This window comes from Medicago sativa, chromosome 7 (genome assembly GCF_051527215.1).
Source record: "Medicago sativa cultivar Bolivia chromosome 7, Bolivia_mono, whole genome shotgun sequence".
Classification (NCBI taxonomy): Eukaryota; Viridiplantae; Streptophyta; class Magnoliopsida; order Fabales; family Fabaceae; genus Medicago; species Medicago sativa.
In genome coordinates, this window is record NC_140755.1 from 62,548,971 (window position 1) to 62,693,149 (window position 144,179).

General features: G+C 36.3%; 4 protein-coding genes, 1 long non-coding RNA gene and 12 pseudogenes across 8 annotated transcripts; 7 read left to right on the forward strand and 10 right to left on the reverse strand.

The window, feature by feature from the left end:
* Nucleotides 1-3,437: 3,437 nt before the first annotated feature.
* On the reverse strand, nt 3,438-6,956 carry LOC146907479 (F-box protein CPR1-like). Its single transcript, XM_085729112.1, has 3 exons — nt 6,902-6,956; nt 4,409-4,556; nt 3,438-4,083 (listed from the first exon to the last, which is right to left on the reverse strand). The coding sequence occupies exons 1-3, from the start codon at nt 6,954-6,956 to the stop codon at nt 3,438-3,440; spliced, it is 849 nt and encodes a 282-aa protein (XP_085585238.1).
* A 20,012-nt stretch (nt 6,957-26,968) lies between these two features.
* On the forward strand, nt 26,969-30,061 carry LOC146907480 (protein FAR1-RELATED SEQUENCE 5-like). The gene is made up of 2 exons (XM_085727927.1): nt 26,969-27,916; nt 28,361-30,061. Exons 1-2 carry the CDS (start codon nt 27,034-27,036, stop codon nt 29,878-29,880), a joined length of 2,403 nt encoding a protein of 800 aa, XP_085584053.1. The 5' UTR covers nt 26,969-27,033; the 3' UTR covers nt 29,881-30,061.
* A 1,931-nt stretch (nt 30,062-31,992) lies between these two features.
* On the reverse strand, nt 31,993-32,926 carry LOC146907481 (uncharacterized). The gene is made up of 2 exons (XM_085724311.1): nt 32,747-32,926; nt 31,993-32,655 (listed from the first exon to the last, which is right to left on the reverse strand). The coding sequence occupies exons 1-2, from the start codon at nt 32,783-32,785 to the stop codon at nt 32,119-32,121; spliced, it is 576 nt and encodes a 191-aa protein (XP_085580437.1). The 5' UTR covers nt 32,786-32,926; the 3' UTR covers nt 31,993-32,118.
* A 9-nt stretch (nt 32,927-32,935) lies between these two features.
* LOC146907482 (uncharacterized) lies at nt 32,936-35,509 on the reverse strand (annotated as a pseudogene). The gene is made up of 7 exons (XR_015020183.1): nt 35,078-35,509; nt 34,758-34,985; nt 34,391-34,650; nt 34,128-34,304; nt 33,764-34,021; nt 33,434-33,676; nt 32,936-33,149 (listed from the first exon to the last, which is right to left on the reverse strand). The product of XR_015020183.1 is annotated as an uncharacterized LOC146907482 (transcript).
* A 598-nt stretch (nt 35,510-36,107) lies between these two features.
* On the reverse strand, nt 36,108-40,028 carry LOC146907483 (uncharacterized). 3 transcript variants are annotated; one of them, XR_015018025.1, is made up of 6 exons: nt 39,637-40,028; nt 39,451-39,527; nt 38,831-38,931; nt 38,205-38,381; nt 37,131-37,331; nt 36,108-36,422 (listed from the first exon to the last, which is right to left on the reverse strand). It is a non-coding gene; the product is annotated as an uncharacterized LOC146907483 (long non-coding RNA). The 3 variants fall into 3 exon arrangements; XR_015018026.1 differs by lacking the exon at nt 38,205-38,381; XR_015018027.1 differs by lacking the exons at nt 38,205-38,381; nt 38,831-38,931 and having other exon boundaries at nt 39,637-40,017.
* A 1,865-nt stretch (nt 40,029-41,893) lies between these two features.
* On the forward strand, nt 41,894-44,615 carry LOC146907484 (F-box/kelch-repeat protein At3g23880-like). Its single transcript, XM_085724312.1, has 2 exons — nt 41,894-42,533; nt 43,680-44,615. The coding sequence occupies exons 1-2, from the start codon at nt 42,003-42,005 to the stop codon at nt 44,343-44,345; spliced, it is 1,197 nt and encodes a 398-aa protein (XP_085580438.1). The 5' UTR covers nt 41,894-42,002; the 3' UTR covers nt 44,346-44,615.
* Nucleotides 44,616-49,313: 4,698 nt separating this feature from the next.
* On the reverse strand, nt 49,314-50,382 carry LOC146907485 (uncharacterized; annotated as a pseudogene).
* A 115-nt stretch (nt 50,383-50,497) lies between these two features.
* On the forward strand, nt 50,498-51,605 carry LOC146907486 (uncharacterized; annotated as a pseudogene).
* Nucleotides 51,606-51,653: 48 nt separating this feature from the next.
* On the reverse strand, nt 51,654-55,595 carry LOC146907487 (uncharacterized; annotated as a pseudogene).
* Nucleotides 55,596-71,164: 15,569 nt separating this feature from the next.
* On the forward strand, nt 71,165-73,369 carry LOC146907488 (uncharacterized; annotated as a pseudogene).
* Nucleotides 73,370-73,417: 48 nt separating this feature from the next.
* On the reverse strand, nt 73,418-77,233 carry LOC146907489 (uncharacterized; annotated as a pseudogene).
* A 106-nt stretch (nt 77,234-77,339) lies between these two features.
* Nucleotides 77,340-78,440, forward strand: LOC146907490 (uncharacterized; annotated as a pseudogene).
* A 1,489-nt stretch (nt 78,441-79,929) lies between these two features.
* Nucleotides 79,930-81,135, reverse strand: LOC146907491 (F-box/kelch-repeat protein At3g23880-like; annotated as a pseudogene).
* A 47,061-nt stretch (nt 81,136-128,196) lies between these two features.
* On the reverse strand, nt 128,197-129,353 carry LOC146907492 (uncharacterized; annotated as a pseudogene).
* A 106-nt stretch (nt 129,354-129,459) lies between these two features.
* Nucleotides 129,460-130,457, forward strand: LOC146907493 (uncharacterized; annotated as a pseudogene).
* A 1,352-nt stretch (nt 130,458-131,809) lies between these two features.
* Nucleotides 131,810-132,889, forward strand: LOC146907494 (uncharacterized; annotated as a pseudogene).
* Nucleotides 132,890-138,109: 5,220 nt separating this feature from the next.
* Nucleotides 138,110-139,308, reverse strand: LOC146907495 (F-box/kelch-repeat protein At3g23880-like; annotated as a pseudogene).
* Between the last annotated feature and the right edge of the window lie 4,871 nt (nt 139,309-144,179).

The following is a 144,179-nucleotide window of genomic DNA, read 5'->3' on the forward strand; positions in this document are numbered from 1 at the left end:
GCGCGTAGAAATTAAAGACGGTTCCTATAGGATACTATAGTCGTTATGGGTGCCTAACACCTTCCCGTAGCGAAAACAACTCCCGGACCTCGATTCTCAAGGGTTTTGCTTACTTTTTCCCTTCCCAAGAAAAAATAAGATATCACCGGTTAAAAAGGTTCAAACGTAATCAATGTTTGACACCCGAAAACCAAGATAAAACACCCCCAAAGTCAGAAGCTTGGCACGGCCCGTGCCAACATGTGGCACGGCCGTGCCCGTCCCCAGGATACTCTTTTGCTGCTTTTCTTCAAGCCCAAGTTACCCTGTTGCAGCTTTACCGTTTTATCCTTCTAGTTGCTTAGTTTCTAAGTCAGATGTAAAGCTATAAATAGAGTAGCTCTCCACCATAAACAACCATGCTTTACTTTGTTTATTTCAATTGCTATTTTAATAAAAGTCTTTATTTTCCCTTTTACTTTCTTTGCAATTTATTTTACCGTATTTCTCTCTTCTTCCTCCATGTCTACGATGAACATGAGTGAGTAGACTTCTTAGTCTTAGGATTATTGGGGAGTCTAATGACTCAATCCTAAACAAAACATGTCTAAACCCTAATTTTTATGTAACCCTAATTTCTAATCTAGATTCACCGTCTTAACGTTGATTAACAATTATCAAACTGTGGAAGCGAAAGCGGAGGGTTTGATAATCGTTAATCCATCATCCCAAACATCAATTCATAAAGCGAGAGCGGAGTCTTGATGTTGGAACAAGTGAATCTAGACAATAATTGCAAAACAGTGAAATAGTCTTTGCAATTATTGAGACAAAGAGTAGTTTCAATCCTCTATGCATCTTCTAGTAATCATGTCAGTGAAATAGGCTTGGTTGCTAGAAGTAAACTCTCACCGGACTTTCATCGGAAAGGTGAGGGGCTAAGGGAAACCGGTCTTTAGAAATTAGCGTGTAAATCATGAAATTAGATGTTTAGGTTTTGTCTAGTGAAGGATTAGTTATTAAGATGAACCAATGATCCTAAGGCCCTTTATTATTATTGTTTTTACCTTTAGCAATCAAACTCTTTCTTATCAACTTTCTCTCCTCTAATCATTCATTAAAAGTTAATTAAGTTGAACAACTCCCTAGCGGAACGATAACTCTACTTACTACTATTACTTCGATAGGCCGTGCACTTGCGGTTTGGCCCTATCACAAGCCGGTTTTGTGAGGATGAGTTAGGCCCTAAATTTCAGCATGAACCAACTTCCCTAATTAGTATCTATGGCGTTTAAGGGCACAAGTTAATGTGATCTATGGCGTTTAAGGGATCATATATAGATGAGAGTTGACAGGAAGCCAGGATAGGATTTTGGGGAAAAGCTCGTCGGGGAGGAACAACGGTGGATTGGATCGAGGTCGGAGATGGTGTGAGTTGGGTGGATGGGTATTCATCAGTTAGGGGGTGGCTGGCTACAAAATTCAAACAATTCAAACAAGTGTGTGAATGAATTAGGGGGTTTTAGTAATTTTTAAGACATAATACAAGAATCTTTCAAAAAAGACATAATACAAGAAATTTAAGACTTTTTTTTGACAATAAATTTAGGATATCTTTTTTTTTTTTTTATTTTTGAAGAAAAATTTAAGACATTCTTATCACCTACTCAATTCATTAAAAATCAATTTCCTAAAAGGGCAAATTAATCATTTCAATATTTTTCCTTTTTATTATTTTTTGACCATTTTTAATATTTTAATATACATTGTATTATAAATTACTTTTTATAAAATAAATATTTTTTAAAAGAATACGTTAACAAATATAAGATTAAGAAATAGTGAAAATAATATTCTACTTTTTCAAATAAGAAATAAATCAAGTATTCATTAATAAAGAATAGAAAACCTCCATCCAACTTCTATGAAGAGTTGTGAGGAAATCACGCAATCATTTGGTTAAAAGTTTGGACAAAACCAAAGGTGCCAACAAGTCTTTGAAGCATACTAAACCATACAACACTACAAACACAACAAACCAAAATACACACCCCAAAAGAACAAGTTCCTTGTAAATAAATACGACACCATATCAACCAATTGAGGTAGTAAACAATGTAGTATTACACACGGACCATTTGTAGCAAGAATAATAAAATCGCGTCCACCTTATGGCACATAACAGTACACCTTCGATGTAAATCAAATGCGACAAACAGAATAACCAAAACCAAATGACTGATCAGCTTGAAATGAAAACAGAAACTTGAAGAAGAGTCGGACTACACCTGCAAAACAAAGCAAAATTGCACTACAATTGATTAAGTGCGGCACCCAAACTTATAAACAGTCAGACACCAAACGTACAAACAGTTAGCCAGAATTATAGAAACTAGAAAACTGATCATTATAGGTTAAACAACTGAGGTCAACCACTCTACTCTAAGACCTTCTATGAGTTATCGCTACAAAATTCATCTTGATTAGTTTTGTGATAGAAATTGGTATCATTTAAAAAAGTAGCGTTAAATGCTGCCAAAATCTTTAAATTCATATCCTTTTGTACAACTACAAAAAAGGATTCAAATTACTCATAGATTTCGAGATTTTCACTTTCCTTTAAACAAAGATGAGTAGAAATGAAAAAACAGCACAATTATTAAGTAATAAGTTGCTACGAATGTTATATAAAAAAAACCCTAAATAGACATCAAGAAGGTCATTAATGTCTTCTATAGAACAAACACAATAACTTAAGAGAATTTAGCTACAATAAGCATTTTTCATCCAACAATCTGACATGTATCATAAATTACATTGAATTTGCTCAAAGTTAGGCAAGGAAGTGAAACAACAAACCACATGAAAAGAACAAAGACACATGAAAAGTGAAGGCCTTATTCTCAAAGTGCAGTCATATCACTTTGTGAAAAAATTCGAAGAAATTAGCTTTTACGTACCGAGATACAATAATGCAAGTATGTACCAAAAGTGACTCAAGGGTTTCATGTTATTAACAACTAGATTCAACATCGAGATATCATTATCATCTATAGAAATAAACAATTCTTCCTTCCAAAATAGTGTAACTGAATTGGTTTAAATTTACCTAGAATCATCAATATATATATATATATATATATAGGGGCTGCTAATTTACACCCAGCTAAAAATGCTACGGAGTAATTTGAAAGTAGAATAGAACCAATCAATAGATTCTTCATTTCTGTGAGAATTTTTTGAAATAAAAGACATAATCACACAATTGAAACCAAGTTCATGAATTAACATAAATTTAAACATGAAATAACATCAATATTGAATTGCAAATGCATTATAGGCTTAAAGTATGCATAGATGATTGAGTTTTAAACATGGTAATAGGATATCTTTGTTCATTAAACATATTCATACTTAAATTCACACAAGTATAACTATCGGTGAAGAAAAACTTACTTTCAACAGATTAAAACCAAGCTTTCCACATAATCGTGGATGGATAACCAAGATATGTTATTGTACATTCTTGTTTTCCTTGCTTTGTTAGTTCTTCGATTGTAGAGAATTGCTCGGTCATTTTGGTTGTTTGCCAAAACCAAAATATCACCATTCTCAGATAGATGCAATGGTCTTATTCTAAAAAATGTGCTACGACCAATTTCATGATACCATTGAACATCCTGATAGGTAAATTTAAGGAATTGGGTCCAAGAATTTTCATTTCCAAATTCCATCAACTTCCATATAACAAAATCAGTTTCCTTTAAATCGTGATAAACACATAGGGAGTTCATCAACACACAAACATTTCCCCATACATGTAACCCATCATCAAAAGGCAGAAGCATCTCTGTGTATGTCTCCGTAGCTAGATCTAGTGAAATAACTACAAATTTCTTAACACCATTACGATCGCTACGATAGGCCAACCAATTAACATTGTTATCCAAATATACACCTTCACACAAACTGGAATTACGGAAGACTGGTCTAGCACCGAATGGAAATCTTTGAATATGTCTCCAAACATTATCACCCAAACTAAAGACTTTTACTTCGTTACCAGTTGAACTTAATGACACAACCTTATAAGTGTCGGTTAAACTATCATAACCAAACACGAACACAAAAAATCTTGAAATATGCATGTCATTAAAACAGACATCAGATCATTCCATTGTAGGAACCAAGAACCACACGACAATTCTTGTCACTCAATTGGTAGTAGGGATCCTTAGGATGTCTGATCCAACGGTTTTGTAGTAAACAACTAACAGGGAAGTGTATGAAACTATAATGATTTTCCAAGAAATAATAACCCCTTGTAGGGACTATTGATGAGAAGTATGGGTTTCGCGATGATCGACTAAGGTGCATTTTGATGAATGAAGGATGAGAGATAAGAGTTTTCCATGACTTACTGACGCACTTCATCTGCATAAGAGATTTGACCGGAAGCCACGATAGTATTTCTGTGATAACTTCGTCAGGGAGATTTAAGTCTGGCAACAATGACAGATTGGATTGACGACGACGCGTCATTGGTGGTGGCATGAAATTCATCAGAGCAACAGAGACTACACATACAAATAAAAAAGAAATCATTATGCGAGACAAATAATTATAATATCGTACGGAAATGATGTATAGAACTCCAAAGAGGAATTGCAGTTAAGTGTTTTGTTGTAAATCTTTTTTGACAAGAGGTGATATTTATAGATGTTTATTGAACACAAATAGTTTATCCTTACCCTTCAAAATAAATAAAAAATCTTTTGATAAAAAATTATTATATTTTTTCATTTCACATTTAAAATAAGTTTGACCAAGCATTTACTACATTTCCTATTTAAATAAATAATATAATATTTTTACTATTTCCTAATTTTTATTTTTGACCAACGATTCTTTTAATAAATATCAGAATTATATATATAAAAAAAAGCAATTATATATAATTTATTAAACATAAATAAATTATATATAATGTTTTTATAGTTGTGATAAAACTCATGTCATTTTTTTATGATTACTAATCTGTTTGGTGAAGATCGAAGATGTGAAGTGGTGGTTTACGGTGCTCCGGTGTGGCGGAGGTTGAGCTTCCACGATAGAGGAGAAATGTTCCTGCAAATCTTGGCTTTCACAGGTCTTGGCATGCACCCTCAATGTATTCTGCCTTGCACAAGATTTTGGAACGATTGATTTACTTCCAATTGTCTCCTTCATTTAAACCGTTATATTTGCAAATTTACCACTTTTAAGTTATTATTAAAGTATTAATTAAAAAAATGATTACTACCATGAATAGCTCTTGTAATTTGGGCGGAGGTCTGAAAATAGTTCCCGTGAAGAAACACCACAATTCATCATTGTAATTTTGAATTCTTTATTGTTTGGTCCTTAAGTAACCTTGAGTTCAGTAAGATAAGTGGCGGTGAAGCGGCATATAATCTCACCACGTGGCTGCTTCCATGTGGATTTTTCTATAAGATGTCAATTTCAGTGTTTTTTTTTGCTAACATTTATTGAAGGGCTGAACTAAAGAAGAAATAAAATCTAATCGGTTGAAATCAAAGTTTTCTCAAATTTTAGGCATTAAAATCGGGAAAGCAACACATTTTGCTGCTATAGATCATTCATCATAACGTTTTCATAGTTTTAATGTCCATCATAACGTTTTCATAGTTTTAATGTCTTTTGAGGACTGGGTGAGTTGAACTGTGTTAGATTTCTCTTGTTTTAAAACTGAGTCCAAAGTTCAGCTTCTGATAGAATTCAGAACCTGAAGCAATGTTCAGAGTTAAGAGCAGCATATAAGAAAGAGCTAGAGAGAGAAGAAAGAGACACAAGCGCAATTTATGCTGGTTTCTTCCACAATCCGAAAATAGCCAGTCCCCTTGTCACTTGAAAGAGATTTTTCACTATAATCACATAAGATTACAATTACTCAAGCACACAAGCAAGAGACTTCTAACAAACAAAGATTACAAAGATAAATTGCTTGGTTGAACACTTAATTTATAATCAGAGGTGTTCCCAAATACAAAATAGTTCAGACTCTAGACTTAAGAATTTCTAATATATGGAAGTTAATAAGAAATTCTAAGTGTTTAACGCGTAATGAATTTGACAGAGTTTTGGCACTTGTAAAATAATGCAGAGTCTTGTGAAATCTTCAAGTCTTCAATCCTTTATATAGAGGTAAAAAAGAGACTTTGAAGAGTGTCAGCGCATCAAAGAGTCATTTACGAAGCTTGATCATTCAATGTTGCTTGATTTGGTTAAAACGGTTTTGATAAAACTCGCAGCGGAATAAAACGACAACACAAATATCTAAGATACATCCAAAATCTCAAAGTGCATGAATCACAAAATCTCAACAACCTATCTCAAGTTTAATAATACATAAACAATATGGTCTCAACAAAATGTCAAGATAAACAATCATATAATCCCAACAATGTTCTATACTAGACTCCATGCAATAAAGAAAAACGAGGACGTCCTCAAGTCGAGTACTAACGTCTCCACGAAGGTCCTCAAGCCTGCACGTCTACACCATTTTTAGAAATGGTTTGGAAGTCTACCAAACAACCCCTGAGGGGTTAGATAACATTCACATAAAAAGATATAAGCACAAAATATAGCATTCTAGGATTCCAGTAAATCTTGCATATATCCAAATTCATCATTCCCAAAATACTAGCATCATGTAAATATTATCTTCAATAAATCATCACATCATCTCATTATTCACAATTCCATAACATCATCTCAAATGTACAAATATCACCAATCAATTATATCGAGTACACAACATCACCTCAATTCATATAATTCACCAAGGTCACAAAATCAAGTATGAGACATTTCACCTCTACATGCATGTGGTACCATTTGGATCTCGGATTCATTTTACCGTTTGATCCGTCATCGACAATAATGATCACCAATTTTCCATCAACAATAGCCATCGACAATATGACTTAACCATGAATGCAAACAATTCAAATAACATTAATTGATAAAAAAAATTAACTTTTTTATTAGTGTATCCAAACATAAATCAATTTACATTCAATTTAATTGTAACCAAAATCAAAGTTCAAAAAAGGTTTTTACATATCATTTATAAAGTTCTCAAATCGACAATAGAAGTTAAATCTACAAATTTACGGATGAGTCAACTTCTTATCAAGTGAACCAACGTTTGAGCATTTCTAATTAGGCTTAAATATGTAAATAGTTGCTGTAAATAGGGACCACTGAGTTTTTGTTTATGAACTCACAAATCATTTAAAAAAGTCACTGTAAAATTTAATCATTTGACTTTTGATTCCAAACTCATTTAATTACTGATGTGACATGTGATTAGATGTTTGGCATTGACATGGCACCATGTAACTGGACTAAGAAAATGATGACTCAAACCATTGAGAAAAGACGAATATCAATTAATGGTCATTTTTTTCTAAAAGTTTTTTTTTTGTCAAGTAGCCTAACAGACTGTCGAACTGGAAAAGCAAATTTTTTTCGTTGGGGGGTCGCCTGATTTATTCTGAAATATGTCTTGTCATATGTTTTATCTTGGTTTTCGGGTGTCAAACATTGATTACGTTTGAACCTTTTTTAACCGGTGATATCTTATTTTTTCTTGGGAAGGGAAAAAGTAAGCAAAACCCTTGAGAATCGAGGTCCGGGAGTTGTTTTCGCTACGGGAAGGTGTTAGGCACCCATAACGACTATAGTATCCTATAGGAACCGTCTTTAATTTCTACGCGCGCGCTTTATTTTTAAATGCTATTTTGAAATGTTATTTACACCTAAAGTTTGCTAAGTGAAGAATTGGAGGGAGAAGAATGTTTTTGGATTTTTATTTTAGTTGAATTGAAGGAATTTTGTTCCTTGCCTACGTACCCGTTTAAGGGATCAAATCCACCGTAGTTCTCTTCCAAAAATGTTTTTTGTTTTTGTTGGTTGATTTTAAGTTTGAAAAATGGGAATTTTGAAGAATAGAAAGAGGCCTCAAGGGCATGAGATTTAGAAAAGGTGAGGTGGAATTAGTTATTTGCAAAATATGGCCCAAGTATGATTAAAGTTCATTAAAATTTGATTAAGAAAATAGAAGGGAAAATTACAATGGGATTTTGATACCAAGGTTTATTTAAAAAATGATTTGAGTGATGTTGTTTACATTTTTTTTGGAAATTGATTTTCTTCTAAGTATGAAGCCTAAACATCCATCTAAACATACAATCCTAAACATACATCTAAACATGCATATTATAGCTATATCTAAATGTGAGGTGTGTGTATGTGTCGGTGCTTGTGTCGGTGTACATTATTAGAGTCCATTGTCCTTATTACATCATGCCCTAATTACATTCTACGGTCTTGCAAGAAATTAAAATTGCATAAAGGTAAAGTACAAAGAATCCTAAGTTTTACATTCTAACTTTTGGTGAAACTTAAAGTGCAAGAAATAAGATGGAAGAGGGGATGAAGTATGGAATGCTTATGAATGAGACATGAAACAAAGGGATTAGCAATACAAGATATAGTATGGAAAATAAAGCAAGTAGAAATTCCATAACAAAATGAGCAAAATTTAACCAAAAAGTAACAAAAAACTTTAGCCAAAAAATGGAAAAATGGACTTGAAGAATTACTATAACACCAAGGCAAATTTAAGACTTAAAATTCTCATATCAATGGTAATTTTCACATGGTTCATTTCAGCCACATTATGAGAATTATAAGGTCAAATATGAGCCAAGACCTATAGTGCATTTTCAAATCCACTCCACACATTATTTCTCATGGTAACAATACACATTACTTATGAAACAAGAAAATCACAATTTGCATTTTCAAAACAGCCAAACAAACACAATTTTCAGAAGTAAACACATTACACATTCGCATATTAAGCACTCAACACAATGTGGCAAAATATTAGAATCAAAAGCATACAAAGATTTCACAAAAATTGACAAGAAGTGACACAAAATCACAAGGGAATTCTACATAAACTTTTATCATTTTTGACATGCCAAAATATCATGAAAGACCGATTTCAAGCATCAAAAATAATTGCAAGAGAGTTCACAATTTTTTGGAGGTTTTTTAACAAGATTTTTCAAGAAATAGAAAGGAATTGAATTAATCAAAAGAACAAATTATTTCCCCATTTTTTCGACCAACACTTGACGTATAAATACATCAAGATTCATCAAAAAAATATCAAGAAAATAATTTGCACATTTTAAAGATTTTTTGAAAGTTTTTAAAGAGACAGGGGTGTAAAAAGTATTAGGCAGTGGTATGACTAGCAAGCAGAAAGCACAGCAGCTAATACAAATGGGCCTAAGGGAATGAGGAACTGGGTCGGTTAGACCCATGGATTTATGGGTCAAGAATGGATCAAAGTATAAAAATGCTATTAATGGTAAAAAAACACATTGATGTTGTTCCCTTTTCTAAAAAACGTGAAAAGCTATTCTCTCTCTGCAATTACCGATCTGGAACAAGAAAAATGGAAGATGAAGCTTCATCTTCTTCAATACTCCGGCGCGGTGGCTGGCCACCTTAGAGTGGCGGCGCCGCTGCCGGAAAAGCTTAAACCACCTCCCTTTCTTAAATTTTTTGCAGTTTTCAAAACAACTCTCCTTCCTTTATTCAAATCCGGACTTAAAATTTCCAAAACAGTTCACAAACGATCCAGATCTACAATCAAACATAGCAAGAAACGAACATACGAGAGAGAGTTTTTTACCTCGTCTTGGACCAATTCGAATCTGACGAAGCTTGCAGTGGTGAGCCTGTTCCCGTTTCCGTTCCTATCTTCTTCGTTCTGGATCCGGTTGCGTTTTGTTCGACCTTGCCTTGCATTTACAGTGAGTTACGAATCCGTTTGAACACGATGGTGATGTGGTTCAATTCACAAACTTGCTATGGAAAGGCTTGAATGAACATTGATCCGAAATGGACTTTGAAACGGTTTGGAAGCAGATTATGTGAGCTTTGCGTTTGATTCCGTTCTTGAGGATTGTGTGAATTGGTGAAAACAAAATTCTGGAATTGGTGATCTTTTTTGTGAATTGATGAAGGTCGATGAGGGTGATGGTGGTTGTGGGTGGTTATGGAGGTTTATGGTGGTTAGTTGTGGTGGTTGTTAGAGAGAGAAGGTTGTTAGGGTGGTGGAGGAGTTAGTTAGAGGTTGTTGAGTGGTGGAGGAGTTAGTTAGAGGTGGTTGAAATGGTGGAGGAAAAAAGTTGTTACGGTTGGGGAAGGAAAGAGAGAAAGAGGGAAATTTTTTTGGTTATTTTTGTGTATTTTTGTGAAAAATGTGACAATGATTGAATGTGTGGACCTTGACTTGACTTTGACCCATTTATAGATGATGTGGTAAGCCTTGGACCAATGAGACAATGCCATGTGTACTTGGACTTGTAACAAACTCTTATGGACCAATAGCATTTGGACACATGGCACTTGGACTCTAACAAACTTAAAAAGGGATTAAAATGTAAATAACAAAAGTACAAGGACCGAAATGAAAATTAAAACTAAAATTGAATTGAAAAAGTAAATTGAAAATTAACGTAAAGCGAGACGATTAAAAACAACAAAGCAGATTAAAATGAAACAGAAATATTATGTGAAATGACCAAAATGCCCCTAGGGGCTTAAAACGACTAAAATGACTCAGATGAAATTTTAAAATGGATTTTTAACAGGAAATTAAAGCAAGAACTTATACAAGACTCAGAGACAATTTTTAGAATTTAAACAGGGCTTTAACACATGAAAAGACCAAAATGCCCCTAGGGGCAAAACTGACTCAAAATGACTTCAAATGCAAATTTTGAACTGGATTTTGACATAGAATGAAACAGAGACTTATTCAAACTACTTGAAAGGACTCAAACAAAATTTTAAAAGACTGGAAGAAATTTTGACATAGGAAATGACTAAAATACCCTTACATGTGAATTTTACAAATAACATTGAAATAAGATGCAGAGAAAGATGTAATTGATCAGAGATAGTTCACATGACTTGTAATAAAAGAAAAGAAGAACTGAACAAGTATTTTTAGGTCCAAAATTAGGGTATAACAGCTGCCCCTATTTAAGTTTCTTTGTCCGGAGAGTCAAGAGACGAAGTCTTAGAGTTGACGGGACGAAGATACTTAAATATTAACATTTGCACTGCTTTTGGACATAAAAATACGTTTCCAGATTTTCAAAAGATGAATGCCATGCAATACTTTGATTATGAATGCAAGACAAACAACTGGAGTCCATAGAACATGTCATGTCACTGGGGATTTAAATGGACACTGACAGGGTGGACAAACCAGGGGATAGAAAATAAGGTACAAGTTGTTCTTTGGATCGAACTAGTCACTTGACCAAGGAATACAAAACAAGAGATAGGTACAAGCTGCTCTTGGGATCGAACTTGGCACTTGACCGGAAACATAGACATATAGGCCGATACAAGCTGTTCTTTGGATCGAACTTGACACTTGATTGAAAACACAAACAGATAGGCAGACACAAACTGTTCTTTGAGTTGAACTGGCCGTTTGGCTGGAGACATAGACAAAAGGGTAGATACAAACTGTTCTTTGGATCGAACTTGCTTGTTGGATTATCACCACATCATGTGGGTAGGTGCAAACTGTTCTTTTAGATCGAACTTGCCGTTTGACCGATAACAAAGCATAAGCTGGGTACAAACTGTTCTTTGGATTGAACTTGTCGTTTGTCCGGAAGCGTAGGTATATAAGCAGGTACAAGTGGTTCTTTTTTGGATCGAACCTGGCACTTGACCAGTAACAAGATACAAATTGAAAGTCTGGTTTAACAAGATACCAATTGAGGGTAAGTTGTCATTGACTTGATTTGAAAATAGACATGACCATTTTTGTTGGCCCAAGAGCGAGTTGAGAGTGAATTGACATTGGTTTGAATTGAAAGTTGACATTGAAAGAGAGATTGAGAATTGAGATTGAGCAGAGACATAGGCATAGACATTGGATTGAGAGTTGAAATTGAAAAAGACATTGGAAATTGGAATTGAATTGAGACATAGACATTGACATTGGATTGGAGAGTTGCATTTGACATTGAAATTGGATATTGACATTGACATTGATATTGGATTGAAATTGAACTGAAAATTGGAATTGACATTGACATTGAGATTGCTTCGAATTTGACATTGAATTGAAATTGAAATTGGAAATTGCTTCGAATTGACATTGAATTGAAATTGAGATTGCTTCGAATTTGACATTTGAAATTGAAAGTTGAAATTGGATTGAATTTGACAATTGAAATTGGAATTTGAGAGTTGAGATTGTAATTGATTTGAAATTGGAATTGGAAGTTGAAATTGCATCGAATTTGGCAGTTGAAATGATTTGAAATTGAAATTGGAGATTGCATTGAATTTGACAGTTGAATTTGAATTTGACAGTTGGAATTGAAATTGAGATTGAAATTGAGTTTGACAGTTGAAATTTGGATTGAGTTTGACAGTTGAGAGTTGGATATGCAACATGTATGTATGGTATAGCAAGATTATTGGATGTATGAGCACATAAAATGCATGATTGTGCATGTATGAATGCTTGAAATGCATAATTGGCTTGTAATTTGGCAGAGAAGGCTTCACAAAGGCAGACAAAACATTGGAAGATTGGGCACGTAGTGGCTCGTGTTGCAACATATTCATAGGGGAAAACCTCTTTGGAGAGATCGTCGTTGAGAGACGTATCGAAACCATGGCTGAGGGCAATAAACTTGTAGAGGAGGGGACCTTTGGAAGGTCCTTGGATACAGGTCGCCGTTGCTAGGCGTGTCAGTGCTGGGTAAACATTGGATGTTCGCATCTGTGGTCAATGCTTTTCATTATTTCATTCTTTCATTTTTCATTTTCAAACCCCATTTTTGCCTGAACCGCCCTTTCGGGTTTTCGATTCACCGGGGAATAAGATTCTTTTCATTGCCCCATTTTTGCCTGAATTGCCTTCATAGGTTGTCAATCAGCGGGGTGCTCATTTTTGCCTAAGCCGCCCTTTCGGGTTTTCAACTTAGCGAGCTTTTCATTTTCATTTTTCCAATTTTTTTTCCATTTTTCATTCTGTTTTTTCATTCTTGCCATTGACCACAGATCACCCTGGGGAGTAACCTGCTTGTAATATGTATTGAAATAGACATTGACACTCATTTATTCATGCATGTTTCATTGAAATGTACCCTATTGCTCAGGTTTGCTTCCAAAATAGACAGAAAAAGATTTTTCAATTTTCAAAAATGTTTGTTTCAGACATTGGCATTATCAATATAGAAAGAGAATATTTTGTATATAGCATTGAAAATAGAAAGAAAAATAGAGTTTCAAACAATAGCACATGCTCAAATTGATGTAGAAGAGTGAGAGTCAGCCAAAGGCGTGACTTCACGGATTTACAAAGCTTGGAAAATGGTAATTTTATTGGTTGGTGATACATTGAACACGATGACCGCTACATTTCATAGAAATTTTGAATTCACAAGTACGGAAACTTCTGATGAAGATGATCATTGACAGTTGCAGATGCCCCAAGGGGTGATGGTGATTTGCCAGATATAGTTACTTGTCTTTTATTGTCAACTTCATTTTTGCATGAACCGCCCTTTCGGGTTTTCGGCTCATCGAGGCGCTCATTCTTGCCTGAGTTGCGTACAATCTCAGCGAGCTTTTTCATATTCATTTTTTGTCCCTAACTTTTGCCTGGATCGCCCTTTCGGGTTTTCGATCCACCGGGAAGCGCATTTTTGCCTAGGCCGCCCTTTCGGGTTTTCGACCTACCACGCTGTTCTTCTCTTTTTAGACAAAGTATTTCTTGACTATATCGGCATTGACAGGATTTGGGAGTTCAACACCATCCATGTGTGTAAGAATCAAAGCACCACCAGAGAAAGCCTTCTTGACAACATAAGGACCTTCGTAGTTAGGTGTCCACTTGCCCCTTGGGTCGGGTTGCTGGCTTATCCTTTTTTTCAATACAAGTTCACCTTCCTTGAATTCTCGAGGTCGGACTTTCTTGTCAAAAGCATTCTTCATTCGCACTTGATACAACTGTCCATGAGTCATGGCATCCATACGTTTCTCTTCAATCAGATTCAATTGATCGTATTGACTTTAACACCATTCAGCCTCAATTAATTTTGCTTCCATGATTACTCGAAGAGATGGAATCTCCACTTCCAGAGGGAGAACTGCTTCCATACCATATACCAGAGAGAAGGGAGTTGCCCCGGTTGAACTGCGCACTGTAGTACGGTAACCATGCAAGGCAAAAGGTAGCATCTCATGCCAGTCTTTGTAAGTGGTGACCATCTTCTGAACAATCTTCTTGATGTTCTTGTTAGCGGCCTCAACTGCACCATTCATTTGAGGTCTATAAGGAGAAGAGTTGTGATGTTCAATTTTGAATTCTTCACATAAAGCTTGCATCATACTATTGTTCAGATTGGAACCATTGTCAGTGATGATTTTGTTGGGAACACCATATCGACAGATGATGTTATTCTTGATAAACTTGACAACCACTTGCTTGGTCACATTTGCATAGGAGGCAGCCTCAACCCACTTGGTGAAATAATCAATTGCCACTAGAATGAAACGATGTCCGTTGGAAGCTTTCGGCTCAATTCTTCCGATCATGTCAATGCCCCACATAGAGAATGGCCATGGGAAAGATATAACATTGAGAGCATGTGGAGGTACATGAATCTTGTCAGCATAAATTTGACACTTGTGCCATCTCTTAGCATGTTTGTGACAGTCACGCTCCATAGTTATCCAGTAATAGCCGGCTCTTAACAGTTTTCTTGACATAGTGTGACCCGAAGCATGGGTCCCAAAAGTACCATCATGTACATCATGCATCAATTTCTCAGCTTCTTGTTTGTCAACACATCTCAGCAAGACCATGTCATAGTTCCTCTTGTATAGGATTTCTCCGTCCAGAAGGAATTTGCAAGCCCATCGTCTCAAAGTCTTCTTATCCCTGTTGGAAGCACCAGGTGGATATTCGTGATTCTGCAAGAATTGTTTGATGTTGTAATACCAAGGCTTTTTGTCATTCACATCTTGATCAGCCTGATCTGGCATATTTTCAATAGTAAACACATGAGCGGGTCTATCAAGACGCTGCACTTTGATCACGGGCACATCATTCCAATGGTTCACACGAAACATAGAAGACAAAGTAGCAAGAGCATCAGCCATCTGATTTTCATCCCGAGGGATGTGGTGCAGCTCAACCTTGGTAAAGTATGTCAACAGACGTCTTGCATAGTCACGGTAAGGGATCAACTTCTCATGATGAGTCTCCCATTCACCCTTTATCTGGTTAATAACAAGTGCAGAATCTCCATAGATGTCGAGGTGCTTAATCCTCAGGTCGAGGGCTTCTTCAATGCCCAAGATACATGCTTCATATTCAGCTATGTTGTTCGTGCATTCAAAGGTTATTCGAGCGGTGAAAGGAATGTGGTGCCCTTGCGGAGTTACAATGATGGCCCCAATTCCTTTGCCATAAGCATTAACAGCACCATCAAACACCAATCCCCATTTGCTATTGGGGTCCGGCCCTTCATTGATCAGTGGTTCTTCACAGTCTTTTGCTTTCAGATACATAATCTCTTCATTAGGGAAATCAAATTTAATCGGCTGGTAATCATCAAGAGGCTGACAAGCAAGATGCTCAGCAAGGATACTTCCTTTGATTGCTTTCTGAGCTTTGTATACAATATCGTATTCAGACAACAACATTTGCCAACGCGCAATCTTTCCAGTAACAGCAGGCTTCTCAAAGATGTACTTGATTGGATCCATTCGGGATATCAACCAAGTTGTATGATTCACCATATAATGACGCATGCGTTTGGCAGCCCAAGCTAAAGCACAACAGGTCTTTTCAAGCATCGTATACCGAGTCTCACAGTCGGTGAACTTCTTGCTCAGATAGTAGATAACATGCTCTTTCTTACCAGTCTCATCTTGCTGGCCAAGAACACAACCCACTGAATCGTCTAACACTGATAGATACATAACCAAAGGCCTTCCTTCCACTGGTGGGACAAGGATAGGTGGTTCCAACAGGTATTCTTTAATGTTATCAAAAGCTTCCTGATATTCATCATTCCATACAACAGGCTGATTCTTTCTGAGCAATTTGAAAATTGGTTCGCAAGTAGTAGTCATGTGAGATATGAATCTTGAAATATAGTTCAGACGTCCGAGGAAACCTCTGACTTGCTTCTCAGTTTGAGGGGCCGACATTTCCCTGATGACTCGGACTTTGTCAGGATCAACTTCAATGCCTCTTTGGCTGACAATGAAGCCTAGTAACTTTCCAGATCTTACACCAAATGTGCACTTGTTAGGATTCAACCGCAGCTTCTACTTTCTTAATCTTTCAAACATCTTTTTCAAATATACCACGTGCTGCTCCTCATTACTTGACTTCACAATCATATCATCAACATATACTTCAATCTCTTTGTGAATCATATCATGAAACAGGGTTGTCATACCCCTTTGATAGGTAGCACCAGCATTTATCGAGCCAAACGGCATCACTTTATAACAGAACGTTCCCCACGGAGTGATGAAGGACGTCTTTTCTCTATCTTCAGGAGACATCCGTATCTGATTATAACCAGAGAAACCATCCATGAAAGAGAACACTTTGGATTGAGCAGTTTTGTCAACAAGTACATCAATATGAGGCAATGGGAAGTTATCTTTTGGACTAGCTTTATTCAAATCTCTGTAATCAACACACATTCGAACTTTCCCATCTTTCTTTGGTACTGGTACGATGTTGGCAATCCACTCAGGGTATTCAACTGTCATGAGGAAACCCGCATCAATTTGCTTTTGCACCTCAGCCTTGATCTTAAGAGCCATGTCTGGATGAGACCTTCTCAATTTCTGTTTGACGGGAGGACATTCAGGCCTTGTCGGAATCCGGTGTTCCACAATCTTGGGGTCTAGACCCGGCATATCTTCATAGGACCATGCAAAGACATCTGGATAATCATGGAGAAGCTGAGTGATCTTCCTTTTCACTTCTGGCTCAAGTGCAGCACCAATCTTGATCTCTCGCTTGTTTTCTTCAGTACCCAGGTTGATAAGCTCAATCTCTTCCTGGTGAGGCTGAATGGCTCTTCTTTCTTGCTCAAGCAGTCGAGTGATCTCATACGGTATCTCTTCATCATCATCATCCTCATCTTCAGCTTCATATACAGGGAATTCAAAATTTGGAGGAACCATAGGGTCATTGTGTTCAACGGGTTTATTATGGTTCAATCTGCATAATATGATTGGGATGATTTTTAGAAAAATGTTTTTTTTTCCATGCAGATTTTTAAAACTAATAAGAAAATACAGATGTTTTGGTTTTTTCTGGCATTACCATTATTTCCAATAAAAAGGCACTAAAAGGTAAAAACAAAGAGTCGTGAGAAAGACGACAACTTTTATTGATAACGGCAATGCCGAAACAAACACGCCCTTACAATGACATCACTTTCGCCTTGGGCAGAGCGAAAGGATTGTTATTTTGGAAACAAAAAAACATGAGCAACAAGACGCATTACATGGAAGCAAGCATGACTAAGGGAACATCAATGGCCTCCCAATTCCTCACGGTGCCTCCTGGTATAACAAATGTAGGCACGTGATTACTTCCAGCAGCATCTTCAGCAATAGCATTGATAAACCCAGCACTGTAGAAAGTTCCTGTTGAAACACCCGATGTTGGGGAGAATCCAAGGCCTTCTTTGCGCTTGTTTTCCAAAATCTGAATTACTTTGCCCCAGCCAGCAGCTTGCCCTGCTTGAACAGCCTTCTGGGCGTCTTTCAGTGAAGCCATAGCAGTACCAGCCCTCCAGGGTTCTGCACCCTCAACGGTCAAGCCTTGAAACGACGTCCCTTCAGCGGATCCTGCTTCAACACAAGAGAAAGATGATACTTGGCTAACCAGATATGCTTCTTCACCATGTACAGTGACAATCTTACCATTCCTCATAAACTGGAGCTTTTGATGCAAAGTAGAAGTTACTGCTCCAGCGTCGTGAATCCACGGTCTTCCGAGAAGACAACCATGTAAGAAGCATTGATGTCCATGACCTGGAAAGTAATCTGAAATGTCTCAGGACCAATGGTAATTGGCAAGTCTACTTCCCCAAGAACATCCTTGCGAGATCCATCGAAAGCCTTAACCAGATAGCTACTTCCCCTCAAAGAAATTCCATGATGACTCAACTGCCTTAGTGTAGACTCAGGCATTACATTTAAGGATGATCCAGTGTCCACCAACACATTAGATATCATGACAGACTTGCAGTGTACTGAGATATGCAGAGCCAGGTTGTGGTGTTTCCCTGCTTCGGGGAGTTCATCGTCACCAAACCCCAAGTTATTGCTAGTAGTAATGTTACCCACTATTCCATCAAACTGATCCACATAGACTTCATGATCAACATAGGCATGTTCCAGTACTTTCATCAACACTTTCCTGTGGGCTTCTGAGCTCAAGAGGATGGATATCTTTGACGGAGTTTGCAGCAGCTGGTCAACAATCTTATAATCGCTTTTTTTTTATAAGCCTCAGAATTTCGTCCAGATTAGACTCTTCAATGGGCTGGCCCGAGGGGCTGGCATTCTCTTCCTCAAGGTTAGCCATGTTTCTTCTCTTGTACAATCTTGTCTGATAAACTCTATCTGGTTGGTAAACCTCGCGAGCACGAGCCACCTTTCAGACTGCGGCGGAAAAACCAGGAGACAATGAGCACGGGAAGCCATTTGTGACCGATGAATGATGCATATGATGCATGATATGCAAATGCGAAAAAGACTCTTTTTTGTCAGAGGACTTTGTCAAAAGTGGTTATGAACATCATGGAGAAACGCGGTTTTATTTGAAAATCTTGAGCAAAACTAAAAGTTTAGTTCAGATGGTATCACTTAGTGTTCACATCCGTGATGTTCAAAAGATGACTTGTCTAAGTCCTCCGATAAATGCATGGGAAAAAGTTTATGCATGTATGAATGTATGCATGAATGCTAGATTATGTTCAAGTTCGGAGAAAACATGGTGGGTTGAAGTTCAAAGTCGAGGAGTCATGGGTGGACACGGTGTCTGGTGAATCTAGGGCTTTAGGATAATAGTAACCGGGTTCTAAAAAGGTTCCCAAGTTGCAACCTCTCCGACGTATATCACGGTGTCACGAGACAAACACTCGCTCCATGATTATCCGTGGAAGGTCTAACTTGAGTGTAGTATCGCGTGACGACTAAAACTCGAGACAACACTCGGTTTAGCCTCCGCACTACGTCCTAGAAAATGGCCAGGGATGGGTTTGGTTATCTACGGTTCATAGCGTCATAGAACAATTAGAAGTAAAGTGCCTAAACGCGACGACACGCGCCGACAACATCACCACCAAAATGCCTCAGCTATGTGGGATTGATCGCATAATCCAAAACACGAGGCAACCCCCGGAATGAATTGTCGATTATATCCCTCCTAAATCCTAAGTTCACTCAGCCCGGGTGCAGGACTTTTGATATTCTCACCCCACACGTTTGCAAGAAATTAAACATTTATTCACATAGGAAAGCAAGTAAAAGAAACAAGTAAAAAGAGCGCAAGCGTGGAAATAAAGACTAGGCGTAACTCTCGAATCTCCCCAGTGAAGTCGCCAGCTGTTTTATCTTGGTTTTCGGGTGTCAAACATTGATTACGTTTGAACCTTTTTTAACCGGTGATATCTTATTTTTTCTTGGGAAGGGAAAAAGTAAGCAAAACCCTTGAGAATCGAGGTCCGGGAGTTGTTTTCGCTACGGGAAGGTGTTAGGCACCCATAACGACTATAGTATCCTATAGGAACCGTCTTTAATTTCTACGCGCGCGCTTTATTTTTAAATGCTATTTTGAAATGTTATTTACACCTAAAGTTTGCTAAGTGAAGAATTGGAGGGAGAAGAATGTTTTTGGATTTTTATTTTAGTTGAATTGAAGGAATTTTGTTCCTTGCCTACGTACCCGTTTAAGGGATCAAATCCACCGTAGTTCTCTTCCAAAAATGTTTTTTGTTTTTGTTGGTTGATTTTAAGTTTGAAAAATGGGAATTTTGAAGAATAGAAAGAGGCCTCAAGGGCATGAGATTTAGAAAAGGTGAGGTGGAATTAGTTATTTGCAAAATATGGCCCAAGTATGATTAAAGTTCATTAAAATTTGATTAAGAAAATAGAAGGGAAAATTACAATGGGATTTTGATCCCAAGGTTTATTTAAAAAATGATTTGAGTGATGTTGTTTACATTTTTTTTGGAAATTGATTTTCTTCTAAGTATGAAGCCTAAACATCCATCTAAACATACAATCCTAAACATACATCTAAACATGCATATTCTAGCTATATCTAAATGTGAGGTGTGTGTATGTGTCGGTGCTTGTGTCGGTGTACATTATTAGAGTCCATTGTCCTTATTACATCATGCCCTAATTACATTCTACGGTCTTGCAAGAAATTAAAATTGCATAAAGGTAAAGTACAAAGAATCCTAAGTTTTACATTCTAACTTTTGGTGAATCTTAAAGTGCAAGAAATAAGATGGAAGAGGGGATGAAGTATGGAATGCTTATGAATGAGACATGAAACAAAGGGATTAGCAATACAAGATATAGTATGGAAAATAAAGCAAGTAGAAATTCCATAACAAAATGAGCAAAATTTAACCAAAAAGTAACAAAAAACTTTAGCCAAAAAATGGAAAAATGGACTTGAAGAATTACTATAACACCAAGGCAAATTTAAGACTTAAAATTCTCATATCAATGGTAATTTTCACATGGTTCATTTCAGCCACATTATGAGAATTATAAGGTCAAATATGAGCCAAGACCTATAGTGCATTTTCAAATCCACTCCACACATTATTTCTCATGGTAACAATACACATTACTTATGAAACAAGAAAATCACAATTTGCATTTTCAAAACAGCCAAACAAACACAATTTTCAGAAGTAAACACATTACACATTCGCATATTAAGCACTCAACACAATGTGGCAAAATATTAGAATCAAAAGCATACAAAGATTTCACAAAAATTGACAAGAAGTGACACAAAATCACAAGGGAATTCTACATAAACTTTTATCATTTTTGACATGCCAAAATATCATGAGAGACCGATTTCAAGCATCAAAAATAATTGCAAGAGAGTTCACAATTTTTTGGAGGTTTTTTAACAAGATTTTTCAAGAAATAGAAAGGAATTGAATTAATCAAAAGAACAAATTATTTCCCCATTTTTTCGACCAACACTTGACGTATAAATACATCAAGATTCATCAAAAAAATATCAAGAAAATAATTTGCACATTTTAAAGATTTTTTGAAAGTTTTTAAAGAGACAGGGGTGTAAAAAGTATTAGGCAGTGGTATGACTAGCAAGCAGAAAGCACAGCAGCTAATACAAATGGGCCTAAGGGAATGAGGAACTGGGTCGGTTAGACCCATGGATTTATGGGTCAAGAATGGATCAAAGTATAAAAATGCTATTAATGGTAAAACACATTGATGTTGTTCCCTTTTCTAAAAAACGTGAAAAGCTATTCTCTCTCTGCAATTACCGATCTGGAACAAGAAAAATGGAAGATGAAGCTTCATCTTCTTCAATACTCCGGCGCGGTGGCTGGCCACCTTAGAGTGGCGGCGCCGCCGCCGGAAAAGCTTAAACCACCTCCCTTTCTTAAATTTTTTGCAGTTTTCAAAACAACTCTCCTTCCTTTATTCAAATCCGGACTTAAAATTTCCAAAACAGTTCACAAACGATCCAGATCTACAATCAAACATAGCAAGAAACGAACATACGAGAGAGAGTTTTTTACCTCGTCTTGGACCAATTCGAATCTGACGAAGCTTGCAGTGGTGAGCCTGTTCCCGTTTCCGTTCCTATCTTCTTCGTTCTGGATCCGGTTGCGTTTTGTTCGACCTTGCCTTGCATTTACAGTGAGTTACGAATCCGTTTGAACACGATGGTGATGTGGTTCAATTCACAAACTTGCTATGGAAAGGCTTGAATGAACATTGATCCGAAATGGACTTTGAAACGGTTTGGAAGCAGATTATGTGAGCTTTGCGTTTGATTCCGTTCTTGAGGATTGTGTGAATTGGTGAAAACAAAATTCTGGAATTGGTGATCTTTTTTGTGAATTGATGAAGGTCGATGAGGGTGATGGTGGTTGTGGGTGGTTATGGAGGTTTATGGTGGTTAGTTGTGGTGGTTGTTAGAGAGAGAAGGTTGTTAGGGTGGTGGAGGAGTTAGTTAGAGGTTGTTGAGTGGTGGAGGAGTTAGTTAGAGGTGGTTGAAATGGTGGAGGAAAAAAGTTGTTACGGTTGGGGAAGGAAAGAGAGAAAGAGGGAAATTTTTTTGGTTATTTTTGTGTATTTTTGTGAAAAATGTGACAATGATTGAATGTGTGGACCTTGACTTGACTTTGACCCATTTATAGATGATGTGGTAAGCCTTGGACCAATGAGACAATGCCATGTGTACTTGGACTTGTAACAAACTCTTATGGACCAATAGCATTTGGACACATGGCACTTGGACTCTAACAAACTTAAAAAGGGATTAAAATGTAAATAACAAAAGTACAAGGACCGAAATGAAAATTAAAACTAAAATTGAATTGAAAAAGTAAATTGAAAATTAACGTAAAGCGAGACGATTAAAAACAACAAAGCAGATTAAAATGAAACAGAAATATTATGTGAAATGACCAAAATGCCCCTAGGGGCTTAAAACGACTAAAATGACTCAGATGAAATTTTAAAATGGATTTTTAACAGGAAATTAAAGCAAGAACTTATACAAGACTCAGAGACAATTTTTAGAATTTAAACAGGGCTTTAACACATGAAAAGACCAAAATGCCCCTAGGGGCAAAACTGACTCAAAATGACTTCAAATGCAAATTTTGAACTGGATTTTGACATAGAATGAAACAGAGACTTATTCAAACTAATTGAAAGGACTCAAACAAAATTTTAAAAGACTGGAAGAAATTTTGACATAGGAAATGACTAAAATACCCTTACATGTGAATTTTACAAATAACATTGAAATAAGATGCAGAGAAAGATGTAATTGATCAGAGACAGTTCACATGACTTGTAATAAAAGAAAAGAAGAATTGAACAAGTATTTTTAGGTCCAAAATTAGGGTATAACAGCTGCCCCTATTTTTAAGTCTTAAAGGCTAGGTACGGGGACGAGGAGGGCCGGTTGAAGGAAGGGGGAGTGATAGCTCTCTGTGGTGGCGGATGATGCATGGTATCCATAGTGGTTTCAGGATGGGGGGGGATTTGGTTTGAGGATAATGTCTGTAGGGTGGTTGGTGGAGGAAGTAGTACCTATTTTTGGACGGACAACTAGGTGGGCGGAGTTCCCTTACGAGTTAGATTCCCTCATCTTTTTTCTTTGGCTGAAAATAGGTGGGTGATGGGCGAGGAAATGGCGAGGAGAGGGTGGGAAGATGAGCGTGGTGCGTGGGAGGAGGAGGAGAGTGTTACAGAGTGTTATGTTTTCATGCATGATTTTGTTTTGCATGATCTTATACTTGACATGTGGAGATGACTTTTTGATCCTATTAATTTTTAATCTGTTAAGGGAAATTACCATTTTTTCACGACGGTAGATGCACCTCCTGAAAGGGGGCTGTTTTATGATGTGTGGAATAAGCAAGCCCTCTTAAAGGTATCATTGTTCTCTTGGAGACTTCTTCGTAATCAGCTTTCAACCAAAAACAACCTTGTGCGGCGACGAGTCCTTCACATTGACAATAATGCGTGTGTGGGAGAGTGCGACTCATTGGAGACCGCAAACCACCTTCTTTTTAGCTGCGACACCTTGGTAGCGTGTGGTTCTTGGTCTTGCAATGGCTTGGTTTCTCCTTCGTCGTTCCCTTTGGGAGTTGTGATCATTTTCTTCAGTTTAGCAACCTGGAGGGGTTACCGCGTTCTTTACACTCGTTCCTTCGGATAATCTGGCTAGCTTGTGTCTGGGTTATTTGAAAGGAAAGGAACAACTGAGTATTTCATCAGAATGCTTCAGATTCACACATAATAGCAGACAAAGTCAAATTGCTATCTTTCCAGTGGTTAAAGGCTAATATGCTCACTTTTGCTTTCAGTTGGTGGTTTCACCCTTTGTCTTGTATGGGTGTTATGATGCAATCTTGTTATTTCGTTTTTATATTGTGGTGTTCGCTGTTGAGGCACCAGTGACTTGACATTTATTTTATTTTGGGTGATTTTCTTTTGCACGCCTTGTGCGAGATGAATCATTTGTGGTAATCTATATATTCCATTTTTGCTTGTTCAAAAAAAATAAATAAATAAAGAAATTTACTTTTAAAGTGAATAATTAAGGTGTCTGGTGTTCGGCTCCTGCATATTTTATGTGTTACTCCCTCCGTTCTTTTTTAATTTTTTTTAGGGGGAATTTTTTGTTCTTATTTAACTGTCTATTTGGTATTTTATGGATACGATTTGTCAATTATACCCTTTGTCCATTACTCTTATCATTTTCAATAAAATTAATTAATGCTATCTATTTGGAAAATTAAAGTTTTTTTTTTACCCAAAGTTTGTTTCTTGTTATTTTCAAATTTAAACAAAATTTTGTTACAAACAATGATTTCAAGAAGAGTTAAAATTCTATGAATAAGATGAGTAACAATTGTTAAAAATTTCAAGTGCAAAGTAAAAGAACATATTTGTGAGAAGAAAAATAAAAGAGTCCATGAAGTTCAAAAGGAATCTATCATTGTTTGAAGCCACAGTTGAAGCCTTGACTTTGATTAATGAGGTTGGAAGAACGTTATTTTTTTCTTAACTTTTGATTATTGTGAAGTTGAAATAATATTTATATTGATTTAAAATAGTTAAAAAGATGTGCACAATATTTCGAAAATTGACAATTGTTTGTTATGAAAGGGAGAGTGCACAAAAAAATAGGAATTTGTTGGAGAAAAAGACAATAACTGACGATTGTTTGTTACGGAGAAAAATAACATTAAATTTATTGAAAAGATAAAGTGTGTGCGTGCAAAAAAAAAAATAGAAATTGATTGGTGGATTAAAATGAGGATATAATAGGAAGGAAATGTTTAAAAATACATATTGTTAATTTGATGTTAATTTTTTAAAAAGACGAGATTTATCAACACCCGCTCTCTCTTCCCCTTCTCTCTCTTGGAGCCGTCGCCAAAACCCTAGTTTCTTCACCTTCATCCAAGAAAGAGGGGTGATTTAGGGTCAATTTTTGACCCAAAATCACCCCTCTAACTCATTTTTTTATTCCTCTTTTATTGAAATAAGTGATTTTCACATCTATTTCGTTTTTTCTTTCGTGATTTGGTCGCCTTTGTGCGACGTTGTTTTGTTCGTCGTCTTTGTGCGACGTTGTTTGTCTTTTTTGTTTCGTTCAGGTATTTGTTCGGTTTAGATTGTCAGATCAGCTTCGATCCAGTGCAGATCAAATCAATGACTTTGGAGTCATCAATGTTGCAGATCCGGAGACATGAGTATTCCGGTGATTTAAATATAGTCATAAGTGTAGGCTTTAGTACTTTGCCGTTTTATGCTATTAACATGGATGCGGTGAATTTGTTCACATATTCATCCTTTTTGTTTATGGCGAATTTTCATTGTATCGATGTACTTTATCAATTTGAATGAATGAATATCATTTATTTTTGTAAATTTTTTTATTTTTAAAAAAGTCATTTAAAAAGGGGAGTAGTATCCTTTATCAACTAAGCTAGACATGTTGGGCAAAAGTTATTATGCATAAGGATTTCCTTATGCATGGTGCATAAGCAAATCAGAAACATTAGATCAAGGACAGGTGTTATAATCTGGTGCTTCAGCTCAAACATATCACAACCGTCTGATATTGCACACGTGTTCTAATCTTGAGCTTCAGATGCTACAGTGTTTCGTCCCTAACAAATCGCTTTTCTCAACGTTTCCGTCGCCGGCGCCGTTTCACGATCACGATTCTCACCATTTCTTGCCGTTCCGACGTGATTCTCAGCCTCGCTCGCTTCTCCGACGTTATTTTCACCCTTCTCTCCGACGTGATTCACCCTTGATTCGTGCGATTCAGAAATTCATCTTGATTCATCTTGATTCGTGCGATTCAGAAATTCATCGCCGGCACCTCGATTCTCACCGTTTCTCGCTGCTGCAACTTGATTCTCATCCTTTCTTCGCTTCTCCAACGTGATTCACTCCGACGTATTTCTCCGACGAGTTATTCATTTATATGATTCAGTCTGTTAATTCGATGCAATCTGTGATATTTTTGCTAAATGCTACAAAACTGATGGTTGAATCATTGACAATCATTGTTGATTATATAAAATTACTGTTGAATCATTGAATTGAAAACTGATGCTTTAAAATTGAAGTTAAGGATCATTGAATTGAAAACTGATGCTATAAAACTGATGCTATAAAACTGAAGTAAACTGAATCATTGCAAAATTATTGTTGTAGTAAGAATTTTACTTGATTGAATCATTGCAATGATTGAATCATTGCAATATGTGATATTTTAGTTCAGTTGATTACATCAGTTGATTACATCAGTTAATTTGATTCAATCTGTGATGTTTTTAACTCAATGTGAATATTCAACTGTGATTTTTTAACTCAATGCTATAAAACTGATGATTGAATCATTTAAAATAACTGTTGGAGTATGAGTGTTAGGGATAATTTGATAGCAATTTAGCTTATTACTCACCAAAACCATTTCCACAGGCCAATGGTTTTGGAGTACAACTCACCAAAACCATATCCACAGGTCAATGGTTTTAGCATAGTTTTTCAGTAGTTTCAATTTATCATATCTAATGTTTTTTTTGTTCTTAATAGTGTTTGTTGCTGTTTTCAATGGATTTGATATCAACTTCATCTGAGAGTGGACAATTGACGGTTGAAAATTCAGTTATTGATGCGGATAGTTCTCAATGTTACTCCTTTAGTGATAAAGAATCATGGAAGTCTTTGGTCTTTAAATCTATAAAAGAGATTGAAGATTTTTATTTTAATTATGCATATAACACTGGATTCTCTGTTAGGAGTATGTTGAAGTCCAAGAACAATTCACAAAATAAGAAATCGGATAAGGTACATTATGTGCGTTATGCTTGTAACAAAGAAGGTTTCAAGAAGGGAAGTCTGCTTAATCCTAAAAACAGGCCAACATGTGACAGTCCAGTTCTTGTTGAGTATGAGAAAGCTAAAGAAAAACCAGAGGAAAGGGTTGGTTGTAAAGCTGGAATATATTTGAAGTTGGATGAAGCGTTGAATGTCTATAAGATATATAAGTGGGAAGTTGATCACTGTCATCCATTACATAAACCAGAGCATTTGCGCTACTTGAGATCATTTCGAGAAGTAAATGAAGTTCAAGGACAACTTGCTTTAATAAATTCTAAAGCTGGAATGTCGATGAGAACATCTTATGAAGTGATGGGTCGAGGAGTTGGAGGCACGGAGAATCTTCCTTTTCGATTTTCGGACTTAAAGAACTATCTAATGACAACTCGTCAAAAGGAGATGGTGGCTGGTGAAGCAACTGTTATTCAAGAATTCTTTAGAAATGAAGCTCTCTCGAAACCAGGTTTTTACTATGATATCCAAGTTGATGCTGCAGAAGACATAGCTAGTATTTTTTGGGCAGATGGAATTATGCAACAAGATTATGCTCTATTTGGTGATGTTGTCAGTTTTGATACAACTTACCGAACAAACAATAAATATCGGCCATTAGGTTAGTATTTTGTACTTCTCACAGTTTTTAATTCTTATATTCTTGAAATTTGAATGAATGTTCTGGTTTAGAATTGAAGGTTCTGGTATATGTGTGTTAATTTGGTTCTTGTGTGTGTTTAGAATTGAATGTTTATATTGATTGAAGGTTTAGAATTTAATGTTCTGGTTTATGGGTGATCCTATCTTGCCTTAGAATTTGTGCTCTGTACAGCCATGGAAAGATCATATGTGTTTTTTTATCGATGATAAATAAATAGCTCTTTCTGTGTTTGCGAGTTTAGACATCTCGCTTGAGAAGTTGTGCCATGTCCAGCTATGCAAAGATCATAGGTGTTTTTTGACAGTTGTTAAATGAATAGCTTTTTCTATTTACACAGCACAATGGTTTTATATTTTTTAAATATGTTGTAGTTTGTTCTGATTTGGTTCATTTACATTTCAGCTGCCTTTCTTGGTTTTGACAATCATCGTAAGAGTGTGTTATTTGGTGCTGCGCTACTGTATGATGAGACATCAGCTACTTTTGATTGGTTGTTTACAACTTTTTTGAAGTGTATGTCCAATAAAAAACCTCAAACCATATACACAGACCAGGATGGTGCGTTGTTGAAGTTAATTCCGAATGTTTTTCAAGGTGTTTTTCATGGTCTTTGCTCATGGCACATGGGAGAGAATGCAAAGAAAAATCTCGGCTCTCGTGCAAACAGTGCATTTTTCGATGAGTTAACTAATTTGGTTTCAAATGTCGAAGATGAATCAGATTTCGACTACAATTGGGATCAGATGATGAAAAACTGTTTTAATGGAAGGCCTACTTCGGACTTTAAGTGGCTTGTTCAAACTCATTCAAATCGTATGCATTGGTCTTCAGTTTGGGTGTGGTCACATTTTACAGCTGGTTTGAAAACGACTCAGTTAAGTGAGTCTTTCAATGCTTTTCTTCGTGGATTTTTGCAGCCAGACCATTCACTTGTTCGATTCTTTAGTCATTTCAACATTATGGTTCAGAGAATGAGGGATAATCATGCTGATTTGGACTTCAAGGCTGCAAACACTAGAACAAAAAATAATTATCCCAACAGTCAGCTTATGCGGTCCGTAGTAAACAAGTATACACCATCTTTCTTTTCATTTATTCACAGTCAGTATGACCTTTCCTTCAAATACTATTATGAGGAGGACACAACAAAAGGGTCTGAATTGAACAAGTTCTTCAAAGTTTTCACAATTGAGAAGGTTGATTATAATTACGACGATGTTGATAATGATAATGAGAGGGTTTCGAATGTTGATGTTTTGGATGCAGAACTTGAAGAAAACCTTTCCCCAAGGTTTGAAGATCATAATCGACTTGATGAAAGGCTTGTCACAGTCGACATTAGGAGCAAAAGTTTTACTTGTTCATGTCGTATGTTTGAGAACCGGGGTTTCTTATGTCGACATGTTTTCAAGATTTTGGAGGTCTTAGGTGGTCATGTGCAATATCATTTTTTGAAGACTATACCTGCACAATATGTTTTAAAGCGGTGGACTAGAGATGTGCGTCCGTCTGTCGATAAGCTGAAATCTACCATGAATGTTGGCACTAAAGACACCACTCAAGCACAACGATATCAACAAATTTGTGCTGTTACAGTTCAGCTTTCTACACGTGTTTGCGCAGATGCGGAGGCATCTAAAATATTTCTCAACGGTGTTCTTGAGGCAGGGAAAAAGGCAGAGGAGTTTCTTATTTCTAAAGGTATTCATACAGATCGATCATCCGTTACGCCTTCTAAGTCTTCAAAAGCAGTTGCTGTCTGTGAACCATCTGTTGGGACTGCACCAAAGTTCAAAGAAAGACCAAATCCAATTAGGTCAAAGAAGCGACTTAAAAGTGATTATGAAAAAGCTAGAGCAAGACAGAAATTCCTTATAGCTCGGAAGAAGCAAAAGAAAGATGATGAGGCTTTAACAATTTAAGCGGGCACTGATTGTTTTTTATGTTAGTTAGGAAAGATGATGAGGCTTTAACTAAAAAAGCGGTCACTTATGTTATATGTGATAAGTTTGTACTAGATTTTATATCAAATTCTTGATTGTTATGTATTGGTTTGAATATTATCTTCTGGAAACTATACATTTTCACATTTGTTGGTTTTTACGTATTTATTATTATATTTTGGTACAAAACCATTAGACTGTTAATTTGGTTTCATATAGTACACTATCAAAACGATTAAACCATAATTATGGTTTAGTTAAGATTTTCAATTCTGAGTTAAGTGGATTAATTACTGAGTTTTGCAATTTGCTTCAATCTATTCAAGTGATAAAATTAATAGTAAATGATGTCAATTCTGATGTAATGCGTGGTGACAATATTACTATGTTTTCGAAATTGAAACCACTCATTCCTTGAATTCATTCATGATGTGGCATGTTAAGAGCAAAGAGGAAACAGATGATATAAATTAAAGTCATAATAAAACAAGGCATTTTTAAACAATGTAGGCATTATTGGAAAAACATACTAATATTATAGTTCCAAACATTACAAACCATACTAACATTATAAATCCAAACATAACAAAATTAAAAATACTTATACAGAAATATTATGAAAACATAAATATGATTACTAATAAATACTAAGATTACTTTTTTCTTCATCCATAGAACGCCCTGATTTTTGTCCAGCAATCCAACACTTTCTCTCTCCATACCACAAGTTGATTGTACTTCTGCTCCCATTGCTCAACCGCATTCTGCAACGTTGTGCGTAATTCAGTTCAGCCATAATCCTCCCCGCCAGCTGCGAGTGATGAACCCTTGATGCCTCAAATTCTGTCCCGATCAATTTCCCTTTTTCTTTTTCTTCTGCAAGTGCCTTCTCCAATACTTCGATTCGAGTATCAGAGGCATGCTTTTGCAATGATAGTTCTGTCATTGCTTTTTCAGCAGCGACAAAATCATCATTGAGCACCTTCCATTGTCTTTTGAACACAGCAAGTTCCTGTCTTGCGATGTTTGCATTTAGGGTATCAGTTTCAATGATTGGTAAACCTGCAGCAAACATGTTTTGCAACTGAAAACATGAACAGACTAATCGTGAATGAACAGGATTGAGGAGCTCTCTTAGTGGACGGATTTGTCTTAAAAGTTGGGATAATTGGTTTCTAATATTGGCATCGGAATAGATTACTTCAAATGTGTTGTTTACGATGATTTCTCTTATCTGATTTGCAAGATCTGTTGCCCTTGCGATGTCTCCGTTTACAGCAACTGGAAACGAATTTGCAATAGTGACGTCTGACATTTTTTGTTTTGGAAATATAAGTGACACAAGACCTTATTCTGAAAATTTGTATGGGAAGCTGATAAAAAATGATTGACAATTATGGTACTAATTCTGAAACATTCTCTAAAGCAACCTCATTATATATAGTAATATCTTAATCCTTATGTTTCAACTTCCCATCCTAAGCAGTTTAATAACCATACTAGGCAGTTTCATTTAGTTTCAACTTCCCTACAAAACCATAGTTAACTCCTTTTTTTAAATTAATTGCATTTTTCAACTATCCATGACTCTGACTCTTCCATTCTAACCGTTATGATACCTTTTTCCCGTATTTATCTTGGTGGGGTCGTGGAAATTTATGTGTCTCTAATATTTTGTTACAAAACCATTAGGCAGTTATATTGGTTTCACATAGAACACTTTCAAAACCATTAAACCGTATTAATGGTTTCAGTAAAGGTCATTATTTAAAATTGTTTCTCAATAATAATTTTCATTATTCTTTTATTTTATAAACCATTAAACCACAATTTTACTTAGACAAATGCAGAAATTTGTTTTACAACGGAAGAAACAAAAGAGAGATGATGAAGCTTAATAAATAAAAAAGTGGTTACTGATTGATTAATTCGTATTAAGTAATTGTTTTCTATGTTATAAGTTTGCACTATAACACTAAAAATAATTAAACCAAACTTATTGTTCAGTAATAATTCCATCATTTAAAACCAGTTGACAATGATTTTGGTTTCACAATTAAAGCTATCAAAACCATTAAAACAGACATATGGTTTCAGTAATAGTCTCATCATTTAAAACTCCATAAACTTGACAGAAATATATAAATTCATCAACATCTGTGTACAAACTCCTTAAAAATCATTAAAACTCCAAAAAAAAACATTAAAACTAATTCATTATTTAATCGGAGATGCTAGCTTTTCAAGCACTTCTTTGTAGTTTGAAGTTGCTGCCTTCTCCACATGTTGTCTTTTGCTATTGCTTGAGTCAGTTAATATTGTTGAACAGATTTCAATTCTCATATCCATAATTCTTGCAACCTTTCCATTCTCCCCACGCTTTTTCAGTTTGGTCCAACCTTTGAAAGATTCCATTTGTGGATTGCCATCCTCCCATTCAGCAAGAAACTTCATGCAAAACACTCCACAACTGTCTTTATCAGTTTGAATAGGCACCTTTGGTGTTTCCCATGTAAATTTGCTAAACTGGAAAGGCATTGTGATGTTGCTTTTCTTATACAATTCTTTCACGAATGCTTCCACCTCCTTCAGCCATACATCAAACATTCGTTTGTACACAGTTGGGTCTCCATTCTTCATGTGCAGTGGATCTCCTGCCAAGCTGTTCAGGAATTGTAACTTTTGGCTCTTGAGATTCACTACGAAGGATACATAATGACTACCCGGATTTCCAATTATTGCTGGTGTCATTATCTATTTCATCAGTAAAAAAACAATCAACATCATATAATTCAAACAATTAATGTGTAGAAATCTTTCAAAAATAAAATGAACGTAGTCTCACATATTCTAGACATGAAGGGTCAATAGCTTTCCAATCCATGTATTTGAACTTTTTCAGCTTTTGGATGAATCGTTCAAATGCAACCTTTTCTGTTATATTCAGGGCATCAGGTCTTTCCAAGTCAACCTGTTTATATAAAATGAGTCAAAATCAATTTCAAAAAGAACTAAACATTATGTATTTAAAATTTTAACATTCATGAAATGTAATGCATACATAATTCATGAATGGTGTGACCAGTCTTGTCATTTTGTCAGCTGGTTGTTGATTCCATTTCAAGCAATTGACCCATTCATTTATAACGAAGCATGACACCTATTCATCTTTTTTAAGTGTGCACAAATCTCTTCTTTGTAGAGCGTAAGCATGAGCGTTGTTTTCCGAGCAGTACAAAAACTCCTCCCTACATTATTATAAAGCATTTAGCGTTTGTACTAATACGATATTATATGATATTAGAAACTCTAGTATAGCCAAATAAACATTAACAGTTTGACTCATCATCATCATTATCACCTAGATGATCAAATAAAACCATTAAATACAGCCAATGGTTTTGGAGGACAACTAACCAAAACCATTTACACAGCACAATGGTTTTAGCATAGTTTTCAGAGTTTACCAACGTGCTAACAAAGTACTAATTCATATAATATGCCAATAAATATTTAAAATGGGTTTCCTTACTCATTAAGTGAATTGCTCCATGCAAATGTTGATATGTCCTTTTGCATCTTATTGCATTTTGACTCGTAGACAGCTTCATCATAAGGGCTTTCAAGGTATTTCGATTTCTTTACAGCTCTTCTTTTACGCTCAGGGGCTTTTCCAGATATGTCATGCTTGGTCTTTCTTTTCCTTGCCTTCACACTTTTGTCATTGTCCAAGTCAATTACCTCATCTGCTAACATTGACCTTAACGGAGTTGCCCTGTCAAATAAATTATGTAATTGTTAGTTTGCAGAATTTATATTTTGCAGAATTTAATGAAGCAATGTCACATTGGTTGATACTTACTTTACAATAATGTCATTACCAAATTCCAAATGCTTATCCTCCTCCGCATTCTCCTGCTTCGTGTCCTTCTCCGGGTTATCCTCCTCCATCACCCTTTCTTGATTCACATTGCTTGCTTCAGATTTTGTCTTAACTGATGTGTTTTTCTCCAGGTTCTCCTGCTCCGTGTTCTTCTCTTGGTTTTCCTCCTCCATCACCCTTTCTTGATTCACATTGCTTTCTTCAGATGTTGTCTCAGATTTTGTCTTAACTGATTTACTATTGACAAACACATCATATATAGAAAAGCATTAGTTAGTTCATATAGTTGTACATATCACAAATTAAAAACCATTGAAACACATCAGTTATATTCATTTCTTACCCTGCATTCGAAGCTTCCCCCCCATCAAAAAACTCTGGAAACCTCAAGATTGTTTCCTGTGTAACGGAAATATTGCATGCTTTCCTCACTGAATCATCAAGGATTTTGGCATCAATCTCATTCTCTCCATCATCATCATCAATCTCATCTGATACATCTTTGTCATGATTTTCTTCACTGAATTATACATTTTCTTATATGTGTCAATCTTATGCAGATATCAAACATTAAATCATGTTAAGACTTAAAATTAGATTCAGTACCTTTTTTCCCTTCCAGTGCTTCCATCCCCTCTATTTTCTTCACTATCAGGTGCTTCCATACTTTTTTCATGACTTGAACTGTTATTCTCGTCGTGTTCAGGTTGAACTTCAATTGGACTGTCGTTGGTTGTATCTTTTGGAACATCATCATTTTCCCCAGAAGTTTCAACATTTCCCTCAGCTATTCTTCTTTCCAAGGTTTCAGCAGTTGTAGTGTAGATTTGTATGCAAGACCTACAATGATTAAGATGCATCTGTGCCTGCAAAATTTTTATGTATATGTACTATTAGTATTTTGAAAAACATATGTCTGTTTCAATGGTTCTGATTAGCTTTAATTGTGAAACCATTTTTATGTATATCTCACCTTAGAGAGTGGGCAAGTATCTGCATCAAAACACAATACAAGGGGACCTTCAATTGTGTTGTGCAGTCTGGTTACGCCAACTGTCAGTCCATGCTCGAGTCCCATAATGTCATAGACATTCTGAAGTTCTTGGTTTGCCGCCGTGACATCCCAATCACGAAGTGATGGCCGCTTGTATTGTCCTGTCAGAAAAGGACTTCTCTTCCCCATTTTGTCCATGTAATTAATCTGCACAATAAAAACATGCACATACATAATTTAAAAATCTAACACTTATTTGTTTAAAAAATACAAATATACAGAATATATAACATGATCACCATTAGGAAGTGGAAGTCCGCTAATGGATTTGCAACTTCCGGATTTTGCAGGCCTTCTTTCATATATCCAAGAACATGGGAACACCAGTTATAAGATGATACCCCAGCTGGATCTTCAAATATGTGTGCATATTGGAGAGATACAAAGCTACTATTAGTGGGGCACAAAATATTGTGAATGATATAACAGATTGCACCTTTCACCCACGCATTTGGTTTCTCAAGTGTCTTCAGTATTCTCTCCAATTCTGTCACCCTCACAGAAGCCGAATAAGTTCCAGTCAGACCTAATTCTTTCCTTAATTTCTTTATTGCTTCCTCAGAACAGAGATCCACGTTAATCTTCTTCCCTGCCACTGGAAGCTCATACACCCTATGTACATCTCCCTCTTTCAATGGAAGTACCTCATTCTTGCTTAATACAATCCACATGTTATCTTTGTCAAAGTTTTTAACAACCCAATCCACAAAGAAAGTGTGGATTCTTTTCCAGTTGCAGATATGCAACATTCCACCAAAGCCAGAATTATTCAAAACCTCAATGATCTCTGTTTTGTTTCTCTTTCGATATATTGAATTCATAATTTCATATACCTTAGGTATCACTACAAGAAATCAACCTTTTAGAGACCGAATTTTCAGTTGCTATGATATCAAAATCGGTCACTGATGCATTTAGTGACCGAAATAGTGACCAAAAATAAGAGTCGTTAATATGCTAGTCGCTGATCCATGGCGACTGTTATAGCGACTGAAAATCGACGACTGCATCTGTGACTGATGATTGAGACCGATTTTGCGACTTCTATTTGGTGACTGAACTAGCGACAGATTCTAGTGACTGATTTAGTGACTGCTATGAAATGAATTTCACTACAGTAGCTACTAATATAGGTCACTAATTCGGTCTCTAAATGCTGATTTTTTATTTAAAAAAAAAAATATTTATACGAGATACTCTGAAAACACTTCTAAAACATATTTAATCTCTCAAATACTTCATACTCACCAAAGCCATTCAAAAATTGTCTTTTTTTAATAAAATGCAAGGACAAATTTATTAAACAGCTAATTCAGGTAACATAATGTCATCCACACAGTACATAATTGTTACAAATTAAAGCCAAGAAGGAACAAATAGCATGCTACAAAACACCTAATGCAATGGCACAAAATGGAACTAGCCTACAACTAGAAAGAAATATACTAAATTCCAAAATCACTTATAATGGCATATACAAACAATGCTCAGAAAAATGTTCTTGTATCAATGAAGATTCGCCAACATCACACATCCAATTCAAAAAGAGCTCCTTGCATCTAAATCAAATTTTGTACTAGAGTCCTGAAACATTCAAACCAGCACCAAAAGAAGATCAACAAATGAACAACAAAGAATATTATCACAAATGAGTAGTATTGTACCAATGAAGACAACTTTCTATCACTATAAGACATAAAAGTATTAGTTTTGAATGTCTCTAGATGCAAGCCCTTCAGAGAAATAAATTAATGATAAAATCACCTAATAAAGGTGATAACAGTAAAATTTTAACAATTAAAAGGTAAATTGGTAATGAATAATGATAAGTGAACATGGTAAGTGAAGCAATGTTGCTTATTTTCTTCTCCATTTAAAAGGTACATTGAAAAAGTCTTGAGTAGGATAAAATATTTAAATGGAGATACATAAGCAAGACTCTAAATTATTAATTATACTCATCTATTACTTGCAGACATAGTGCATAGTTTCTATAATCACAAGAACCACATGGTATCATTGATTATCCCTCCATAATTAATTTAGTTATTGCCATTGTTAGCTCCTTATTTCAATTAGGATTATAAGTCTAGGTTTAGAATAAACAGGGCTCAATGCTTAGTCTAAAGACCATATACCTTCAAAAGATAAGGTAGCATATAAAATCCAACTTTCTTATATCAGTTTAAATTTTCATTTCAAAGTCAATTGATGTAAACGAGCAGATATATTCCTAAATAACCGAAGGCAAAAATAAAAGGATAAAACTTTATAACTATCACAAGAGCATACCTACTGGCAATTAATTTCATGAGCATCATATCCAACTTCATAAGGATCACTGTCCAAATCATCTAGCAGATCGCTAAGAAACTGAACACGAAGTCGTCAGTTCAGTTTTTGAAGATTAAAAAAACCTTGAAATCCTAAACAAGGGCACGAGCCAGACAACAAAGTGTGTCAACAACATCCTCTCAAAGCTTATTGTTTTTCCTGTAAAAATTGATAAACATCACCAAACCAGCTAACAATGTAAAAGATGATAGCAAAAATTGGAATAGAAAATCAAGAAACTCATATGACTTTAAGAATTCTAAAAAACATATTATTGTCATTAGTTTACTGCCACTTTCCTTAACTTTTAACTATTTTTTTTTTTTGGAATCACCATATATTATTAAAACACACTCGGCACAAGATGTGTGCTAAATGGGTAGGCAAGCAATACAATCAAGGAAAAACAACACTAGAATCTGCAGCAAAACAAGTGACTATCATTTATTTTTTAGAGACATTTGTTTCCTATAAAAACAAGTGATTCCTATTAAGTTTTTTCAAGAATACATTAGTTATTTGGTTCTATGTTTAGTTTGGATTTTTTTATTATATTTTTGCAATTAGGTGGATTATGTGGAAATTAGTGTTTGGATGATAGGGTAACCTTTGGGGTGATGATTAGGAATGAATTGAGCGAGTTTGTGGTTGGAAACCATAATACCTTTTTTAATTTAAATAGGTTTATAATTATCAGAAAATGCGATACTAAAGGAAAACATAGCAAACCTCTTGAATTCTAAAAAATCAAGGAATGAAAAGAGGAATTATTCAGATACTAATAAGAACATGCTTAATTTAGGACATACTGATACCACCAGGATGCCATGTTTGCTTCTGGTATTTTATCTCCCTCTAAAATTTGTCTCTCTCACATACACACTCATATTCATGAAGTGTATCCAGGGCATGCCAACTATTTGCCATCCACACATCTTGTACACAACACAAACCCAGAAGAACATAAAAAGGGAATGCAGGATTGCAAAAACAGTAGAGAAAAATGACAATACTTTGGACTAAATATCATACCACTATTGCGGTTGACTATTTAACTTCATACGACCACCATAGAGTGGACAATATTGCACCACCACTGTTATGTCCCAATATTCTGATCGCACATCAGCTCCGAAAAATGCTATCTTTCATTTGTCCACCGCTTAAGCGCTATAGGTGGTAGTTCCTTTTGTGTTTCTTGCCCTCTTCCTATTCAATAGAAATTAGAATTTGCAAATAACCAATCAGAAGGAAAAAAATTCAAGCAAAATAGAAGTTAACTATTGAAGAGGTTAAATTATTTCTGGAAGTTTTTTTTTTTTTCTTTCTTAGGGAATGGTTTTGAAAGTTATGAAGTGTTTCCTTTTAGAGATCCACAATTTCAATTTTCCCTTTATATTATATATTTCTTTGTTAACTATGAGCCATACCAATGTAATAACACTGTTGCCATAGTTAACTATGAGACTTAGTGCTACTTTTTGAAATCAATGACCTAAAGGGAAACACTTAAATCAAGCATGACAATATATAGATATTAAAAAATCAAGTGTAAACTCAATTGAAGTGCACTGATCTTAAAGGGAAATTTTCAATATACACCCTTTTTGGCCATTCATCTAGTTGAAGTGCAATGATCAATGTTTTTTTTATTATACCATGAGATTTACTTGTAATTGATGCTCCAAATCTTTAAGGTCCACCATTCGCAAGTGATTGTTTCTCATGATGTTGTCACACAGCTGCTGATGCACCAAAACTGCAGGAAAAAATAGTAGTAAAACAAAGCAGAACAACACCAAAACAGGACCAAAACAACACCAACAAAGAACGAAAGTACGTCGCAAGCTGCCTCTGAACAGCAACCAGCAGGACCCTCTACTAGGAAATAAAAATAACATACAGACACACCCCACAACCGCTGTTCCCCTTGTTATTAAAAATCCTTCTCCTTAACTTTTAACTATTAAAAGAACCAAAAGAAAGGTGTTCAACAAAACATATAATTTTTTGGGTCTGCACACAAACTTACACACACTACCATAAAATTATGGGTATTTGTTTCTTAGCTACTAATATAATCATGAAAGCAATCATATTCATATATTGATTCTAGTATATGAAGGAATTAAAATGATTGGAATAAAAGGGATGAACTATTAGAAATTAAATCTGGACTTAACTACAACCAACTAAAATAATTCCATAAATCTTTCCACTAAGTTATGAAATAAATTTGCATTAAAAAGGTTAAATCTTAAAATAAATTAAAAAATACCTCTGGTGTGGAGTGTATTGAAACCATGGACATCCACTGAAGCACAAACAGCTTTCCATCTCAAGGCCATACCTAATCTGAGCAATATTTGTATAAAAACGAAGAAGGAAGTTAGAGTTTTAAATAAAAATGGTGGGTTTTCAGGTTTCAAGAATAAAAATAGCGAAAGAAGAAAAGAAGATTAACCTTTGAAGGAGAGGACAACGCAGAGAAATAGAGGAGAAGAGCAACAATGAAGTTGCTCCTATTGGAAAACTGATTGAACCAGATGATAGATCTCGTGAAGGGAATCTCGAAAATTAAATCTTTTTCTACGATCTCTAAGAGTGGTGGTCGGATCTGGCTGAGAAAGATAGAAAACGGTGGTGATATTAGAGAGAGAAAGAGGAAGCAGCTAGGTTACGTTGTTTATCTCAGGTGAGAGAAAATGAAAAGGAACAAAGTGAAAAACGTGTGGTTGTAACAAGTGAAGACCAAAAAAAGTAATTTTTAATTTAATTTAAATTTTTATTGAGAGACTGATTTTTCGGTCACTGATATATCTGTCTCTAAAAGGGTCTCTAAAATAATTTTGTGACCGATTTAGAAACTAATTATTCGTGACCGAAAGTTTACCAATTTATAGTCTCGAAGTCGGTCACTGTTGTGACCAATTTTTTTTAGTCACTGAGTCGGTCACTAAATGACAGTTTTCTAGTAGTGTATACTCAGCTTGTGCCTCAGTCTGTGCTTTGCATTTTCATCATTCAAACTTCCTTCATCAGAATCTTCACCATCATTTTGTTGTTTCCTTTTCTTATGCCTCTTTTCCTTACTTCTAGCATCTTCTTTCTGCTCCTTATGTTTATCACCACCAGATGATGAACCAATGACCTTTTTCTTTGACCTTAGCCTCTCTTGTTCATCCTCCAATTGTTCTTCATTCTCTTGTTTCCTTTTTTTACTCCTGGTTATGTGATGCTTCTTTTCTTTGCCCTTAGCCTCTCTTGTTTTATGCTCCTTACTTTTATCACCACCGGATGATGAACCAGTGACATTATTTTCTTCATCCTCCAATTGTTCTTCACTCTCTTGTTTCCTTTTGTTACTCCTGGTTATGTGCTCCTTCTTTTCTTTGCCCTTAGCATGTATTTTTTTATGCTCCTTAGCCTCTCTTGTTTTATGCTTCTTTTCTTTGCCCTTAGCCTCTCTTTTTTTATGATCCTTATTTGTATCACCAGCAGATGATGAGTCATTGATATTCTTTTCCTCCTCCTCCTCCATTTGTGTAAGTCCTAAACTGAATGATGGCAACGTACCTTGCTCTGTAGTTTTTTCCACCTGGATGATCAAATAAAACCATTAAATACAGCCAATGGTTTTGGAGTACAACTGACCAAAACCATTTGCTCAGCACAATGGTTTTAGCATATTTTTCAGAGTTTACCAAAACCATTTGCTCAGCACAAGTGCTTACAAAGTACAACAACAACACTATAATTGAACCAACTTATATCATGAACAAGATCTACATGATCAATTTTCCAATAGTAACAAGATCTACATGATCAATTTACATCATGAACAAACAAACAAACACTATAATTGAACCAACTTAACACTTTGAAACCATTTCCACAGCAAAATGGTTTCATAGTTAAATTCGCAGAAACCATTTACACAGGCAAATGGTTTTGGCATAATTTTTAAACAAAACATACTATAATAAGCACATTTAATCACTCTGAAACCGTTAATTTGACTTCATTTTCCCCAATTCGAAATTAGAATGTCAATTTAGGGTTACACAGATGCAGTTACTTTCCAAACTAAACAGAAATGGTTTACAACTAACAAAATCACTTTCAAAACACATTGTAATTATCTCAAAGCACAAGATAAGTTCAAACCTGTTTAAATTTCATTTTTGATGAGTTTTGGTGAGTTTTAAAGTTCAGTTTCAAACAACCGTAATGATGAAGAAGATGCTTGCGTGAAGTTGAGAATACTTGCACGAAGGTGATGTTGACGATGATGAAATGCGGTGGTGATGATTATCATGAAAGACGGTTACGGTGGCGGTTATGGTGAAAAAAGTTGGAAATGCGAAGGATGATGATGAAGTCTACATAAAACGACGACGATGATGATGATTGTGAACTACGACGGTGATTATGACGGTGGAAAAGGACGACGGTGATGAAGTTGGTGAACGCCGGTGCCGGAAGTTGTTTCAGGCGACGATGAAGTTGTTACAGGCGAGAATTAAATGCAGTTTCCGTTGGAGAAAGCAGGTTTTGTTTTGCTCTTAGGTGAAGAAAGCAATTTCAGTGGTGTAGAAAGCAATTTTCGCTTGGGCTTGGTTTAGTGGACCGGATCCGGTCTGGGCTTATGCATGGTGCATATGTTTTGCTTATGCACCATAACCACACCCGACGTGTTGTAAGAATTAAATAGTCACTCATATACAACGCTCCTTCTCCTTGAAAAAAAAAAAAAAAAATACAACGCTCCTTCTACACCGCCAAAGAAATAGGGTTTGTGATTCAGTTTGTGAATCTTCCGTGAAGGCAATGACAGAAAAGAGAAAGAAACGTGAATCTGTTTGTGAATCGGATTCTCCTCCGATTCTCCCTTCAGACCTCATCATGCAAATCCTTTTATGGCTTCCAGTACAGATTCTCATCAGATTCACTTCCGTTTCCAAACACTGGAAATCACTCATCCTCGACCCAAATTTTGCAAAACTCCACCATCAAAAATCTCCCAAAAACACACACACCATACTCACCGCACTTGATGAGTATGATACTTGGGATGTAACTTCATACCCAGTCCGTCGTCTATTACTCGGATATTCGTCTTCTGAGGAAGAGGAGTGTTGCTGTTTTGACTATCACTCTTATTTTATAGTTGGTTCTACTAATGGCTTGGTTTGTTTGGCTGTTGAGAAATCACCAGAAGATCGAAATAGAGAACTTTTTATCATGTTTTGGAACCCTAGTTTAAGGTTAAGATCCAAAAAGGCACCGAGTTTGAATATTGGATTGTATGGCCAGGCGCGGCTTGGATTCGGCTATAATGATTTGAATGACACATATAAGGTCAGTGAAATTTCAATTACTAATCATTTCGCGCAATTTCTTGGTGATTTTTAATTTTGGTATAATGCTGTGTTATTTTAAAAGGAAAAATGTTATGGTTATGATCTAACGATTTGATAACGATTTGAATGTAATCATTTATTTGTTAATGTTAACTTGCTTAGTATAATTTGAACAAATTGCTATTGTTCAGCAATAACACTATTGCGTGGCAGAATTTGTTTGAACCCCTATTGCGTAGTATGATAGCCCCTTTGGCTTTGAAGTTCAAATTTTCCAGTCATGTTGCATAACACTCGAAAACACTGTGGTCAATGGTTCCTCATAAATATGTTAAACCCAACATAACATTGCTATACTCATCATTCAGTCCATGCAGAAATTGCATTTGATCTTATGGATTTCTCTTCGAAATACCAGAATGAGCGTTGCCAGAGTACTTAATTGCACAAGTGCAGTTTGATCTAATATAAAGTTGCCAATTTCATCCCAAATAATTCAAGGCTTGGTTAAATAATCATTCATGGAAAGGTCATCTTTCTTAATGAGATGACGAGTTTTGATACCATCTCAAATGAGGGAACATAAGAGAGAATGAGACGGAGATAGAGAAAGAGAGATATGACCAAACGTGTGATCGACATTCGATTCATTAATAAAGTGGTTATGTATATGCAATAACTAGAGTTAGTAACATAATACAATTGCTCTAACTAATCAATAACTAACTATGGAGACTAATCACTAATACGAACATGAAACTATGTAGTCAGTCATGTGTTTAAGCTAAATACTTGTTGATTGTGGAGTGTTGCTAACTTGTCTGTTTTTATTGTTTAAAATATTTGTTGTCTTAGTGATGATTTTGTGTATTGGTTAATGATGGATCTGGTTGTTTATGGTTTGGTTGCATCCTTTTGGGGTAGGGTGTATAAGATACTTGTATTATGTATTATCTTAGTGCTATAGTTATACACTTGCTTGAGCTTTTCAATGAATTATTGGACTTATAAAAAAATGGGACACATAGTAGAAAATACAAATAAAAATTTATTGCACATTGGTGTTATGAAAAAGTGATACAATTCTTAAGTTTAAGCGCTCACATTGAATCTCGGTTTAATTTTTCTATTTACATCACGCAAGGTGGTAGCTGTCTTTTGGGATCGTACAACACATAAAATGGAGGGGAGAGTTCATTGTATGGATGATAGTTGTTGGAGAAAGACTCTCGATTGCCCTACTTTTCCAATTCTACTACGAGCTTGCAATGGACCATTCGTGAATGGTAGTGTTAACTGGTTAGCACTTCACAACTTAAACAGTGATAACTATAAATGGGAAAATGTTACCATCCAACAATTAGTGGTTTTTTCACTTGATCTGCAGAAGGAGACAAGTAAGTATATTTTGCTGCCTGATGGTTTTGGTGAGGTGCCCCAAGATGAACCAGCTCTTGCTGTTTTGAGGGGTCGCTTGTGCCTTTATTATGATCACATGAGAACACATTTTGTTTTGTGGGAAATGAGAGAGTTTGGAGTTCAAGAATCTTGGACTCGGTTGGTGAATGTCAGTTATCTGCATCTAAAATTTTATGATATTGTGCCTAATTTTCTGCTGTTGCCTGTGTGTTTGTCCGAAAATGGAGATGTCCTGTTGCTGGCTACCAAAGAAGAAGATCTTTTAGATTTTGTTATTATGTATAATCGGAGAGATGGTATAGTTGAATTTCTTCAACTTCCTAACAACAAAATTTGGGCGGCCGATGAACATATGCATAGCTTGGTTTTGCCTCGTCCTCATCCACATTAAGCTCCTCTACGTCAATTGTTTGTTTTCAGAACTGTTGCTAAACTATGAAAGTGGCGTGATGGCCATCGATGGTTCCCTAAATGTGTTTTTATTAGCTAGTTTGACTATTTTGTTGTATGATTTTGTCAGTACTTATAACTTATAACTAGTTGTTGGATCAAGGTCTTTGGATTAGATGATGATGTTTTAATTTTATATTAATTATTATGAGTTAGTTATCAACATAATGCAGAGATAATAGCCATAGTTAATTTGTATTTCTTCACTTATTATTTAGTTCACTCTCTCCATACTAAATGTAATCCTATGTTGGTTGCATTAGATCTGTTTTATATACTACCGTTGGTTGTTGGCCATCTTTATACTGTAAGGTTCAAGGGTGACCTTTATACTAAGATTTGCATCTATAATCCAAAACATACCTTCAAGTGTATTTTAAAAACAAACTCATTAAATTTTAATGATACTGTGTCAACTGATTTCTTTTTAACAGTCTTGGGTAGACCTTCAAGTTGTATTTTACAATCATCTTTATCTGTTATGTATGGTCGCTTTCACATTTCAAGTCAATGTTTTGGGTTTGCCATTTCTGATAATTTGAAGTTGACCTAAATCGTAGTTTGTGGATCACAAGAAAATCGTGTTCTCTTGTTGTCGCTTTTTTTGTGTTTTGCTCAGCCTTCCCTGTACCAACTTTATTTTTACTGGGCTGTTATGCACTTTTGACCTGCTCTCAAGCTTTCACTTTTTCTTTCCTTTGATGTTCTTATCTTTAATTGAAGTGGATTTGAATTGGGCTGCAATACTGAATGAAAAGTTATTTTATTGGGACTTATGAAGCACCAACACTCCTTGGATTATGTGTGTCCCGGTGTCGAACACATATAATTACACGATGTGTCCGACACCGACACATATAGTTACACAGAATCATGATCTTCTCCAATAATTAAAGGTGTTGACTTGTTAGTGTCTGTGTCCGTAACCGTGCTTCATAGGGACTCACTTATAACTGAACCGGTTTTCTTTCCGTTTTTCAATTTGTTTTGGTAAGTGTTATGCTGTACAATTGGGTGATTGGATGATATGTTACAATGTAAAATCTGCCTGCTTTTGTTTCCACCTATTGAAAGAAAGGTTATGTATTATTGTTGCTTGGATAAGCTGGATGTAATGGTCTATTTAATTTCAATGCCTTTTTTAGTGTTTGTAATCTGTTTGGTTATATGCACATTAATGTGGTGATTGCTGAGTTTACATATGAAATAGAAAACCATATTTAGATTTATACAATATCATAATTTCGGTGAATAAAGAGCATAGAGCACAGATCAATGAAACACGGGCACAGGCACAGTTCTTGATAGTCCACATCAACATTGGTAGTAATTTGAAAAAATGACATAATTGAATGCATTGGTGTTGGTTCAGACACAAATGTCAGATACAAGACATACCTTCGATTAGAAGTGCTGGTGCTATAGAGATAAAGATTTTCAGCTAAAGATTTTATCACCGGAGTAATCTCTCAATTCTTGGCATCATTTTGAGTTTGATACAAAAACACATTTTGAGATAAAGATTTTCACTTGTTCTTACTCAAGAAGCCCCCACATTAATTTTTCATAAGCTATCAGTTAGAAAATTAGTTGTTGGACTAGATCTGAAATTGACTGCACTTTGCCATTATTGTGAATATATTTCCTATAATGTTTATCTGGTTTTAATATGTCATCAATCGAAGAAAATTTGACAAAAATATAGACTATAGACTGCGAGTTTTATGTGATGTGTTTACGCGTCATAAACAAGTTTAATCTCCCTCGAAACGAAACCGATCAGCATGTAGAAGCTCAATCATTATCAATCTACACCCTAACTGCACTGAATATAGCCCTTTTCGATCATCAACCCAAATCAAATGATCCTCTTCAACTAATGCAAACAGCGGTGTATCTATGATAGTTTGCACATCTTCAACTGAAAAAAAAGAGGAAACTTTGTCAATAGCACATCTTTATTCCTTAACAATCATTAAATCAGTGACAGATTGACAGTCAATTCATACACACTTCTTTAACAAAAACACCAAAAATATTGTTTACACATCATTTCGTAATCAAGATCCATATAATCATCAACCTTAACCTCAGAAAATTAGACCCTAACCAGAATGTTCTCAAAGCATGAAATAGTTTAGTCGAACGAATTCAAGTTATTTTCATTTTTCATAAGCTTCCAATTTGATATTACCTCACCAAGTATGGGATGTGGGATATTATGCACAAGTGAATGTGGTCTATGGGGTTTAACCAGTATTACCTTCACAAAGATAGTAAGATTGAATGCTAATTCAAACTTTGTTAACTTAGTATATCATCCAAATTAGAACTTTGAATAACTCGTTGGAAGAGTAAGGATCTAAATAAAGGAAACAAACAAGAAATAAATAAGCAATTACAAATTTTTCGTTGCCTCAAATTTAATCCAGAAAGAGAAATAAATTCCTAGTTCCTAGGAAATAAATATAGGAATATAATTGCAAAGTGCAGACCTAGGACAAAGATAGAATGTTTCGTTGCAATGAAATACTAAATATGGAATGATATTTTCATTTTTTTGAACGGAAAAAAATTATATTAATAGGAAGAGAGAACAAAAAGAACGTTATAAGCTTATACAAGTCGTTAATAATCAATTTGAGATTAAAAGAAATCTAGTATATTGATTGCTGCAACTAAATATGGTCTTATGATAGAAATAAAAGAAATCTATCGGGAACATTTTATTAATAGTAGAGAATTAAGTGTTGCCAAGAGAATCAAATATACTAGAGAAACATATATTCCTGTCATATGATATCATTCAGAGAATTTTGTGCAGCTACCAACATATTTATATCATACTCATATGGTCATACAAAAATTGTACACATAAATATTTGGGGATTTTCAATTGCCTTTACACAAACAGGATTATAATCGAAAAACATCACAGTTATTATGCAATAAGTTACAACAAGAATATCATCAGAGGGGAAGTCCACCACTGAGAAGAAAACTTAGAGAGCCCCTGCCCATTATGTTGCGAATGTTGGTGAGAGTACCTTTGCAGAAAACAAGAATATCATCAGCATAAAGACAATGACTAGGCATTAAGAGACCTCTTGAAGCATGTATCTGAGACAACCTTCCATCCACTGCCAGCGCTTCTAACCCCCTGCAAATAACTTCCTCAACAATGCAAAAGAGAAGAGGTGACAGAGGATCCCCATGGCGGACTCCCCTGGTGCAACTAAATAAACCCACATCGTTTGCCATTGATGCTCACAGAAAGTTTAGCTGAATGAAGGATGGTGGATATCCAAATTACAGAAGCACTGATTGAAGCCAAAACAATGGAGCAATGAAGTAGAAAAGTCCAATTAAGAATGTCAAACGCTTTCCTCACATCAATTTTCAGAGCTAAGTTACCACCATAAGTTTTTTTATGAAGCACATTTATTAATATGGTCTTATGATAGATATTGGGAACATTTTATTAATAGTAGAGAATTAATTGTTGCCAAGAGAATTACTATCATATCATTCAGAGAATTTTGTGCAGCTCCCAAAATATTTATATCATACTAAAATGGTCATGCGAAAATTGTACTCAAACTACGTATAAAGATTTGGGGATTTTCACTTGCCTTTACACAAACAGGATTATAATCGAAAAACATCATAGTTATTATGCAATAAGTTACTACAAAATACAAAATGTTTCCAAAGAAACCCTAAATAAACATCAAGGTCATTAATGTCTTAATTAGAACAGATATTAAGGTCATCCCACCATCACGACATGTACCATCAATAATGCTGGATTTTCTCAGAGTTGAGGTTGTAGATCTACAATTCAAAAAGGTTTCCTGTTAGACGAGAAACAACAGAACACATCAATAGAAAGCGAATGCCTTATTCTCAATAGTGACACAAAGTTATATTCAATAGCAGTATATCAGTATCGGGTATAGAAATAAAAAACATTACTATAAATTGAATAGGATCAGTCCATTAATTCAGCGTATCTATAACAAAGTTTTGGAATACATGAATTAATATAAATTGAAATAAGTATATCAGTAGAAAAGAACTTAAATTCAAAAGCTCATTGGAAGCAAATTTATCAGCAAGACTAAGCTCTTTTAGGATGTTGCTATCTAATAAAAGAAAACAACATACATTAATAGGGACAACAATAATTTAGTGCCAGATTTGCTTCAAACCAGATTACAATGCAATCATTTGTTATGGTGCATTATCTCTGTCAGGACCTTTTGCTACTCAGTTCAATTCCCTCCTTCTTTGTATCATCAATTCATGGCTTTGCAGGCTTGGTTACCCTTCCAACTAAAAGTATTTCTGAACTAGACAGCCTCAATGCATTGATTTGGAATAAGACAATGAAAAAGTGTAACACTAAGACAATGAAAAAGGGATGTACCTTGATGTAGTGAAATTGCAATGCAAGTTTTGACCTTGAAAGAAAAGGATTAATTAGTAGACAATTTCAGCGACGACACATGATCTATTGAATCTATAAACATGAACACCACGCCATATTGCTGTGACGACACATGTGTAGACCACTAGATTTCCAAACCCAAACTACATCTCTTCTCAAATTACTTTAAGAAATATATTTCAAATATTAAAACAAGACACTCAAACGAATCTTATGAAATATAATCATATGGCCATTTCAAGCCTTAAAACTTTAGAGAAAATATAAGATAAACAAAAAATTCACCGAGTTCATAAGTCATCTAAAGCGACATAATTTGAGAAAAAATAATGAAACTATAGAGTCCATGACAAGTTTTTCCAGTTTAATCAGAGTATAAGAAATTAAAAAGGAAACAGAAGGAAGAAGATCCTAACATAAGAGAGTAACAATCTGCATGCATCGTGCTAAATTAGCATATTATTGAACCAAAGAATAATCAATTTCATCGTGCTGATTCTGAAAACACCAATCCAGCCGATAATGTTGTGATATACGGGGAAGTCGACAACTATCAGGAGGAACAATGCATTTCATCATTCAACTATTACTCCATGAATACACTTCCCATTCTGCATGAATAGTACTAATATAGTACACACAATTTCTTCAATATCCCCACTTGCCTGGATTGCTCAACGTATGGCATTTGTTTTGTGAGAAAAACAATGCAAGGTCACCCAAGGTTTCTAGCTTGAAATAACTCATCGTTGAGAAGCCTATCTTGTAGACATCCAATATTTTATTCCGTTTAAAGATAACCACAAGAAGCTTCCCATCACAACTAAGTAACATAGGCAAAAAGGATGGTCCATTGGGTGAATTTTCCAGTTCATATTTCAAACTTGTAGAGTTCACACTAAGTATACCTATCTCAACCTTGTCAATGCGAACATAAATAGTATTATGCAAAACAACAAAGTCTAGAATAATCCATGGATTTTCGCTTTTGGAATAAGTAACCCAAGTATAATATCGAGACTGATAAACATGCAAACTATTTGACCTTATGCAATAATCCTCTATGACAAATTAATTTGAATCTTTGACAAAAGTAAGTAATACTTGAGAACCGTAACGAAACAAATAATCTTCAATAGTTGAGGTGTCAACGATCATTTGTTTTCCTGTAATAGATTCATTAATTGTAGTTTATTGGCACCTTTCATGATGAGATATCCACTAGACGAACTCAGATAGGATAATCCCCAAAAATAACTCATCTTAGCGCGGTAAGCTCATTTGTCAGGTATGCTATAAAAACAACAAAATATATTTGCATATGAAGTTGTTTAAACGAGTAGTGGTGATTGTGATACCATGAAACTTCTCCAATAAATTTTTTGAACTCTCCACCACTCCTTGCAAACACCAGAAAATTGAAATAGATCACCAAAATCTAGTTTTCGAGATATGGTATCAAGAACATATCTAGTTTTTGAGATATGGCACAATTGTGACACGCAATGAGAAGCTCCATAAACACCATTTTTTTCATTGTGGTTAAGTGGTTGTCTTCTCTTTAAGAAAAGATCTTTCTTGGATTATTGCAATGTTTGCAAATATTTCCTTATCTCACGAATTTCTATGATATTATTAAATAAATGAGTAAAAACATATGCACTCTTTGACATCGGGAATAACCTAGAGTTATTATTGTTTCAGGTAAAGAAGCGAAAAATGTTGTTGACTTCAGCCAACTTTCGGATAATGTTCTTGATACCATATCTTGAAAACTAGATTTTGACAATCTATTTCAATTTTCTGGTGTTTGTAAGGAGTAGTGGAGAGTTCAAAAAATTTATTGGAGAAGTTTCATGGTATCACAATCACCACTACTTGTTCAAACAACTTCATTTGCAAAGAAATTTTTTTCTTTTTATAGGATACTTGAAAAACGAGCTTACCGCGCTAAGATGGGTTATTTTTGGGGATTATCCTATCTGAGTTCGTGTAGTGGATATCTCATCATGAAAGGTGCCACAACTACAATTAATAAATCCATTTATAAGTAAACAAATGATCATTGACACCTCAGCTATTGAAGATTATTTGTTTCATTACGATTCTCGAGTATTACTTACTTTTGTCAAAGGTTCAAATGAATTTGTCATAGAGGCTTATTGAATAAACTCTAGTAGTTTGCATGTTTATCAGTCTCGATATTCTAGTTGGGTTACTTATTCCAAAAGCGGAAATACGTGGATTGTTCGGGACTTTGTTGTTTTGCATAATACTATTTATGTTCTCACTGACAAGGTTGAGATAGGTGTAGTTAATCTGAACTCTACAAGTTTGAAATTTTTGGAACTGAAAAATTCACCCAATGGACCATCCATTTTGCCTATGTTACTTAGTTGTGATGTAAAGCTTCTTGTGGTTTTCTTTAAACATAATAAATTATTGGATGTCTACAGGATAGACTTCTCAACGATGAGTTATGTCAAGCTAGAATCTTAGGGTGACCTTGCAATGTATTTCTCACAACATAAATACCATTTGCTGAGTAATCCAGACAAGTCGGGATATGAAAGAAACTATGTGTACAATATTAAAACTATACATGCAGAATGTGAATTGTATTCATGGAGTAATAATTAAATGCATTGTTCCTATTGATAATTGTCGACTACCTCGTAGTCACAACTTTATTGGCCGGATTGGTGTTTCGAAAATCTACACGATGAAGTTTATTATTCAATGGTTCAATAATATGCTAATTTAGCACCATTCTACAATTCATCATGCTAAATTAGCTTATTATTGAACCAGATAATAATCAACTTCATCGTGCAGATTCTGAAAACACCAATCCAGCCGATAAAGTTGTGATATACGTGAAAGTCGACAACTATCAGCAGGAACAATGCATTTCATCATTCAACTATTACTCCATGAATACACTTCCCATTCAGCATGAATAGTATTAATATAGTACACACAATTTCTTCAATATCCCCACTTGCCTGGATTGCCAACGTATGACATTTGTTTTGTGAGAAAAACAATGCAAGGTCACCCAAGGTTTCTAGCTTGAAATAACTCATCGTTGAGAAGCCTATCTTGTAGACATCCAATATTTTATTCCGTTTAAAGATAACCACAAGAAGCTTCCCATCACAACTAAGTAACATAGGCAAAAAGGATGGTCCATTGGGTGAAGTTTCCAGTTCTATATATTTCAAACTTGTAGAGTTGACACTAAGTATACCTATCTCAACCTTGTCAATGCGAACATAAATAGTATTATGCAAAACAACAAAGTCTAGAATAATCCATGGATTTTCGCTTTTGGAATAAGTAACCCAAGTATAATATCGAGACTGATAAACATGCAAACTATTTGACCTTATGCAATAATCCTCTATGACAAATTAATTTGAATCTTTGACAAAAGTAAGTAATACTTGAGAACCGTAACGAAACAAATAATCTTCAATAGTTGAGGTGTCAACGATCATTTGTTTTCCTGTAATAGATTCATTAATTGTAGTTTATTGGCACCTTTCATGATGAGATATCCACTAGACGAACTCAGATAGGATAATCCCCAAAAATAACTCATCTTAGCGCAGTAAGCTCATTTGTCAGGTATGCTATAAAAACAACAAAATATATTTGCATATGAAGTTGTTTAAACGAGTAGTGGTGATTGTGATACCATGAAACTTCTCCAATAAATTTTTTGAACTCTCCACCACTCCTTGCAAACACCAGAAAATTGAAATAGATCACCAAAATCTAGTTTTCGAGATATGGTATCAAGAACATATCTAGTTTTTGAGATATGGCACAATTGTGACACGCAATGAGAAGCTCCATATGTTTTATCTTGGTTTTCGGGTGTCAAACATTGATTAAGTTTGAACCTTTTAACCGGTGATATCTTATTTTTTCTTGGGAAGGGAAAAAGTAAGCAAAACCCTTGAGAATCGAGGTCCGGGAGTTGTTTTCGCTACGGGAAGGTGTTAGGCACCCATAACGACTATAGTATCCTATAGGAACCGTCTTTAATTTCTACGCGCGCGCTTTTATTTTTAAATGCTATTTGAAAATGTTTATTAAGCCTAAGAATGTTCTAAGTGAAGAATTGGAGGGAGAAGAATGTTTTTGGATTTTTATTTTAGTTGAATTGAAGGAATTTTGTTCCTTGCCTACGTACCCGATTAAGGGATCAAATCCACCGTAGTTCTCTCTCAAAAATGTTTTTGTTTTTGTTGGTTGATTTTAAGTTTGAAAATGGAGTTTGAAGAATAGAAAGAGGCCTCAAGGGCATGAGATTGGAAAATTGTGAGGTTGAATTAGTGAATTGCAAAATATGGTCAAAGTAGGATTAGAGTTCATTGAGGTTTGATTAAGAAAAATGGAAAAGAAAATACAATGGGATGTTGGATCCCAAGGTTTATTTGGAAAAGATTTGAGTGAAGTTGTTCACATTTGTTTGGAAAATTGGTTTTTTCTAAGTATAAGTCCTAGGCATTCATCTAAACATACAATCCTAAACATACATCTAAACGTGCATATTCTAGCTATATAGTGATGTGTGTGCATGTGTCGGTGCTTGTGTCGGTGTATATCATTAGAGTCCATTGTCCTTTACATCATACCCTAGATACATTCTATGGCCTCTTTGCCAAGAAATTAAAAGCATGAAAGTAAAATATTACAAAAACTCCTAAATGTTTACATTCTAACTTTGGTACAAATTAAATTGCAAGAAAGAAATAGAGATGAATATGGGATGAAATGGAGATGCTTATGAAATGATGAAACATGAAATGAAAGGAGTTAGTAGCACATGGCAATATCAAAGGAAATAAAGCAAGAGAAATACTAGAATATAAAGGATAGAAAATAAAGGCTAAATGAGTGCAAACATGGCTAAAGTTTGCCCATAAAAGCAAAGCCAACACCTAACCCCTAACCCTCATATCTCAATCAATTTTAGAGGTTCCATTTCAATTTTAATCATGAGGATTAGAGAGAAGCATTAAACTAAGCAATTATGAACCACTTTTTCCTAGGCCTATTTTACACTTTTAATTCCACATAGAGCCATTTACATAACTTGTAACACAAGTAAGTCACAAATCAGCACATCAAACAGTAAAATAACCACAATTTCAAGAGCACATATATCATGGAATCACACATCAAGTAGCACCATCATATATCAAAGCATTAGAATCAAGATCATAGTAAAAATTCACAAAAAATCTACCCAAACAAGTGAAAATACCAATGAGAAACATCACATATATTTTTAACAGCCTCTAACATGCAAGAATAACCCAAGAAACAAGTCTCAAGCGTCAACAACAATCACAAGAACTTTCACACCATTTTTTAGAAGTTTTGACAAGGTTTTAACAAAATTAAAAGTACTAGACCGATCAAGAAATCAACATTTTCACCAATATTTTTCTAGCCAATATTAACAGGTGAAGATTACCAAGAATCAACAACAATATCAAGAAAAGCATTAGAAATTTTTTTAGGACTTTTTTTGAAGGTTTTTTGGTAAAAACGTGGTGTAAATAGCACTGAACAATGTTAAAATAGCAAGAAAGTGGATAAAACGCAAGCAACAAATCATCAGGCCCAAACAAGGGGATCCATGCCAAACAGAGCGCTTCAGGAGCCGTAGGATTGATCCAACTGGATCAATCCTAGATCCAACGACCACAAGGACACAGGGAGCATGGTATGATCAAGGATGTGCGCATAGAGAAACACAGGGGGTATAAAAGCCTGTTGCATGAAGAAACCCTCATTCCTCTATCTCCTTTCTCTCTCTAACATGTAAAGAAGAGAGAGAAGCTCTGCAAGAAGACGTTGTCTTCTCCGACGAGTTCAGGAACGCCGGCGTGGTGGCTGCCGGCCCAGCAGGGCGGCGCCGCCGCGCCGGAGACCTTAAACTTCCCCTTTTTTAAAACTTTTTTCACTGAGCTTCTCTTCTCTTCCTTCTCTATCCGAATTTAGAATCAAATCTCACAAAAACACTCAATATGATGCTAGATCTAGGAAAATAAATCTCGAAAGTTTCGGATCCAAAGACGAAGGTAACTTTGATAATAACAACAACGAATGATGCAAAGATTTTACCTCGTTATCTTGATTCTGATCTGGTTCAGAACGATCTTGACTTTGACCTTTTTCCTTCTTGCTGTTGATCTACGAACTGATCTTGATGCTAGAAATTGCGATTGTGGCCTTGAGAGCTGCTTTTTGATTCGATCTCGTTCTTCAATTCGTGAACTCGTTTGAATCTTTTCTTGATTCGTGTTCTTTTGCGTGTATCGATCTGTTTTGGCCTGGTGTATGTGTTGAAAGAGGTCGATGAATCTGAATGTGTTTTTCTGGAATTTTTGATGTGTAATTGCGGCGGTTTTTGGTGACTGTTGCGGTGGTTTGGTGGTGGCCGTAATAGTTGGTTACGGTGGAGGTGTGGAGGAACTTGTTGAAGTTCTTGATGAACCTTCAATGAGTTCTTCAGATTTTTGTGTGTTTGATCGGTTTGATTGGGAGAGAGAAAAATGAAATCTGTTTCTGAAAAGTGGTTGTGATGTGGCAATGAATCAATGGCTCTGTTGACCCTTTGACTGGTGACTGGGCTTTATAGGCTGATGCAGTAATGTCTGGACCAATCATGATCTGCCATGTGGCGTAACTAACTCTTGGACAAATGAAAACCTGACACATGGCACTGGACAATGACTTAGACAAAAATGGACTATAATGCAAATAACTAACTTTTGAGGACTAAAAAAAAAAAACTAAAAATAAAATTGGACTAAAATTGGTAATTTGACTAAACGTAAAGTGGAACGATTAAAATTGACAAAACGGACTAAAACGAACCAATGGCTTAAATGAGGTACTTTAAAGTACCTCTCTGCCGAAATTTCGTGTGAAATGACCAAAATGCCCCTGGGGCTAAAACAACTGTAAATGACTCAGATACGAATTTTAAAATGGATTTTTAACAAGGAATTGAAGCAAAGACTTATTCAAGCAAAATTAACAGACTCAGAGACAATTTTTTTAGGATTTAAACAGGGTTTTAACACATGAAAAGACTAAAATGCCCCTAGGGGCAAAACTGACTCAAAATGTCTTCAAATGCAATTTTTGCAATGGATTTTGACATAGAATGGAATGAAGACTTATTCACACTACTTGAAAGGACTCAAACAACATTTTGAAAGACTGAGAGAAATTTGACATAGGAAATGACTAAAATACCCTTGCATGTGAATTTTGCAAATAACATTGAAATAAAATGCAGCGAAAGATGCAATTGATCAGAGACAGTTCAAATGACTTATAATGCAAGAAAAGAAAAATTGACTAGTATTTTTAGGTCCAAAATTAGGGTATAACAGCTGCCCCTATTTAAGTTTCTTTGTCCGGAGAGTCAAGAGACGAAGTCTTAGAGTTGACGGGACGAAGATACTTAAATATTAACATTTGCACTGCTTTTGGACATAAAAATACGCTTTCAGAGTTTCAAAGATATGAATGTTATGCAATACTTTGATTATGAATGCAAGACAAACCATTGGAGTCTATGGAACCTGTCATGTCACTGGGGATTCAGGTGGACATTGACAGGGTAGACAAACCAGGGAGTAGAAAATAGGGTACAAGTTGTTCTTTGGGTCGAACTAGCCACTTGACCAAGGAATACAAAACAAGAGATAGGTGCAAGCTGTTCTTGGGATTGAACTCGTCACTTGACCGGAAACATAGACACATAGGCAGATACGAGTTGTTCTTTGGATCGAACTTGACACTTGGTTGAAGATACAAACAGATAAGCAGACACAAACTGTTCTTTTGGATTGAACCGGCTGTTTGGCTGGAGACATAGACAAAAGGGTTGATACAAGCTGTTTCTTTGGATCGAACTTGCTTGTTGGATTATCACCACATCATGTGGGAAGGTGCAGACTGTTCTCTTAGAACGAACTTGTCGTTTGACCGATAACAAAGCATAAGCTGGGTACAAACTGTTCTTCAGATTGAACTTGTCGTCTGACTGATAACAAAGCATGAGCTGGGTACAAACTGTTCTTTTTAGATCGAACTTGTCGTTTGTCCGGAAGCATAAGCTGGGTACAAACTGTTCTTCAAATCGAACTTGCCGTTTGTCCGGGAGCATAGGTATATACGCAGGTACAAGTGGTTCTTTTTTGGATCGAACCTGGCACTTGACCAGTAACAAGATACAAATTGAGAGTCTGGTTTAACAAGATACCAATTGAGGGTAAATTGTCATTGACCTGATTTGCAAATAGACATGACCATTTTTGTTGGCCCAAGAGTAAATTGAGAGTAAATTGACATTGATTTGAATTGAAAATTGACATTGGAAGTTGAAATTGACATTGACATTGACATTGGCTTGGAAATTGAAATTGACATTGACATTGACATTGACATTGACATTGAAATTGGCTTGGCAATTGAAATTGACATTGACACTTGACATTGACATTGGATTGGAGAATTGCAATTGACATTGAAATTGGATTGAAATTGGATTGAAAATTGACATTGACATTGGATATTGACATTGACATTGGATATTGACATTGACATTGGAGTTTGACATTGGAGATTGTCATTGGAATTGGAATTGAAATTGGAGATTGACATTGAAATTGGAATTGGAGATTGGAGATTGGAAATTGCTTCGAATTTGACATTGAATTGGAATTGAGATTGCTTCGAATTTGACATTTGACATGGTTTGAAATTGAGATTGGAAAATTGAGATTGCATCGAATTTGACAGTTGAAATTGAATTGAATTTGACATTGGAATTGGAATTGAAATTTGAAATTGAATTTGACGGTTGACAGTTGGATATGCAACATGTATGCATGGTATAGCAAGATTATTGGATGTATGAGCACATAAAGTGCATGATTATGCATGTATGAATACTTGAAATGCATGATTGGTTGGCAATTTGGCAGAGAAATTTCACGAAGGCAGACGAAACATTGGAAGATTGGGCACGTAGTGGCTCGTGCTGTAACATATTCACAGGGGAAAACCTCTTTGGAGAGACCGTCATTGAGAGACGTATCAAAACCATGGCTGAGGGCAATAAAACTTGTAAAGGAGGACCCTTGGAAGGTTCTTGGATACAGGTCGCCGTTGCTAGGCGTGTCAGTGCTGGGTAAACATTGGATGTTCGCATCTGTAGTCAATGCTTTTATATTCTTTTCATTCTTTTCATTTTTCAATCCCACTTTTGCCTGAACCGCCCTTTCGGGTTTTCGATTCACCGGGGAATAAATTCTTTTCATTGCCCCATTTTTGCCTGAATTGCCTTCATAGGTTGTCAATCAGCGGGGTGCTCATTTTTGCCTAAGCCGCCCTTTCGGGTTTTCAACTTAGCGAGCTTTTCACTTTTTTCACTTTTTCATTTCCATTCTGTTTTCCATTCTTGCCATTGACCACAGATCATCCTAGGGAGTAACCTGCTTGTAACATGTATTGAAAGAGACATTGACATTCATTCATTCATGCATGTTTCATTGAAATGTACCCCGTTGCTCAGGTTTGCTTTCAAAATAGACAGAAAAAATGTTTTAATTTTCAAAAATGTTTGTTTCAGATATTGACATTATCAAATTGGAAAAGAAATATTTTGTATTTATAGCATTGAAAGTAGAAAGAAAAATAGAGTTTCAAACAATAGCACAGGCTCAAATTGATGTAGAAGAGTGAGAGTCAGCCAAAGGCATGACTTCACGGATTTTCAAAGCTTGGAAAATGGTAATTTTATTGGTTGGTGATACATCGAACACGATGACCACTACATTTCATAGAAATTTTGAATTCACAAGTACAGAAGCTTCTGATGAAGACGATCATTGACAGTTGCAGATGCCCAAAGGGGTGATGGTGATTTGCCAGATATAGTTACTTGTCTTTTATTGTCAACCTCATTTTTGCATGAACCGCCCTTTCGGGTTTTCGGCTCATCGAGGCGCTCATTCTTGCCTGAGTTGCGTACAATCTCAGCGAGCCCTTTCATATTCATTTTTTTTTGTCCCTAACTTTTGCCTGGATCGCCCTTTCGGGTTTTCGATCCACCGGGAAGCGCATTTTTGCCTAGGCCGCCCTTTCGGGTTTTCGACCTACCACGCTGTTCTTTTCTTTCTAGACAAAGTATTTCTTGACTATATCGGCATTAACAGGGTTTGGAAGCTCCACACCATCCATGTGTGTAAGAATCAAAGCACCACCAGAGAAAGCCTTCTTGACAACATAAGGACCTTCATAGTTAGGTGTCCACTTGCCCCTTGGGTCGGGTTGCTGGTTTATCCTTCTTTTCAATCCAAGTTCGCCTTCCTTGAATTCTCGAGGTCGGACTTTCTTGTCAAAAGCATTCTTCATTCGCACTTGATACAACTGTCCATGAGTCATGGCATCCATACGTTTCTCTTCAATCAGATTCAATTGATCGTACCGACTTTGACACCATTCAGCCTCAGTTAACTTTGCTTCCATGATCACTCGAAGAGATGGAATCTCCACTTCCAGAGGGAGAACTGCTTCCATACCATATACCAGAGAGAAGGGAGTTGCCCCGGTTGAACTGCGCACTGTAGTACGGTAACCATGCAAGGCAAAAGGTAGCATTTCATGCCAGTCTTTGTAAGTAGTGACCATCTTCTGAACAATCTTCTTGATGTTCTTGTTAGCGGCCTCAACTGCACCATTCATCTGAAGTCGATAAGGAGAAGAGTTGTGATGTTCAATTTTGAATTCTTCACATAAAGCTTGCATCATACTATTGTTCAGATTGGAACCATTGTCAGTGATGATCTTGTTGGGAACACCGTATCGACAGATGATGTTATTCTTGATAAACTTGACATCCACTTGCTTGGTCACATTTGCATAGGAAGCAGCTTCGACCCACTTGGTGAAATAATCGATTGCCACTAGAATGAAACGATGTCCATTGGAAGCCTTCGGTTCAATTCTTCCGATCATGTCAATGCCCCACATGGAGAAAGGCCATGGGGAAGAGATAACATTGAGAGCGTGTGGAGGCACATGAATCTTATCAGCATAGATTTGACATTTGTGGCATCTCTTAGCATGTTTGTGGCAGTCACGCTCCATGGTTATCCAGTAATAGCCGGCTCTTAACAGTTTTCTTGACATGGTGTGACCCGAAGCATGGGTCCCAAAAGTGCCATCATGTACATCATGCATCAACTTCTCAGCTTCTTGTTTGTCAACACATCTCAACAAGACCATGTCATAGTTCCTCTTGTATAGGATTTCTCCGTCTAGAAGGAATCTGCTAGCCCATCGTCTCAAGGTCTTTTTATCCCTGTTGGAGGCACCAGGTGGATATTCATGATTCTGCAAGAATTGTTTGATGTTGTAATACCAAGGCTTTTTATCATTCACAACCTCATCAGCTTGATCTGGCATATTTTCAATAGTAAACACATGAGCGGGTCTATCAAGACGTTGCAATTTGATCACAGGCACGTCGTTCCAGTGATTGACACGAAACATAGAAGACAAAGTAGCAAGAGCGTCAGCCATCTGGTTTTCATCCCGAGGGATGTGGTGCAGCTCAACCTTGGTAAAGTATGTCAACAGGCGTCTTGCATAGTCACGGTAAGGGATCAGCTTCTCATGATGAGTCTCCCATTCACCCTTTATCTGATTGATAACAAGTGCAGAGTCTCCATAGATGTCAAGGTGTTTGATTCTCAGGTCAAGGGCTTCTTCAATGCCCAAGATGCACGCTTCATATTCAGCTATGTTGTTCGTGCATTCAAAAGTTATTCGAGCAGTGAAAGGAATGTGGTGCCCCTGCGGAGTTACAATGATGGCCCCGATTCCTTTACCATAAGCATTAACAGCACCATCAAATACCAAGCCCCATTTGCTATTGGGGTCCGGCCCTTCATTGATCAGTGGTTCTTCACAGTCTTTTGCTTTCAGATACATAATCTCTTCATCAGGGAAATCAAACTTAATCGGCTGGTAATCATTAAGAGGTTGACAAGCAAGATGCTCAGCAAGGATACTTCCTTTGATTGCTTTCTGAGCTTTGTACACGATATCGTATTCAGACAACAACATTTGCCAACGTGCGATTTTTCCAGTAACAGCAGGCTTCTCAAAGATGTACTTGATTGGATCCATTCGGGATATCAACCAAGTTGTATGATTCACCATATAATGACGCAGGCGTTTGGCAGCCCAGGCTAAAGCACAACATGTCTTTTCAAGCATTGTATACCGAGTCTCGCAGTCGGTGAACTTCTTGCTCAGGTAGTAAATAGCATGCTCTTTCTTACCAGTCTCATCTTGCTGACCGAGAACACAGCCCACTGAATCATCTAACACTGACAGATACATAATCAAAGGCCTTCCTTCCACTGGTGGGACAAGGATAGGTGGCTCTAACAGGTATTCTTTAATGCTATCAAAAGCTTCCTGACATTCATCATTCCACACAACAGGCTGGTTCTTTCTGAGCAATTTGAAAATTGGACCACAAGTAGTAGTCATGTGAGATATGAACCTTGAAATATAATTCAGACGTCCGAGGAAACCTCTGACTTGCTTCTCAGTTTGAGGGGCCGGCATCTCTCTGATGGCTCGGACTTTGTCAGGATCAACTTCAATGCCTCTTTGACTGACAATGAAGCCTAGCAACTTTCCAGATCTTACCCCGAATGTGCACTTGTTAGGATTCAACCGCAGCTTGTACTTTCTCAATCTTTCAAACATCTTTTTCAAATACACGACATGCTGCTCTTCATCACTTGACTTCACAATCATATCATCAACATATACTTCAATCTCTTTGTGGATCATATCATGAAATAGAGTTGTCATACCTCTTTGATAGGTAGCACCAGCATTTATCAAGCCAAATGGCATCACTTTGTAACAGAATGTTCCCCACGGAGTGATGAAGGACGTCTTTTCTCTATCTTCAGGTGACATTCGTATTTGGTTATAGCCAGAGAAACCATCCATAAAGGAGAACACTTTGGATTGAGCAGTACTGTCAACAAGCCCATCAATATGAGGCAATGGGAAGTTATCTTTCGGACTGGCTTTGTTCAGATCTCTGTAATCAACACACATTCGAACTTTCCCATCTTTCTTTGGTACTGGTACGATGTTGGCAATCCACTCGGGGTATTCAGCTGTCATGAGGAAACCCGCATCAATTTGCTTTTGTACTTCAGCCTTGATCTTAAGAGCCATGTCTGGACGAGACCTTCTCAATTTCTGTTTGACAGGAGGACATTCGGGTCTTGTCGGTATTCGGTGTTCCACAATCTTGGGATCTAGACCCGGCATATCTTCATAGGACCATGCAAAGACATCTGGATAATCATGGAGAAGCCGAGTGATCTTCTTTTTCACTTCTGGCTCAAGTGCGGCACCAATCTTGATCTCTCGCTTGTTCTCTTCAGTACCCAGGTTGATGAGTTCAATCTCTTCCTGGTGAGGCTGAATGGCTCTTCTTTCTTGCTCAAGCAGTCGAGTGATCTCATGCAGTATCTCTTCATCATCATCCTCATCTTCAGCTTCATATACAGGGAATTCAAAATTTGGAGGAACCATAGGGTCACTGTGTTCAACGGGTTTATTATGGTTCAATCTGCATAATATGATTGGGATGATTTTAGAAAAATGTTTTCTATGCAGATTTTTGAAATTAATAAGAAAATAACAAATGTTTTGGTTTTTTCTGGCATTACCATTATTTCCAAGAAAAAGGCACTAAAAAAGTAAAAAACAAAGAGTCGTGAGAAAGACGACAACTTTTATTGATAACGGCAATGCCGAAACAAACATGCCCTTACAATGATATCACTTTCGCCTTGGACAGAGCGAAAGGATTGTTATTTTGAAAACAAAAGACATGAGCAACAAAACACATTACATGGGAGCATGCATGACTAAAGGAACGTCAATGGCCTCCCAATTTCTCACAGTGCCTCCTGGTATAACAAATGCAGGCACGTAACCACCTTCAGCAGCATCTTCAATAATAGCATTGATGAACCCAGCACTGTAGAAGGTTCCCTTTGAAACACCAGAGGTTGGGGAGAATCCAAAGCCCTCTTTACGCTTGTTTTCCAAGATCTGAATCACCTTGCCCCAGCCAGCAGCTTGCCCTGCTTGAACAGCCTTCTGGGCATCTTTCAGTGAGGCCATGCTAGCACCAGCCCTCCGGGGCTCTGCACCCTCAACAGTCAATCCTTGAAACGACGTCCCTTCAGCGGACCCTGCTTCAACACAAGAGAACGATGATGCCTGGCTAACTAGATATGCTTCCTCACCATGCACAGTGACAATCTTACCATTCCTCATGAACTTGAGCTTCTGATGCAAAGTGGAAGTTACTGCTCCAGCGTCATGGATCCATGGTCTTCCGAGGAGACAGCTGTAAGAGGCATTGATATCCATGACTTGGAAAGTTATTTGAAATGTCTCGGGACCAACGGTGATTGGCAAGTCCACTTCCCCGAGAACATCCTTGCAGGATCCATCAAAAGCTTTAACCAGATAACTGCTACCCCTCAGAGAAATTCCATGATGGCTCAATTGCCTTAGTGTGGATTCAGGCATTACATTCAGCGACGATCCAGTGTCCACCAATACGTTGGATATCATATCAGACCCACAGTGCACGGAGATATGTAGAGCCAAGTTGTGGCGTTTCCCTGCTTCGGGGAGCTCATCGTCACCGAACCCCAAGTTGTTGCAGGCAGTAATATTACTCACTATCCCATCAAATTGATCCACAGAGACTTCGTGGTCAACATAAGCTTGCTCCAGTATCTTCATTAACACCTTCCTGTGAGCTTCTGAGCTCATGAGTAGAGACAAGATGGATATCTTTGATGGGGTCTGTAGCAGCTGGTCAACAATCTTATAGTCACTTTTCTTGATAAGTCTCAGGATTTCGTCCAGATTGGACTCTTCAATAGATTGGCCTGCTGGGCCAGTGTTCTTGTCAACAGGAGGAGCGACTGGTGGAGTTACCATGGCAATAGGTGTCACCACTTTCCTTTGAAATAAGGGTGGACGGACTTTCCCGCTTCTGAGAGCTGTAACTTCACTAGCAACATTATCAACTGTAGCTGGGGATACCAGAGGCACCTCCACTCCGTTCTCAACCATGGTTGCATTGTATTTGTAGGGAATTGCTTTGGTAGAGGTATAAGATACCGGACCAGGTAGCCTGATCACCAAAGGCTCAACATTCTTTACCTGAGATACACTTTCACCAGGAGAGTCATGGAACACTGGCACAATCACACATACATCACTGGTAATCAAGTGCTTGTCATCCATCAGACTCTGGATATCATTTTGCACAACACAACAGCCCATAGGATTCTGCAGACATTCTGAACAAGAAGCATGATCATGTCTGAACAGAGAAGCCTGGCAAAGTTTGACATGTAATGGCACCAAGGGAGTAACGACATTGCGGACATCCAACATGGGATCCTCTTGAGGAACGGGAACCCTTTCAAAGGCCTCAATCATATTAACAGCATCATGGTTTGGAAGCGGGTTGTCAAGGACATGAGGAACACTGTTCTCAAAAGTCAAACGTCCTTTTTCTATCAGATCTTTCACAATATATTTCAGAGCAAAGCAACCTTCGACATCATGGCCTTGAGCACCCTGATGGAATTCACATGTTAAGTCCTGACGGAACCTGGGAGGTAACGGATTAGGCGGAGGCTTGCCTGGCCTGGTGACACAGTGTCCTTTAGCTAGTAGAGTTGGGAGCAGCTCACCATACCGCATTGGTATTGTTGGAAAAGAAGGCTTGGGTCGGGGACCCTGTTGTTGCTGTCGTTGCTGTTGAGCAGGAGGCTGTTGTTGTACTTGTTGAGGAATGGCATTGACGGGCATTGGTGGTTGACCCGGCGGTAGAGGATATTGCTGGTAGAATGGTGGGAAGAAAGGATGTTGAGAGTACTGCATGTAGTGATAGGGCAGAGGTAGTTGTGTAGCAGCTGCAGATGGGTTACCAGACACCATCCCTACATCAGATTCTTTCCTCTTATGATGACCATTACCATACTTCTTTGGTGCACTGGTTGAAGATTCACCTTTCTCGAGAACAATAATACCATCTCGGACAGCCTCCTCTAGCCGAGTTCCCATTGTAACCATATCAGAGAAGTTGTTCGGAGCAGAGACTATCATTCTTTCCTTATATTCCTTCTTCAGAGTCTTCAAGAATGTTTGTGTTAACTCTTCCTCATCAAGTCGAGGAGAAACACGGGCAGCTGCCCCTCTCTACCTCTGAGCGTATTCACGGAAGGTCTCATCTGATTTCTGAGATAGGGCTTTAAGAGAGTCCCTGTTTGGCCTCAGACGAGTATTGAATTCATATTGACCTTCAAAGGCAGCAGCGAGTTCCTCAAAAGTATGGATGTTGTCTTTGCTCAGACTAGTGTACCAATCTGCTGCATCATCTGTCAAGCTACTCTGGAAGCAGTGGATCATCAGTGCGTCATTGTCGGCGTAGTTAGCCATCTTTCGAACATACCGGATAACATGGTTATGTGGGCAAGAAGTCCCATTGTACTTGTCAAATTCTGGCTCTTTGAATTTCTTAGGAACCTCAAATCGGGATACCAAGCATAGATCACGAGCTTTAGCAGGAGCACCATTGTTTCCCCGGCTAGCCTTGACCTCACGGAGTTCTCCAGCCAACTCCCTTAACTGTCTCTTCATAGCTTCCATTGCGGGATCTTGTCCACGCGGAGTATCAACATCAATCACCTGTTGTACAGTGTGTATAATAGGGTCGGTAACAACAGTAGTCACCTGAGGCATAGTAGTGGATACGGGAATCTGTCCTTGACCAGCAACACCAGAGACACCAGCAGCAGTATTAGGAGAGTAGTAAGCTGAGAGGCCATAAGGACGGCCGTTGGGCATAACAAAACGAGCATCAGTAGCCACAGTAGACAGTGGGATAGAGGGAATCACCTCAGCAGTGACTGGAATAGAAGTGGCTGGCTGTTCTTGTGAAGCCATCATAGCGGACATAGCGTCATGAGCCTTAGCCAAGTCTTCTTTCATAGCGGCCAATTCGGCACGGAGCTGAGCATTCTCTTCTTCAAAGTTAGCCATCATCCTTCTCTTGTGAAATCTTGTTTGATGAATTCTATCTGGTTGGTAAACTTTGCGAACACGAGCCACTTTTCAGACTGCGGCGGACAAAACCAGGAGGCAATGAGCACGAGAGAAGTTTTTGTGACCAATGAATGCATATGATGCATGAAATGCGTTAATGCATATGCAAAAAAAGACTCTTTTTGTGTTATCGAAGAGTTTTTAGACAGATTAGAAACTTGTAAACATTACTAAACAACAATTAACATAATCGGGAAACAAACAATCAACATATAGTCTTACAAGACAATTTCAACATAAACAAATGGAAATAACAACAGGAAATGGAAATCCTCAAGCATAGGAAGTGGAAGCGTCGTCCTCAGAGTCGGACTCATAGCTGCAGTATCGTGCGTAGAAGTCACGGGCACCCCTAGCCCTCTTGGAGTCTCTCATGAGCAATCTATCTTTCTCCTCAATCTCTCTCTTAGCCTTTGCTAGCTCTTTCTCCAGTGTCAAGACCTCATGAGTCTGCTGCTCACCTTTTCCATCCAAAGTCATGATCAAGTTCTCAGCCTCATAGTATCTAGCCCTCCACTGATGCTTCTCCCGACTCTCCATAGCTAGGTGCTCCTGATACATCTCCTGAGTAGGTGGGAGCAGAGGCAAAGGCATGGTGGGAACAGTTGCAGACACATATCTCATAGAGGGGTAAGGCATACCAATCTCCTCAGCTTGGTTTATCACCCACTGTGTATAAGCCTCATGAGCAATACCGGACCTTACACCCATATGATTCACCTCTTTCTTCCGAAGCTTGGTCCAAGCTTGCATGAAATCTTCTCTAATTCCGGTGGGAGCACTGGAGTAGTGAAAGAAGTAGGGAGCTGTAGCAAGATTGATGGGCTTATCTCTCATCGGGAACCCAAATTGTCGCAAAGCAAGCTCCGGGTTATAGTTGATTCCACCCCGGGTACCAAGAAGAGGTACATTAAGAAACTTTCCACCACCAAAGATAATTTCCTTGACCCTAGAAGCTGGAGTGAGCCAAACCACTTCATTAGGAGTGAGAGCCATAATCCTCTGTGAAATAGACCAATTCCTCGGATTGTCGTGGAAAGATTGCGGAAGGTGCGAAATAAACCACCTATAGAGGAGAGGCACACAACAAAGGATATATCCACGACCCTTGTCGGAACGATCGTGAATAGCATGGTATGTGTCAGCTAGCAAAGTAGGAACCGGATTCTTGGAGTGGAAGATCATAATAGCATTCATGTCCACGAAGCCATCAAGATTCGGAAAGAGAATAAGCCCATAAATGAGGAGTGCAAGAATAGCCTCGAGAGTGTCCTGACAAGTAGTATTGAGGTTGGCTTTCCAAAGAAGATACTCTGAAGTGAACCCTCGGATGCGTGCCTTGGTGACAAGATTCTTGGAGACATCGGTGGTCTTGAGATAGAGATCTTTAGCAATAACCAATGGAGGAGGAGGATTTTCAGGTCCTGAGAAAGGTATCTCCTTAGCAATAGACAAACCCATCAAGGAGGAATAAGCCTCTAGAGTAGGCACCAACTGAAAGTCTGGGAAAGTGAAGCACCGATACCCCGGATCATAGAATTGCACCAGAGTGTGCACAAGCTTCTCATCCACATTATGGAGAATAGGAAGTAATGCCCCGTAACGACGTCGGAAACCAGTCGGATCCTCAATCTTGAGTGCCAAATCTCTCAAACTAGCCAAATCCACTTCCTTGAACTTGTAGGACTTAGTCATCTTCATCCCTACAATGTTTACAAATTCAACTTGTCTAAGCCCTTCGATAATAATGCATGGAAAAAAGTTTATGCATGTATGCATGTATGCATGAATGCATGATTATGTTCAAGTTCGGAGAAAACATGGTGGGTCGAAGTTCAAAGTCGAGGAGTCATGGGTGGACACGGCGTCCGGTGAAACTAAGGCTTTAGGAAATAGTAACCAGGTTCTAAAAAGGTTCCCAAGTTGCAACCTCTCCGACGTATCTCATGGTGTCACGAGACAACACTCGCTCCATGATTATACGTGGAAGGTCTAACTCGAGTGTAGTATCGCGTGACAACTAAAACTCGAGACAACACTCGGTTTAGCCTCCGCACTACGTCCTAGAAAATGGCCATGGATGGGTTTGGTTATCTACGGTCCATAGCGTCATAGAACAATTAGAAGTAAAGTGCCTAAACGCGACAACACGCGCCGACAACATCACCCCCAAAATGCCTCAGCTATGTGGGATTGATCGCATAATCCAAAACACGAGGCAACCCCCGGAATGAATTGTCGATTATATCCCTCCTAAATCCTAAGTTCACTCAGCCCGGGTGCAGGACTTTTGATATTCTCACCCCACACGTTTGCAAGAAATTAAACATTTATTCACATAGGAAAGCAAGTAAAGGAAACAAGTAAAAATACAAGCGCAAGCGTGGAAATAAAGACTAGGCGTAACTCTCGAATCTCCCCAGTGAAGTCACCAGCTGTTTTATCTTGGTTTTCGGGTGTCAAACATTGATTAAGTTTGAACCTTTTAACCGGTGATATCTTATTTTTTCTTGGGAAGGGAAAAAGTAAGCAAAACCCTTGAGAATCGAGGTCCGGGAGTTGTTTTCGCTACGGGAAGGTGTTAGGCACCCATAACGACTATAGTATCCTATAGGAACCGTCTTTAATTTCTACGCGCGCGCTTTTATTTTTAAATGCTATTTGAAAATGTTTATTAAGCCTAAGAATGTTCTAAGTGAAGAATTGGAGGGAGAAGAATGTTTTTGGATTTTTATTTTAGTTGAATTGAAGGAATTTTGTTCCTTGCCTATGTACCCGATTAAGGGATCAAATCCACCGTAGTTCTCTCTCAAAAATGTTTTTGTTTTTGTTGGTTGATTTTAAGTTTGAAAATGGAGTTTGAAGAATAGAAAGAGGCCTCAAGGGCATGAGATTGGAAAATTGTGAGGTTGAATTAGTGAATTGCAAAATATGGTCAAAGTAGGATTAGAGTTCATTGAGGTTTGATTAAGAAAAATGGAAAAGAAAATACAATGGGATGTTGGATCCCAAGGTTTATTTGGAAAAGATTTGAGTGAAGTTGTTCACATTTGTTTGGAAAATTGGTTTTTTCTAAGTATAAGTCCTAGGCATTCATCTAAACATACAATCCTAAACATACATCTAAACGTGCATATTCTAGCTATATAGTGATGTGTGTGCATGTGTCGGTGCTTGTGTCGGTGTATATCATTAGAGTCCATTGTCCTTTACATCATACCCTAGATACATTATATGGCCTCTTTGCCAAGAAATTAAAAGCATGAAAGTAAAATATTACAAAAACTCCTAAATGTTTACATTCTAACTTTGGTACAAATTAAATTGCAAGAAAGAAATAGAGATGAATATGGGATGAAATGGAGATGCTTATGAAATGATGAAACATGAAATGAAAGGAGTTAGTAGCACATGGCAATATCAAAGGAAATAAAGCAAGAGAAATACTAGAATATAAAGGATAGAAAATAAAGGCTAAATGAGTGCAAACATGGCTAAAGTTTGCCCATAAAAGCAAAGCCAACACCTAACCCCTAACCCTCATATCTCAATCAATTTTAGAGGTTCCATTTCAATTTTAATCATGAGGATTAGAGAGAAGCATTAAACTAAGCAATTATGAACCACTTTTTCCTAGGCTTATTTTACACTTTTAATTCCACATAGAGCCATTTACATAACTTGTAACACAAGTAAGTCACAAATCAGCACATCAAACAGTAAAATAACCACAATTTCAAGAGCACATATATCATGGAATCACACATCAAGTAGCACCATCATATATCAAAGCATTAGAATCAAGATCATAGTAAAAATTCACAAAAAATCTACCCAAACAAGTGAAAATACCAATGAGAAACATCACATATATTTTTAACAGCCTCTAACATGCAAGAATAACCCAAGAAACAAGTCTCAAGCGTCAACAACAATCACAAGAACTTTCACACCATTTTTTAGAAGTTTTGACAAGGTTTTAACAAAATTAAAAGTACTAGACCGATCAAGAAATCAACATTTTCACCAATATTTTTCTAGCCAATATTAACAGGTGAAGATTACCAAGAATCAACAACAATATCAAGAAAAGCATTAGAAATTTTTTTAGGACTTTTTTTGAAGGTTTTTTGGTAAAAACGTGGTGTAAATAGCACTGAACAATGTTAAAATAGCAAGAAAGTGGATAAAACGCAAGCAACAAATCATCAGGCCCAAACAAGGGGATCCATGCCAAACAGAGCGCTTCAGGAGCCGTAGGATTGATCCAACTGGATCAATCCTAGATCCAACGACCACAAGGACACAGGGAGCATGGTATGATCAAGGACGTGTGCATAGAGAAACACAGGGGGTATAAAAGCCTGTTGCATGAAGAAACCCTCATTCCTCTATCTCCTTTCTCTCTCTAACATGTAAAGAAGAGAGAGAAGCTCTGCAAGAAGACGTCGTCTTCTCCGACGAGTTCAGGAACGCCGGCGTGGGGGCTGCCGGCCCAGCAGGGCGGCGCCGCCGCGCCGGAGACCTTAAACTTCCCCTTTTTTAAAACTTTTTTCACTGAGCTTCTCTTCTCTTCCTTCTCTATCCGAATTTAGAATCAAATCTCACAAAAACACTCAATATGATGCTAGATCTAGGAAAATAAATCTCGAAAGTTTCGGATCCAAAGACGAAGGTAACTTTGATAATAACAACAACGAATGATGCAAAGATTTTACCTCGTTATCTTGATTCTGATCTGGTTCAGAACGATCTTGACTTTGACCTTTTTCCTTCTTGCTGTTGATCTACGAACTGATCTTGATGCTAGAAATTGCGATTGTGGCCTTGAGAGCTGCTTTTTGATTCGATCTCGTTCTTCAATTCGTGAACTCGTTTGAATCTTTTCTTGATTCGTGTTCTTTTGCGTGTATCGATCTGTTTTGGCCTGGTGTATGTGTTGAAAGAGGTCGATGAATCTGAATGTGTTTTTCTGGAATTTTTGATGTGTAATTGCGGCGGTTTTTGGTGACTGTTGCGGTGGTTTGATGGTGGCCGTAATAGTTGGTTACGGTGGAGGTGTGGAGGAACTTGTTGAAGTTCTTGATGAACCTTCAATGAGTTCTTCAGATTTTTGTGTGTTTGATCGGTTTGATTGGGAGAGAGAAAAATGAAATCTGTTTCTGAAAAGTGGTTGTGATGTGGCAATGAATCAATGGCTCTGTTGACCCTTTGACTGGTGACTGGGCTTTATAGGCTGATGCAGTAATGCCTGGACCAATCATGATCTGCCATGTGGCGTAACTAACTCTTGGACAAATGAAAACCTGACACATGGCACTGGACAATGACTTAGACAAAAATGGACTATAATGCAAATAACTAACTTTTGAGGACTAAAAAAAAAAAACTAAAAATAAAATTGGACTAAAATTGGTAATTTGACTAAACGTAAAGTGGAACGATTAAAATTGACAAAACGGACTAAAACGAACCAATGGCTTAAATGAGGTACTTTAAAGTACCTCTCTGCCGAAATTTCGTGTGAAATGACCAAAATGCCCCTGGGGCTAAAACAACTGTAAATGACTCAGATACGAATTTTAAAATGGATTTTTAACAAGGAATTGAAGCAAAGACTTATTCAAGCAAAATTAACAGACTCAGAGACAATTTTTTTAGGATTTAAACAGGGTTTTAACACATGAAAAGACTAAAATGCCCCTAGGGGCAAAACTGACTCAAAATGTCTTCAAATGCAATTTTTGCAATGGATTTTGACATAGAATGGAATGAAGACTTATTCACACTACTTGAAAGGACTCAAACAACATTTTGAAAGACTGAGAGAAATTTGACATAGGAAATGACTAAAATACCCTTGCATGTGAATTTTGCAAATAACATTGAAATAAAATGCAGCGAAAGATGCAATTGATCAGAGACAGTTCAAATGACTTATAATGCAAGAAAAGAAAAATTGACTAGTATTTTTAGGTCCAAAATTAGGGTATAACACCATAAACACCATTTTTTTTCATTGTGGTTAAGTGGTTGTCTTCTCTTTAAGAAAAGATCTTTCTTGGATTATTGTAATGTTTGCAAATATTTCCTTATCTCACGAATTTCTATGATATTATTAAATAAATGAGTAAAAACATATGCACTCTTTGACATCGGGAATAACCTAGTTATTATTGTTTTGGGTAAAGAAGCGAAAAGTGTTGTTGACTTCAGCCAACTTTCGGATAATGTTCTTGATACCATATCTTGAAAACTAGATTTTGACAATCTATTTCAATTTTCTGGTGTTTGTAAGGTGTAGTGGAGAGTTCAAAAAATTTATTGGAGAAGTTTCATGGTATCACAATCACCACTACTTGTTCAAACAACTTCATTTGCAAAGAAATTTTTTTCTTTTTATAGGATACTTGAAAAACGAGCTTACCGCGCTAAGATGGGTTATTTTTGGGGATTATCCTATCTGAGTTCGTGTAGTGGATATCTCATCATGAAAGGTGCCACAACTACAATTAATAAATCCATTTATAAGTAAACAAATGATCATTGACACCTCAGCTATTGAAGATTATTTGTTTCATTACGATTCTCGAGTATTACTTACTTTTGTCAAAGGTTCAAATGAATTTGTCATAGAGGCTTATTGAATAAACTCAAGTAGTTTGCATGTTTATCAGTCTCGATATTCTAGTTGGGTTACTTATTCCAAAAGCGGAAATACGTGGATTGTTCGGGACTTTGTTGTTTTGCATAATACTATTTATGTTCTCACTGACAAGGTTGAGATAGGTGTAGTTAATCTGAACTCTACAAGTTTGAAATTTTTGGAACTGAAAAATTCACCCAATGGACCATCCATTTTGCCTATGTTACTTAGTTGTGATGTAAAGCTTCTTGTGGTTTTCTTTAAACAGAATAAATTATTGGATGTCTACAGGATAGACTTCTCAACGATGAGTTATGTCAAGCTAGAATCTTAGGGTGACCTTGCAATGTATTTCTCACAACATAAATACCATTTGCTGAGTAATCCAGACAAGTCGGGATATGAAAGAAACTATGTGTACAATATTAAAACTATACATGCAGAATGTGAATTGTATTCATGGAGTAATAATTAAATGCATTGTTCCTATTGATAATTGTCGACTACCTCGTAGTCACAACTTTATTGGTCGGATTGGTGTTTCGAAAATCTACACGATGAAGTTTATTATTCAATGGTTCAATAATATGCTAATTTAGCACCATTCTACAATTCATCATGCTAAATTAGCTTATTATTGAACCAGATAATAATCAACTTCATCGTGCAGATTCTGAAAACACCAATCCAGCCGATAAAGTTGTGATATACGTGAAAGTCGACAACTATCAGCAGGAACAATGCATTTCATCATTCAACTATTACTCCATGAATACACTTCCCATTCAGCATGAATAGTATTAATATAGTACACACAATTTCTTCAATATCCCCACTTGCCTGGATTGCCAACGTATGACATTTGTTTTGTGAGAAAAACAATGCAAGGTCACCCAAGGTTTCTAGCTTGAAATAACTCATCGTTGAGAAGCCTATCTTGTAGACATCCAATATTTTATTCCGTTTAAAGATAACCACAAGAAGCTTCGCATCACAACTAAGTAACATAGGCAAAAAGGATGGTCCATTGGTTGAATTTTCCAGTTCTATATATTTCAAACTTGTAGAGTTCACACTTGTCATACCCCAATTTTTGACCTAAGGATCCTACATTCATACACCGACACGTGCCCTTTGACCCTGATTTGTCTCCGACTTTTCAGTGAAAATTTCGGCAGAGAGGTATTTTAAAATACCTCATGTTTGGTTCCGAGTCGTACCCTTTTACTCTCTTTATTTTCATTTTTTTTTTAATTTTTTATTTTTAAATTTTTAAATTTCCATCTTTTATTTAAATCTCTAATTAACTTTAATTTTGTTTTTTAAAAAAATCTTTATTTTTTACTTTTATTTTAGTCTTATCCTTTTATTTTTTATTGTTGTTAGTCTTTATCTTTTATATTACTATTATTATTTTCTTTCATTTATATTATTTTTTTTATCCAATAGTAATCTAGTAAGTCCGAATAGTGTCCAAAAGCAGTCCAAGTTCACATTCAAGCATGTCACGCTCCATCCCAATCCAATTCACAAGCCTAAACGTGTTTCAATCCCAAATCCAGCAACAGCTTTTCCTCCTCCTCAAGCCAATTTTTCTGCAAGCATTTAACAGACCCTAATCCTTAAAACCAACACTATAAAACCAGCCAATTCACAAGCACAGAAGGGGGGCCAAAAAAAAACTCACCATTCAAAACCTGTAACAATTTCACAAACTCAATTCGACCCATCCAAAACCTGCAAATCAAAGTTCGCAGCACTGCCATATCCAAAACCGCTCACGTACACAGCCATAACCTTATAACCCATCGTTGAATCTATACCAAACCACACGTTCCCAAATTCATTCAAACCGATACAAAACAACCCATGGTACCCACACACCAAAACTGACGAGTAACACAACACAACAGATCCAACACGCACAGAAAGACCAATTCACGCACAATTCACAAACCGCACCTATAAACTCCATTCAAACCGACGCACACACTCGGATGGATACTCACGCACAAAAGGGGGGTAGGAGGTAACGGTTTCAGACCAGTCACAACACGAAGCCGCGACAATCATCGCAAACCGACCGCCGCGAAAGCAGACGCGGGACAACACGCACGAACAGAAGCAACACGCACGGCAGCAGGAAACAGGGACGCGAACCAAGCCATCACACAACACAAACGCATTGGAATCTGTCAAAGCCGTGACTCGTATACAACAACGTGGTTCAAATCATCGAAGACTCAGAACGACGGCACCACGAAGTGCACAACATCAGCCGTACCAGAACCGGATCCAATTTCAAAAATCCAAGGAGAAGGAGGGACCGATCCACAAAGGGCAAACAACAAAGGTATAATTTTCATCCCTTTTTAGATTTAAGACCTTTTATTTGTTTTTTTGGAGTTTTTTTTGAAATGAAAAGAATGAGAGATTGAGATAGTTGCCGATAGAGAGAGAAGAGAAGTGAGTCTTGAGAGAGATAAGTGAGAAAGAGGCATCCTGTTGAAAAATGAAAGAAGAAAACGTGAGCTGCACATATATATATGGCTTATGATCCTATGTACTCCAGTCTACACACTGCCATGCACCCTCACTTCCTACACCATATGATGGTAATCAAACGGCCTTGTTTTAGACCCAGAAGCCCAGCAGCGCTCCTTTCCCTCTTCTGGCCCCAATCTTTGGTTTCTTGCTTCCTGCACACCCCTTGTGACTGTTAACATCCCCCTGCATGCATATTTTTTACTATCTCTCGGTTAATTCTCATGCATCTTTACCTTCTATCGCATTTCAATTTTGCTGCATTCTAGGTCATATAATTTCCATTTGTTACATTTCATTTTCATCATTAGCATTTTTTTAGTTATCATTGTTTATTTTCATCGAACTAGAATGTATATAGGCTTTTATGTAACTTATTTATTTATTTACTGTCGTTTCTTGCACATAATTTAGAATGTAAATATAGGCTTAATGTAATTTATTTATTTCCTCGCAGACCATAGAATGTATTAATAGGTGTTTTTTGTAATAGTTTAGGTGCATGTGTGCGTGTGTGGGTGTATGCTTTACTTTCATGCTCTAGCTTAGGTTAATGGTCTTTGTGGTGATCCAACGTCACCACAAAGTGCTACGCTTTATTTTCTTGCTCCGATAGTTTTAGTTCTTAGTATCATCATTCAAAAACAACAAAAACATGCAAATAGTTCAAAAATCACAAAAACATTTCCTAAATAAACCTTGATCTTAAATCAAGTGCCGTCTTTTTTTCTTTTATTTTCTTAATCAAACATTAATCAATTTAATTCTACTTTGAGTCTCTTTTTAAATATAAAAAACACAAACAAATACACATTTGCCACTTTGGCTTTTTATTTTAAAACCTTTTTCAAAACTAATAAAAAAAACACACAACCAATCAAACGTCAGTTTTTTAACCCCGAACTACGAGGTTTTGATCCCTCACGGGTACGTAGGCAGAGGACTTTGTCCTTCCAAATCAATAAAATGTAGATAATTAGGTCCTCCTTTATTAATCATTTCAAATTCTTTTTCTTCAAAAAATAAGCAAGTTATAGCACATTATTTAAATAAAATCAAGAGGTTCCCGTAGAGTACTACGGACATAAAGGGTGCTAACACCTTCCCTTTATGTAACTAACCCCCGAACCTAAATCTTTTCAAAATGTGGGGTGTTTGAACTTTTTTCCCTTTTTCTTAAAAATTAAATGTTCAGTCGTGAAATAAATTTAGTGAGTCAAAAAGCTAATCAAATAGCCTTGATCTCCGAAAAATGACGCGACAACACTAAGTATACCTATCTCAACCTTGTCAGTGAGAACATAAATAATATTATGCAAAACAACAAAGTCTAGAATAATCCATGGATTTTCGATTTCGGAATAAGTAACCCAAGTATAATATTGAGACTAATAAACATGCAAACTATTTGACCTTATGCAATAATCCTCTATGAAAAATTAATTTGAGTCATTGACAAAAGTAAGTAATACTCGAGAATCGTAACGAAACAAATAATCTTCAATAGCTGAGGTGTCAATGATCATTTGTTTTCTTATAAATAGATTCATTAATTGTAGTTTGTTGGCACCTTTCATGATGAGATTTCCACTAGACGAATCAGATAGGATAATCCCCAAAAATAACTCATCTTAGGGCGGTAAGCTCATTTGTCAGGTATGCTATAAAAAGAACAAAATATCTTTGCATATGAAGTTGTTTAAACAATTAGTGGTGATTGTGATACCGTGAAACTTCTCCAATAAGTTTTTTGAACTCTCCACCACTCCTTTCAAACACCAGAAAATTGAAATAGATCACCAAAATCTAGTTTTCGAGATATGGTATCAAGAACATATCCAGTTTTCGAGATATGGCACAATTGTGACACGCAATGAGAAGCTCCATAAACACCATTGTTTTTCATTGTGGTTAAGTGGTTGTCTTCTCTTTAAGAAAATATTTTTCTTGGATTATTGTAATGTTTGCAAATATTTCCTTATCTCACGAATTTATATGATATTATTAAATAAATGAGTAAAACCATATGCACTCTTTGACATCGGGAATAACCTAGCATTATTATTGTTTCAGGTAAAGAAGCGAAAAGTGTTGTTGACTTCAGCCAACATTCGGATAATGTTCCTGATACCATATCTTGAAAACTAGATTTTGACGATCTATTTCAATTTTCTGGTGTTTGCAAGGAGTAGAGGAGAGTTCAAGATTTTTTTTGGAGAAGTTTCATGGTATCACAATCACCACTACTTGTTCAAACAACTTAATTTGCAAAGAAATTTTGTTCTTTTTATAGCATACCTGAAAAACGAGCTAACCACGCTAAGATGGTTCATTTTTGGGGATTATCCTATCTGAGTTCGTGTAGTGGATATCTCATCATGAAAGGTGCCAATAAACTACAATTAATAAATCCATTTATAAGAAAACAAATGATCATTGACACCTCAGCTATTGAAGATTATTTGTTTCATTACGATTCTCGAGTATTACTTACTTTTGTCAAAGGTTCAAATGAATTTGTCATAGAGGCTTATTGAATAAACTCAAGTAGTTTGCATGTTTATCAGTCTCGATATTCTAGTTGGGTTACATATTCCAAAAGCGGGAAAACGTGGATTGTTGAGGACTTTGTTGTTTTGCATAATACTATTTATGTTGTCACTGACAGGGTTGAAATAGGTGTACTTAGTTTAAACTCTACAAGTTTGAAATTTCAGGAACTAAAAAATTCGCCCAATGGACCATCCATTTTGCCTATATTTCTTAGTTGTGATGTGAAGCTTCTTGTGGTTTTCTTTAAATAGAATAAGTTACTGGATGTCTACAGGATAGACTTCTCAATGATGAGTTATGTCAAGCTAAAATCTTTGGGTGACCTTGCATTGTTGTTCTCAAAACATAAATGCCATGTACTGAGTAATCAAGGCAAGTGGGGATATGAAAGAAACAGTGTGTACAATATTAATACTATACATGCAGAATGTGAATTGTATTCATGGAGTAATAATTATTCTTGTTGATACTTGTCGACTTCCTCGTAGTCACAACTTTATTGGCTGGATTGGTGTTTTGAAAATCTACGCGATGAAGTTTATTATTCTATGGTTCAATAATATGCTAATTTAGCACCATTCTAGCATTAGAATGGCGCCTTTCGAAGCCCTATCCGCAAGGATGTGTTGACCCCTATTGTGTGGTATGAGACGGGAGAAAGTGCTGTACTGGGACCAAAGATTGTACAACAGACCACCAAGAAGACTAAAATAAATCTAGAGAAGATGAAATCGTCTCAAAGTAGACAGAAAAGTTATCATGACAATCAGAGGAAGCCATTATAATTTCAAGAGGGAGAACATGTATTTTTGATGGTCACTCCGACAACGAGTATTGGTCGCGCATTGTAGTCGAAGAAACTTACGCCTCGATTCATTGGTCCCTACCAGATTACCAAGAGAGTTGGAGAAGTAGCCTATCAGGTGGCCTTACCGCCGCAGCTTTCAAACCTTCATAGTGTGTTCCACATGTCACAACTTCGGAAATATGTTCTTGATCCGTCTTATGTGATCCACATATATGATGTGAAAGTGCGAGAGAATCTGACTTACGAGGCTCTACCATTAAGGATCGAAGGTCGAGAGGTGAAGAGTTTGAGGGGCAAGGAGATCACTCTAGTCAAGGTGATGTAGGGAGGACCTGCTGGAGTTAGTCTAACGTGGGAGCTAGAGAATAAAATTAAGGGATCCTATCTAGAGTATTTCCTTCAGGTAATTTTCGAGAGCGAAAATCCTTTAAGTGGGGAAGAGTTGTAAAACTCCTACTTTACATTTTATTTTAATAAATGAAATTATTAGGCGAAGTGTAATTATTATAACACCAACATCTATACCACAACAGATGTCTTAATAAACGTTAAATTCAATAGCAGTAAACAATTATGGCTTAATTGCACTTTTCCTCCTATCTTTTGCTAATTGTACGATTTTGCACCCCCTCTTTTTCTTAAGCGATTTTGCACCCCATCTTTTGCCAATTGTGTTTTGTTCAAAATCATCATTAAAAGAGGGGAAAAGAGGCAAAAGATGGGGTGAAAAATCACTCAAAAAAGATAAAAGGGGGTGCAAAATCGCACAATTAGCAAAAAGATAGGGGGCAAAAGTGCAATTGAACACAAAGATGGGGTGCAAAATCAGACAGGGGCAAATAAATGGGGTGCAAAATCGCTCAAAAAAGAGGGGTGCAAAATCGCACAATTAGCAAAAGATAGGGGGGAAGAGTGCAATTAAGCCAACAATTATTTGTAAGGTATAAAGTAATAACTCTCACTTCCAAAATCATCATGCATGCACTTAAATTCGTGTAATCATACTAAGAAGAATATTTAATATATATATATTGATCAGCAAAAGCATTATATGCTAAAAATAAACATAGATAACTGAGTTGCAAATATGGTAATATGATATGAAGTGATTCAAGATACGTTGGGTGATTCGGCATAACTATGACAAAGTTATAAAGTAAAGAAAATAATCACACACTTAAAACCAGGTACATAAATTAATATAAATTCAACAAAGTATAACACGGAAGAAGAACTTACTTTCAAGAAGTTGAAACCAAGCTTTCGACGTAATCTTTCATTGAGAAACAACATATCTTGTTGTTAAACGTAGTTTTCTTTGCTTTGTTTGTTCTCAGGTTATAAAGAATCGCTCGGTCTTGACCGATTTCTGCCAATTACATTGTTTCACCATTCTCAGAAAGATGCAATGGTTTTAATATTAAAAGCCGGCTACCAGCATATTAATAATTCGTGTGAATATTGTGATAGCTAACTTTGTGGAATTGAGACCAAGAATTTTCATTTCCAAATTCTGTCATCTTCCATATAACCAAACCGGTCTTCTTGAAATCGTTATAATAGAAAAACAAGGAGTCTTTCAATACACAAATACTCGGCGCTGCTCCACCATTATCATAACCTTGAGGGGGCAGAAGTTGTGTGTATTTCTCCCTACCAATATCAAACGAAATAGTCACAAATTCCCCACTAGTTTCATTATTCCACCATTCACTCTTATTGGCCAACCAATTAACAGTATAATTCAAATGTACACCATCAGACCCTTTCTATTTGCACACTTCAAGAGGAACTACCGGAAAACTTGGAATAGTTCTCCAAACATTATCTGCCAAACTAAAGACTGCCACTTTGGTTTTCATATGAGGATTCCTATCACCATTGGGACTTAATTCCAGAACCTTATAAACGTCAGTTGAATTATCATAAACAAACACAAACTTACAATATATCACAGAAGACTTAAAGTTATACCCTAATTTCTCAGATATTTTTCTGGTAACGGGGTTCCAAAAACGTAACCAAATGTTTTTATAATTAAAAGTCTCTTCATACGAAAAACGTAGCAAGCAAACCAATCCATTACACGAACCAACAATTTCCTCACAATCCTTGTCATTCAAATGGTAGTAAGGATCCTTAGAAACTGTGATCCAATGGTTTTTCACTACACGACTAATGGGGAAGCGTAAGAAATTGTATTTGTAATCAGCGTGCGGCTCACCATGGTACCAGAAGTAAGGGTTTCGTTTAGAACGATGAAGGTGCATTTTGACTAATTTAGGACCGGAGATTATAGTGTTCCAAGTATGACTTACAGACTTCATCAACATCAGAGATTTGACAGGAAGCCATGATAGGATTTCGGGGATAAGCTCGTCGTGGAGGAACGGCGATGGATTGGATCGAGGTCGGAGACGGCGTGAGTTGGGAGGATTGGTATTCATCAGTTCAAGGCGGTGGCTGTTGGCTACAGAATTGAAAGATGTGTGCGAATGAATTAGGGGTTTTAGTAATTTTTAAGACATAATACAAAAAATTTAAGACGTTTTTTTTTTATTTTTGAACAAAAATTTTAAGACATTCTTTTATTCTTTTTGACAAAAAAATTAAGACATTTTTTTTTGGATACAAATTTAAGACGTTCTTATCACCAAATCAATTTCTTATAAAGCAAATTAATCATTTCAATATTTTTCCTTTTTATTCTTTTTTGACCAAATAGTTTTCCATTTTATTCTTTTTTGACCAATTTTTAATTTTTTTTCCTTTATCATTTCTTTCTCTTATTTACTATTAAATTTATTATTATTTTTTTAGTTTCTACTATTCTTCCCTTTCTTACTTTTTAAATATTTGATTCATTATTCTTACTCTATCATTCTCTCTCCCCAACTTTTCAACTTTTTTTCCTTTCTCATTTCAGATTTAAATTATATCTCTTCTAATTTATTCTAGGTTAAACTACACAACGAGTCCTTTAAGTTTGAGGTTTATAACAGATTGATTCTTTAAGTTATTTTGGTCACATATAAGGCCTTTAAATTTGAGGTTTGTAACAAATTGGTCTTTAAGTTATTTTGGTCACACGTAAGTTATTTTGAGACTCATAGCATTAATACTAACTAGGATGAAATTTGAACCCTGATGGTAGCTTTGCCTCAACCATGCTTATGTTGCTCATTTTTTTGACATTATAAATAATAATCTTCATAATAACAACTTACACCCCCCACACACCACATCCCGATTAACAGCCAACATCCGAACTATTACATGCTCCCACATTACTTTTTTCTCCCTCTCCCGATTTGTCAATTTTTTCTCCCACACCAAAAAAAGCTACATTATCCTTACATATATATCCCTCACCCTTAAAAATCCCATTAACCTTATATTTAATTTCTCCCTCACCAAGCATGTCTCCCACGAACTTACTTTGAACTCCCTTCTCATAATGAACACCCCCACCACCTCTACCCCCTTGACTATTGCATGGACCCCTAGAAAGAAGACCGAATCGATTTGAAGTATCACCCTAAAAGATCAAACTAATTGACTTTCCTATATTTTCAACGTTCTTGGCGGCTTCCTTCTTTTTTATCATGAATAATTAACCAATTTTTCCAGTACCCATTGGTATCCAAGACCGAGTTTCAAAAATCCAAAGAAACATCCTTTAACAAAAGAATGAGTGTCTGAAGAAGGGGTTTTTTTTATCTAACCTTTTCTTTTTTGAGTGCCTCTTAAGTAAACGCAACATGGCTTGTTGATCCTTAAACGAGATTCTTGGTACCTGACATGTCGCAAGTGTACGGCTATGTCGGTTTGGGTAAAAAAGTATCGTATCCACAGAGACCAATTTAACAAGTACCGCTTCTTGTTGTTTCTATGTTTATCTAAGGCAAAATTCCAAAATGCGCGTAAAATAAATATCGATTAAAATAAAAAGGGACATAACCTGTTATTTTGATGGCAACTTTAAATAAAAGGAGAACAGCCGTAGCAATTAGAGGAGATTGGCATGGCAGCAGCTAATTAGAATTAAATCAACACCAAACTTACGCACACCACACGCAGAAAAAAAGAAGTAATTTGTACAAATTTATTGCATATGAAAAATATGATCACATTCATTTTTTTTTTTTCAAATTTAATGCATATGTAGACTATGTACAGCAAAAAATATGATCACATTGATTTTTTTCAACAAAAAGGGACCATCAAGATATTGATTTCTTTCAACCTAGATTGGTTACTCTATGAGAGCAGGTTTCACTTCAAAGATATACTAAATATAGAATATAAAAACATCCATAATCAATTTGAGATAAGAAAAGATCATTGTAGCGTCAGTGTTTGTAATTAGCTCAGTATTAACTACATCTATTTGTAGCTATAATTATTAACAAAATGTAGCATTTAATTTTAAAATGTTATCAAGGACAATTTTTTTTGGATAAAAAAAACATTTCATTAATAGCGGTCGAAAACCAACGTCATAGTAGGAAACACAACAAGTATTTGAAGCATACTAGACTACAAACACAACAAACCAAAATACAAGACAACATCCCAAGAAAGAACAAGTTCCTTGTAATTAAATACGACTCCAAGGACCATTTGTAGCAAGAATAATACAACACCTTATGCCACGTAACAGCACACCTTCGATTTAAATCAAATGAGACAGATCGAATAATCAAAACCGAAAGACTGATCAGCTTGCAATGAAAACAGAAACTTGACGAAGAGTCGGACCACACCTGCAAACCAAAGCAAAATTGCACTACAATTGATTAAGTGCGGCACCAAAACGTAAAAAACAGTCATACACCAAACATAAGAGGTTAGCCAGACTTATAGAAACTACAAAACTGATAATTAAGTTAAACAACTTTGGTCAACCACTTGACTCTACGACCTTCTATGAGTGATCGCACTAGTTTTGTGATAGAAATTGGTATCATTTAAAAAATTATATTTAAGTGCTGCCAAAATCTTTAAATATACCAGGGAAACATATATTACTGTAAAAAATTCAGATCCTTTTGTACAACTACAACAATATTCATATCATACTTAAATTACTTAGAGAATTGGAGATTTTCACTTTACTTTACACAAAAGGGAGTAGAAATGAAAAAACAGCCCAATTATTAAGCAATATGTTTCTACGAATGTTACCAAAAAAAAATCTAAATAGACACCAATAAGGTCATTAATGTCTTCTATAGAACAAACACAATAAGCATTTTTATTTCATCCAACAATCTGACATGTATCATAAATTACATTGAATTTGCTCAAAGTTCGGCAAGGAAGTGAAACAACAAACCACAGGAAAAGAACAAACACACATGAAAAGTGAAGGCCTTATTCTCAAAGTGCAGTTATATCCCTTTGTGAAAAAATTCGAAGAAATTAGCTTCTATTGAGATACAATAATGCAAGTATATACCAAAAGTGACACAAGGATTTCATGTTATTAACAACTAGATTCAACATCGAGATATCATTATCATCTATAGAAATAAACAATTCTCCCTTCCAAAATAGTGTAACTAAATTGATGTAAATTTACCTAGAATCATCAATATATATATATATATATATAGGGGCTGCTAATTTACATCAACCTAAAAATGCTACGAAGTAAATTAAAAGTAGAATAGGACCGATCAATAGATTCTTCATTTCTGTGAGAATTTTTTGAAGTAAAAGACATAATCACACAATTGAAACCAAATTCATGAATTAACATAAATTTAAACATGAAATAACATCAATATTGAATTGCAAATGCATTATAGGCTTGAAGTCTACATAGATGATTGAGTTTTAAACACGGTAATAGGATATCTTAGTTCATTAAACATATTCATACTTAAATTCACACAAGTATAACAATCGGTGAAGAAAAACTTACTTTCAACAGATTAAAACCAAGCTTTCCACATAATCGTGGATGGATAACCAAGATATGTTATTGTACATTCTAGTTTTCCTTGCTTTGTTAGTTCTTCGATTGTAGAGAATTGCTCGGTCATTTTGGTTGTTTGCCAAAACCAAAGTATCACCATTCTCAGATAGATGTAATGGTCGTATTCTAAAAAATGTGCTACAACCAATTTCATGATACCATTGAACATCCTGATAGGTAAATTTAAGGAATTGGGTCCAAGAATTTTCATTTCCAAATTCCATCAATTTCCATATAACAAAATCAGTTTCCTTTAAATCGTGATAAACGCATAGGGAGTTCATCAACACACAAACATTTCCCCATACATGTAACCCCTCATCAAAAGGCAGAAGCATCTCTGTGTATGTCTTTGTCGCTAGATCTAGTGAAATAACTTCAAATTTCTTAACACCATTATGATCACTACGATAGGCCAACTGTTTTATCTTGGTTTTTCGGGTGTCAAACATTGATTAAGTTTGAACCTTTTTAACCTTTGATATCTCATTTTTTCTTGGGAAGGGAAAAAATATGAAAAACCCTTGAGAATCGAGGTCCGGGAGTTGTTTTCGCTACGGGAAGGTGTTAGGCACCCATAACGACTATAGTATCCTATAGGAACCGTCTTTACTTTCTACGCGCGCGCTTTATTTTTAAATGCTATTTGAAAAATGATATTTACACCTAAGAAAGTGTTTGAATTTTGTTTTATTGGACTTGGAGAAGTTTTGACTTCTTGCCTACTGTTATACCCTAATTTTGGACCTAAAAATACTTATTCAAAACATTTCTTCTATCTTGAATATATGTCTATTACTCTTGAAGAATTGCCAACTTGCTATTGTTTACACTGACATTTTACCCTGCTTTATCTTTCAATTTAGCTTTAAAAATCTTTTCAACTGTGTATTTGTCTATGTTTTCTTGCATTTCAAGTCATCCAAAAACATTTTTCTTGCATTTCAAGTCATTTGAATTTGTCTCTGATCAATTGCATATTTCTCTGCATTTTATTTCAATGTTATTTGCAAAAATTCATGAAAAAGGGTATTTTAGTCATTTCCTGCATTCAAACTCATTTTAGTCCTTGAAAATTGTTTGAGTCTTTTCAATTGGTTTGTAAGTCTTTGTTTCAATTCCATGTTAAAAAACCATTTGAAAATTGCATTTGAGTCATTTTAGTCCCTAGGGGCATTTTGGTCATTTCACGTGAAATTTTGACAAGAGGTTACTTTGAAGTACCTCATTTATGTAGTTGGTTCATTTTAGTCCTTTTGTGTTCTTATTTGTTTCACTTTACGTTATTTTCCGTTTTACATTTTTTATCCAATTTTAAGTTTTAATTGCATTTTAGTCCTTAAAATCTTGTTATTTGCTTTTTGGTCCTTTGTAGTTTGTTATTTTGCAGGTCAAAGTTGGTCAAAGTTTGTTTACTACTTAGTCCATGTGGCACTTTCCCATTGGTCAAGAGTTATTGCATGGCACCTATAAATCCAACTCACCTCACAATTTCTCATTGAACCATTAATCATTTTACACATCACTTTCCACATCACAAGGGAGAATCTTCATATTCTCTCTCCTCTAACCAACTTATCTTCTGCCACATCACCACCCTAACTAACTTCTTCCCCCACCTTCAACCACCACAACAACCTTCAACCACCATCAAACTTCATCTTCAACCTCTAGCAAACCTCCATAACAAACTTCCCTCACCACAGAACAGTAATCGTTTCTCTCTTCTCCAAGCTTCCACCACCGTAACCAATTCCTTCTTCCATTTCCTCCGCCGCAGAAAACGTAACAACCTCGTCCCTCACCCTTTCCTCCGCCGCAACCACCCCTCTAATCACAACGAATCCTCCTTAATCTCAAGCATCATCACTGAACCACACCATTTTCAAGCTCGTTCAAACAAGACAAATCGGAATCAGCCATCACAAGTTGAATCCATTTCGGTTTATTTTCATATATATACAGAAGCGGAATCAACAAAAAGCAAGGAGCGGAACCGAGCTTTAGAGAAGGGAGGAAAGGAACTCGAATCCACCATGTTCAAGCACAGATCCGATCCAGAGAAGAAGGAAATGAAGCTGTGTTCGTGAACAAAGAAGCAGAAGCATTCGGATCAAGCGCAGAGGAAAGCGGAACCAGATCGAGTGAAGAAGAAGCGGTGGCAGATCGGAAACCGACGAAGAAGGTCATAGCCGATTCAAATCCGAACAAGAACATAGTGAAGGTAGACGAATTCCACTTCTGATTTTCGTGTTTAAGTTTGTAAATCTAGAACTCTTGATTGATCTTCTTCGAAAAATAGATTGAGGAAATGATAGAGGAAAAGGAGACAGTTGTTTTGGTATAAAAGTTTTCAAAAAATAATAATAAAAAACTCCGGTGCGGCGGCGCTAGGGCCAACCACCGCACCGGAGGAACTCAGGTGGCCTCAACTTCATCTTCTCCGATCTACTGTGTTTAGGAAGAGAGAAATGTTGTGTTATAATGATTTTTCTTGTGCAAACATGTCCGTATATACTGTGACCCATGACCCTGACCCGTTTCACACAAATCTAACCCAGTTTTTCTCTTAAGTTTGGGCTTGGGCCCTTGTATGTTATTGATTTCGTTTCTGTGAATTTTCTTGCTGTTTGTGTACTGCAAGTTGATTTTTTGCACCTCTGCTTATGTTCAAAGCCTCTTGAAAATTCGACAAAATTTCTAATAATTTTCTTGTGTCTTTTGATGAATTTTGGTGTATCTTGCATGATAAATCTTGATCACAACATGTGAAAAATATTTTGATTCCTTGTTAATTCCATGTGTTAATTTTGGTTCAAATCTTGATAAAAAGTTTCTAAAAGTTTTTGTGATCAACTTTTGGCATTTAATACTTGCTTGTGGAATGTAATTACCTATTGAAACTTGCTTCAAAAATATATGTATTCGTGTTTTGTTAATTTGTGTACTTTTTGTTATGTTTCTTGTGGAAATTGTGATGTGATTTTATTCTTGAGTTTTGGTGCATAAATGTGGTCTTGAATATGTAATCTTTGGAGTGAGTTTACCTATCAAATGTGATGTATGCTTGCTGTTTTGAGTTAGTTTTTTTTTTTATGAACTTTGTGTTGTAAATAATGCAAAATGCTTTTGTGAAATAAAAGTGCATAAAGAGCTTGAAAACCTTATAATTTTTGGCATGTTAAATTTCCTTGATTCTCATGTTTGTTTCCTTGGAATAAATCACTTGAAATTTCTTAATGTTGTGAGAATCTAGGTCTTGAGCTTGCTTTAGAATTATATTGAATTTCAAGTCCTTTTGTCACTTTTTGCTAAAATTGTTAGTTTACTTTACTTGCAAGATACACTTGTTTTACTATGCATTTGTTATTCTGTTTCTATATCATTGGTACTACTAACCCTCTCATTCATGGTTCATAGCATTCTCATCTCATTTCTCTAGATTTAATTTTCTTGCAATTTACATTTCTTGCAAAAAACTTAGTATGTAAAAAACTTAGGGATTTTGTAATATTTTTCTTATGCTTTTAAAATTCTTGCAAGACCATAGCATGTAAACTAGGCCAATGATGTAAAGGACAATGGACTCTAATGATGTACACCGACACAAGCACCGACACATGCACACACATCACATGGATATTTTAGACGTATGTTTAGGGAATGTATGTTTAGATGTATGCTTAGGAATCGCGATACTTAGAAAAATCCTTTTTCCAAAAAAACATGAACAACATCACTCAAATCTTTTTCCTAATAAACTTTGGGATCAAAATCCCATTGATTTTCCTTTTATTTTCTTAAACAAAATTTTTAATGAATTGTTAATCATACTTAGACTTTTATGCAAAATGACTAATTCAACCTCATATTTTCACAATCTTATGCCCTTGAGGCCTCTCTCTCTCTTTCTTCAAATTCCAATTTTCAAACTTAAGATCAACCAACAAAAACAAAAACATTTTTTGGAAGAGAACTACGGTGGATTTGATCCCTTAAAAGGGTACGTAGGCAAGGAACCAATATTCCTTCAATTCAAATAAAATAAAAATTCAAACACTTTCTTCTCCCTCCAATTCTTCACTTAGTAAACCCTTAGGTGTAAATATCACTTTTCAAATAGCATTTAAAAATAAAGCACGCGCGTAGAAAGTAAAGACGGTTCCTATAGGATACTATAGTCGTTATGGGTGCCTAACACCTTCCCGTAACGAAAACAACTCCCGGACCTCGATTCTCAAGGGTTTTGCTTATTTTTTCCCTTCCCAAGAAAAAATGAGATATCAAAGGTTAAAAAGGTTCAAACGTAATCAATGTTTGACACCCGAAAAACCAAGATAAAACAGCTGGCGACTTCACTAGGGAGATTCGAGAGTTACGCCTAGTCTCTATTTTCACGCTTGCGCTTGTATTCTTACTTGCTTCTTTTACTTGCTTCCTTATGTGAATAAATGTTTAAATTCTTGCAAACGTGTGGGGTGAGAATATCAAAAGTCCTACACCCGGGTTGAGTGAACTTAGGATTTAGGAGGGATATAATCGACAATTCATTCCGAGGGTTGCCTCGTGTATTGGATTATACGATCAATCCCACATAGCTGAGGCATTTTGGGGGTGATGTTGTAGGCGCGTGTTGTCGCGTTTAGGCACTTTACTTCTAATTGTTCTATGACTCTATGAACCGTAGATAACCAAACCCATCCATGACCATTTTCTAGGATGTAGTGCAGAGGCTAAACCGAGAGTTGTCTCGAATTTTAGTCGTCACGCGATACTACACTCAAGTTAGTCCTACTTACGGATAATCATGGAGCGAGTGTTTGTCTCGTGGCACCATGATATACGTCGAAGAGGTTGCAACTTGGGAACCTTCTTAGAACCCGGTTACTATCTCCTAAAGCCCTAGATTCACCGGACACCGTGTCCACCCATTACTCCTTGACTTTGAATTTCAACCCACCATGTTTTCTCTGTACTTGAACATAATCATGCATACATGCATACATGCATAAACTTTTTTCCATGCATTTATCGAAGGGCTTAGACGAATTGAATTTGTAAACATTGTAGGAATGGGGAAGACTAAGTCCTACAAGTTCAAGGAAGTGGATTTGGCTAGTTTGAGAGATTTGGCACTCAAGATCGAGGATCCGACTGGTTTCCGACATCGTTACGGGGCCTTACTTACTCTTCTCCAGACTAATGTGGATGAGAAGCTTGTGCACACTCTAGTGCAATTCTATGATCAGGACTATCGGTGCTTCACTTTTCCCGACTTTCAGTTAGTGCCCACACTCGAGGCTTATTCTTGCTTGATGGATCTATCTATTGCTAAGGGGGTACCCTTCGCGGGACTTGAGAATCCTCCTACTCCATTGGTTATCGCTAAAGATCTCTATCTCAAGACCACCGATGTCTCCAAGAATCTTGTCACTAAGGCTCACATCCGAGGGTTCACTTTGGAGTATCTACTTGAGAAAGCCAACCTCAAAACCACTTGTCAGGACACTCTCAAGGCTATTCTAGCACTACTCATCTATGGGCTTATTCTCTTTCCAAATCTTGATGGCTTCGTGGACATGAATGCTATCATGATCTTCCACTCCAAGAATCCGGTTCCTACTTTGCTAGCTGACACATACCATGCTATTCACGATCGATCCGGCAAGGGTCGTGGATACATTCTTTGTTGTGTACCTCTCCTCTATAGGTGGTTTATTTCGCACCTTCCGAAGTCTTTCCATGATAATCCAGAGAATTGGACTATTTCACAGAGGATCATGGCTCTCACCCCTAACGAAGTGGTGTGGCTCACTCCCGCTGCTAGAGTCAAGGAAATCATCTTCGGTGGTGGGAAGTTTCTTAATGTGCCTCTTCTTGGTACCCGGGGTGGAATCAACTATAACCCGGAGCTCGCCTTGCGACAATTTGGTTTCCCGATGAAAGAAAAGCCCATCCATCTTGCTACATCTCCTTACTTCTTTCACTACTCCAATGCACCCACAGGAATAAGAGAGGATTTCATAGAGGCTTGGTCTAAACTTTGGAAGAAAGAGGTGAAGCATATGGGTGTGAGATCTGGTGTCGCTCATGAGGCCTATACACAGTGGGTGATAAACCAAGCTGAGAAGATTGGTATGCCTACCCCGCCATGAGGTATGTGTCTGCATCTATTCCAACCATGCCTTTGCCTCTACTTCCGCCTACTTAGGAGATGTATCAGGAGCACCTAGCTATGGAGAGCCGAGAGAAGCATCAGTGGAAGACTAGATATTATGAGGCCGAGAACTTGATCATGACTTTGGATGGAAAAGATGAACAGAAGACTCATGAGGTGATGACACTGAAGAAAGAGTTGGCTAAAGCTAGGAAGGAAATTGAAGAAAAGGATAAGTTGCTTATGAGAGACTCCAAGAGGGCTAGGGGTGCCCGTAACTTCTATGCCCGATACTGCAGCTATGAGTCTGAGACTGATTCCGAGGATGATGCTTCCACTTCCTATGTTTGAGGATTTCTATTTCCTACTGTTATTTCCGGTTGTAAGACTCTGCGATGTTTGCTTGTTTTGTCTGGTTTTGATGTTTCAATTGTTTAGTAATGTTTATAAATTTCTAATTTGTCTAAAACCCAACAAAAAAAGAGTCTTTTTGCATATGTATTAACACATCTCATGCATCATATGCATTCATTGGTCACAAAAGACTTCTCTCATGCTCATTGCCTCCTGGTTCTTTTGCCGCAGTCTGAAAAGTGGCTCGTGCTCGTAGGGTTTACCAACTAGATAGAGTTCATCAAACAAGATTGTACAAGAGAAGAACCATGGTTAACTTTGAAGAAGAAAATGCTCAGCTCCGTGCCGAATTGGCTGCTATGAAAGAAGACTTGGCTAAGGCTCATGATGCTATGTCTACCATGATGGCTGCACAAGAACAACCAGCTACATCTATTCCAACTTCTACTGAAGTGATTCCATCTATCCCACTGTCTACTGTGGTCTCTGATGCTCGGTTTATTATGCCCAATGGACGCCCTTATGGACTCTCAGCTTTCTATGCTCCTAATACTGCGGCTAGTATTTCTGGTATTGGCAATCAAGGACAGATTCCTGTGACAACTTTTACTCCTACGTCTACCTCTATGCCTCAAGTGACTACTGTTGTTACCGATCCCATTGTACACACTGTGCAACAGGTAATCGATGTTGACACTCCGCGTGGACAAGACCCTATAATGGAGGCTATGAGAAAACAGTTAAGAGAGTTAGCTGGAGAACTCCGTGAGGTCAAAGCTAGCCGTGGGAACGGTGTTTCCGCTAAGGCTCGTGATCTATGCCTGGTGTCCCGATTTGAGGTTCCTAAGAAATTCAAAGTGCCAGATTTTGACAAATACAATGGAACTTCTTGTCCACATAGCCATGTCATTCGGTACGTCCGAAAGATGGCCAACTACGCATATAATGATGCACTGATGATCCACTGCTTCCAAGATAGCTTGATGGAAGATACGGCAGACTGGTACACTGGTTTGAGCAAAGACAATATTCACACTTTTGAGGAACTCGCTGCTGCTTTTGAAAATCATTATGAATTTAACACCCGGTTGAAGCCAAATAGGGATTCTCTTAAGTCTTTGTCTCAGAAGTCAGATGAAACCTTCCGTGAATATGCTCAGAGATGGAGAGGGGCAGCTGCCCGTGTTTCTCCTCGGCTTGATGAGGAAGAACTGACCCAGACATTCCTGAAAACTTTGAAGAAGGAATATGTTGAAAGAATGATAGTCTCTGCTCCGAATAATTTCTCCGACATGGTTACTATGAGAACTCGTCTAGAGGAGGCTGTCAGAGAAGGCATCATTGTTCTTGAAAAGGGGGAATCTTCAGCTAGTGCACCTAAGAAGTATGGTAATGGTCACCATAAGAAGAAAGAATCCGAAGTAGGGATGGTATCTGGTAACCAGTCTACAGATGCTACTCAATTACCTCTACCCTACCAATATATGCAGTACTCTCAACATCCTTTCTTCCCACCATTCTACCAACAATATCCTCTGCCACCGGTGCCCGTTAATGCCATTGCTCAGCAAGTACAACAGCAGCCTCCTACTCAACAGCAACAGCAGCAACAACAGGGTCCTCGGCCCAAGACTTATTTCCCACCAATACCAATGTGGTATGCTGATCTGCTCCCAACCCTACTTGCTAAAGGCCACTGCGTCACGAGACCAGGCAAGCCTCCGCCTACACCATTGCCTCCCAGGTTCCGACATGATCTCACATGTGAATTCCATCAAGGTGCTCAAGGCCACGATGTTGAGGGTTGCTACGCTCTGAAATATGTTGTAAAAGACCTGATAGACAGAGGACGGTTAACTTTTGAAAATAGTGTTCCTCATGTTCTCGACATTCCACTTCCAAACCATGCTGCCGTTAACATGATCGAGGCTTTCGAAAGAGTTCGTGTTCCTCGAGAGGCTCTTACTTTAGATGTCCGTAATGTTGCTACTCCTTTGGTGCCACTACATGTCAAACTTTGCCAGGCTTCTTTGTTTGATCACGATCATGCTTCTTGTTCAGAATGTCTTCAAAATCCTACGGGTTGTTGTGTGGTGCAAGGTGATATACAAAGTCTAATGGATGATAAGCACTTGATTGCCAGTGATATTTGTGTGATTCTGCCAGTGTTTTATGTTGATCATGAAGTCTCCGTGGATCAGTTCAATGGAATAGTGGGTAACATTACCGCTTGCAATAACTTGGGGTTTGGTGATGATGAGCTCCCCGAAGCAGGAAAACACCACAACTTGGCTCTGCATATCTCAGTACACTGCAAGTCTGACATGATATCCAATGTGCTGGTGGACACTGGATCATCCTTAAATGTAATGCTTGAGTCTACGCTGAGACAGTTGAGTCATCATGGACTCTCTCTAAGGGGAAGTAGCTATTTGGTTAAGGCTTTTGACGGATCTCGCAAGGATGTTCTTGGGGAGGTAGATCTACCAATTACCATTGGTCCTGAGACGTTTCAGATCACTTTCCAGGTCATGGACATCAATGCTTCTTACAGTTGTCTCCTCGGAAGACCATGGATTCATGACGCTGGGGCAGTAACTTCTACTCTGCACCAGAAGCTCAAGTTTGTGAGGAATGGTAAGCTTGTCACTGTACATGGTGAAGAAGCATATCTGGTTAGCCAAGTGTCATCTTTCTCTTGTGTTGAAGCAGGGTCCGCTGAAGGGACGTCATTTCAAGGCTTGACTGTTGAAGGTGCGGAACCCCGGAGAGCTAGTGCTAGTATGGCTTCATTGAAAGACACCCAGAGAGCTGTACAAGAAGGGCAAGCTGTTGGCTAGGGCAAAGTGATACAGATTTTGGAAAACAAGCGTAAAGAGGGCCTTGGGTTTTCCCTGACCTTAGGCATTTCAACCGGGACCTTCTATAGTGCTGGGTTCATCAATGCTATTGTTGAAGATGCTGCTGAAAGTAGTTATGTGCCTACGTTTGTTGTACCAGGAGGCATTGTGAGAAATTGGGAGGCCATTGATGTTCCTTTAGTCATGCATGCTTCCATGTAATGTGTCTCGTTGCTCATGTTTTTCTTTGTTTTCAAAATAACAATCCTTTCGCTCTGCCCAAGGCAAAATTGATATCCTTGTAAGGGCATGTTTGTTTCGGCATTGCCGTTATCAATAAAAGTTGTCGTCTTTCTCACGACTCTTTGTTTTTACTTTTTAGTGCCTTTTTCTTGGAAATAATGGTAATGCCAGAAAAAACCAAAACATCTGTATTTTCTTATTAATTTCAAAAATCTGCATGAAAAACATTTTTCTAAAAATCATCCCAATCATATTATGCAGATTAAACCGTAATAAACCAGTTGAACACAGTGACCCTACGGTTCCTCCAAATTTTGAATTCCCTGTGTATGAAGATGAAGATGACGAAGATGATGAAGAGATACCATATGAGATCACTCGACTGCTTGAGCAAGAAAGAAGAGCCATTCAGCCTCACCAGGAAGAGATTGAGCTCATCAACCTGGGTACTGAAGAGAACAAGCGAGAGATCAAAATTGGTGCTGCACTTGAGCCAGAAGTGAAAAAGAAGATTACTCAGCTTCTCCATGATTATCCAGATGTCTTTGCATGGTCCTATGAAGATATGCCGGGTCTAGATCCCAAGATTGTGGAACATCGGATACCGACAAGACCTGAATGTCCTCCTGTCAAACAGAAATTGAGAAGGTCTCGTCCAGACATGGCTCTTAAGATCAAGGCTGAGGTGCAGAAGCAAATTGATGCGGGTTTCCTCATGACAGCTGAATATCCTGAGTGGATTGCCAACATTGTACCAGTACCGAAGAAAGATGGGAAAGTTCGAATGTGTGTCGATTACAGAGATCTGAATAAAGTCAGTCCGAAAGATAACTTCCCATTGCCTCATATTGATGTGCTTGTTGACAGTACTGCTCAATCCAAAGTGTTCTCCTTCATGGATGGTTTCTCTGGCTATAACCAGATACGGATGTCACCCGAAGATAGAGAAAAGATGTCCTTCATCACTCCATGGGGAACGTTCTGTTATAAAGTGATGTCGTTCGGCTTGATAAATGCTGATGCTACCTATCAAAGGGGTACGTCTACTCTGTTTCATGATATGATTCACAAAGAGATTGAAGTATATATGGATGACATGATTGTGAAGTCAAGTGATGAAGAGCAGCATGTCGTGTATTTGAAAAAGATGTTTGAGAGATTGAGAAAGTACAAGTTGCGGTTGAATCCTAACAAATGCACATTTGGTGTAAGATCTGGAAAGTTGCTAGGCTTCATTGTCAGTCAAAGAGGCATTGAAGTTGATCCTGACAAAGTCCGAGCCATCAGAGAGATGTCGGCCCCTCAAACTGAAAAACAAGTCAGAGGTTTCCTCGGACGCCTGAATTATATTTCAAGATTTATATCTCACATGACTACTACCTGTGGACCAATTTTCAAATTGCTCAGAAAGAATCTGCCTGTTGTATGGAATGATGACTGCCAGGAAGCTTTTGATAGCATTAAAGAGTACTTGTTGGAACCACCTATCCTTGTCCCGCCAGTGGAAGGAAGGCCTTTGATTATGTACCTGTCAGTGTTAGATGATTGACAGGGCCAAACCGCAAGTGCACGACCTATCGAAGTAATAGTAGTAAGTAGAGTTATCGTTCCGCTAGGGAGTTGTTCAACTTAATTAACTTTTAATAAATGATTAGAGGAGAGAAAGTTAATAAAAGAGAGTTTGATTGCTGAAGGTAAAAACAATAATAATAAAGGGCCTTAGGATCATTGGTTCATCATAATGACTAATCCTTCACTAGACAAAACCTAAACATCTAATTTCATGATTTACACACTAATTTCTAAAGACCGGTTTCCCTTAGCCCCTCACCTTTCCGATGAAAGTCCGGTGAGAGTTTACTTCTAGCAACCAAGCCTATTTCGTTGACATGATTACTAGAAGATGCATAGAGGATTGAAACTACTCTTTGTCTCAATAATTGCAAAGACTATTTCACTGTTTTGCAATTATTGTCTAGATTCGCTTGTTCCAACATCAAGACTCTGCTCTCGCTTTATGAATTGATGTTTGGGATGATGGATTAACGATTATCAAACCCTCCGCTTTCGCTTCCACAGTTTGATAATTGTTAATCCACGTTAAGACGGTGAATCTAGATTAGAAATTAGGGTTACATAGAAATTAGGGTTTAAGCTTGGTTTGTTTAGGATTACGTCATTAGACTCCTCAATAATCCTAAGACGAAGAAGTCTACTCACTAACGTTCATTGTAGACACGGGGGAAGAAGAGAGAAAGCAATAAATTAAAAGAACAATAATATAATAGTGAACTTTTATTCCAAGAACAAAAGATGAATGTTTATGATGGAGTGCTACTCAATTTATAGCTTTACAATTGACTTAAAATCTAAGCAACTACAAGGGCAAAGCAGTAAAACTACAACAGAGTAACTTGGGCTCGAAGAAAAGCAGCAAAAGAGGCTTCTGGGAGGTGGCACGGCCGTGCCACATGTTGGCACGGGCCGTGCCAAGCTTCTGACTATGTGGGAATATATTTTTGTCCCGTATCTTTGTATTTTCGCAGTGTATTTGCTCCAATCCTCTTTCTTTTGCTCCAAGACACCTTCCACCATATATTCGTTCCTAAAATATAATAAAAAGCAATTTAAAGTAAAATATTCAAAAAGGAAATAAAATGCAATAAAATAAAATAAAATCTTATTTAAAACTAAACTAAATAAAGCATTAAATTAGACTATCTATGACTCATCAATGATTCCATGGGTTGTGTTCTCGGTCAACAAGACGAGACTGGAAAGAAAGAACATGCTATCTATTATATGAGCAAGAAGTTCACCGACTGTGAGACTCGGTATACAATGCTTGAAAAGACTTGTTGTGCTTTAGCTTGGGCTGCCAAACACCTGCGTCATTATATGGTGAATCACACAACTTGGTTGATATCCCGAATGGATCCAATCAAGTACATCTTTGAAAAGTCCTTTCTTCATTTCATATAAGAGTGATGGGAATTTAAGTTAAAATTAGATTAGATTAACAATTAAGCACAAGGGGCTGCAGATGCTTAGGGGCTATCTATCCTCGTAGGAAGTCTTCTCGGATGTAATTGTCTTTTCCCCCTAGATTCAAAATCACCCTAAGCAGTGCTGCAAAATTATTATTTGTTTCATCTCCGCGTAGGAAGTCTTTTTGGATGTAATTGTCCTTTCCCCCTAGCATTGATGAATTTGTTTCACTTTAGGTTCAAATTAGGGAGTCACCACCACAATTAGGAAGTTAGGGATTGTCCTTTCCCCCACATGTTGGTGCCATTCTCCCGCCCCATTTACCTTTAACAATTAAGCATATAATAATTAAGAACATTTGATTAATTTCCCACACAAACTTATACTACTTTTACTCTGAAGACTTTATAGGGTCTAAGTTAACACTAAAGATAGAACGTGCTCCTTAAAATACCTATTCATACACTTGCTCAAAGATTGCAACAGGGTGCTTTTCTCATTGGAGATTTTTCACAATAAAACAAGATGTGGGTATAGCAAGAACACAAGAAACACAAGAAACTACTTTCATGTACAAGAAACAACCTTTAAAGAAGAGACAAAACAAAAAAATTTATGCCATATTTTACATTAAAAACAAGCTACTAATCATGCCTCTTGCTATAAAAACAAAACAAAAGAATAAAGTTCAAGGGAGTTTGGGAAGACTACGACTCTAGACACTTTATTAGCCCCCCCCCCCCCCCCCCCCCCCCACACACACACACACTTAGGGGAAGCATTGTCCTCAATGATTCAAAGAAAAAGAAATTAAAAGGGAAGAAGTAGAAGAAGAGGAAAGAAGAAGGAGTAGAAAAGATAGAGTAGTAGAAAGAGAGAAGAGATAAGGGAAGAGAGGAAGAGGAAAGCTCACATTTGTTCATTGAGGTCCATAAGGTGGACTTTGGAGGGTGAAGGTGTTGCGTCATGTTTCGGAGCATGTGATTATTTTCTTTATTTATTCAATTGCTCCTTTGGACATTGTTCCTTTCAACACCTTGTCCTTGTTTCTCGGTGCTTATTCTTTGAACTTTGGTTTGCATTTATGCCCGCCGTTCATCATTATAGCTTCCACCGGCTTCTTGTTTATGATGCAAGTTTGCACCTACCTCCTCTTCATTACCACCATCATCTCCATCATTATGTACCGACTTCATGGCCATGATATTCTTCCTCTTCGTGCAAGTTAGCACCTTCTCCCACATCATAGTGCAAGTTAGCATCGTCTCCCTCATCATCATCTTGCTCACTAAGAACCTGCACATCATCAACATACAACAAATTTGCTTCCACCTCGGTGGTAGTCCGAGATGGGTTAGGAAGTAAAAGCATAATAGGCACATTAAGTTTTGAGTTGGTGATGGAGTGGTGGACGAGGTTTGATGAAATTTATAGCAATGAGGGTGTCCATGTTAAGTCTATTGTTTCCCTCAATTTGTTTGATCCCCTCATCCTCACCAATTCCAAAATGCCTAGCTATGTATGTAATGATGCCACCCACTACTATATCTCCTTTACCGGCCGGTCTAGTACCGAGAAAGTCTAGGTAATCAATCAAATAAAAGCAATTGTTGACTGGGTGGTTGTAGAGCATTGCCTATAACATGAACAACTCATCGGTTCTAGTGTTTTCAAGCTCGGTTCTACCCCAAATAGTGCAAGCCATTACCCTTTGAAGGTACCTAAGTACGGGGTTGTGAATGTTGCTAGCTTTGTTGGCTCTAGAGACAAATTGGGTTAGACCGGTGATGCGTACCCAAAAGGCAGCTGGTTGGTAGTTATCCGGTTTTAGGCTAGGGTCCCAAGAATCATGAATATACCCCTCATTTGCAAAACCTATGGTATCACAAAAGTGCTGTAGAGACATATCATAATTATCATTCATTAACCGGAAAGAAACTCTATGCTTAAGGTTATCAAAATCCAACTTATCTTTAGTAAAAAAAAATAAAAAAAATTGAGGTTAAAAATTCATAAGTGAAATTTTCATAACCCCGCATAGGTTTTCAACAAATCAGTCCAACCTAGCCTTCCTATAAGCCTATAAACATCAGCACTAAGCTCTAGCATATTCAAAGTATGAGAATCGGGATATCGATAAGGATGCAAGGAATTCGATATTAGAATTGTATACCTGTCCCGTTGCTTGTTGTCTCGGAATTGGATTCCGTGATTCTTTGCTTGTGCTTGCTTCGTTGAGGGAGGACCTCCGAAAGAGCTTGTTGGTTCCTTACCACTTCTTCTTGAAGCCATATGACCTTGGGTGTGGATTGGTTTTGAAGGTTTAGGGTTTGGGAAGATATTTGGTGGAAAGGATTGGTTATGGTTTGGGGGTTAATGGAGTATGAATTTGGTGTTTGGTTGGATGAAGGTTGGTTTTGATTGGTGGTTAAGTTTGGAATGATGAATTGGGATAATTTGGTTAAGAATTTGTTGGATTTGGTGGAGTTATGGAGGTTTGGAGGTTGGGGGTTAATGGAGTTTTTAGAGAGAAGTGAGTGAATGGGGAAGGAGAATTTTTTTTTTGAAGGTATGTGGTGCAGAAGCTTGGCACGGGCAGTGCCAACATTCTGCCAGTTTTTTAGTTTTGGGTGGTTTTGGGTTGGCACGGCCGTGCCAACCTTAGCACGGGCCGTGCCAACATTCTGGTCACGGGGGCTTCAAAATTTTCAGTTTTTCTTGAATCATACTTGGACAATTACCTACAAAACAACTTAAAACAAAGAAAAACAAACAAAATGAAAGCAATTAAATGCGTGGGTTGCCTCCCACGAAGCGCTCGTTTAATGTCATTAGCTTGACGATCAAAAGGTTTCTCTATCCGATACCTAATCTCTCACTAAGGGACAATGGCATCAAACTAATATTCTCCCCCAAATCACATGTGGTTCTTTCTATAGTCTTGGATCCTATGACATATGGTATGGAAAAACTCTCTGGATCCTTAAGTTTAGATAACAATTTGCTTTGAATGATTGCAATGGATTTCCTAAACTGCTCATCTAACTTGAACTCATCAAACCCTTGTGGGAAATGAATTTTTGGATCATATGATGGTGATATGTGAGGCTCTCCACTTTCTACTACAACTTTCTCACTTTGTGGCTTTTCACTCTCTACCTCAACCTCAATTTTCTTGGTTTCCACAACGGGGTCTTCTAATTGCTTACCATCCCTAGGTGTAATAGCATTTATTAGGCTTTTGGGGTTGGTTTCAGTTTGACTCGGGAAGACTCCGGAGGGTTGTGGGGAAGAGGTTACTTGTTGGGCTACTTGAGGGATTTGAGTCTCAAGTATTTTGTTGTGAGTAGAAAGAGAATCCACTTTTGCGGAAAGCCTATTGAGAGAGTCATTCAAAATTCCAGCTTTGACTTTAAACTCTTGGTTATGCCTAATGTTATCTAATTCAAAATTTTCTATCAAAAGTTCCAAGTCGGTTTTTTGAGAGACTCTTTGGTTGTTTGCAAAACCGGGTGGTGATGTTTGTTGTCCAAAAAGATTTTGAGGGGTTTGAAAAAAAAATTGACTATTCCTAAACCCATAGTTTACCTGCTCGGGACTTCTAACAACACTACCTAGTTGACATTCAACACCAGTGTGACCAAAAATTTCATAAGCTTTACAAGGTGGTGAAAGGGGGGAAAAGGTCCATTGATAAAGGTTTTGAGTCATGCCTGAAATCAAAACAGTTAGAGATAGAATAGAGAAAGAGAAAGAGAGAGAGAGAGAGAGAGAGAGAGAGAGAGAGAGAGAGAGAGAGAGAGAGAGAGAGAGATAGAGAGAGAGAGAGAGAGAGATTTTTTTACTTTTTATAAATATATATATATATATATATATATTTTTTTTTGAAACAAATATAAAACGAAAATAAAATAAAATAGAATAAAATAAATTTTTTTTTTTTTAGAAAGAAATATAAAAACAATAAACTAAAATAAAACAATGAAAAAGTTTTTTTTTTTAGTCTAATCACTATTAAAAAGTTAATCAAATTACAACAACTCCCCGGCAACGGCGCCAAAAACTTGACAGGGCCAAACCGCAAGTGCACGGCCTATCGAAGTAATAGTAGTAAGTAGAGTTATCGTTCTGCTAGGGAGTTGTTCAACTTAATTAACTTTTAATAAATGATTAGAGGAGAGAAAGTTAATAAAAGAGAGTTTGATTGCTGAAGGTAAAAACAATAATAATAAAGGGCCTTAGGATCATTGGTTCATCATAATGACTAATCCTTCACTAGACAAAACCTAAACATCTAATTTCATGATTTACACACTAATTTCTAAAGACCGGTTTCCCTTAGCCCCTCACCTTTCCGATGAAAGTCCGGTGAGAGTTTACTTCTAGCAACCAAGCCTATTTCGCTGAGATGATTACTAGAAGATGCATAGAGGATTGAAACTACTCTTTGTCTCAATAATTGCAAAGACTATTTCACTGTTTTGCAATTATTGTCTAGATTCGCTTGTTCCAACATCAAGACTCCGCTCTCGCTTTATGAATTGATGTTTGGGATGATGGATTAACGATTATCAAACCCTCCGCTTTCGCTTCCACAGTTTGATAATTGTTAATCCACGTTAAGACGGTGAATCTAGATTAGAAATTAGGGTTACATAGAAATTAGGGTTTAAGCTTGGTTTGTTTAGGATTACGTCATTAGACTCCTCAACAATCCTAAGACGAAGAAGTCTACTCACTAACGTTCATTGTAGACATGGGGGAAGAAGAGAGAAAGCAATAAATTAAAAGAACAATAATATAATAGTGAACTTTTATTCCAAGAACAAAAGATGAATGTTTACGATGGAGTGCTACTCAATTTATAGCTTTACAATTGACTTAAAATCTAAGCAACTACAAGGGCAAAGCAGTAAAACTACAACAGAGTAACTTGGACTCGAAGAAAAGCAGCAAAAGAGGCTTCTGGGAGGTGGCACGGCCGTGCCACATGTTGGCACGGGCCGTGCCAAGCTTCTGACTATGTGGGAATATATTTTTGTCCCGTATCTTCGTATTTTCGCACTGTATTTGCTCCAATCCTCTTTCTTTTGCTCCAAGACACCTTCCACCATATATTCGTTCCTAAAATATAATAAAAAGCAATTTAAAGTAAAATATTCAAAAAGGAAATAAAATGCAATAAAATAAAATCAAATCTTATTTAAAACTAAACTAAATAAAGCATTAAATTAGACTATCTATGACTCATCAATGATTCCATGGGTTGTGTTCTCGGTCAACAAGACGAGACTGGAAAGAAAGAACATGCTATCTATTATATGAGCAAGAAGTTCACCGACTGTGAGACTCGGTATACAATGCTTGAAAAGACTTGTTGTGCTTTAGCTTGGGCTGCCAAACACCTGCGTCATTATATGGTGAATCACATAACTTGGTTGATATCCCGAATGGATCCAATCAAGTACATCTTTGAAAAGCCTGCTGTTACTGGAAAGATTGCACGATGGCAAATGTTGTTGTCTGAATATGATATTGTGTACAAAGCCCAGAAAGCGATCAAAGGAAGTATCCTTGCTGAGCATCTTGCTTGTCAACCTCTTGATGATTACCAGCCAATTAAGTTTGATTTCCTTGATGAAGAGATTATGTATCTGAAAGCAAAAGACTGTGAAGAATCACTGATCAATGAAGGGCCAGATCCCAATAGCAAGTTGGGGTTAGTCTTTGATGGTGCTGTTAACGCTTATAGTAAAGGGATTGGGGCCATTATTTTAACTCCGCAGGGGCACCACATTCGTTTCACCGCACGAGTAACTTTTGAATGCTCGAACAACGTAGCTGAATATGAAGCATGCATCTTGGGCATTGAAGAAGCCATTGATATGAGAATTAAGCACCTTGAAATCTATGGAGATTCTGCACTTGTTATTAATCAGATAAAGGGTGAATGGGAGACTCATCACGAGAGGTTGATCCCTTACCATGACTATGCAAGACGTCTGTTGACATACTTCACAAAGGTTGAGCTGCACCACATCCCTCGGGATGAGAACCAAATGGCTGATGCTCTTGCTACTCTGTCTTCCATGTTTCGTGTGAACCACTGGAATGATGTGCCCGTAATCAAAGTGCAGTGTCTTGATAGACCCGCTCATGTGTTTACTATTGAAAATATGCCAGGTCGAGCTGATGAAGATGTGAATGATAGAAAACCTTGGTATTATAATATCAAACAGTTCTTGCAGAATCATGAATATCCACCTGGTGCGTCCAACATGGATAAAAAGACCTTGAGAAGATGGGCTAGCAGATTCCTTCTGGACGGAGAAATCCTATACAGGAGGAACTATGAAATGGTCTTGTTGAGATGTGTTGATAAACAAGAAGCTGAGAAATTGATGCATGATGTACATGATGGTACTTTCGGGACCCATGCTACAGGTCACACTATGTCAAGAAAACTGTTAAGAGCCGGCTACTACTGGATAACTATGGAGCATGACTGCCACAAACATGCTAAGAGATGCCACAAATGTCAAATCTATGCTGACAAGATTCATGTGCCTCCACATGCTCGCAATGTTATTTCTTCCCCATGGCCTTTCTCTATGTGGGGCATTGACATGATCGGGAGAATTGAACCAAAGGCTTCCAACGGACATCGTTTCATTCTAGTGGCAATTGACTATTTCACTAAATGGGTTGAAGCTGCTTCCTATGCAAACGTGACCAAGCAAGTGGTAGTAAAGTTTATCAAGAATAACATCATCTGTCGATATGGTGTTCCCAACAAGATCATCACTGACAATGGTTCCAATCTGAACAATAGCATGATACAAGCTTTATGTGAAGAATTCAAGATCGAACATCACAACTCTTCTCCTTATAGACCTCAGATGAATGGTGCAGTTGAGGTCGCTAACAAGAACATCAAGCAGATTGTTCAGAAGATGGTCACTACTTACAAAGACAGGCATGAGATGCTACCGTTTGCCTTGCATGGTTACCGTACTACAGTGCGCAGTTCAATCGGGGCAACTCCTTTCTCTTTGGTATATGGTATGGAAGCAGTTCTCCCTCTGGAAGTGGAGATTCCATCTCTTCGAGTGATCATGGAAGCAAAATTAACTGAGGCTGAATGGTGTCAAAGTCGGTATGATCAGTTGAATTTGATTGAAGAGAAACGTATGGATGCCATGGCTCATGGACAATTGTATCAAGTGCGAATGAAGAATGCTTTTGACAAGAGAGTCCGACCTCGAGAATTCAGGGAAGGCGAACTTGTATTGAAAAGGAGGATAAGCCAGCAACCCGACCCAAGGGGCAAGTGGACACCTAACTATGAGGTCCTTATGTTGTCAAGAAGGCTTTCTCTGGTGGTGCTTTGATCCTTACACACATGGATGGTGTTGAACTTCCGAATCCTATAAATGCCGATATAGTCAAGAAATACTTTGTCTAAAAAGAAAAGAACAGCGTGGTAGGTCGAAAACCCGAAAGGGCGGCCTAGGCAAAAATGCGCTTCCCGATGGATCGAAAACCCGAAAGGGCGGTCCAGGCAAAAGTTAGGGACGAAAAAAATATATATGAAAAAGCTCGCTGAGATTGTACGCAACTCAGGCAAAAATGAGCGTCTCGATGAGACAAAAACCCGAAAGGGCGGTTCATGCAAAAATGAAATTGATAATAAAAGACAAATAACTATATCTGGCAAACCACCATCACTCCTTGGGGCATCTACAGCTGTCAATGATCGTCTTCATCAGAAGCTTCTGTACCTGTGAATTCAAAATTTCTATGAAATGTAGCGGTCATCGTGTTCGATGTACCACCAACCAATAAAATTACCATTTTCCAAGCTTTGTAAATCCGTGGAGTTATGCCCTTGGCTGACCCTCACTCTTCTACATCAATTTGAGCCCGTGCTTTTGTTTGAGATTCTATTTTCTTTCTATTTTCAATGCTATATACAAAATATTTTCTTTCCATCTTGATAATGTCAATGTCTGAAACAAACATTTTTTGAAAATTGAAAAAACCTTTTCTGTCTATTTTGAAAACAAACCTGAGCAATAAGGTACATTCCAGTGAAACATGCATGAATAAATGTATATCAATGTCTATTTCAATACATGTTACAAGCAGGTTATTCCCCAGGATGATCTGTGGTCAATGGCAAGAATAAAAAAAAAACAGAATGAAAATTTGGAAAAAATGCAAATGAAAAGCTCGCCAAGTTGAAAACCCGAAAGGGCGGCTTAGGCAAAAATGAGCACCCCGCTGATTGAAAACCTATGAAGGCAATTCAGGCAAAAATGGGGCAGTGAAAAGAATGTATTCCCGGTGAATCGAAAACCCGAAAGGGCGGTTCAGGCAAAAATGGGATTGAAGAATGAAAGAATGGAAGAATGAAAGAATGAAAAGCATTGACCACAGATGCGAACATCCAATGTTTACCCAGCACTGACACGCCTAGTAATGGCGACCTGTATTAAAGAATCTTCCAAGGGTCCCTCCTCTACAAGTTTTATTGCCCTCAGCCATGGTTTTGATACGTCTTTCAACGACGGTCTCTCCAAAGAGGATTTCCATGTGAATATGTTATAGCACGAGCCACTACGTGCCCAATATTCCAATGTTTTGTCTATCTCCGTGAAACTTCTCTGTCAAACTACAAACCAATCATGCATTTCGAGCATTCATACATTCATAATCATGCATTTTATGTGCTCATACATTTAGTAATCTTGTTATACCATACATACATGTTGCATTCCCAATCTCAACTTTCAATTCAACTCAGTCTTCACTTTCAATTCAGTTCAATCTCAACTTTCAATTTAGTTCAATTTCAATCTCCAATTCAACCCAATTTCAACTCTCCAATTCAATGTCTATGTCTCTGACTATTTTCAACTTTCAATGTCTCAATCAATTTTAATTCACTTCCAATTTGCTTTTGGGCCAACAATAATGGTTATGTCTATTTTCAAATCAAACCAATGTCAACTTACTCTCAATTTGTATCTTTTCAAATCAAACTTCCAATTTCTATCTTGCTATATGTCTTGTTATTGGTCAAGTGGCTAGTTCGATCTAAAGAACAGCTTGTACCTGCTTATATGCCTATGTTTTCGGTCAAACGGCAAGTTCGATCCAAAGAACAGTTTGTACCCTGCTTGTGTTTTGTTATCGGTCAAACGACAAGTTCGATCCAAAGAATAATTTGCACCTACCTACATGTTGTGATATTGATCAAGCAGCAAGTTCGATCCAAAGAACAGCTTGTATCATCCTTTTGTCTATGGCTCCAGGTCAAATAGCAAGTTCGATCTAAAGAACAGTTTGTACCTGCCTATCTGTTTGAATTTTCGATCAAGCGACAAGTTCTATCCAAAGAACAGCTTGTATCTTTCTATATGTCTAGGTTTCCAGTCAAGTGCCAAGTTCGATCCAAAGAACAACTTGTACCTATCCTGTACTTCTATTCCTAGTCAAGCAGCAAGTTAGATCCAAAGAACAGCTTGTACCCATCTCTTGTTTGTATTTCTTGGTCAAGTGGCAAGTTCGATCCAAAGAACAGCTTGTACCTCTCTTTTGTCCCCTGATTTGTCTACCCTGTCAATATCTACCTAGATCCCCAGTGATATGACATGCTCTGTAGACTCCAGTTGTTTGTCTTGCATTCATAATCAAAACGTTGCATGGCATTCATGTGAGAAGCGTATTTTTATGTCCAAAAACAGTGCAAATGTTAATATTTAAGTATCTTCGTCCCGTCAAATCAAAGACTTCGTCTCTTGACTCTCCGGACAAAGAAACTTAAATAGGGGCAGTTGTTATACCCTAATTTTGGACCTAAAAATACTTATTCAAAACATTTCTTCTATCTTGAATATATGTCTATTACTCTTGAAGAATTGCCAACTTGCTATTGTTTACACTGACATTTTACCCTGCTTTATCTTTCAATTTAGCTTTAAAAATCTTTTCAACTGTGTATTTGTCTATGTTTTCTTGCATTTCAAGTCATCCAAAAACATTTTTCTTGCATTTCAAGTCATTTGAATTTGTCCCTGATCAATTGTATATTTCTCTGCATTTTATTTCAATGTTATTTGCAAAAGTTCATAAAAAAGGGTATTTTAGTCATTTCCTGCATTCAAACTCATTTTAGTCCTTGAAAATTGTTTGAGTCTTTTCAATTGGTTTGTAAGTCTTTGTTTCAATTCCATGTTAAAAAACCATTTTAAAATTGCATTTGAGTCATTTTAGTCCCTAGGGGCATTTTGGTCATTTCACGTGAAATTTTGACAAGAGGTTACTTTGAAGTACCTCATTTATGTAGTTGGTTCATTTTAGTCCTTTTGTGTTCTTATTTGTTTCACTTTACGTTATTTTCCGTTTTACATTTTTTATCCAATTTTAAGTTTTAATTGCATTTTAGTCCTTAAAATCTTGTTATTTGCCTTTTGGTCTTTTGTAGTTTGTTATTTTGCAGGTCAAAGTTGGTCAAAGTTTGTTTACTACTTAGTCCATGTGGCACTTTCCCATTGGTCAAGAGTTATTGCATGACACCTATAAATCCAACTCACCTCACAATTTCTCATTGAACCATTAATCATTTTACACATCACTTTCCACATCACAAGGGAGAATCTTCAGATTCTCTCTCCTCTAACCAACTCATCTTCTGCCACATCACCACCCTAACTAACTTCTTCCCCCACCTTCAACAACCACAACAACCTTCAACCACCATCAAACTTCATCTTCAACCTCTAGCAAACAGCCATAACAAACTTCCCTCACCACAGAACAGTAATCATTTCTCTCTTCTCCAAGCTTCCACCACCGTAACCAATTCCTTCTTCCATTTCCTCCGCCGCAGAAAACCTAACAACCTCGTCCCTCACCCTTTCCTCCGCCGCAACCACCCCTCTAATCACAACGAATCCTCCGTAATCTCAAGCATCATCACTGAACCACACCATTTTCAAGCTCGTTCAAACAAGACAAATCAGAATCAGCCATCACAAAGTTGAATCCATTTCGGTTTATTTTCATATATATACAGAAGCAGAATCAACAAAAAGCAAGGAGCGAAACCGAGCTTTAGAGAAGGGAGGAAAGGAACTCGAATCCACCATGTTCAAGCACAGATCCGAACCAGAGAAGAAGGAAATGAAGTTGTGTTCGTGAACAAAGAAGCAGAAGCATTCGGATCAAGCGCAGAGGAAAGCGGAACCAGATCGAGTGAAGAAGAAGCGGTGGCAGATCGGAAACCGACGAAGAAGGTCATAGCCGATTCAAATCCGAACAAGAACATAGTGAAGGTAGACGAATTCCACTTCTGATTTTCGTGTTTAAGTTTGTAAATCTAGAACTCTTGATTGATATTCTTCGAAAAATAGATTGAGGAAATGATAGAGGAAAAGGAGACAGTTGTTTTGGTATAAAAGTTTTCAAAAAATAATAATAAAAAACTCCAGTGCGGCGGCGCTAGGGCCAACCACCGCACCGGAGGAACTCAGGCGGCCTCAACTTCATCTTCTCCGATCTACTGTGTTTAGGAAGAGAGAAATGTTGTGTTATAATGATTTTTCTTGTGCAAACATGTCCTTATATACTGTGACCCATGACCCTGACCCGTTTCACACAAATCTAACCCAGTTTTTCTCTTAAGTTTGGGCTTGGGCCCTTGTATGTTATTGATTTCGTTTCTGTGAATTTTCTTGCTGTTTGTGTACTGCAAGTTGATTTTTTGCACCTCTGCTTATGTTCAAAGCCTCTTGAAAATTCTACAAAATTTCTAATAATTTTCTTGTGTCTTTTGATGAATTTTGGTGTATCTTGCATGATAAATCTTGATCACAACATGTTAAAAATATTTTGATTCCTTGTTAATTCCATGTGTTAATTTTGGTTCAAATCTTGATAAAAAGTTTCTAAAAGTTTTTGTGATCAACTTTTGGCATTTAATACTTGCTTGTGGAATGTAATTACCTATTGAAACTTGCTTCAAAAATATATGTGTTCGTGTTTTGTTAATTTGTGTACTTTTTGTTATGTTTCTTGTGGAAATTGTGATGTGATTTTATTCTTGAGTTTTGGTGCATAAATGTGGTCTTGAATATGTAATCTTTGGAGTGAGTTTACCTATCAAATGTGATGTATGCTTGCTGTTTTGAGTTAGTTTTTTTTTTTTTATGAACTTTGTGTTGTAAATAATGCAAAATGCTTTTGTGAAATAAAAGTGCATAAAGAGCTTGAAAACCTTATAATTTTTGGCATGTTAAATTTCCTTGATTCTCATGTTTGTTTCCTTGGAATAAATCACTTGAAATTTCTTAATGTTGTGAGAATCTAGGTCTTGAGCTTGCTTTAGAATTATATTGAATTTCAAGTCCTTTTGTCACTTTTTGCTAAAATTGTTAGTTTACTTTACTTGCAAGATACACTTGTTTTACTATGCATTTGTTATTTTGTTTCTATATCATTGGTACTACTAACCCTCTCATTCATGGTTCATAGCATTCTCATCTCATTTCTCTAGATTTAATTTTCTTGCAATTTACATTTCTTGCAAAAAACTTAGTATGTAAAAAACTTAGGGATTTTGTAATATTTTTCTTATGCTTTTAAAATTCTTGCAAGACCATAGCATGTAAACTAGGCCAATGATGTAAAGGACAATGGACTCTAATGATGTACACCGACACAAGCACCGACACATGCACACACATCACATGGATATTTTAGACGTATGTTTAGGGAATGTATGTTTAGATGTATGCTTAGGAATCGCGATACTTAGAAAAATCCTTTTTCCAAAAAAACATGAACAACATCACTCAAATCTTTTTCCTAATAAACTTTGGGATCAAAATCCCATTGATTTTCCTTTTATTTTCTTAAACAAAATTTTTAATGAATTGTTAATCATACTTAGACTTTTTTGCAAAATGACTAATTCAACCTCATATTTTCACAATCTTATGCCCTTGAGGCCTCTCTCTCTCTCTCTCTTTCTTCAAATTCCAATTTTCAAACTTAAGATCAACCAACAAAAACAAAAACATTTTTTGGAAGAGAACTACGGTGGATTTGATCGCTTAAAAGGGTACGTAGGCAAGGAACCAATATTCCTTCAATTCAAATAAAATAAAAATTCAAACACTTTCTTCTCCATCCAATTCTTCACTTAGTAAACCGTTAGGTGTAAATATCACTTTTCAAATAGCATTTAAAAATAAAGCGCGCGCGTAGAAAGTAAAGACGGTTCCTATAGGATACTATAGTCGTTATGGGTGCCTAACACCTTCCCGTAACGAAAACAACTCCCGGACCTCGATTCTCAAGGGTTTTGCTTATTTTTTTACTTCCCAAGAAAAAATGAGATATCAAAGGTTAAAAAGGTTCAAACGTAATCAATGTTTGACACCCGAAAAACCAAGATAAAACACCTACATACCCTTTTAGGGGATCAAACTCCATGTAGTTCTTTTCCAAAAAATGTTTTTGTTTTTGTTGGTTGATTTTAAGTTGGAAAAATGGACTTTTGAAGAATAAGAGAGAGAAGTCTCAAGGGCATAAGATTTGGAAAATGTGAGGTGGAATTAGTTATTTTGCAAAAAAAAAGGTCTCAGTATTATTAGAATTCATTAAAGTTTTTTGTTTAAGAAAATAAAGGGAAAAGTTCAATGGGATTTTGATCCCAAGGTTTCTTTGAAAAATATTTGAGTGAAGTCGTTCTTGTTTTTTTTTGAAAAAGAGAATTTTTCTAAGTATCGCGATTCCTAAACATATATCTAAAGCATCCATGTGATGTGTGTGCATGTGTCGGTGCTTGTGTCGGTGTACATCATTATAGTCCATTGTCCTTTACATATGCCCTTGTTTACATGCTATGGTCTTGCAAGAATTTAAAACCATAAAGAAAATTACAAAATCCCTAAGTTTTTACATGCTAAGTATTGGCAAGATTTAAAGTGCAAGAAATAAGAGCTAAAAATGTAAGATGGAGGATGAGATGCTTATGGAATGTATGAAACAAATAGATGAGGTTGTTAGTAATATGAGGCATAAAGGGATAGAGATGTAGGTAAGTAGAAATGGTATGACAAAGATTATCAACCAAAAGAAAGCATCAAAACTTAACAAAAGAAGCAAAATACACCTAAGAATGTACCACAAAGATAAAGCAAATACATGGCCTCTAATCCTCATGTCCTTACAATTTCCAAAGGTTTTATCTTAATCATGATCATGAGAATTAGGAGAAAGTATCAAGCCAAGGATCATATCACATTCCTAGACATATTTTGCACTTTATAGGAATATTCACAAAACTTGTAAAACAAGAAACTAACAAGTCAATTCACAAAACAGCAGAGAATAGCACTAAATCAGAGGCATACACATTGTAAATTCACATAACACCAATCAATAATATGCAACAAAAATTAGGATCAAGATCATGTAATTTTGCACAAGTTTTAACACTAAACATCACCAATAAGCAAGAAAATCATCACATTATTTTTATTAACTTTTAATATGAAAAATTACGACAAAAACATCACAAAATGAATAAGAAACATGCATGAATTTCTTTAAGAATTTTAAAGGATTTTTAGGCTCAAGAACATGCAAAACTTCACAAATTTTAACAAAAAATAGTAAACAATTAGCAAGAAATACCACACATATTTTCCCTCAAGTTTTAACATATAACAATATCACAAAAACGTCAAGAAAATTGTCAAGAACATGTAGAAAATTTTTAGGAATTTTTGCAAATTTTTTTAGGCAAAGCAGTGGTGTAAAAAACAAGATACAGTGTGTGAATAGCAAGAAAACTACAAGAACATGTGATCTGCGTAGAAAGAGGCCCAAGCCCAAACTAACAAGATCCAGGATCCAATCAGGAAGCTTCAGGGACCGTTGGATTGATCCATTTGGATCAAACCTAAATCCAACGGTGGAGAGTGCACAGGGATGGACCGGTGTTAAACCGGTCCGGTTTAGTCGTCTATATAAACCTGAAGCTACCGGTCCAAATCATTTTTCCTCTTCTTTCTCTCTCTAACACAAAACCTAGTGAGAGAATCTCTCACTTCTCTCTAAACATTTCCGTCGGAGAAGATGACCGGAGAAAACTCCGGTACGGTGGCTCGCCAGTGGCGCCACCGTACCGGAATCTTTCTGATCCCTTTTTTAAAATCTTTTTACATGAATCTTCTCGTCTTCTTCTCCTCTTTACGAATCTGAGGTTACTTTTGTGAAACTGTGATTAAAACAGAGTAGATCGGAGTTTGAAACTTACGGTTTTTCAAGAACTTTTTAGGTTTTCAAATATTTTTCAAATACGTTTCCAGAAACTACCGATCTACCTTGATCTATCTTCGTTGATGTTTTTAGAGTGAAACTGAGAAGTTTTACATGTTTACCTGTGATCTGTTTTGGAAATTCGAAGGAGAAGACGAAGAAAAACTTCTTGATTCTTCTCTGATCTTCTGGTGAACACTTCGTTGTTATTCCAATCAAAAATAAATCGGTGAATTTGCTTTGATGCACCGGTCTGATTCAATCTCCTCTTTCTTCTTCTCTAGTTTGATCTTGCTTCGATCCTTCTTCTTCTCTCTCTTGACACTTTCCTTGTGATCGTGTTGAATTCGTCGTAGTTGTTGACGGATTCACGCTTGAATTGCAAGGAAGCAAGTAGTTCAGTGATGAAGATTCTCACAGAGAATCACTGAGAACTTCGATGAATTCGAAAAGATTTGTTGAATTGTAATAGTTTTGGCTTTGATTTCCTGGAAATTCGTATTGATTCTGTGCAATTGGTGATGAATTTGACGGTTAGGGTTTGAGATTGGGGATGAACTTCATCGAGTTCATCTCTGAATTCTGGGAATTATTGGTGTTTGATCTTAACTGAGAAGAGAGAGAATGTGCATTCTGTTTGCGTGATGTGGCTTGTATTGATTGATCCCCCTCCTTGTGCATTGGTGAGTTGGCCTGTATTTATAGCTGACATGTGTGCTTGAGACCCAGTGAAATGGTGACATCTGGACCTGGATTGAAAATGGCTCGGCCTTGGCTTGAAAACTGACCTGAGGACCTTCCTGCAATTTTTAGAACTTTGGGACCAACCTGCAATTTAAAAAAAAAAAGACTGGACTGCAATTTTTAAGACCAAAGGACTAAAATGTAAATTGAGAAAAGACTTAGAGGCCTGAATATCAACTTGAAAGACTTAGAGGCCTGAAAAAAAAAGGACTAAAATGCAAATAATAAGACTTTAGGGACTAAAATGCAATTAAAATAAAATTTGGTTAAAATTTGGTAAAATGAAAATAATGTAAAGTGAAACAAAAATAAAATCAACAAAAGGACTAAAATGAACCAACTACACAAATGAGGTACTTTAAAGTAACCTCCCTCTGTCAAAATTTCATGTGAAATGACCAAAATGCCCCCTAGGGACTAAACTTGTAACATCCCGCTTGTCAGCTAATGGGAAATTTCATCTGTTGAATGTAGCAGAGGACTTAGGTTCATGGAAAGTGATTATGATGAAGAAAGTTAAGTACGACGGAAGATATTTATAAGTAATATCTGTCAAGCAGGGGTTTATGTATCAGTGTCAGGTTAAGCGCGACCAAGACGAGGGGCATTTAAGTAAACTCGCGCAAGGGAGTATATAAGTGTTTTTGGGGCCAAAATATTCATTTTTCACTTCTCTTTCACTCTCTAGGTTTTGAGAGAAAGAATTCTCTCCTCTCTCTCTCTCTAGGAGGCCGCCCCTTTTCCTTTCCCAATCCACTCAAACTCTTCCAAGATCATCAAGTGGTAAGCAAGCATGGATCAAAGAAGCTTTGGGAACAAGAAAACATCAAGAGGGAGAAGTTTAGCATGATTGAGGAAACTTGAAGTTAGGGTTTGATCTTGAACAAGATGATGTTGAAGCTTGTTAGTTGATGCAAATATCATGTGAGTTCTTAGATAGAACCTACCTTGGGTTTATGTGCTTAATTTTGCAAGGAAATCATGATTTTTGTTAAGATTAGAGAAATATGATTTTTAGTACCCTAGCCTTGATCTTGCTTTGTACATGTTATTATTGCCATGAAAGATGTTTTATAATGTATATATATGTTGCTGGATGTTTTGGTGCATTGCAGGAACCATTAGAGTGAGTTTTGGGTCAAAAATTGGAAATTTGGTACCACAGACCCGAAGAACTACGCTATTAGCAAAATCTACGCTAATAGCGAAATTCTTCAGGATGAGCCACGCCCCAGCTGAGCTATTAGCGCAGCTCTCTGGTCTAGGCCAACATGCTTTGGCTTGTTGGTTCATCCTAGGGTCGGTGGTGCATTCCATAGTCTTTCTTTCATCGTTTTATAACTTTATAACCCCAAAACAACATCTAGGCAATGCACATAACATCAAACGATTCTTGAAATGAAAATCATGGCAATCATAACATGAATGGCAAGTGTGATTCAAGAGAGTTTAGCCGAATTACTCGGGTAGCAAAGAACTAGGCATGGGAATTGATCAGACATCTCTTCACATAGCAAGTTAAGCAAGCATATAAGTTTACCTCTAGTTGGATCGTATAGGAATCCGAGGTAAAAGAGATAGCTAGTATAGATTTAATACTCATGCATATATATAGACCAAGACTTTAAAGTTAAGGTGCCATGTCTCTTGTGTCCACACTAGGTTGGCTCAAGGGGTTTCCATTAGGTGAAACAGGGTTAGCCGTAAGGAACCCGCATGTCACTTAGTAAGAAAGATGTAGTGGTCGTGTCTCTTGTGTCCACACTAGGTTGGTGCAAGGGGTTTCCATTAGGTGAAACGGGGTTAGCCGTAAGGATCCCGTACGTCACTGCAGGAGTGCCGTTGGTTATACCTTAGATAGGTTTCCATCGGATAGATAAGGATTGCGCTCGGGGTTACTCCAATCGGGGCTTTCCGTAAAATGAACTCAGATAATGTTTGATTGTTAAACGCTAACTTCATGAATGAATCTGACTGTGCATATTATTAGATATATTATGTTATGTCATAGAGCCTTGACGTAGATCGTCAAGAAATAGTAGAGCCTTGACGTAGATCGTCAAGAATAGTAGAACATAGACGTAGATCGTCAAAACAAGCATGATAGCAAGATAGAATGTGTTGTTAGATACGACATAGTTATGTATAGAGAAAATATACCGATGACGATCTTAGGTTTCCCCTAATCGTCCGGTTTAGAATCGTGTCATGATTATAGTATGTTTAGGCCTCGATACGTAGAGCGTATTCTTGGCATTGCGGTTCTAATTCCCCTCGACCGCCATGACACGTATAGGAAGTGAAGCCTATAACAGTGAGATAAGACTATGACGGCCCTGGTATGCACGACCGTCTAAGTATGCAAGTCCCCACACACGTATAATCAACCGTCAGGTTGTATTGTAGACACGTGGTGACCGTAGGTTTCCCCTTGAGGTTGCCTATAGCCTAGGATTTAGGGGAACTCTCTGAGACCTTATGTCTCATCCCAATCCTTATTTGTTTCAGATAAACAGGTTGGATTAGCAAGCTAGTAGCCGAATGGATGTTGCGACAAGTGTTCGTTCGTACCGCTGCAGGACGATATGGATATTCAAGGATGCATCTACTATACTTTAGAAAAGTTGAGTTGTATTATTATGTACGAACACATTTGGTTGTATATATATATATATTTATTCATTCATAGTTTTATTGTTGTAAATTTTTAATGTATCCAGTACTAAAATAACGCACATGCTAGACTTTCTAGATACGTCTAGTATGGGTGTTACAAAACTGACTCAAAATGTCTCAGATGCAATTTTTTAAAATGGATTTTGACATGAATTAAAACAAGGACTCATACAAATAACTTGAAATGACTTAGAGACAATTTTCAGGGATTAAGATGAGTTTGAATGCAGGAAACGACTAAAATACCCTTTTTCATGAATTTTGCAAATAACATTGAAATAAAATGCAGAGAAAGATGCAATTGATCAGAGACAATTTCAAATGACTTGGAATGCAAGAAACATGGTCAAAGTCATATTTGAAAATATTTTTAAACACAGACAGTAACATATGCAGATAAAGCAAAGTATCAGGGTAAGGAGAAACCATTTGACAATTATCAGAGATAGAAAAGAGTTTTAGCAAATATTTTTAGGTCCAAAATTAGGGTATGACACCAACCAATTAACATTGTTATCCAAATATACACCTTCACACAAACCGGAATTATGGAAGACTGGTCTAGCACCGAATGGAAATCTTTGAATATGTTTCCAAACATTATCACCCAAACTAAAGACTTTTACTTCGTTACCAGTTGAACTTAATGCCACAACCTTATAAGTGTCGGTTAAACTATCATAACCAAACACGAACACAGAAAATCTTGAAATATGCATGTCATTAAAATAGACATCAGATCCTAATACATCAAATATTTTTCTGGTAGCGGGGTTCCAGAAACGGAACCACACTTTTTTATACTTAGTACTCTAGTTAGAATAACCGGCCAAACAGATCATTCCATTGTAGGAACCAAGAACCACACGACAATTCTTGTCACTCAATTGGTAGTATGGATCCTTAGGCTGTCTGATCCAACGGTTTTGCAGTAAACAACTAACAGGGAAGTGTATGAAACTAGAACGATTTTCCAAGAAATAATATTAACCCCTTGTAGGGACTATTGATGAGAAGTATGGGTTTCGTGCAGATCGACTAAGGTGCATTTTGATGAATGAAGGATGAGAGATAAGAGTTTTCCATGACTTACTGACACACTTCATCTGCATAAGAGATTTGACTGGAAGCCACGATAGTATTTCAGTGATAACCTCGTCAGGGAGATTTAGGTCTGGCAGTACTGACAGATTGGATTGACGACGACGACGCGTCATTGGTGGTGGCATGAAAATTCATCAAAGCAACAGAGACTACGCATACAAATAAAAAAGAAATCATTATGCGAGACAAATAATTATAATATCGTACAGAAATGATGTATAGAACTCCAGAGAGGAATTGCAGTTAAATGTTTTGTTGTAAATCTTTTTTGACAAGAGGTGATATTTATAGATGTTATTGAAAACAAATAGTTTATCCTTACCCTTCAAAATTTAAAAAAATCTTTTGATAAAAAAATTATTATATATTTTCATTTCACATTTAAAATAAGTTTGACCAAGCATTTACTTCATTTCTTACTTAAATAAATAATATAATATTTTTACTATTTCCTAAATTTTTTTGACCAACGCTTCTTTTAATAAATATCAAAATTATATATAAAAAAATAAATTATATATAATTTATTAAAAATAAATAAATTATATATAATGTTTTTATAGTTTTGATAAAACTCATGTCATTTTTTTTATGATTACTAATCTGTTCGGTGAAGATCGAAGATGTGGAGTGGTGGTTTACGGGTCTCCGGTGTGGCGGAGGTTGAGCTTCCACAGTAGAGGAGAAGTGTTCCTGCAAATCTTGGCTTTCACAGGTCTTGGCATGCACCCTCAATGTATTCTGCCTTGCACAAGATTTTGGAACGATTGATTTACTTCAAATTGTCTCCTTCATTTAAACTGTTAAATTTTCAAATTCACAAAATCTGATTATACAATGTATATCTATGGTCTTATATAGAGTGCAATCTACAACTCTAACTCAACCATAGTTACTTAACTAACTAGAAGCTAACTAATTCAGTTACAGCTGTTAAGCTAAAGATAGTTACAAGTGGTTGCTTGTTGCACAAGTAACCGATACATCTTAACATAAATCATCTTTAACAAAAACACCAAAAATATTGTTTACACATCATTTCATAATCAAGATCCATATAATCATCAACCTTAACCTCAGAAAATTAGACCCTAACCAGAATGTTATCAATGCATGAAATAGTTTAGTCGAACGAATTCAAGTTATTTTCATTTTTCATAGGCTTCCAATTTGAGCAGTACAGTATCAAACCGTCGACATTTGATATTACCTCACCAAGTATGGGATGTGGGAAATTATGCACAACTGAATGTGGTCTATGGGGTTTAACCAGTATTACCTTCACAAAGATAGTAAGATTGAATGCTAATTCAAACTTTGTTAACTTAGTATATCATCATTCAAACTTTGTTAACTTAGTATATCATCAAAATTAGAACTTTGAATAACTCGTTGGAAGAGTAAGGATCTAAATAAAGGAAAAACAAGAAATAAATAAGCAATTACAAATCTTTGTTTGTCTCAAATTTAATCCAGAAAGAGAAATAAATTCCTAGTTCCTAGGAAATAAATATAGGAATATAATTGCAAAGTGCAGACCTAGGACAAAGATAGAATGTTTCGTTGCAATGAAATACTAAATATGGAATGATATTTTCATTTTTTTGAACGGGAAAAAAAATTATATTAATAGGAAGAGAGAACAAAAAGAACGTTATAAGCTTATACAAGTCGTTAATAATCAATTTGAGATTAAAAGAAATCTAGTATAGTGATTGCTGCAACTAAATATGGTCTTATGATAGAAATAAAAGAAATCTATCGGGAACATTTTATTAATAGTAGAGAATTAATTGTTGCCAAGAGAATCAAATATACTAGAGAAACATATTACTGTCATATGATATCATTCAGAGAATTTTGTGCAGCTACCAACATATTTATAGGAGAATTCTACGGTACAGTCACCCAAATGACTTTTCCAATAAAGTCAAACATTTTAAGTCAGTTTGTGGAAAACCGGCTTTAAAAGTCTAGATAAAAATGGAATTTATTAAAGGACCAACAGGGAAATGTATTTTACAACCCTTTATATTATGTCCAAATTATCAAGATATTACACTAGTTAAAGCACAAATTAGATGGTGTGATACAACGGCTAAATATTTTTTAGACAAATATTTATATGAAAGCCATGAAAATATAGATCATTTTTTATATAATGAATATAAAGGATTAGCTCAAGATTTAAGGAATAAACTTAAAGAAATAGCTAGATGAGTGAAGAAAATAATACACTCACAACCAGAATCAAAGCTTTGCTTGACGAAACCAAGAAATTAAATGAGAGATTTGAAAAACAGATTTCTTTTCTTGAAACCTTACCTCAAATCTATAAACAAAATAATTTGTTTACAAAAGATTATGAGCAAGGATTAGAAAGACCCCATGAAACTTGGGAAAATATGGAAAAAGATTTTCCGTGTTACAATAAAAATGAGAATAATAAATATCCTCATATATATCATTCTTTTAATCCTCAGTTAAACAATATCACTGATATGATTAATTATCTGATAAAAAACTGTTGTAAACAACATCTTTCTCTTCAAGAAGGGGGGAAGAATAAGGAAAAAATCGAAGAAAAAACCTTATTTGCTAATTATAAAAGATGAGTATAGAAGAAAACATAGAGTATCAACTCGAAAAATTAGATCAACTTATGGCTACTTTAGACATAAGCGAAAAAGATTCCATTAAGGAAGAACCTGAACCTAAAGATCTAGAAGATATTATCTACGACTTTAGTTCCGATGATGATTCAAAAGACGATGGAAATTTCGTTAAAATAGAACAACTAGAAATGGGCGAAAGCTCAGGAACAAAAAGAGAACCCTCTTATAATTGGAATGCAGAATTCCATAGAGAATTCTCCCAAGCTAAATACCAAAAAATTCCTATGAGTTATATTCCCAAACATAGTGTAAACGATGGAAGTGGAATTTTAAATATTGATTGCGTTGACAATCTTGTCCAAGCTATAAGAAGTTGGTATAATAAAAATACTATCCAAATACAGTTAGATAGTGACTTAAAAGGTCTAAGCCCAAAACAAATTTTTAATTATCTTTTGTGTAGAACAGAAGGTAATGCATATAAATTTCTGGCCGAAAAATCTGAAGAAGAACAAACTGCAGAAAACAGTATGGGAATGATTAATAAAATCTTTGAATGGCTTTTAAATGAATTCAAAGGATGGCAAGATACGGTAGATTCAAATACCGCCTTTAACACTGAAAAATTATGGAGAATAATGAATTTATCCATATGTAATCCTTGTTACATAGAAAATTATATTTGTGAATTTTCACAATTGTATTATGATTTAAATAAAGACACTAGAGAAAACCAAAAGGTTGTTGAATTATTTTACCAAAAATTACCTATGTCTATGTCCCAAATAATTCAAAATGAATTTAACAGTGCAGTATCCTCAGGAACGGTTAAAAATACTTTAGGAGCTAGAATTTCTATTCTTAGAAATTGGATACAAGAACAATGCCTAAAGAAACAATCAAAACGAGAAGCACGAATAGGATTGTGCTGTGATAGAATCCAAGGGAAAATTGGAGCATATGGTTGTGAAAAAACTAGGAAAAGGAGGAAATATCCTAGAAGAAAGAAATTTAAAAGATTTTCCTATGATAAAAAGAAACATAGGAAGAAAAAATTCTATAGAAGAAAAAGAGAATACCCTAGGAAAAATAAAACCTGTCCTAAAGGTAAAAAATCATGTACATGTTGGTTATGCCATGAAACAGGACATTATGCTAATGAATGTCCAAAGAAAGTTTCTAAAGAAAAGAAACAAGTTTTAAACATGATCTATAGAATAGGTTATGAACCAGTAGAATCAGACTCAGATTCTGATTGGGAGCATCAAAGTTTCTATGAACTTTGTACAGATTCCGAAGATGAGCAAAACCAAGATTTTAAGTAAAGGAAACCCTAGTGCTACCTTTATTAAAATAAAACTTCGTAAGAAGGAGATTTTAGCCTATTTAGATACAGGCGCAACATTATGTTTTGGAAAACGAAACATATCAAGAAATTGGGAAAGATTAGGAAAACCCAAAGAAATAATTGTTGCAGATAAGTCAAAACATCAAATATGGTTTGTTTTGAAAAACATCTCAATTACTATAGAAGGTCATGAATTCTTCATACCAACGATTTATCTCCATGATTCAGGATTAGATTTAATCATTGGAAATAACTTTTTAAAGTTATATGCACCGTTTGTGCAAAATGTTAAAACTATTTCTTTACTTTGGAAAAATTTAGCAAACCCCAAAGAAAAGACAAAAGTTATAACAACAAAAATTATAACTAGAAATGAGATTATTCAATTAATTTCTGAAAATCTTATAAACCTAAAGAGTATTTGGGAAGAAGGTAAATTATTTTTAAATCTTGAAGAAATAGAACAAAAACTTGATGCTGTATGTTCAGAAGATCCTTTGGATAATCTGAAAAATACAAATCATGAACTTGTTACCATCAAATTGCGAGATCCTAATAAGGAAATTAATGTAAAGTATAAAATGCCTTATTCAGTACAAGATAAATTAGAATTTCAAAAGGATATAAAAGAACTTCAAGAAAAGAAGTTAATTACTCCATCTGCAAGTCCACATTCGGCACCCGCTTTTTATGTGACAAATCACAATGAAATAAAAAGAGGAAAAGCTAGAATGGTGATAAATTATAAGAAACTCAATGATGCTACAATCGGAGATTCTTATAAATTACCACGAAAGGATTATATTTTGCAAAAAATAAAAGGATGTGATTGGTTTTCATCTTTTGATGCAAAATCAGGATACTATCAAATCAGACTTTCAGAAGGAACTAAGCCTTTAACAGCTTTTTCATGTCCACAAGGACACTACCAATGGAATGTTCTTCCATTTGGACTAAAACAAGCACCATCTATATACCAAAGATTTATGGATAATGCTCTTAGAGGATTAGAACATATATGTTTGGCATATATTGATGATATTTTAGTTTTTACAAAAGGAACTAAAGAACAACATCTTAAAGATGTAGAAATTGTTTTAAATAGAATTTCAGAAAAGGGAATTGTTATTTCAAAAAAGAAATCACAATTAGCCAAAAAAGAAATCGAGTATTTGGGTCTTATTTTTAAAGAAAATGGCACCCTCGATTTATCTCCACATGTTCAGGAAAAAATTCAAGCTTTCCCTGATGAATTGAAAGATCGAAAACAAATTCAAAGATTTTTAGGATGTTTGAATTATATTGCCAATGAAGGATTTTTCAAAAATTTGGCAACTGAAAGAAAGATTTTACAGAAAAAGATATCTGAGAAAGTTCCATGGTCATGGACTGAACAAGATACTCTAACTGTAAAAACTATTAAAAGAAAAATTAAAGTTTTACCCAGCTTATACAATCCAACAGAAAACGATTTTTTAATTGTTGAGATTGATGCTGATAAAACAACCTGGGCAGGTTGTATGAGAGCTCTACCTAATGGTAAAGCGATACTGAATCTTGATGATTCGGGAAACTATGTTGGTGATGTAACCCATCAACAAGGAATGAAAGATACTGGAGCAACCCAGTACGCTAAGTCTAGTAGCTCGAAAGAGAAATTAGACAAACTCTCTGATTCATCAGAAAAATTAGTATCAAGAGATACTAAGATTGATTATTCTTATGAAAATATTAAAAATAAGATAAAAGATGAAGATCTTTTACTTTGTAAATATGTTTCAGGATCATTTACAGATACCGAAACAAGATATCCAATTCATGAATTAGAAACATTGAGTTGTGTTAAAGTTTTAACAAAATGGCAAATGGAATTAATTCCAACCAGATTTTTATTAAGAACAGATTCCAAATATGTAACTGGGTTTTGGAAATATGACCTTCGTGTCAATTATAAATATGGAAGACTTGTAAGATGGCAGATGAAACTTCAACCGTTTCACCCATATATTGAATATATAAAATCTGAAAAGAATTGCTTTGCAGATGCACTGACAAGAGAATGGAAGCAGCTATAAAGACGCTACAGAATTCTCTCAGACAAAAACAGGAGCAAATTGCCTCTGCAAAAAATCGTCTAGAAACTCTTCTTTCTGAAGAGGGGGAGATGATATTAACAATTCAAAACCTTGAAAAACTTTGTAAAAAAGAAACATCAACAGTTTCAGAATCTAAAAATAGTGAAAACTGGGATCTGCTTGGTCAAGATTCTGGAAAGTTCAACTACTATGTAAAATACTCAGCTCCAAAAGAGTCAAACATCCCAATTGAGTCAATAGAACCAAAAGGATGGAAATCCCCAACAACTGTCCTTGCAGATTTACCAAAAACATCTTGGGCTGATAAAGTCGAAGAAGATGAAAGAAAAAATGGAAAAGAAAAAGAACCCATTGATCAACAAACAAGCCAAAAGATTGACAGTCAACTTGGAGGCAAAAAGAAAGCTTATGTAATTTTTGATGGACCTATGAAAGGTATCTACCAAAACTGGGAAACCACAAAGTTACATACAAACGGCAAAAATGTCAGATACAAAGGGTATGAGACCCTTGAAGAAGCAAAAACAGCCTACAACGCTGTTTACAAGGAAGTTGCAACAGCAAACAATATAGTCCAGCCATCAAAAATGGAGACTAAGAAGAAAATATCTGTAGATAGAATTATCTATGGAGAAAGCAAATTTGTTAAAGAAGTCACCATTGGAGACTACTACAAAAACTGGAGATGGTTAACCAACTACTCAGAAGAGTTAAAAACAGAATGTTTTTATCCTAGCAACAACGGGATAGAAGTAAAAGCTGTAACAGTCCCAGGCGTAGGAAAAGAATTAGTCAGATCATTCTATGATTGTGGAATGATTAAAACAATGTATCTTCAAGAAGATGCAGGAAGAAAAATTCATGAACTAGAACTTCTTCCAAAAGATATAGGCGAAATCGCTTATAAGTTCAACAATAGCTTCGCAAAAGGTAAAGAGTTCTTTTTATCTTTTACTTCAACTTATCCATGGTTTGAAGACGATGAAGTTATTAAAGCCAGACACTTAATCAAGATTGGCATTTCAAATCATTCATATCCAACAAATGATGGAAGAGATGTAGATCCAAGACCAGAATGTTTTCTGCATCAAATGGAAAAATTCTATGATGCTCTCATCAGATTTGGAGTAAAATTACCAAACTTCAGGGTAATTACTGCAAAAGGAAGTTTTCTAGTCTATAGTGATTCAAGGAAACAAGCAAAAGAAGAGCATCTTCAGCAAATCCTAAAGTTTGAAGAAAAACTTTAGTGGGCTTGAAGGAGACTTGGGCCATCTACCCGACCCAATTCAACAGGAGTGCTGCCGACACTTTCAAAAATACAAAGGACACCAATGCAAGTGGTGCGCAAAGGACATGAAAAACATGGCCGACAAAGAATCGTTGTATGATAGTGACATATCACCAAATAACGAAGAAAATGTAGAAAGTTAGTGGGCATGGGACCCATTTAGAGATAAGCCTTATCTCTAAGGCAATTATGTAATCTACTTTTCTGTATTTTCTTTATTTCTTTTGTCGTATAGTAAGCTGCAGCCAGCTGTAAGGATGGAGACGTAGTACCTATCTGTAAGTCTCTATGCCTATAAATAAGAGCCTTGAAGCTCATTTGTAGACACCATGTTTTGAAGCAATATAAGTTATATCGTTTGATATGAGCTTGCCTCTTAGTTTTAAGAACTAGTGGTCCTATAGTGGTAAAACACTATAGTTGAGAATTCTTGAGGTAATACTCTGGAGGAATTCGCCCTGAGTTGGGATAAACTCAATACAAGCAGAAAAAACTGCTGAAGATCAGATTGCTGAAGCAAAACAACCCATATTTCTGAAGAAAAATCAGGTATGAATTTATCAAAACTATTATAAAATATGTCTGAAGTTTCATATTTTGAAGGAACATCTAGTTATCATGCTGATAGCATAATAGATAATAAAATTGAAGAAGCAGATTTGTCTTTAACTGCTGAAGAAAATTTTAAAAGAAAGTTTAGTAAACTTAAGGAATTTCTGTCAAGAAAAAATATTCTAAAATTCGGAATAATGGTAGGAGAGGAAGCAATTCCAATTGAAACAACTAATGGAAAAATAGTTATATCAACTATAGATAAACAACAAATCGATAAAAGACTTGGAAAATTTTCTGAAAACGAGAGAAAAAAGATTGGTTATATTCATATATCAACCATTCAAATTCTAATCAAAAGTACCTTCATGAAAGGTATTGATTCACCTCTAGAAATAGCTCTAGAAGATTCTAGAATTAGAAATAAAAAACAAGCAGTAATTGCAAAAGGAAATTGTAATCTAAAATATGGAAAGATAAAATTTGATATAAATTTACAGATGGGATTATCCCTAAAAGATATAGATTTGAATAAATCTATAGTTTTTCATTATAAGCTAAAAGATTCAACATTTATGAAAGAAGGTAATCATCCTTTTACAATTTACTACAGAATTAATTATGCTTTGAGTAATTCACATCATAGCATAGAATTCATAGGAAAAGAAACAATTCATATTGATGAGTTATTTACACCATTAATTACTTTGGAAACACCAATATTTAAAGATATCACGAGAAATAGTTTTTCTCTGATAGAAGCAGAAAAGAATATGTTTGAAGAAACAGAAAAACCGTTGTTTAGAAGCCAAAGTCTTCGAATAACATCACCGAACAAAGATCAAAAAGATTTTAGCAAATCATTAAGTTCTCAAACCATATTTGAAGATGATACTTCATCCTCATTCGAACCACCTAGAAAGGATTTCGAAATAAGCAGAGAAAAAGAGCTTAAGGATCTGCATGATTCTATAAAAACTCTATCGATACAGGTTAATAGGATTAATCAAAGACTATAAAAAGTCAAAATGCCTGGATTAAATCTAAAAACAGAGTTACAACTCTATAAGCAAAGACTAGAAGAAATAATTTCTGAAATAAATTATCAAAATACAAGAATTATATTAAAACAAATTCTTTTTGCTTCACAAGATTTAATAATCTACCATGTAGGTTATATTTCTAATTTATTAGAAGAAATAGAAGATTCGAATACTCTTACAAGTATTCAGCAAGAAAAAGCAAAAAGACTTTTAGAACCCTTTCAAGGTTTAGAAAAAATCGAAAAAATGTTAAAACAAATAAAAACTGATCAAATGCTAGAACAAGAAAACCTCCGCTGGAAAAACAACAATTAAGATATGCCTGGACTAGATCTTATAACAGAATTAAGACTCTTCAAGAAAAGGCTAGAAGACATAGTCTTTGAAATAGAATTATATTATGAAAAAATTGTTTTTAAACAAACTCTTTACAATTCTAGAGAATTTGTTATATATCATATAGAATATATTGAAGATCTATTAAGAGATATAGAAGATTTAGAAAATCTTACTCAGATACAAAAACAAAGAGCTAAAACACTCTTAAAACCTTTTCAAGGATTAACTAAAATCGAACAAATGTTAAACGAAGTTCGAAAAAATTCCGCTGAAAACCCCACTTCAAACCTGGTATCAGAGCAGGAAACACAATCCTAAGGGATAAACATGAAAATAAAAATAAAAAAGAAATTAAAAAATATTTTTTATATAAAACAAAAGCTTTTTAAAATCGTTTTTCCGAATAACCGATTTAAAAAGACATCCACGTGGCACTCTCCTATTAAGCCACATAAGCGACTTTTCCAGAAAAGTCATAAAAACAACTGCACCATAGCAGTCCCCATATTTATATCATACTCAAATGGTCATGCAAAAATTGTACGCATAAAGATTTGGGGATTTTCACTTGCCTTTACACAAACAGGATTATAATCGAAAAACATCACAGTTATTATGCAATAAGTTACTACAAAATACAAAATGTTTCCAAAGAAACCCTAAATAAACATCAAGGTCATTAATGTCTTAATTAGAACAGATATTAAGGTCATCCCACCATCACGACATGTACCATCAATAATGCTGGATTTTCTCAGAGTTGAGGTTGTAGATCTACAATTCAAAAAGGTTTCCTGTTAGACGAGAAACAACAGAACACATCAATAGAAAACGAATGCCTTATTCTCAATAGTGACACAAAGTTATATTCAATAGCAGTATATCAGTATCGGGTATAGAAATAAAAAACATTACTATAAATTGAATAGGATCAGTCCATTAATTCAGCGTATCTATGACAAAGTTTTGGAATACATGAATTAATATAAATTGAAATAAGTATATCACTAGAAAAGAACTTAAATTCAAAAGTTCATTGGAAGCAAATTTATCAGCAAGACTAAGCTCTTTTAGGATGTTGTTATCTAATAAAAGAAAACAACATACATTAATAGGGACAACAATAATTTAGTGCCAGATTTGCTTCAAACCAGATTACAATGCAATCATTTGTTATGGTGCATTATCTCTGTCAGGACCTTTTGCTACTCAGTTCAATTCCCTCCTTTTTTATATCATCAATTCATGGCTTTGCAGGCTTGGTTACCCTTCCAACTAAAAGTATTTCTGAACTAGACAGCCTCAATGCATTGATTTGGAATAAGACAATGAAAAAGCGTAACACTAAGACAATGAAAAAGGGATGTACCTTGATGTAGTGAAATTGCAATGCAAGTTTTGACCTTGAAAGAAAAGGATTAATTAGTAGACAATTTCAGTGACGACACATGATCTATTGAATCTATAAACATGAACACCACCCCATATTGCTGTGACGACACATGTGTAGACCACTAGATTTCCAAACCCAAACTACATCTCTTCTCAAATTACTTTTAGAAATATATTTCAAATATTAAAACAAGACACTCAAACGAATCTTATGAAATATAATCATATGGCCATTTCAAGCCTTAAAACTTTAGAGAAAATATAAGATAAACAAAAAATTCATCGAGTTCATAAGTCATCTAAAGCCACATAATTTGAGAAAAAAAAAATGAAACTATAGAGTCCATGACAAGTTTTTCCAGTTTAATCAGAGTATAAGAAATTAAAAAGGAAACAGAAGGAACAAGATCCTAACATAAGAGAGTAACAATCTGCATGCATCGTGCTAAATTAGCATATTTTTGAACCAAAGAATAATCAACTTCGTCGTGCTGATTCTGAAAACACCAATCCAGCCGATAAAGTTGTGATATACGGGGAAGTCGACAACTATCAGCAGGAACAATGCATTTCATCATTCAATTATTACTCCATGAATACACTTCACATTCTGCATGAATAGTATTAATATAGTACACACAGTTTCTGTTGTAAAATATTTACTACAGTTTCTTCCACATCCCCACTTGCCTGGATTGCTCAGCGTATGGCATTTGTGTTGTGAGAAAAACAATGCAAGGTCACCCAAGGTTTCTAGCTTGAAATAACTCACCGTTGAGAAGCCTATCTTGTAGACATCCAATATTTTATTCCGTTTAAAGATAACCACAAGAAGCTTCCCATCACAACTAAGTAACATAGGCAAAAAGGATGGTCCATTGGGTGAATTTTTCAGTTCTATATATTTCAAACTTGTAGAGCTCACACTAAGTATACCTATCTCAACCATGTCAGTGAGAACATAAATAGTATTATGCAAAACAACAAAGTCCAGAATAATCCATGGATTTTCGCTTTTGGAATAAGTAACCCAAGTATAATATCGAGACCGATAAACATGCAAACTATTTGACCTTATGCAATAATCCTCTATGACAAACTAATTTGAATCTTTGACAAAAGTAAGTAATACTTGAGAATCGTAACGAAACAAAAAATCTTCAATAGCTGAGGTGTCAATGATCATTTGTTTTCTTGTAAATAGATTCATTAATTGTAGTTTATTGGCACCTTTCATGATGAGATATCCGCAAGACGAACTCAGATAAGATAATCCCGAAAAATAAATCATCTTAGCGCGGTAAGCTCATTTGTCAGGTATACTATAAAAAGAACAAAATATCTTTGCATGTGAAGTTGTTTAAACAAATAGTGGTGATTGTGATACCGTGAAACTTCTCCAACAAATTTTTTGAACTCTCCACCACTCCTTGTAAACACCAGAAAATTGAAATAGATCACCAAAATCTAGTTTTCGAGATATGGTATCAAGAACATATCTAGTTTTCGAGATATGGCACCATTGTGACACACAATGAGAAGCTTTAGAAACACCATTGTTTTTCATTGTGGTTAAGTGGTTTTCTTCTCTTTAAGAAAAGAACTTTCTTGGAATATTGTAATGTTTGCAAATATTTCCTTTTCTCACGAATTTCTATGGTATTATTAAATAAATGAGTAAAAACATATGCACTCTTTGACATCGGGAATAACCTAGCATTATTATTGTTTCAGGTAAAGAAGCGAAAAGTGTTGTTGACTTCAGCCAACTTTTGGGTAATGTTCTTGATACCATATCTTGAAAACTAGATTTTGACGATCTATTTCAATTTTTTGGTGTTTGCAAGGAGTAGTGGAGAGTTCAAAAAATTTATTGGAGAAGTTTCATGGTATCACAATCACCACTACTTGTTTAAACACCTTCATTTGCAAAGAAATTTTTTCCTTTTTATAGGATACCTGAAAAACGAGCTTACCGCGCTAAGATGGGTTATTTTTAGGGATTATCCTATCTGAGTTCGTGTAGTGGATATCTCATCATGAAAGGTGGCACACACTACAATTAATAAATCAATTTATAAGAAAACAAATGATCATTGACACCTCAGCTATCGAAGATTATTTGTTTCGTTATGATTCTCGAGTATTCCTTATTTTTGTCAAAGGTTCAAATGAATTTGTCATAGAGGCTTATTGAATAAACTCAAGTAGTTTGCATGTTTACCAGTCTCGATATTCTAGTTGGGTTACTTATTCCAAAAGAGGAAATACGTGGATTGTTCGGGACTTTGTTGTTTTGCATAATACTATTTATGTTCTCATTGTCAAGGTTGAGATAGGTGTAGCTAGTCTGAACTCTACAAGTTTGAAATTTTTGGAACTAAAAAATTCGCCCAATGGACCATCCATTTTGCCTATGTTACTTAGTTGTGATGTGAAGCTTCTTGTGGTTTTCTTTAAATAGAATAAATTATTCAATGTCTACATGATAGACTTCTCAACGATGAGTTATGTCAAGCTAGAATCTTTGGGTGACCTTGCATTGTTTTTCTCACAACATAAATACCATTTGCTGAGTAATCCAGACAAGTGGGGATATGAAAGAAACAGTGTGTACAATATTAAAACTATACATGCAGAACGTGAATTGTATTCATGGAGTAATAATTAAATGCATTGTTCCTGTTGATAACTGTCGACTACCTCGTAGTTACAACTTTATGGGCTGGATTGGTGTTTTGAAAATCTACACGATGAAGTTTATTATTCTATGGTTCAATAATATGCTAATTTAGCACAATACTACAATTCATCGTGCTAAATTAGCATATTATTGAACCAGAGAATAATCAACTTCATCGTGCTGATTTTGAAAACACCATTCCAGCCGATAAAGTGGTGATATACGGGAATTCGACAACTATCAGCAGGAACAATGCATTTCACCATTCAATTATTACTCCATTAATACACTTCCCATTCGGCATGAATAGTATTAATATAGTACACACAATTTATTCCATATCCCCACTTGCCTGGATTGCATAACGTATGGCATTTGTGTTGTGAGAAAAACAATGCAAGGTCACCCAAGGTTTCTAGCTTGAAATAACTCATCGTTGAGAAGCCTATCTTGTAGACATCCAATATTTTATTCCGTTTAAAGATAACCACAAGAAGCTTCCCATCACAACTAAGTAACATTGGCAAAAAGGATGGTCCATTGGGTGAATTTTCAGTTCTATATATTTCAAACTTGTAGAGTTCACACTAAGTATACCTATCTCAACCTTTGTCAGTGAGAACATAAATAGTATTATGCAAAACAACAAAGTCCAGAATAATCCATATGGATTTTTGCTTTTGGAATAAGTAACCCAAGTATAATATCGAGACTGATAAACATGGAAACTATTTGACCTTATGCAATAATCCTCTATGACAAATTAATTTGAATCTTTCACAAAAGTAAGTAATACTTGAGAATAGTAACGAAACAAATAATCTTCAATAGCTGAGGTGTCAATGATCATTTATTTTCTAATTATAAATAGATTCACTAATTGCAGTTTATTGGCACCTTTCATGATGAGATTTCCACTAGACAAACTCAGATAGGATAATCCCCAAAAATAACTCATCTTAGCGCATTAAGCTCATTTGTCAGGTATGCTATAAAAAGAACCAAATATCTTTGCATATGAAGTTGTTTAAACAAGTAGTGGTGATTGTGATACCGTGAAATTTCTCCAATAAATTTTTTGAACTCTCCACCACTCCTTGCAAACACCAGAAAATTGAAATAGATCACCAAAATCTAGTTTTCGAGTTATGGTATTAAGAACATATCTTGTTTTCGAGATATGGCACAATTGTGACAAACAATAAGAAGCTCCATAAACACCATTGTTTTTCATTGTGGTTAAGCGGTTGTCTTCTCTTTAAGAAAAGATCTTTCTTGGATTATTGTTATGTTTGCAAATATTTCCTTATCTCACGAATTTCAATGATATTATTAAATAAATGTGTAAAACCATATGCACTCTTTGACATCGGGAATAACCTAGCATTATTATTGTTTCAGGTAAAGAAGCAAAAAGTGTTGACTTCAGCCAACATTCGGTGTTGAGGTAAAAATAGATTTTGACAATCAATTTCAATTTTCTGGTGTTTGCAAGGAGTAGAGGAGAGTTCAAATTTTTATTTGGAGAAGTTTCATGGTATCACAATCACCACTACTTATTCAAACAACTTCATTTGCAAAGAAATTTTGTTCTTTTTATAGCATACCTGAAAAACGAGCTAACCACGCTAAGATGGTTTATTTTTTGGGATTATCCTATCTGAGTTCGTGTAGTGGATATCTCATCGTGAAAGGTGCCAATAAACTACAATTAATAAATCCATTTATAAGAAAACAAATGATCATTGATACCTCATCTATTGAAGATTATTTGTTTCATTACGATTCTCGAGTATTACTTACTTTTGTCAAAGGTTCAAATGAATTTGTCATAGAGGCTTATTGATTAAACTCAAGTAGTTAGCATGTTTATCAGTCTCGATATTCTAGTTGGGTTACTTATTCCAAAGGCGGAAACACATGGATTGTTTGGGACTTTGTTGTTTTGCATGATACTATTTATGTTGTCACTGGCAAGGTTGAAATATGTGTACTTAGTTTGAACTCTACAAGTTTGAAATTTCTGGAACTGAAAAATTCGCCCAATGGACCATCCATTTTGCCTGTGTTACTTAGTTGTGATGTGATGCTTCTTGTGGTTTTCTTTAAACAGAACAAGTTATTGGATGTCTACAGGATAGACTTCTCAACGATGAGTTATGTCAAGCTAGAATCTTTGGGTGACCTTGCATTGTTTTTCTCAAAACATAAATGCCATGTGCTGAGTAATCAAGGCAAGTAGGGATATGAAATAAACTGTGTGTACAATATTAATACTATACATGCAATGTGAATTGTATTCATGGAGTAATAATTATTCTTGTTGATAGTTGTCGACTTCCTCATAGTCACAACTTTATTGGCTGGATTGGTGTTTTGAAAATCTACACGATGAAGTTTATTATTCTATGGTTCAATAATATGCTAATTTAGCACCATTCTAGCATTAGAATGGCGCCTTTCGAAGCCCTATCTGGAAGGATGTGTTGAACCCTGTTTTGTGGTATGAGACGGGAGAAAGTGCTGTACTGGGACCAAAGATTGTACAACAGACCACTAAAAAGACTAAAATAAATCAAGAGAAGATGAAAGCGTCTCAAAGTAGACAGAAAAGTTATCATGACAAGCATAGGAAGCCATTACAATTACAAGAGGGAGAACATGTATTTTTGAAGGCACTCCGACAACGGGTATTGGTCGCGCATTGTAGTCGAAGAAACTTACGCCTCGATTCATTGGTCCCTACCAGATTACCAAGAGAGTTGGAGAAGTAGCCTATCAGGTGGCCTTACCGCCACAACTTTCAAACCTTCATAGTGTGTTCCACGTGTCACAACTTCGGAAATATGTTCTTGATCCGTCTCATGTGATCCACATGTATGATGTGCAAGTGAGAGAGAATCTGACTTACGAGGCTTTACCAATAAGGATCGAAGGTTGAGAGGTGAAGAGCTTGAGGGGCAAGGAGATCACTCTAGTCAAGGTGATGTGGGGAGGATCGACTGGAGGTAGTCTAACGTGGGAGCTAGAGAATAAAATGAAGGGATCCTATCCAGAGTATTTCCTTCAGGTAATTTTAGAGAGCGAAAATCCTTTAAGTGGGGAAGAGTTGTAAAACTCCTACTTTACATTTTATTTTAATAAATGAAATTATTAGGCGAAGTGTAATTATTATAACACCAACATCTATACCGCAACAGATGTCTTAATAAACGTTAAATTCAATAGCAGTAAACAGTTATGGCTTAATTGCACTTCCCCCCTATCTTTTGCTAATTGTGCGATTTTGCACCCCTTTTTTTTAAGCAATTTTGCACCCCATCTTTTACCAATTGTGTTTTGTTCAAAATCATCTTTAAAGGATGGGAAAAGAGGCAAAAGATGGGGTGCAAAATCGCTCAAAAAAAATAAGGGGGGGGGGGCAAAATCGCACCATTAGCAAAAAGATAGGGGGCAAAAGTGCAATTGAACACAAAGATGGGGTGCAAAATCAGAAAGGGGGCAAAAAGATGGGGTGCAAAATCGCTAAAAAAAAAAAGAGAGGTGCAAAATTGCGAAATTAGCAAAAGATAGGTGTGGAAGTGCAATTAAGCCATCAATTATTTGTAAGATATAAAGTAATAACTCTCACTTCCAAAATCATCACGCATGCACTTAAATTCGTGTAATCATACTAAGAAGAATATTCAATATATATATTGATCAGCAAAAGCATTATATGCTAAAAATAAACATAGATAACTGAGTTGCAAATATGGTAATATGATAAGTCAAGTGATTCAAGATACGTTGGGTGATTCGGCATAACTATGACAAAGTTATAAAGTAAAGAAAATAATCACACAATTAAAACCAAGTACATAAATTAATATAAATTCAACAGAGTATACCACAGAAGAATAACTTACTTTCAAAATGTTGAAACCAAGCTTTTGACATAATCTTTCATTGAGAACTGTTATACCCTAATTTTGGACCTAAAAATACTTGTTCAATTCTTCTTTTCTTGCATTATAAGTCATTTGATATGTCTCTGATTAATTGCATCTTTCTCTGCATTTTATTTCAATGTTATTTGCAAAATTTACATGCAAGGGTATTTTAGTCATTTCCTATGTCAAATGTCTCTCAATCTGTCAAAATTTCGTTTGAAATCCTTTAAAGGAGTTTGAATAAGTCTTTGTTTCATTCTATGTCAAAATCCATTTTAAAATTTGCATTTGAAGTCATTTTGAGTCAGTTTTGCCCCTAGGGGCATTTTAGTCTTTTCATGTGTTAAAACCCTGTTTAAATTTTAAAAAATTGTCTCTGAGTCTTTTATTTTGCTTGTATGAATTCTTGCTTTAATTCCCTGTTAAAAACCCATTTTTAATTTGCATCTGAGTCATTTTTAGTCGTTTTAGTCCCTAGGGGCGTTTTGGTCATTTCACATATTTCTGTTTCATTTTAATCCGCTTTGTTGTTTTTAATCGTCTCGCTTTACGTTAATTGTCAGTTTACTTTTTCAATTCGATTTTAGTTTTAATTTTCATTTTAGTCCTTGCACTTTTATTATTTGCATTTTAATCCCTTTTTTAGTTTGTTAGAGTCCAGGTGCCACGTGTCCAAATGTTATTGGTCCACAAAAGTTTGTTACAAGTCAAGTCCATGTGGCATTTCCTCATTGGTCCAAGCATCCCTTTCATCACCTATATAAGTCAAACCCTTAGTCAAAATTTCACATTCAATCATTATTTCACAAAAATCCAAAAAATCACAAAAATCTTTTTTCTCTTCTTTCCCTTTTCTTCCTCACGTGGCCTTTTCTTTTCACCACCATAACCAACATTTCCTCCACCACTCCTCCACCATAACAACCTTCCCTCCACCATAACAACCACCCTAACAACCTCCTAACCTCACCTCTAGCCAACTTTCTCTCTCTTTTTCTTTCCTCTCCACCATACCAACTCATTCCACCACCATTCCACCACCGCAACCAACACATTCCACCACCACTCCACCACCGTAAACCACCATTCCACCACCAATTTTCAAGACCTTCATCACCACTCCATCAATATCCATCATCATCAACCTCCTTTTACAATCATCATCACCAATCTTCAAACCAATCCACACGCAAAATTCAGTTTCGGTTGCACCACGTTACTAAAATTCAGATTCAAATCCATAGAAGCAGGATCCAAATCTCATCTTACAAGTCTGAAGCAAAACGCAATTGATTCGAAAGTGGAGGGAGATAGAACCGAAGCTCCAAGCTACGAACAACAACAATTTCCGGTAACGGCCAAACGGCGAAGAACGCAAACAGAGGAGGGAGAACGAACCTGAGTCATAGAGGGAAGGGCGATCCAGAATCTAATTCGAAAGGAAGCAAGAATAAAGGCAGATACAGAAGCTGACTTTGAAGAAGATTAGAGAGTATTCCTTTCTATTTTCTCCGATTGAATCCTAAGGTATCACCGCTTCATCCTTTGATTCGATCTGTGTTGTTGCTGGCTCTTGCGTTAATCCATCATTCCCTTTTCCTTGCGTCGAATTTAAGCTGTGGATATGTGTTTGTATGCTTTCGGTGTAATTGTTCATGGCTGCGTGTTGGAGCGATTGAGAGAAGAGAGAATTAGAGGAAGTTTTAACATGAAAAGAGAAAGAAGGAGTTCAGGCGGCGGCGCCGCCACCCCTGGCCGGCCAACCGCCGCCGGAGATGGGTTGGGGAAGACGAAGCTAGGAACTGTTGAAGGAGGAGGAGTATACGTGAGGAAGAAAGGAAGGAACAGTTGTGAAGAAGAAATAATACGTGTTTTTAACTTTGAAGAAGAAAGAACCCATGATCCATAACCCATGACCCATGGAGCAACCCACTCCAGTGGCCTCTTAAGGCCCAGTAACCAATTGTCATGCCTGATTGCTATGCGCCCCCCCCCCTTCCTGCGTGTTTTGCTATTTTTTTTGCTATTTTCACCCCCCGCGTATGAATTTGCCATGATAAAATTCCAAAAAAATTCCCATTGATTCTCTTGATGGTTTTTGTTTGTTTCTTGATGTTTCTTGCATGATAAATATTAGGAAAATATGTGAAAAATATGTTGTCCCTTTTTATTGCATTTCTTTCAAATCTTGTTGAAAAACCTTGATCAAAAACTTGTAAAAATTTAGGTGAGCTTTATTGCAATGATGTCGATTGATTTAGGATTGTTTCTTGTGAATTTTGAGTGCTGGAAATTGATGGGGGAATACATGTGAATTTGTGTGTGATTGGTGCTGTGTTTTGGTCATATTTTGTGAAGCTTTTTGCACGTTTTAATTCCAATATCTTGGTTCATGATAATTGGTACTTGATGGGTGATCTTAGGGTGTTATTTGTTGCATAATATGTAGTGTTTGGTGCTGTTTTGAATGGGTGATAATTGATTGCTTAGTTAGCAAGTTATTTGTCATTTTAATATGTGAATTGGTGCAAAAATAGACCTAGTTTCATATCATGATTCCTTAGCTTATAATTTTCTTGTAACTCTCACATTAGGGCTGACCCCAAAACTCTTTGAAAAAATGTTACAATGTGAGGGTTATGGGTCTTTTGTTTGCTTGGAATTTTGGTATCTTGTTAGATGTATTTTGTCATCTTTCCTTGCCATTTTATCATGTTATCATGCCTTATTTCTTTGTCAATCTTTTATACTATCACATGCCTATTATTACTAACCATTTGTTCACTTGTTGCATACACCATGAGCATTCCATATTCTCATCTCATGTTCTCCTTTATCTTCTTGCAATTTAATTTGTACCAAAAATTAGAATGTAATAATTAGGAGTTCTTGTAATATTTTACTTTTATGCCACTTTTAATTTCTTGGCAAAGAGGCCATAGAATGTATCTAGGGTATGATGTAAAGGACAATGGACTCTAATAATGTACACCGACACAAGCACCGACACATGCACACACATCACTATAGTATATAGCTAGAATATGCATGTTTAGATGTATGTTTAGGATTGTATGTTTAGATGTATGTTTAGGCTTTATACTTAGAAAAATCATTTTCCCAAAAAAAAACTTGAATAAACTTCACTCAAACATTTTTCATAATAAACCTTGGGGTCAAAACCCCATTGAATTTCCCTTTTATTTTCTTAATCAAATTTCAATGAAAAATAATCAAACTTTGACTTCTTTTGCAAAATGACTAATCAAACCTCACCTTTTCTTAAATTCTCATGCCTTTAAGGCCTCTCAATCTCCATTCTTCAAAATTCATTTTTTCAAACTTAAAATCAACCAACAAAAACAAAAAACATTTTTTGGAAGAGAACTACGGTGGATTTGATCCCTTAAACGGGTACGTAGGCAAGGAACAAAATTCCTTCAATTCAACTAAAATAGAAATCCAAAAACATTCTTCTCCCTCCAATTCTTCATTTAGCAAACTTTAGGTGTAAATAACATTTCAAAATAGCATTTAAAAATAGAGCGCGCGCGTAGAAATTAAAGATGGTTCCTATAGGATACTATAGTCGTTATGGGTGCCTAACACCTTCCCGTAGCGAAAACAACTCCCGGACCTCGATTCTCAAGGGTTTTGCTTACTTTTTCCCTTCCCAAGAAAAAATAAGATATCACCGGTTTAAAAGGTTCAAACGTAATCAATGTTTGACACCCGAAAACCAAGATAAAACAAGAACCGACAAATCTTTTAGTTAAACGTAGTTTCCTTTGCTTTGTTTGTTCTCAGGTTATAAAGAATCGCTCGGTCTTGACCGATTTCTGCCAATTACATTGTTTCACCATTCTCAGAAAGATGCAATGGTTTTATTATTAAAAGTCGGCTACCAGCATATTCATAATTCGTGTGAATATTGTGATAACTAACTTTGTGGAATTGAGTCCAAGAATTTTCATTTCCAAATTCTGTAATCTTCCATATAACCAAATCGGACTTCTTGAAATCATGATACAAATACAAGGAGTCTTTCAATACACAAATACTTGATGCTGCTCCATCATCATCACAACCTTGATGGGGCAGAAGTTGTGTGCATTTCTCTCTACCAATAGCAAATAAAAGAATCACAAATTCGCCACTAGTGTCATTCCACCGTTCACTCTTATTGGCCAACCAATTAACAGTACAATTCAATTGTACACCATCACACCCCGTCAGATTGCACACTTCAAGAGGAATTACCACAAAACTTGGAATAGTTCTCCAAACATTATCCGCCAAACTAAAGACTCTCACTGTGGTTTTCGTATGAGGATTCCTATCACCACTGGGACTTATTCTAGAACCTTATAAACGTCGGTTGAATTATCATAAACAAAAACAAACTTACAATATATCACATAAGACTTATAGTTATACCCTAATTTCTCAGATATTTTTCTGGGAGCGGGTTCCAAAAACATAACCAAATATTTTTATAATGAAAAGTCTCTTCATAAGAAAAACCATTTAAGAAAACCAATTCATTACACGAACCAACAATTTCCTCACAATCCTTGTCATTCAAATGGTAGTAAGGATCCTTAGGAACTGTGATCCAATGGTTTTGCAGTACACGACTAACGGGGAAGTGTAAGAAATTGTAATTTTAATCATTGTGCGGCACACCACGGTACCTGAAGTAAGGGTTTTGTGCAGATCGATGGAGGTGCATTATGACGAATTTAGGATCGAAGATTATAGTGTTCCAAGTATGACTTACTGACTTCATCAGCATCAGAGATTTGACAGGAAGCCATGATTGGATTTAAGGGATGAGCTTGTCGGGGAGGAACGACGATGGATTGGATCAAGGTCGACAGGCGTGAGTTGGGTGGATTGATATTCATCAGTTCAGGGCGGTGGCTGGCTACAAAATTGAAAGATGTGTGCGAATGAATTAGGGGTTTTAGTAATTTTTAAGACATAATACAAAAAATTTAAGACGTATCTTTTATTCTTTTTGACAAAAAATTTAAAGACATTTTTTTTGGATACAAATTTAAGACGTTCTTATCACCAAATCAATTTCTTATAAGGCAAATTATCCATTTCAATATTTTTCCTTTTTATTCTTTTTTGACCAAATAGTTTTCCTTTTTATTCTTTTTTGACCAATTTTAATTTTTTTTTTCTTTATCATTTCTTTCTCTTTTTTGATTCATTATTCTTACTCTATCATTCTCTCTCCCCAACTTTTGAACTTTTTTTCTTTTCATTATATTATTTTCCTTTCTCATTTCAGATTTAAAATATATCTCTTCTAATTTATTCTAGGTTAAACTACACAACGAGTCCTTTAAGTTGAGGTTTATAACAGATTGGTTCTTTAAGTTATTTTGGTCACATACAAGGCCTTTAAGTTTGAGGTTTATAATAAATTGGTCTTTAAGCAATTAATACTAACTAGGAATATCCCATGTCTCACACTTGTTAATGACAACATCAATCATGAGAAAGGAATCACTATGTGTCACCTTCTTCATCAAGCAATCACACACAAGCTCTTCATCTTTAGGATGAAATTTGAACCCTGGTGGTAGCTTTGCCTCAACCATGCTTATGTTGCTCATTTTTTTTGACATCATAAGTAATAATCTTCATAATAACAACTTACTCCCCACACACACCACATCCCGATTTTCAATGCTCTTTGCGGCTCCCTTCTTTTTTATCATGAATAATTAACCAAGTTTTCCAATACCCCTTGGTATCCAATACCGAGTTTCAAAAATCCAAAAAAATATCCTTTAACAAAAGAATGAGTGTCTGAAGAAGGGTTTTTTTTTAGCTAACCTTTTCTTTTTTGAGTGCCTCTTAAGTGAACAAAGCATCTCTTCTGCATCTTAGCTGGAAGCTTCTCACATCCAATGAACAGTGGGCGCAGTTATGCCGAGCCAGATACTTAAGGAAGGGAAAACCGGTGAGCTATCATTTTAGTTCTTCTGTTTGGCAGGGCATGAAACCTCATGTTATGACTCTATATCAACATTCCACTTGGACCATTGGCAATGGGAGAAACATTCACTTCTGGACGGATATGTGGCTTGACAAACCCATAGTGGAAATCCTTGATATTCCTGCTTATCTGCACACAGACTTAGATATGTATGTCTCTGATTACATTGTGGACAACACCTGGAGCATTCCAGCTTATTTCTCTGTTAGAAACCGGGCCTTGTGGAGCAGATTCAACGCATTACTTTGCCTCAGGTCTGTACGGATGATAGGCTAAATTGGAATGATTGATGGATGGATGACTAACAAACACGCGTTCAATTTTATAACTGGTCACAGCCTGAAGCCTCCTTGGGCCAATTTGATATGGAACAGCTTCATCCCTCCTACTAGATCATTTGTTGTATGGAGGCTGCTCCATAATAAGCTTCCCACTGATGATAACTTGCGTAAAAGGAGATGCATCATTGTCTCTATTTGTCACTTCTGTCACATGAACGCTGAGTCCTCTAACCACTTATTCTTTCAATGTCCAGAGACCCTTAAGCTTTGGCATTGACTCAGTTCTAGTTCTGGGCAGGTATTAGATATCTCCAGCTGCTCTGCTTTGTTATTGAACAGAAGTGGTAATAGCAGCAGAATGGTAAATCAGGTCATGCTCTCTGCCATTATCCACATGATCTGGTGCATATGGAGAGAAAGGAATAATAGATGCTTCGATGATAAACATAGCCTTACTAGCTCTCTCATTAATATTGTTATAGCTGAAGTCAGGCTTAGTTATGAGTTAGCGCTTGTTAAAGGTGCATCGGCCATGCAGGATTTTAAAATATCTCAATTGTTTGGCATCCCTCTTCGAGCCAGTAGAATCACTCCTGCAGCCGAGATAACCTGGATTCCCCCTCCTGTGGGTTGTATCAAAATTAACGTTGATGGTTCGGCTGTGGGTTCACCTTCCCATGGGTCTGTTGGTCTGATTTTTAGAGACAGTTCTGCTGAGTGTCTTGGCGCCATGAACCAAAATGTTGGTTATGCTACTGCTATAGATACAGAATTTTGTGCTTTTATGCTGGCTATTGAGAAGGCCAGGGATATGCATCTCCCTAATATTTGGGTAGAGAGTGATTCTCTAACTGTGGTTAAAGCCTGCTGCAAAAATGAAGGTGTTCCTTGGAAAATGTATAACAGATGGCTCAATTGCATGAATTTTGTTAGACAGATCAGTTTCAAATGCACCCACACACCCAGAGAAGGTAACATGGTTGCCGACGCTTTGGCTAAAAATGGTATGGGTCTGGCTCCTCTTTCTTCCCAGTGGTGGCATACTACTCCATCCTTCCTGCAGTCTCTCTTTGACAGGGACAAACTCGGATTGCCCTTCACTAGGCTTGTTATGTCCTGACTCGTTTTGTCTGTGGTTCGCTCTAGCTGCTAGAGCTGGACTTGTTTTCTTTTAGTTTTGTTACTTTGAACTTTGTTTGTATGTGGTTCAGGCCTCTCCTGATTGTTTAATTTCATTTTGCTGCTTGATCAAAAAAAAGAGTGCCTCTTAAGTGAACGCACCATGGCTTGTCGATCCTTAAACGACATTATTGCTACCCGCGTTAAATTAACCAGAGATAGAGCTAAAGGGTGAGATTTTGGTTTTGAGGATTTTTTGACATTATTGGCACAATGATGTTGGAACCACTCGTAACTTTAAGATCCAGATAAGCTCGATTTTTTATTAATAGGAGTGCATGAATTAGATGTAGTTACTTCAATATGAGCAGGTGGCTGAATCATGTGAGGTTCCTTTAGTGGTAGATCTTTCACCTCAAGAGAGTTGTTGTTATCCGACAATCTTTCATTTTTATGCACAAAAGGGGTATCCTCACAATGAGTTGTGTGTGAGAGCTGTTGTTGGCCGGGATAAATATTTTCTTTGCTAGCATTTTATCCAATAAAGCGTTATGCTCGGGACGAAGTGCATTCATTGTTACCACTGTGGTCATTGTTATTAACCTTATCAACACTAACTCAATTGGACACCACACCAACATATGAAATTAGCCCTAAATGGTAAAAACAAAACATCCCAACATTCATTCAAGTGGAAAACAAAGTTGCACGCAAGCAAAATACTAACGATGTTAAAAGAACTCACAAGGATATTGTCCAGCATTCAGATTGCCTCTAAAATGTTTAAAAACTGATATATACTTGTTGATTGCTAAGATAAGGCCATAAGAGTCATCTTTGACCATTAAATTAATTCTCTATTAGTGAAAGATCAGTTTTTGACAAATGTGAAGCATGGGCAACCACTTATTTCTTATATGCAGGTAAAATCAATATTCCATCACATCCGGTGTATGTTCCTTTATTTTTACTAAAGATTTGCATTTTCTTTTATAGAGTTGACGAGGGTGACTTGCAATTTTCTTATATGACAGATACTTGAAAGGCCATTGATTTAAAAGATTGATACTTGAAAGGCCATAGATTTAAAAGGCATCTATTAGGGAAGATACATAATTAGAGGCATATGTTTCCAACATATGAAACATACTACACGTTGTAAACCTCAAGTACAACAAAATGGATCAGATTGATTTCTTTCAACCAAAATGGAACTATCAAGATTTTTAATTTTTTTTTGGACCTAGATATATTACTATGCGAGGGCATGTTTCACTTCAAAGATATACAAAATATAAAATATAAATTTATTAAAACGTCCATAATCATTTTGAGATGAGAAACGATGTTTTGGAACAACCATGTCGTTAATTAGCTTAGTATTAACTACAACAATTATTTGCAGCTATAATTAATAATAAAATGTAGCATTTAATTTTTAAATGTTAACAAGGCTCAATTTTTTTCCGATAAAAAAGATTTATTAATAGCGGTCGAACCCAATCATTTGCTTAAAAGTTTGGACATAAGACAAAGGTACCAATAAGTCTTAGAAGCATACACCTGCTACTACAAAGTTGTCATTAGCCAAAATATAAAACAACACCCCAAGAAAGAACCAAATGTTGCACTAAGCCAAGTAGTATTACACACCAGGAATACACCTTATATCTTGAATAATAAAATCACGTCCATCTTATTTCACATAACAATACACCTTCGATTTAAATCAAATGAGACAGAGTAACCAAAACCAAAAGATTGATCAGCTTGTAATAAAAACAGAAACTTGACGAAGAGTCGGACCACACCTGCAGACAAAAAAAAATTGCACTACAATTGATTAAGTGTGGAACCAAAATGTATAAAACAGTCAGACACCAAACATTCATTAGAGTCTAGACAGGTTTATAGAAACTCTAAAACTGATCATTACATGTTAAACAAATGAGGTCAACAATATTCATATCATACATACTTATATGGTCCTGCAAAAAAAAAAAAGAAAAAAGACTCAAATTACACAAACAAGAGTAGAAATGAAAAAACATCAAAATTATTAAGCAATAAGTTGCTACAAATGTTTCCACAAAACCCCTAAATAGCTGAAGAGAATTTCGTTACAATAAGCCTCTTTCATCCTACCATATTGAATTTTCTCAAAGCTAGGCAATGAAGTGAAACAACAAACTACATGAAAAGTACAAAGACACAAGAAAAGTGAAGAAATAATTCTCAGAGTGCAGTCATATCCCTTCTTTGAAAAAAGTTGAAGAAATTAGCTTCTACTAAGATATAATAATGCAAGTATGTAGCACAAGTGACTCAAGGGTTTCATGCAATTAAAAACTATATTCAACCA

Coding starts and splice junctions, on each gene's coding strand:
- LOC146907479 (XM_085729112.1), bottom strand. CDS start 6,956: ATGGCTATTGTTGATGGAAAATTGGTGATCATTATTGTCGATGACGGA. Junction 4,557..6,901: donor TGTCGATGACGGATCAAACG/GTAAAATGAATC, acceptor TTGTATGTGTAG/TCTCTGTTGCTCTGATGAAT. Junction 4,084..4,408: donor AAATCTCTTATGCAGATGAA/GTGCGTCAGTAA, acceptor TGGTTATGATAG/TTTAACCGACACTTATAAGG.
- LOC146907480 (XM_085727927.1), top strand. CDS start 27,034: ATGGATTTGATATCAACTTCATCTGAGAGTGGACAATTGACGGTTGAA. Junction 27,917..28,360: donor CAATAAATATCGGCCATTAG/GTTAGTATTTTG, acceptor TTTACATTTCAG/CTGCCTTTCTTGGTTTTGAC.
- LOC146907481 (XM_085724311.1), bottom strand. CDS start 32,785: ATGGATTGGAAAGCTATTGACCCTTCATGTCTAGAATAT. Junction 32,656..32,746: donor ACCCTTCATGTCTAGAATAT/GTGAGACTACGT, acceptor CTGATGAAATAG/ATAATGACACCAGCAATAAT.
- LOC146907484 (XM_085724312.1), top strand. CDS start 42,003: ATGACAGAAAAGAGAAAGAAACGTGAATCTGTTTGTGAATCGGATTCT. Junction 42,534..43,679: donor ATTTGAATGACACATATAAG/GTCAGTGAAATT, acceptor ACATCACGCAAG/GTGGTAGCTGTCTTTTGGGA.